General features: G+C 46.4%; 1 protein-coding gene across 3 annotated transcripts; it reads left to right on the top strand.

Moving 5' to 3' along the window:
* Window positions 1-35,356: 35,356 nt before the first annotated feature.
* Window positions 35,357-134,875, top strand: LOC146801329 (immunoglobulin superfamily member 3-like). Of its 3 annotated transcripts, none has more exons than XM_085620981.1 (10): window positions 35,357-35,553; window positions 42,569-42,946; window positions 48,608-49,015; window positions 70,537-70,926; window positions 77,566-77,958; window positions 81,197-81,589; window positions 88,264-88,674; window positions 94,531-94,923; window positions 106,920-107,336; window positions 133,676-134,875. In XM_085620981.1, exons 1-10 carry the CDS (start codon window positions 35,511-35,513, stop codon window positions 133,954-133,956), a joined length of 3,507 nt encoding a protein of 1,168 aa, XP_085477107.1. In that variant the 5' UTR covers window positions 35,357-35,510; the 3' UTR covers window positions 133,957-134,875. The 3 variants fall into 3 exon arrangements, with proteins under 3 accessions (XP_085477107.1, XP_085477108.1, XP_085477109.1); XM_085620982.1 differs by lacking the exon at window positions 35,357-35,553 and adding an exon at window positions 39,734-39,793; XM_085620983.1 differs by lacking the exons at window positions 35,357-35,553; window positions 42,569-42,946 and adding an exon at window positions 44,864-45,359.
* The last annotated feature ends 9,304 nt before the right edge of the window (window positions 134,876-144,179 follow it).

Below are 144,179 nucleotides of genomic sequence, written 5' to 3'. Positions count from 1 at the left end.
TAAAAGTCTGTGCAGCCTCGGTGATCTGTGTTGGTGATGATGTGCGTAATGCTGGTTTAAGCTTAGTTCAAGTTAATTTATATATATATATATATATATATATATATATATATATATATATATATATGCACAAACAGAAGTCTTTCACCATAGAACCGCCAGGCAGGCAGCAACGAGGAAAAACCACGCAAGTCCCAGTCTTCTTTCGGCAAGTTTATTAAAAAGGCAAGTTCACCAAATCTGACGCGTTTCGGGCGTCCGCCCTTGGTCACAGATCGTCAGGCAAATGAAAGAGCATCCCTTTTAAAGGGTACATTGCACGAATTTAATTGGTGATTTTTTTCTTTTTGCAGCACCATGTGATTAGAAACTAAAGACTGAGGACACACTACATATAGCTAACATAGATAGTCTGTTTTCTAAATCACAATTTGATATATATAAATCGAATAACGGGAGGTATAATTACAGTATTTACATTTTGTTGCCCAAATTTGTGTTAACATTCCATTGTGAGTTGCCATGCTATATATTTTGTTAATTTTATATCAAACAATTATTGTCAGTGTGCATTGAAAATGGCACATGATATCCGCATAAATGCGCTTATATAGTAGATTGCAAAGAAAAACACAGTATTACTGGTGGTCATTTGTCATGAAAAAGTGCAATGTGCGTAGATAAAGTGCAGATGCAATTGTGCAAATAATGCAAAATATTCTGTGCAAGCATAGCATATAAATAAATATAAATATTTATAAATAATTTCATTTTAAAATCATCTAAGCTTCTCAATTCATGAAACCTGATGCTAGGCATATGACCATATAAAAATATCATCTACGTTTTATTCTTTTGCAATCTCTCAATTAACTGCATGAATGCAATAGACATGTAACAACAATATGGATCGTAATGATGTACACACAATTTCTTTGTATATATTCAAATGAAGCAGCAAATATCGACCACCTCCCAAAAAAGATTTTACTCTATACGTGATTCCAAAGGAGGAAACAAACTAGAAAATCTATCTTGATGTCTGTGTCCCAAAAACTTAAATGGGAAAAGTAATGTAAATCCATTGAACCAGTGAAAAAAATCAAATGTGCATGTGATAATAAAAAAAGGAATGATATACAGTGTGTGTAATAAAATTCATAATGAAATTAATAGGGTAAAGGCAGAAAAGGCAGAGAAAGCAAATAATGGCCCAAAACAAATCATTAAACAAGGATTGGTTATAAAAAAACATGTAAGTCTTCTGTTGTGTTCAATCCATTGGGGAATCTGCTGTCTAACTCAATAATGAATTGTGACTCAAGTCTTCTGAGCATTTTTTCCCTATCGCCACCACGTCTAGATTTAGGGACTGAGGCAATGACATAATATTCCAAGCATTGTAGGTTGTTATTGTGTCTTGCCTTGAAATGTCTGGCAACAGGATAGGTGCCATCGTTATTAACGATGGCACGTAAATGCTGGAGTATTCTGGCATGCACCTGTAGCTTAGTGCTGCCCACATATCTGAGGCCACAGGTGCATGTCGAATGTAGACAGCAAAATCAGTTTTGCAATTGAATGTGCCCTTGATGTTTTTGGCAATAGGACTGAACGGTGTCAAATATTGGGAAGTATTTCTTCCAAATTTACAAGCTCTGCAAGTTGAGCAACGCTTGAAACCCGGCCGGGACTTTAACCAAACCTCTTGTTTTGCTAGCTCAGGGAATTCGTGACTGATCTGGGTTTTAAAGGAGGGTCCCCTCCGATAAGTAACCACAGGATTGTCTGGAAGCCTGGGGGCCAGAACCAAATCTGTTTTTAAAACAGGCCAGCGCTGTTTTATGATGGATTTAATTTGTCTGGCCTGTTTGCTGTACCCGGTTATAAGTCTGGGAGTTTGTTCCTCCCTTGAATCAGTTGATGCAATTGATTCACTGTTGGTAAACAGAGACTCACGGGTTCTAGCATTGGTTTTCTGGATGGCAGTTTTTAAGACTGATTCTTTATATCCCCTACATCTGAATCTGTCTAGGGCTTCATTTGTGCAGGCCTGTAAATCTAGATCAGTGCTGCAAATTCGTTTCAACCTGAGCAACTCCCCAAATGGAATGCTGTCAATCGTGTGTCGAGGATGTGAACTACTGGCATGCAAGATGTTATTGCCAGCAGTTTTCTTTCTATGTAGTTTAGTGACAAGACGGCCATCTTTAACATATAATTTGACATCCAAGAATTCAGCTTCATTTGCGCTTACGTTAGAAGTGAATCTTAAATTTTCTTGGTTGTTATTGATACAAGCCAGGAAATTATTGACACTTTCCAAATTGCCTCTCCACAGAATAAAAACATCGTCTATAAAGCGTATCCACTGTATGACATGTTCTCTGTACATTACACCATGGGTGTGCATGAGGACCTGTTCCTCCCACCAGCCTATGTGCAAGCATGCATAGCTGGGGGAAAAACAGGCCCCCATATATATATATATTACCTACTGGCGGTCGCCAGTAGGTAGTTATAGTTAGGACCGTGTTTCCATAGGAAATCTCAAAATATATATATATGTTCAACAAAGTCTCGCTCCTTCAGAACTCCGGTGAACCCATGAAGAGTGGCGTACACTCCGGCGAAGCAGTCCGGAAACTGTATCAAATGGATTCAAAAACGTATCAAGTACGCTCTCGGCAAACAGGACTCGGTCTCAATCACTATTCACAAAGGTTTATTCACAACGCGTTTCGCTTCCGCAAAAGCTTGATCACGTGAATGTTCCAACAAATGAGGGCAGTGAAATAGGCAGCGTTACATAAAAATAGAAACAGGACTGGTGCAAGTAAATGTAATGTACATAATCACACTGTTAGCAAATCAGTATATGGGTTCAAAACAAGCTGTATGTGCCAAAAATGGGTTAACAACGAATCGTAATAGTGAAATAAACATAAAATACACAGGGCATAAACGCCGAGTGGCGTGGACCAAAAGATCGTAATTGGCACGTATTGACGTAGCAGTGTTCGTCAGTAAAAATGAGAAGTCAAATCAGCCCAGCAGCTATCGTTAAATGTGCAGAGTTCACATGAAGCATACATAATACTAGCACCACTGTAAAGATATTGTCAGCGCACCCTTCAATAAAGTTATGGAGGTGAATGGTCGTCATGGTAACTAGAATGGACTCTACCACGCAACTAGAGCGCGTCGTGTTGCTGAGGAGCCAACCAATCAGAGGATCTCATGTGCTCGCCTGTTAGTGAAAACAACAGTGTGTCAGACGATGAAGTGGCAAAGAATTAGCCAACAGGGCACTACAGCACGAAAAAAATGTACAGAAATAGTTTCTAGGACAACTGTCCGCTGTGAACATTCGTACACTGTCGCCACAAATTACAGCGTAAACTGCCAAACCATCGTAAGGTATTGGACTGTCCAAATAACCATGTAATGGTCAACACCATGGTGCATAATATTGTGTCAACGAGAGACCCATAGTAACACAAGGCACAAACAAAACAAAATAGCGGTCATAGTGACCGTACAAATACCAATGTAATGCTGTCCAGTTGATCACAAGAAACATCTGTCCAATCGAAATTCAGAGGGCTGCCACTCATTGCCCACGTGCAGAAATGTGAGAAAGAAAGAAAAAAGGGTAGGTGGCCCGTGCTGGTGAATAACGGTGAGTGGGCCCCTTCCTTTCTTCCTGTGAAAAATAAGAAAAAGCACATTAAAATGTTGTCTGAAACTTCAGACACTCATGTTAACTAAGCGCAACTGAAACAGTCGCAGCAATAGTAAAAAAGGAGAAACTACGTAGGGCAAAGGAATGGGTTGCAAGAAAATGCACAAAACTTAATCAAAAGGCAGTAAATTCACATATAACCATCTCCTGACAAGTTATGCATCACATGTGTGAACACTGTCAATAAGTCTCAATGTAAACAACTCCTATTGATAGTGAAAACAGAGAGAGAAATCAGAAGGTGTAAAAGACCTTTCTGAATGCTATTATTTAAGGTGTACAGACAATTCTTCCTCTTGGTTAAGACCACCTGGGGATTTGGTCTGGAAATCAATGATGTATCTTGATTCCTTCTGACGCAAGAAGAGAGCTCTGTTCCCACCCCTCGGATGTCTATCAATGTGTTCAAAAATGAAAAAGCTCATCTCTCTGGCATTAGAGAAGTGTTTATCCCTAAAATGCCTAGCCACGGGATACTTGGGATCAAAATTAGTAATGGCTCTGCCATGTTCTAAAATCCTTTTCTTGGCCATGCAAGTGGTGCTACCAATGTACCACAGCTTGCATGGGCATTCAATGGCATATATGACATAGGCATGTCATAAATTGCTTAAGATCTCTTTTGACACCATTGTAGGCAACTTGTTTGCGGGAAATACTGTTGTTACAAGCTTTGCAATGTCCGCAAGGGTAAAAACCCTTGAGGCCATGTTGATGTGTATACATTGCAATATCTCTCCGGACTAGCATGTCCCTGATATTACCACACCTTCTATAAGTAATACTGGGTCGATCAGAGATGGTGTTACCTATAGTGTTATCGCTCTTGAGGATGTCCCAATTTTTGGCAAAGATTTTCTTAATTTTGTTGGCATCAGAGCTAAAAGTCACACTCAGGTTTATCAGAGATGGTACTGGCCCTGTCAACCAAATTTACTCTGTCTTTGGCAGCCTTCAGTACCCATTGAGGATAGCCTCGCTCAATGAATCGCTGGGTGATGGTAATGCTTTCAGAGGTGAATGCTGCCTCAGTGTTGCAGTTCCTCTTGACCCTCAACAGTTCCCCGTAGGGAATGCTCCACTTTAAAATATCCGGGCGACTGCCGAGGGCATGAAGGGTGCTGTTGCCAGCAGTGGATTTTCTGAAAAGAGAGGTGCAGGTGGTATTGTTGGTAATCACAATCTTGACATCGAGATATTCTGCTTCAGTGTCGCTGATGTTACCACTGAGTCTGATGTTGAAATTGTTACCATTCAGTTTACGAATGAAATTGCGTGCTTCGATTTCGGACCGCTTCCAAATAATGAACAAGTCGTCAATGTAACGAAGCCATAACTGTACTTGTGTGAAAAATGATGAAAAGTCGGCCCGGGATCTAGTGTCCTCCTCCCAGCAACCCATAAAAAGATTGGCGAAGCTGGGAGCAAAACACGATCCCATGGCCGTACCGGTCACCTGTCTGAACAACTTGCCATTGAACATGAAGATATTGATAGTCAGACAGTATCTTAGCATTTCGAGTAACATGTTGGAGTGTTCACGAAATCTGATAGATCTAGTGCCAAGATAATGTCCGATGGCTTCAAGCCCTTGCTGGTGGTCAATGATGGTATAATGGCTCTGAACATCCAGGGTAATGAGTAATAACCTGTTTTCCCATACGAACTCATTGATTTTTTTGAGGAAATCCTTGGTATCCCTGATGTAGCTCGGGAGTGTAACAACGAAGTCCCTCACAAAATGATCAATGTATTTGGAGATACACTCCGAGGCACTGCCTCTGGATGACACTATGGGCCGTCCTGGTGGTTTCATGGGATCCTTACGTACTTTAGGAAGTAAATAAAGTACCGGAAGAATGGGATAATCTTGTTTGAGATAGCAAAATTCTTCCCACGAGATAATGCCCTTATCTCTCCAGGAGACCAGGAGGTCCCAGTTGGTAGTGATACTGCTGTTATATTCATCTGTCGTGACAGGTTCGTAGAAAGTATCATCGTTAAGCTGTCTCATGGCTTCCTCAATGTACAGGTCTCGATCTAGTATGACAACATTGCCACCTTTGTCCGCTGGACGAATGACAATGTTCTCGTCTTCCATAAGGGACTTGAGAGCTTTCCTCTGAGTTACTGTTAAGTTAGTGTTGTTGTGAGTATGGTGTTTATTGTTGCTATGTCTCAGATCGTTTAAAGCTTTACTGACGCAGTCATGAAAAGTGTCAATGCTGTCATGTGGTAAGGTCGGAATGAAGCTAGACTTGGGTTTGAAATTGGTGAGAGATAATGTGTTATATCCTGGCTTTGTTGTTATGCATGCAATCTCTTGCTCTGCCAGTGGAATGTTCATCCAATGATGTATTACAGAATGTTGGGAGCCAGAGAGTCAGTTGAGAAGGGCTGAGCACCATACTGGCTGCTCCTGGTGGGTTCTATGATTGGTCTATGATTGGTCTTGTACTCTCTTGTATTGGATTGAATTGGATGACTTGTAACCAACTACAAATAAACATCTAAAGATCCTCTACATGTCTGGACTAAGTCACTACAATTTTTGGCAACGATCTTCTAAAGAACCTACAGCTTCCACCTCTTCAATCAACTACCACTACAGACTTAACAGTATCTAAAGCTGCTTCTACCCTCAACTGGCACCCTTGACCTCACCAGTGACCTCCCACTGGTCGCCCTCAACGCAAAGTGACAGTTCCACTCTAAATATCAGAGTCTGTTCATCTTCTAAAGGCTGTCCACTCTCCTGAGTGCATCTCTAAGTTTCAGACAAAGCCTACTTCTAGTGGTGCTGAGCCTTCTGTAAGGGTAAGACTACGTCTACACACTGTCTGGTGAAGAAGTGTGTGTGCTCAGGTAAGTACCATTTCCTACTGCTTCTGCCGTGAGAGTGGAGAAGAAGTGTACCATTGTACCTGTGCACCAGCCATTGATCCTAATGACTGTTTCACTGCACCCTCATTTTGATGCCTGCGCACCGTCCTGTGTTTCTGTTATATTACACCTAGAGAGGTCCACCACTTAAAATTCTGCCAAAGATTTTGCTTGCCAAAGACTTTACTTGCTTCCTGCCTTTTGTCTTGATTTGCCTGCCCGCTGTCAAGTACCCAGTGTCTGTGTCTCCAGCGTGATTTGTTATTTACTGGGAGCCCATCTTGAGGGAGAATACCTTTTTCGTTACCTGCCCCCCACAGACTTTCTTGCTGCCAATATCTGGCCCCGCTATCTTCTCCTGCCAAGTCAAGATCGTTCCTGCTAATTGCTGTGCACTGCATGGTCCAAGGGAGACTAATTACCTTGAGTGTGTGTTTTTTTTTAGTGGAGTGACTATTTACCTTCATGGTTTAGTTTTGGCGTTTTCAATGCGCCACATTTCGGAGCATTTCAAACCGCTCCTAACAGTTTGGAAATCCGGCGCGTGTCTCCTCAGTGCTCGGGCATACCTTGTTTCTGCTTCTTTCCGCGACCTCCATGGATCTCCATGACGCACCGACCCTTCGTCATTCAATGCTGCGCCTGGATACCCGACTAGACAGACGTGCCGTGAGCCACCCGCCCAGACGTCTTAAAACGTGCCGCCATCTTGCGATTGGCACGTTTGTTCCCTTTTGCAACACAATCTCTGCCAACCACGTCTTCTTTGCTGGATTATACTTGGTTGCGCATTTGAAGTTCCAGTTCTTCGGTCTTCACGTCATGTTTCTATGGATAGTCTTTATGGACTGTACTTCCATGCGGGGAACTTGATAAGAGTAGCAGAAAATTATGGTGAGACCCTTCTATTTCTCATCTCCTCACTTCAAATGAGATCACTACTCCCTTGGTGAGACCCTGGTGCAATGCTGTTTACAGTGTCCTAAAGAGACGAGGGTTCCGTTTTTCCTGGTTTGTGGCTCACATGTTCCTGATTTCAGCTGTTTACTGTCAACGGTGACTACCTTCTTTATTTTAATTTATTGTTTTTGGGACATTTTCACAGTAGTTCTTGTTTAAACATATTGCTATTCTCTACTTAGTTTATAATATTACATAACATTTGATAATACACATTTTTGCCTCTAGGCGAGGTGTGTCATGGGTTATCCCCATTCTCTACGGTGCACAACTATAGATTTAGTGGTTTTGTACTATTTGTTACAGTGCACATTTTACCCTACATAGGGTGTCTAAGGTTTTTATTTCTCAGTGCACGGGGGTTTTAGTCCCGTCATTACAGTGCACAAGGGTTTTAGTGCGGTCATTTCAGTGCACATTGTTGTTACCTCCACACGGGGTGTCACACAAGGGTTCTGAGTCCCGCCATTACTGTGCATATTTTCCTTACTTTCACACGTGGTGTTACGTAAGGGTTCTCGCCCTTCTACTGGTGCACAACTATGACCTCTACAGGAGGTGTCTCATATGGGTTACATTCCCATTTTTACGGTGCACATCATGTTTGCCTCTTCATGAGGTGTCTCATATGGGTCACATTCCCATCTGCTCAGTGCACAAGAATTTACCTCCAGGGTATTTCTTTCTTTTCAGTGCACACTGTCACAGGTTCCTACCCAAGTACTCGGGTTCTTACCTGATAAGCTAACTTTTATGTTGCTTTAGTACACAGTGTGGAAGCACCACACTAGTTGTCCATACACGGACACCTCTCGTCTCATTTGGTTACACTACACAAGTTGTATTTGACATTTTAATGAGATTTTAATGTAATGGGAATTTTGTGTGATTTATCTTAAATTGTCTCATCATTTCCCTTTGCAGCTCAGTTTTCCTTTTGTTATCTTCTATTGATTTCATCTGTGAATACTGGATTCTATTTTTCTTTGTTTTTCTCAGTTTTTCTCTCACTGTGGCGTTCTTTTGTTCTTTGGAGGTTTTCTTCTCCGTTTCACTTTACTGTCTGCTTTTGGTTTGTTGGTCATTGTGTTGTGCTTTGACTTGTCTCTTTTTATGCATGCCTGGCCAGCAAGTATTTCTCGAGGTAGTCGTTGGTGTTTTCTCTTTTCGTTTTTATTGTTGTGGTAGAAGGGAGGATGGCATTCTCCCCTTTTGTCTTTCTTCTCTGTTTTTCTCATTTGTATTTTTGCATCTTCTTGTTGCTCTTTTCTCTCATGGTTTGCGATGTTTCTGATTTACTTTTTGTCCTTCCTCTATCTTGGTTTTCAGTCTCTTCTCTTTCTTTATTGTTTTTATATGGAAGGAAAGGGGATATGTTATATCCTGGCTTTGTTGTTATGCATGCAATCTCTTGCTCTGCCAGTGGAATGTTCATCCAATGATGTATTACAGAATGTTGGGAGCCAGAGAGTCAGTTGAGAAGGGCTGAGCACCATACTGGCTGCTCCTGGTGGGGTCTATGATTGATCTATGATTGGTCTTATACTCTCTTGTATTGGATTGAATTGGATGACTTGTAACCAACTACAAATAAACATCTAAAGATCCTCTACACGTCTGGACTAAGTCACTACAATATGTGTGTGTATGTGTGGTAATCATGTCTGGTGATTGTGTAGTGTGATTGAGTAGTACTTGTGTGTCTGGTGATTGTGCAGTGTTTCCCGTGGTGTGCCGTCTGGGATGGTGCCGGGCTGTATAGTGCTGCACAGTTCTGAGTGCGGGTGTTTTGTGTAGCACCGATATGCAAGGTGTGTGGGCTGCGTGGTGCCAGCTGTGTGGGAGGGATGCCAGAGATATGAATGTGTATTATTTGTAAATGTTATGGTGCTAAATTCCTATAGTGTTATTCAGCATTGCCTCACACCAGAAAAGCACCAACACCTCAGCCTCTCAATCCAGCCCTCAGTTTACCGCCACCCCCCCCCCCAATATTGATCTAAGGACAGAGGGAGGGAGACGCAGCAGAGCCCAGGCAGATGGGAGGGAGGACTGGGGCTGCTTGGGTGGCCTTGTCTCTCCCTCCAGTTGCTTATCAGATGCTTGTGGGGAGGCAGAGCCCTATTCCATCCCAAACCTCCCACCCACCCAGCCGGCCCCCTCCCTCCCTTCTTTTCAAGATCTGCTTGGAGGCAGCTTCTCACCAAATGTTGGTGGGACTGCCTGTGAAGAGGAGCTCCGAGACCTCCAGAGCTGCACTTTTTCTCTCCACTCTTGATTTTCGATGTCTGGCCGTGCTTTGGTTTTTATATTTTTGTTGCAGCTGATCCCTCTTTGGAGTGTGTGCAGTTTTTGAATTTTTATTTTTTTATTTTCTACTACTCTCTACTATACTCTACTCTCTACTCTCTGTGACTCACTCTCCACTACTCACTCTCTACTACTCTCTCTACTACTCACTCTACTACTCACTTTCTACTACTCACTTTCTACTACTCACTCTCTACTACTTACTCTCTACTACTCTCTACTCTCTACCACTCACTCTCTACTACTCACTCTCTACTACTCACTCTCTACTACTCTCAACTACTCTCTGCTCACTCTCTACTACTCACTCTCCACTACTCTCTACTCTCTACTACTCACTCTCTACTACTCTCTCTCTACTAACTCTCTACTACTCACTCCCTACTACTCTCTATTATTCTCTACTACTCACTCTCTACTACTCTCTACTACTCACTCTCTACTACTTTCTAATATTCTCTACTACTTACTCTCTGCTACTCACTCTCTACTACTCTCTACTCTCTACTACTCACTCTCTACTCACTCTCTACTACTCTCTCTCTACTACTCTCTCTACTACTCTCTCTACTACTCACTCACTACTTCTCACTCTCTACTACTCTATTACTCACTCTCTACAACTCACTCTACTACTCACTCTATTGCTCACTTATTACTACTCACTCTCTACTACTCTCTACTCTCTACTCTCTACTACTCACTCTCTACTACTCTACTACTCTCTACTACTCACTCTCTACTACTCTCTACTACTCGCTATCTACTACTCACTCTCTACTACTCTCTACTACTTTCTACTACTCACTCTCTACTACACTCTACTACTCACGCTCTACTACTCACTCTACTACTCACTCTACTACTCACTCTCTACTACTCTCTACTACTGTCTACTCTCTACTCCCTACTACTCACTCTCTACTACTCTCTACTCTCTACTACTCACTCTCTACTACTCTACTACTCTCTCTCTACTACTCTCTACTACTCTCTACTCTCTACTACTCACTCTCTACTCTCTACTACTCTCTCTCTACTCTCTACTACTCTCTCTACTACTCTCTCTACTACTCTCTCTCTACTACTCTCTCTACTACTCTCTCTCTACAAATCACTCTCTACTACTCACTCTCTACTACTCTCTACTACTCACTCACTAATTCTCACTCTTTACTACTCTCTACTACTCACTCTCTACTACTCTCCACTACTTTCTACTACTCACTCTCTACTACACTCTACTACTCACGCTACTACTCACTCTCTACTACTCTCTACTACTGTCTACTCTCTACTCCCTACTACTCACTCTCTACTACTCTCTTCTCTCTACTACTCACTCTCTACTACTCTACTACTCTCTCTCTACTACTCTCTACTACTCTCTACTACTCACTCTCTACTACTCACTCTCTACTACTCTCTACTCTCTACTACTCACTTTCTACTCTCTCTCTCTACTACTCTCTCTACTCTCTCTCTACTACTCACTCTCTACTACTCTTTACTACTCACTACTTCTCACTCTCTACTACTCTCTACTACTCACTCTCTACAACTCACTCTACTACTCACTCTATTACTCACTTATTACTACTCACTCTCTACGACTATCTACTCTCTACTCACTCTCTACTACTCTCTACTACTCTCAACTACTCTCTACTACTCTCAACTACTCTCTACTACTCACTCTCTACTACTTACTCTCTACTACTCTACTAATGTCTACTACTCACTCTCTACTACTTTCTACTACTCACTCTCTACTACACTCTACTACTCACCCTCTACTACTCACTCTACTACTCACTCTACTACTCACTCTCTACTACTCTCTACTACTGTCTACTCTCTACTCCCTACTACTCACTCTACTACTCTCTACTACTCACTCTCTACTACTCTACTACTCTCTCTCTGCTACTCTCTACTACTCACTCTCTACTACTCACTCTCTACTGCTCTCTACTCTCTACTACTATCTACTACTCACTCTCTACTACTCTCTACTCTGCTCTCTACTACTCTCTCTCTACTACTCTCGACTACTCACTCTCTACTTCTCTCTACTACTCACTCTACTACTCTCTACTCTGCTCTCTACTACTCTCTCGCTACTACTCTCTACTACTCACTCTCTACCACTCACTCTCTACTACTCACTTTCTACTACTCTCTACTCTCTACTCTACTCTCTACTACTCTCTACAACTCACTCTCTACTACTCTCCACTACTACTCTACTACACTCTCTACTACTCTCTACTACTCACTCTCTACTACTCACTCTCTACTACTCACTCTCTACTACCCTCTCTCTACTACTATCTACTACTCACTCTTTAGTACTCTACTCTCTTCTTTCTACTACTCACTCTCTACTACTCTCTCTCTACTACTCACTCTCTACTACTCTCTACTACTCACTCACTACTACTCACTCTCTACTACTCACTCTCTACTACTCTCTACTACTCTCTACTACTCTTGACTACTCACTCTACTACTCTCACTACTCACTCTCTACTACTCACTCTCTACTACTCTACTACTCACTCTCTACTACTCACTCTCTACTCTCTACTACTCAATCTCTACTACTCACTCTCTACCTCTCTCTACCTCTCTCTCTCTCTACTACTCTCTACCTCTCTACCTCTACCTCTCTACCTCTACCTCTCTCTACCTCTACCTCTCTCTACCTCTCTACGCGCACACATATGCACATATATGTATATAGATATAAATATGTATATATATGCATATTCACTGAAAAAACCATAGGTTTCAGGGGCGTTATAGTTAGTTGGACATTTCACTCATACAAAACCATAGAAATTCCCCTGTTATAGTTAGTTCAGCTAACTATAACTCGCACGCCCGCAATGCACTGCTGATGATGTCACATATTACATCACTCATGACATTGTCAGTGACATCACTCATGACATCATTCATGACATTTCACTTTCAACAATACAACAGCTGGAAATGCACTTTTCGGTAAAAAAACACATTCCTTCCTCCTAAATAATCAAATAAACGTCTCACTGAAGAACAGGGGCCAGCTTTGAACAGCCGTTACAATGACTTTTTTACTTCACGATACCATTACAACGCATGCATTACCACGGATGTGTTGTACATCGCGAAGTCATTACTATAAATTTTTTTAGAACGCATGGTCATTTACCACGCATGCTTTTACAACAAATCTCGTTGTAAAGGTATGTATGGTAAATGACCATGCGTTCTAAAAAACATGTAGACGATCCACGTTGTTGTAAGGAAACAGAGGCTGTTCCGTTTCCTCACAACGACGTGCACCACCCCTCAGAGACGACGTGAAGCAGGAACCATGAGGAGAGAGGAACCACGAGGAGTGAAAGGTAAGGGGGATTGGGCATGGGGTGTTTTTTTTTTTTCTAGGGTTTAGGGTAGTGCAGTGGTGTTTGGGTAGTGTAGGGGGTCGTGCAGGGGGTAGTGTTTTAGGGTTTAGGGTAGTGCAGTGGTGTTTGGGTAGTGTAGGGGGTCATGCTGGGGTAGTGTTTTAGGGTTTAGGGTAGTGCAGTAGTGTAGGGGGTCGTGCTGGGGTAGTGTTTTAGGGTTTAGGGTGGTGCAGTGGTGTATGGGTAGTGTAGGGGATCATGCTGGGGTAGTGTTTTAGGGTTTAGGGTAGTGCAGTGGTGTTTGAGTAGTGTACAGGTCATGCTGGTGGTAGTGTTTTAGGGTTTAGGGTAGTGCAGTGGTGTTTGTGTAGTGTAGGGGGTCGTGCTGGGGGTAGTGCTTTATGGTTTAGGGTAGTGCAGTTGTGTTTGGGTAGTGTAGGGGGTCGTGCTGGGGGTAGTGTTTATGGTTTAGGGTAGTGCAGTTGTGTTTGGGTAGTGTAGGGAGTCGTGCTGGGGGTAGTGTTTAGGGTAGTACAGTGGTGTTTGTGTAGTGTAGGGGGTTTTGCTGGGGGTAGTGTTTTAGGGTTTAGGGTAGTGCAGTGGTGTTTGTGTAGTGTATGGGGTAGTGCTGGGGTAGTGTTTTAGGGTTTAGGGTAGTGCAGTGGTGTGTGTGTAGTGTAGGGGGTAGTGTTTTAGGGTTTAGGGTAGTGCAGTGGTGTTTGTGTACTGTAGGGGCTCGTGCTGGGTTTTAGTGTTTTAGGGTAGTGCAGTGGTGTTTGTGTAGTGTAGGGGGTCGTGTTTTAGGGTTTAGGGTCGTGCAGTGGTGTTTGGGTAGTGAAGGCGGTCATGCTGGGGGTAGTGTTTTAGGGTTTAGGGTAGTGCAGTTGTGTTTAGGTAGTGAAGGGGGTCGTGCTGGGGGTAGTGTTTTAGGGTTTAGGATAGTGCAGTGGTGTTTGTGTAGTGTAGGGGGTCATGCGGGGGTAGATTTAGTGTTTAGGGTAGTGCAGTGGTGTTTGTGTAGTGTAGGGGGTCGTGCTGTGGTAGTGTTTTAGGGTTTAAGGCAGTGCAGTGGTGTTTGTGTAGTGAAGGGGGTTGTGCTGGGGTAGTGTTTTAGGTTTTAGGGTAGTGCAGTGGTGTTTGTGTAGTGTAGGGGGTTGTGCTGGGGGTAGATTTAGGGTTTAGGGTAGTGCAGTGGTGTTTGGGTAGTGTAGGGAGTCATGCTGGTGGTAGTGTTTTAGGGTTTAGGGTAGTGCAGTTATGTTTGGGTAGTGTAGGGTATCGTGCTGAGGGTAGTGTTTTAGGGTTTAGGGTAGTGCAGTGGTGTTTGGGTAGTGGAGGGGGTAGTGTTTTAGGGTTTAGGGTAGTGCACCCAACCAGCCACAATATCCACGGACAAAGGGGATCCTGACTCTTTTGAACGCTCTGCCAATTGAATAATTTGGGTCAAGGGCCCTACCATGTCCAAGAGCTATCAATTCCTTTCTTGAGATCCCTCATATACTTGGTGAAAAAAGTACATAGTTTCTCATCAATTTCAGACGTGTATGCCACCTTCCCCTTCAGTGAGGGCCTGGGGCATTCTCCCTTCATCCTATTCCTGACCTCCCTTTCAAGGGGTTGATGGATTTTCCCCACCACATACTCTGCCACTTTGGTGTCAGGGGTCCTCTCCGCCGACCTAGGATGGTAAATTTGGGTAAGCTCGAACATGTCCGAGTGGACCCCGTCCCCAACCCACTGCTGGAGGGAGAAGTTGGGGGGACCATTCCTCCTCCTCTTCCTGGTAGGAGGAGTAAAAATGTTCTTCTGGAGAAGACATGATAGCAGAGGGTGTGAGCACAGAACAAATGCCCGTAAAAATCCTTAAGGCAGCCTCCTCGCCAGGATAAACAGCGTTTACTTAGCATGCGTTACTTCGCATGCCATTACTACGCAGACGTTAGTACGCACGCGTTTTTAGTTCGCATACCTTTCCTAAGCAAGTCGGAACAGCGACTTGCGTTAGGGGGCGGAAGGTGTTGGATTTAAAATCCAACACCTTCCCTAGTGTCCGCATAGACTGGAGTTGGAATAGTAAATTATACTATTCCAACATCCAGCACCCCCTACTGCAATTCGTTGTTCCGAATTGCATAGGAAAGGTATGCGAACTAAAAACGCGATCATACTAACGACCGCTTAGTAATGGCATGCGTACTAAACGCATGCGAAGTAACGTCATATATTCCCTCGCCAGTGCTCCAACAGCTGGGCTTTCCCCGAAGCTGTTATAAGAATAGACTGTGGCGCAATACCAATTACCACCACCAGGTGGCTAACGTGGCCGTGTGGGGAAATCACCGCGTAGCTCTGTCAAAATTAGGCGAGGGTTGGTCGGGAAGCAAGCGGACACTAAAGGAGTGACAGGATTCCCAAATGTGCGAAAAGACCAGCGGGAGCTCTCGACGGAGCTGCTTCGCTCGGAACAGATGCGCCTGACAGGATCTCACCGCGCGCAGAGCGCACAGTGCACAGCGGGAGAAATTGCGAGGGGGAGAACGCTGTCAGGCAAGAGCCTGCTGCGCAGGGAATATGAAACAATACCAAGGCAATAATGCTAATAACGTGCACAAGAAACCGTTATACAAACAGCAACAACGTCAGATTAAGCCAAGAATGTAAGGAATGCACTTAACTGAAGAGCAATGAAGAAAGAGGAAGCGGAAGGTACGTCACAATATTATATACGATGGACTGTGATATGATTGGACTATAGTTGCCTTGGAGACTACCCCCCTAATGGTTCATGGGTTGTGTAGTCTTTTGTTTAATGATTGTTGTGTTATGTTTTCTTTGAACTGCTATGCAAATAAAGTCAATCAATCAACCAATCAGGGGTTAGTGAAGCGCGCTACTCACCCGGGTAGGTCTAGCAGCTCCGATCAGTTGAAAATCTAGGTCTTGAGTGCCCGTCTGAAGGTGAATAGGGTAGTCGAGCGTCTTATTTCAACTGGGAGAGTGTTCCATGCTGTGGCGGCAGTGTAGGAGAAGGCTCTCTCTCCGGCTCTGCTTCGGTGGATGCGGGGGACCTCTGCCAGGGCGAGGTCAGAAGAGCGAAGGTTCCTCTTGGGTTTGTGGAAACTCATTCGGTCGTTGAGGTATTTGGGTCCGATGTTGTTCAGGGATTTGTAAGCTTGCGTGAGTAGTTTGTTGGTGACCCTCTTCTCAATGGGGAGCCAGTGGAGCTCTCGTAGGTGCGGTGTCATGTGTTCCTGGCGTGGTAGTCCTAGGACGAGCCAGGCGGCGGCGTTTTGGATGGTTTGAAGTTTGCGAAGTAGTGATTTGTTGATTCCGGCTTAGAGGGAGTTGCCGTAGTCGAGCCTGCTGGTGATGAGTGCGTATGACGGTCTTTCGGCAGTCTGAGGGGATCCATTTGAAAATTTTTCATAGGTTCGGAGGCAGTTGAAACTGGCGGAGGCAATAGCGTTGATTTGGCGGTTCATGCAGAGTGAGGAGTCAAGGATTATGCCGAGGCTCCGAGCGTGGTCTGTTGGGTCAGACGGGGGCCAAGGGCGGGAGGCCACCAGGAGTCGTCCCAGGCTGAGGGGCTGGGTCCGAAGATGAGAACCTCCGTCTTTTTGGAGTTGAGTTTGAGGCAACTGTCCTTCATCCAGGTGGCTACTCCACTCATTCCCTCCTGGAAGCTCATTCTGGTGTCTTCGGGGTTGCTGGTGAGGGAGAGGATGAGCTGGATGTAGTCGGCGTAGGATATGATGCTGAGTCCGTGCTGTCTGACGATGGCGGCCAAGGGGGCCATGTAGATGTTGAAGAGGGTTGGGCTCAGAAAGGATCCCTGGGGGACCCGGCAGATGATGTCGGTGAGTTTGGAGAGGAAAGGGGGGAGCATGACCCTCTGTGTTCTGCTGGAGAGGAAGGATCGGTTTCAGTTGAGGGCGTCTCCACGAATTCCCGTGTTGTGGAGTCTGGTGGTCAGTGTGCAATGTGAGACGGTGTCGAAGGCTGCAGAGAGGTCGAGGAGGATGAGGGCTGCGGTGTGTCCCTGATCGAGCAGCATGCGGAAGTCATCGGTGGCCACGATTAGGGCTGTCTCGGTGCTGTGGTTGCTGCGGAAACCAGATTGGGAGGGGCCAGTATGTTGTTTTCTTTGATGAAGGTTGTCAGCTGGGTGTTTACGATTCATTCATAGACTTTGGCCACGAAAGGAAGGAGGGAGATGGGTCTGTAGTTCCTGAGGTCGGTTGGGTCCGCCAATGGTTTTTTGAGGAGGGGGCCTCACTTCGGCACGCTTCCAGTCCATGGGGCAGGTGCCCGAGGCCAGGGAGGAGTTGATGGTGCGGGTTAGCTCGGGAGCAATGACCGTGATGGCTCTGTGGAAGATGTGCGGGGGGCAGGGGTCCGTCGGGGCACCAGAGTGGGTCGTCTTCATGGTGGTGGTGATTAGTTCGACTGAAGCGGAGCTCCATGTGGAGATTGTAGGGTTGGCGCTGGTCGTGATTGTAGTGGCGAAGGCCGTAGTTGGTTCGTTGAAATTGTCGTAAAGGGTCATAATCTTCTGGTGAAAGAAGGTGCTGAGCTTGTTGCAGAGATCTTGGGTGGGTGTGATGTCAGTGGCTTCGCATGAAGGTTTGGTGAGATGTTTGATGACGTTGAAAAGTTCACTAGAGTTCGCTGCGTTGGCGTTGATTTTTTCCCTGAGGAAGGTTCTTTTGGTGTCCCTTAATAGTTGGTGGTAGTTCTTCATGGCGGTCTTGTGGTTGAAGTGAGGAAAGATATGCATAATCCTCGCCTCCGTCCTGCCATAGAATTCATTAAACTTTATTCGATCTGATTTAGAAACATAGATCATAAAAGTGTACATAAAAACAGTAAATCCTCTTTCCTAATACAATACAGTGAGAATTAATTAAAACCAGTAGGTAAAAACTGGTGTTAAAAAGCCCGGTTCAGAGCAACTTCAGGTTAACAGAATCGTAAAGTTCAATATTTCGCAAGATCAATCTCATGTACTTCGTGCAAAATACGCAATAAGGGGTCCAAGTAAGATGTAACGCTCCAATACCTGACCAGTCTGCACTATTTAAAACTGCAGAAAAACAAAAAATAAAAAGTGTTTTGCACACTTCTGTCATTGGGCTATACGTGGGCTACATCTGGGTGCTATTTGTGCTACATTTGGGCTCTTTTTTTCTCTGGTGGCCATCTTGGGAGACTTATTTGTTATGAAGTTTCCTAATTTTCTCATTTACTGCAGTTTGCTCAGTAGGAAATGCTTTCAGTTTTTTACTTTGATTCCATCAAGAAGACATTCAGATGTGTCACACATTTGCCATACATTCAGAATGTTAGCACTCTAGTTGTTCATTAGATCACTGTAGTAAAGCTACTGCTCACCAGGGAGTTAACTGGAAGTCTACTGCTGGTATTGAGAGTGATTGTTTCAGTCTGCATGTCACAATTTTCTAATGAAATAGAAGAGTATTTGAGATCTCACTTAAAACATGCCCTAAATTGTAGCACTAACCATAATTTCTATGGCAAAATGAACCCCCTCATTTTGTTCCTTTTTAAATTACATGATTTAAGTGCAACCAGTCTATTCCAATCAAGATGGCTTCAGGTGTGCCATAATTTTGTCACAAGAAAGACTGTTAGCTCTCTAGTTGTTCTTTAGAACACTTTGGGAAGCTGCAGTAGAAAACAAAGGCATCAACTGACAGGCTTCTCCTGTTGAAATATAACAAGAAGATATTTGAGATCTCACTTAAAACATGTCCTAATTTTTCTTTCTACAGCACTAACCATAATTTCTATGGCAAAATGAAGCCCCTCATTTTGTTCCTTTTTAAATTAAATGTTTTAAGTGTTGCCAGTTTATTCCAATCAAGATGGCTTCAGGTGTGCCATAATTTTGTCATTAGTAAGACTGTTAGCGCTCTAGTTGCTCTTTAGAACACTCTGGGAAGCTGCAGTAGAGCACAAAGGCATCAACTGACAGGCTGCTCCTGTTGAAATATAACAGGAAGATATTTGAGACCACATTTGAAAAATGTCCTAATTTTTCTTTCTACAGCACTAACCATAATTCCTATGACAAAATGAACCCCCTCATTTTGCTCCTTTTTAAATTAAATGTTTTAAGAGTTACCAGTTTATTCCAATCAAGATGGCTTCAGGTGTGCCATAATTTTGTCATTAGTAAGACTGTTAGCGCTCTAGTTGTTCTTTAGAACACTCTGGGAAGCTGCAGTAGAAAACAAAGGCATCAACTGACACGCTTCTCCTGTTGAAATATAACAAGAAGATATTTGTGATCTCACTTAAAACATGTCCTAATTTTTCTTTCTACAGCACTAACCATAATTTCTATGGCAAAATGAAGCCCTTCATTTTGTTCCTTTTTAAATTAAATGTTTTAAGTGTTACCAGTTTATTCCAATCAAGATAGCTTCAGGTGTGCCATAATTTTGTCATAAGTAAGACTGTTAGCGCTCTAGTTGCTCTTTAGTGGTACAAAAGGGGGTGGTGATGGACGGAGCATCAGAACCAATCAAACACTCACACCCAGTAAACAGATCTGGGTTTGATCCATCACCGTTCTTTAGCCCACTCTGCCACCCCAGTTCAGACATGGCCATATGCAAATCAGTCTGAACCTGTGCCTCATGGGAACAGTCCAGCCCGAACTGCCAAGACATGCCTTTCCTGGACCGGAAACAAGCTTCCTAGGACCGGTTTCTGGCATTTCAGCCATCTTCAGCCAGGCTTGCTTGAATCCAGTAGCAAAGTGAGCAAGGGACTCACGTCTGAGCATACCCTGCCAACTTATGGCGAACAAAGCGGTACAAAAGGGGGTCGTCATGGACGGAGCATTAGAACCAATCAAACACTCACACCCAGTCAACAGATCTGGGTTTGATCCATCACCGTTCTTTAGCCCACTCTGCCACCCCAGTTCAGACATGGCCATATGCAAATCAGTCTGACCCTGTGCCTCATGGGAACAGTCCAGCCCGAACTGCCAAGCCATGCCTTCCCTGGACCGGAAACAAGCTTCCTAGGACCGGTTTCTGGCATTTCAGCCGTCTTCAGCCAGGCTTGCTTGAATCCAGTGGCAAAGTGAGCAAGGGACTCACGTCTGAGCATACCCTGCCAACTTATGGCGAACAAAGCGGTACAAAAGGGGGTGGTGATGGACGGAGCATCAGAACCAATCAAACACTCACACCCAGTCAACAGATCTGGGTTTGATCCATCACCGTTCTTTAGCCCACTCTGCCACCCCAGTTCAGACATGGCCATATGCAAATCAGTCTGACCCTGTGCCTCATGGGAACAGTCCAGCCCGAACTGCCAAGCCATGCCTTCCCTGGACAGGAAACAAGCTTCCTAGGACCGGTTTCTGGCATTTCAGCCGTCTTCAGCCAGGCTTGCTTGAATCCATAATTTCTATGGCAAAATGAACCCCTTCATTTTGTTCCTTTTTAAATTACATGTTTTAAGTGCAACCAGTCTATTCCAATCAAGATGGCTTCAGGTGTGCCATAATTTTGTCATAAGAAAGACTGTTAGCTCTCTAGTTGTTTTTTAGAACACTTTGGGAAGCTGCAGTAGAAAACAAAGGCATCAACTGACAGGCTTCTCCTGTTGAAATATAACAAGAAGATATTTGAGATCTCACTTAAAACATGTCCTAATTTTTCTTTCTACAGCACTAACCATAATTTCTATGGCAAAATGAAGCCCCTCATTTTGTTCCTTTTTAAATTAAATGTTTTAAGTGTTGCCAGTTTATTCCAATCAAGATGGCTTCAGGTGTGCCATAATTTTGTCAAAAGTAAGACTGTTAGCGCTCTAGTTGCTCTTTAGAACACTCTGGGAAGCTGCAGTAGAGCACAAAGGCATCAACTGACAGGCTGCGCCTGTTGAAATATAACAGGAAGATATTTGAGACCACACTTGAAACATGTCCTAATTTTTCTTTCTACAGCACTAACCATAATTCCTATGACAAAATGAACCCCCTCATTTTGTTCCTTTTTAAATTAAATGTTTTAAGAGTTACCAGTTTATTCCAATCAAGATGGCTTCAGGTGTGCCATAAGTTTGTCATAAGTAAGGCTGTTAGCGCTCTAGTTGTTCTTTAGAACACTCTGGGAAGCTGCAGTAGAACACAAAGGAATCAACTGACAGGCTGCTCCTGTTGAAATATAACAGGAAGATATTTGAGATCTCACTTAAAACATGTCCTAATTTTTCTTTTTACAGCACTAGCCATAATTTCTATGATAAAATGAACCCCCTTATTTTGTTCCTTTTTAAATTAAATTTTTATGAGTTACCAGTTTATTCCAATCAAGATGGCTTCAGGTGTGCCATATTTTTGTCATAAGTAAGACTGTTAGCGCTCTAGTTGGTCTTTAGAACACTCTGGGAAGCTGCAGTAGAACACAAAGGCATCAACTGACAGGCTACTCCCGTTGAAATATGACAGGAAGATATGTGAGATCACACTTGAAACATGTCCTAATATTTCTTTCTACAGCACTAACCATAATTCATATGACAAAATGAACCCCATCATTTTGTTCCTTTTTACATTAAATGTTTTAAGTGTTACCAGTTTATTCCAATCAAGATGGCTTCAGGTGTGCCATGCTTTTGTCATAAGTAAGGCTGTTAGCGCTCTAGGTGTTCTTTAGAACACTCTGGGAAGCTGCAGTAGAACGCAAAGGAATCAACTGGCAGTCTCTGCCCTTGTTGGATGTACATGATTTGCTGAGAATGACAGACTTCATTCTCACATGACTGAGAAAGATAATGTGAATTTACAGAAAATATGCTCTCCTTTTAGCTTCAGTTTTCTCTCAAACATGATTCATGATATCCCAGCAGAAAGTTTTTCACAGGGTAAAATCACCTTAGAACACACCACAATTCCTGAAATTAGTATGGTACCATCAACAAATGAATTCTAATGTAACTAACGTCTGTTATCACCCTTTATAGTTCTCCTTTTGGTAACCCTAAAAATCTTCGATTCACTACAATGCCTTTCAATGGGGTACTATCATGTATATTGGCCCCAAGATGGCTGCCAGCAATTCCAGGATGAAGTGCTGACAGCCAATGAGATCTCACAATGAGATGTGTCGTTAGGCTCTGCCTCCCCCAGCTGCACATAGCCAATCCTGGTCCACACGTGGTGCACCCTGCAGGCAGCTCCAGCGAGGCCCTCAGATACCTCTGCTCAGGGAGTCTTCTGCCCCCCGGGGGCCTCCTCTTGCCTCAACCTGCTCCCAGGGCTGACGCTTGTGCCCTGCCACGCTCCGCCTGTTCATGCAGAGACCTGGCCACCTGCTCCTTCAGTACGCACTCCCTGCTCTTGCTTCACTGCCCATGCCCCAGACGGTTGTTCTTGGCTGCCCGCGCTGGCATATACTCGCAGTCACCAGCCACACGACAGACGCTCTGCCACATCCTGCCTTCGGTGGTGCCTACAGCCTCCTGCACCGGCTAGGCTTGCACTCTTTTCCCTGTCACCTCTACCATCTCTCTGGCCGGCATGACGTCCATCCCGCCTTTGGAGCACTTTACGGTCACCTGGCCACCACACTCCCAAGCTGCGCGGTGGAAAGCGTGGGTGGAGCATTTAGAGACATTCTTCGACGCCGCTGACATCCCTGCCCCATGGCGGAGACCCATGCTCCTCCACCTTGGTGGCACGGAAATCCACAAAATAGCGAAGACTGTCCGCGAAGTCAGGCCCACGAGGAACTATGCCTCGCTGCGTGATGCCATCACAGCCCATTTTGAGCCCTATGCCAACCCGGACTACGAGCGCTTCCTCCTCCGCCAAGCAAAATAGCTCCCAGACAAGTCCGTTGATGTATTCTACACCCGCCTAAAAGAGCTAGCTAGCATGTGCACCCTTCCTGATGAGGATGATGAGATCCGGGCGCAATTCATTCAAGGCTGCGCCTCCTCTAAGCTACGCAAGCGCGTCCTACAGGAACACAACATGTCGATGAGGGATATCCTGACCCTAGGATGCTCCAAGGAACTATCCAAGTCCAGGGCAGCCCACATGGAGCTCAAAGCTACAGCGGCCGTCAAAGAAGAACCAGTCTGCGCCGTCCGCCCTGAAACCCGTGAACCCCGACAAAGACCCCGGAAGTCCTCAACCCAAAGCTCCAGACATAACCCAAAGACTTGCCTCTGTGGATGGTGTGGCGGCCTACTCCCACAAGACGGCGCCTGCCCAGCCCAAGGAAAGCCCTGCAGTGCGTGAGAAAGCTCAACCATTTTTCCAAAGTCTGCCGCTCGAAGCCACAGCGGCAGACTCAAGGCCCACCTCGCCAGGTGCGTGCACTCGAACTTCTCCCAGATGACTCATCAAGCAGCGACATGGACGAAGACGAGGCCGCCACTGTGTATGTGGTACACATGCTACACGCCCTCTCTGCCTCCCCGCAGGCAGCACCCATGTGCACTATCAATGTGCAAGACCACCCAGTAGCAGCACTCATCGACACAGGTGCAACCATCAACCTCATGGCTGCCAGCGTCTACAGGCTTTTGCCCAATCTGCCGGCCCTCTGCAACACCAACGTCCAAGTTTATGCATTCGGTACCCATACCCCACTCAGAATATGCGGCGTCTTCCAAGCCGACCTATCTCACGACCAAATTCACCAACGGTCCAAAATCCACGTCTCCCAAGAAGGGTCTGGATTCTTACTCAGCTGCTGTACCGCACAGGACCTTCGTCTCATCCATTTTGCCTTTACCGTGCTGGCTCACGACCTGGAACGCCTGCTGACCGACTTCACACCCCTCTTTGAAGGGATTGGATGCCTCAAAGGCCCGGCTGTCCAGCTGCACATAGACAAGTCCGTAGCCCTGATTGTCCTCAGGCACAGGAGGATTGCATTCCATCTCTGCCCAAAGGTCGAGGCAGAACTCCGTCTGTGGGAAGTGGCTGGAATCATTGAGCGAGTGCGCGGCCCCACCCCGTGGGTGTCCCCCATCGTGGTGGCGAAAAAGCCGAAGCAGCCTGATGCGGTCCGCATCTGTGTGGACATGCGGATCCCGAACCTCACCATCGAACGGGAGCGCCACCTGACACCCACGGTAGACGACATCATTGGCGAACTCACGGGGTCCAAGTGGTTCTCAAAAATGGACCTCCGCTCATGGTACCATCAGATCCCTCTGCACCCGAACTCACCCAATCACTACCTTCTCCACCCACGCCGGTCTCTGGCGCTACACACGCCTCAACTTCAGAATCTCAAGCGCGGCCGAAGTGTTCCAAAACATAATCACATAATCAAGACCTTCCTGCAAGGGCTGGAGGGGGTGCTCAACGTGAGCGATGATAACTTAGTGCATGCTCCCTCCCTAGAAGAACGTATCCTACGCCTGAACGCGGTGTTCACTCGCCTTCGAGACTGTGGGTTGAACCTGCACAGAGAGAAATGCGAATTCCTGCTGTGAGACATCAGTTTTTTTGGATATCGATTCTCGGACAAAGGCATCGGGCCGGACCCAGACAAAGTGAAGGATGTCCAAGAGGCGTCAGCCCCCACATCGGTGTCAGGAGTCCGCAGCTTCTTGGGTATGGTCGCGTAATGTGGACACTTCATCAGAAACCTCTGAGATATGACTGGCCCTCTGCGAGATCTCACCAGAACCACCACCCACTGGACATGGGGTCCGGAGCAAGAGAAGGCATTCCAGCAAACGAAGGCAGCACTGTCCGCAAACACCACGCTCATCTACTTTGATTCGCGACATGACTCCCAGCTTGTAGTCGACGCCAGCCCCACAGGCCTAGGTGCTGTCCTAGCGCAACGACAAGACTGGGGTGAATGAGCACCTGTCACCTACGCAAGCTGGACCCTTACACCTACCGAGCAGAGGTATTCTCAAATCGAGAAAGAAGCCATCGCGATCCTATGGGGGTGCCGCCACTTTCACATATATTTGTACAGCCATCCGTTCACAGTCATCACGGATCACAAACCGTTGATCCCGCTGTTCCAAGGCTCCTCGTCTCGTCCTCCTCCGCGAATAGAGAAATGGATCCTGCAGCTGCAAGAGTTCCAGCTCACCGTAGAATATAGACCTGGCGCCCGGAATCCAGCTGACTTTCTGTCGCGGCACGCCTGGCCAGCCACCCCTCCAGAAGCGGCTGAAGCAGCAGCCACAGAAGACTACGTGAGGATGGTGGTGGAAAGGTCCCGGCCCCTCCCTATGTCCCTGCAAGATGTCATATCAGCCACCCTGGATGATGACTGCCTCCAAATCGCCATCCAGGCGGTTTCCTCAGGTGACTGGAGACTCCTACAGAAACCTTCATCTCTATGGACCATTGCAGCCCAGGCAACCTTGAAGTCCCTGCACCAGGTCCATCATGAATTATCGGTATCAGCCGACGGCTGTCTACTTCGAGTCCCGCGCCTTGTCCTGCCGGATAGCCTCACCAGACAGGCAGCCCTCCTGGCCCATTGTGCCCACCAGGGAATTGTCAAATCGAAGAACAGACTTCGCAGCAAGGTCTGGTTCCCCGGCCTGGACCAACAGATAGAGTCAGTGGTGCAGCACTGCCCAGTGTGCCTTGCAACGAGTCTACCAAGCAAACCGGCGCCCGTGATCACTGAAGCAGCTCCGAGCGCCCCATGGGAGAGAGTGAGTGCTGACTTTGGCAGTCTTCAAGGAGGAAAGTACATGCTGGTGGTAGTAGACGACTTCTCAAGGTATCCAGAAGTCGAGTTCATTACATCTACTTCTGCAGTGGAGGTAATCCCCAAGCTAGAAAAGATTGCAACCCACGGGCTCTTCGGCGAACTCCGCACAGACAATGGACCACCCTTCACCAGCTAGGAAGTGGCCGAATACTTTGCCTCCCACAAAATAAAGCACCGCAAAATCACACCGAGATGGACCCAAGCCAATGAGGAAATCGAGCGTCTAATGAGGACATTGAGCAAAACGATTCAAATCGCCTTAGCTGATGGGCTAACCTTGAATGGGCAGTGTACCTGAACGCTGGCAAAACAGAGGTGTTGCTTCTGGGTAAAAATCCTGACTATTGGACTGATCACTGGTGGCCGTCCGCACTGGGCCCTATCCCCCCCCCCCCCAAAACCGTGGTAAAAAGCCTTGGTGTCTGGGTGGACGCATCTCTTAATTTCCAGACCCACACCAAGAAACTGGCTGCCACCTGTGTGGGCCTGTTGAGGAGCCTTCATCCGATCCTTGGCTTTTTTGACCACCATACGCGCCAAATGATAGTCCAATCTACCATCCTGGCTCGACTGGACTACGCCAATATCCTTTTTCTTGGCCTTAATAAAGCTGAGATGGCGCGGCTACAACGTATACAAAACTCTGCTGCCAGGGCAGTTGTAGGCCTCCCTCGCAGGTGCTCTGCAAGAAACACCATCCAGAAACTACACTGGCTGCGCATGGAAGCCCGAGTTCAGTTTAAAGCCCTCACTACTGTTTTTAAAATTCTCAAGACTGACTGTCCTGGCCTCCTGCGTCCACTCCTAGAGCCCTATACCCCTCAGCGGGCCCTACGCTCCTCGGGTCAAAACTTGGTGGTTACCCCACGTATAAGGCTAAGCAGAATGGGCGGTCGCTCTTTCAGAGTCTTGGGGGCAAGACTCTGGAACTCCCTGCCACCTCACATTTGCTCCATGACTAACCTGCTGGCCTTCCGCAAAGCGATCAAAACATTTCTATTCTCCCCATCTTAATCTCTTACTGCCCGTCCTTTCCTTCTCCCCCCTCAGGTTATCGTTATAGTTCAGCGCCGGGACGCCTCGTTGCTGGGGCAGCTGTTCGCGCTAAATAAAACGTTATAACATAACATAACATACCAATTCATCAGGGAGTACCAGCTTACCCCACACTGCACTACTGGCATATCCCCCAGTCGACTGTGTTTCGGCCGGACTGTAACAGACACCATTCCACACCATCCGATATGGGCCAAGACACCCGACCCCCCAAACCAGTCAGACTACCGGCGAGAAAAGAGCAACAAAGCCTCGTCCTGAAAGAGACATGCCAGAGAAAGCCCCATTGCTGTGGGTGACCAGTTGCTTGTGCAAGATTGCCAACCCGGAGGAAAGTTCCGTCTGCCTTTCGAGCTTCAACCTTGGACTGTCACGGCAGTAAAAGGCACCATGGTGACTGCCCAAAGAGGGTCCGAGAAGGTAACTCGAAATGTGTCCTTCTTCAAAAGAGTCCCATCTGAAAAAGAGAACAACTTCCCAGTGTCCGACGGATGCAGCGAAGCCTCCGGCGAGGAATTCTCGAGTCCTGACAGCGAATCATCTGAACCTGATCAACCTGCTGCCGTGGATCCATCTTCCAGTCCTGTGGCCACACCGACCCAAGACCGAGGTCTTGAATGTGATCGGAACCCAGCCCCCTGCAACAGCCCGGTGGAACAGTCACCTGCATCGCAGCCGAAGAGCGGCCAGAACAGGTATCACCTCCGGCCCTGTCTGAAGCCATCCCAGAAGTACAAAGACTATGTACCCAGTGGCTAGTCGGCGATCGTGGGGCGGGTCGTAGCCTGAGTGAACTGCTGAGAAAGACAACCAAGTAAGACTGTTCCGTTTGTATCTGATCCTAGAAGTAGTGTGTATTGGATTGCACATTCCATTTTGTTATGTTTTGCATTTCTGCTTAGTGCTTAAGTTCTGTTAACATGTCCCTCCTGGTAAAGGAGGAATGTAATGTTGTGGAGACTGTGGAACATTCCACGTCTTCTACTGTGCTGGGGGGTGGCCCCCTTAAGCCACCGCCCCTATGAGCGTGCCCGAATGGTTTGGCCTGGCGCACGCTGGGACAACGTGGTAGGTGTCAATAAATAGCCCAGGGCTCTGGGCGTGGCTCAGTTCGGAGCTGGCTACTAATGTTAACTGGCCTCCGTGTGTCATCATTGCCAGCTGACCTGGGCCTAGGCCACGATGCGACACCGCCCAGATATTGAAACTTTTTCTTTTTCAAATTTCTCATGAACTACTGAACAGATTTCCACCATTTAACAACAAGCATTTGTAATGCAATAGGTCTCGCATTTGCGAGAGTTGGAGCTATTGGCATTGTATATGACAATGCCTTTTATTAATTTGTTTTGAAAACCTGCAAGCGGTGCATAGACACGCACTTTATATGTATAGTCCTTGCTTACGGGAAGCAAGGCTGGCAGTAAAAGAGACTGCCAGCCTTTCTTCTCATAAGCAAGGGCTATAACTAAAAAAGTGCTTGTTTACGCACAGCTTGCAGGATATGAAAAACGCATAAATAAAAGGCATTTACATTTACAATGCCAAAAGCTCAAACTCTCACAAATGAGAGACCTATTGCATTGCAAATGCTTGTTGTCCTGAGGCTTTCGGACTCCTTTGCTCTTCAGGCATCAGCTGCTGAACATTGTTAAACCAGGAGCATGCGCAGACCTCGGGAGTAGAAAGATCCTCCAGAGGCAACCTTTGTCTTTTGTTGTTACTATCCTGGGTGGTGGTGTTCAGCATGAGGAACGAGGGGGGGTTCTGTTAGTGTAGTTGTGAAGCACTGTGCATGCATCAATCTCTTGTGATCCAAAGGTTATCCACAATATGTCGATGAGACCACCGTGAGGGACCGAAAGCGAGGCAGTGAACTTAAGTCTGAGACTTTATAACAACCGGTGAGGCTGTGGCTCAACGTGTGAGACTCACTCTCAATGAGTGAGATCATAGTTCAAGTTGTGGTAACCTTATCAAATAACTGACAAAGCTCCAAGAGGTTAGACTGAAACCCATGGAGCTCTGTTTCAATGCGTGAGACTTACACTGCGTGAGACTATACTCCAGGATATGAGATTCTTACTCAATAAGTGACATTGGTCTCCATGTTGTGAAAGCAATCCCCACTGAGTGTGGCTGTGCTACAACACTCACTCCCAGTGAGTGACTCGCCAATGTGTGAGACTATCTGAAAACATGAGACCCACACTCTGATCCTGAAACTTTGGGTTACACGGACTCAGGGCCGGCTTTAGCGCTGGTGACGCCCGGTGCGACAACCATTTTTGGTGCCCCAACATCCCATGACCGCCTCCTCGGATTCTCTCCCTACCACCTGCAAAAGTGCCCCTCATCTCTCCTATCATACGATATTGCTAAACACAGCGCCCCCCTGAGGTCACAGCGCCTCCTCCACAGGTCAGCGCCCAGTGCGGCCACACCAGTCACACTGCCTTAAAGCCGGCCCTGCCAGGGCTGTTCAAGGTCTTTTTCATTGTGTATATATATATATATATATATATATATATATTACCTACTGGCGGTCGCCAGTAGGTAGTTATAGTTAGGACCACGTTTCCATAGGAAAACCTCAACATTCTATTTTGAATAACTTTGGCGCCGGTCGACGAATCCTCGCGAATTTCTCAAAATAGGTGGGGCGCTACGCTCCGCTCCTACCCTGAAAGTCTCGGGGGGATTCGTCAAGCGGGGGCTGAGATAAAAGGGGGGTCCCAAAACGCGTTTTTCCCATGCATTTTTCCATAGGACCTTTAGAACGAGCTACAGCCCGAACGGCTGAACAGAATTACTAGAAATTTGGCAGAGAGGTAGTCCCTAGGTCAAGGAAGTGCCTTTTGTAGGTTTGGTGTAAATCTGTTCAATAGATTCTGAGAAAATAGCCTTTAAATCAATATATATATCTGAGCCCGCTTACGGTACGCTTACCGTACGCTTACCGTAAGCGTACGGTGGCGTGCGCGAGCGCGATTCTGATTGGCTCTTAGATCTTAGTAAACATTCGAATCGGCCGAAACCAGGAAGCGGCGTCCGCCATTTTGTCTCTCGCACTGAATGTTGTTTATCAAACCTGATGGCCAAAAACATGTTACGGGGCTGTTTTGACAACTCCCTCCCACATAGTCATGTTGAGGGAGCCCCCAAACATCCCCCAAGAGCAAAAAAGGTTTTATTTTTTTTTCGGCAATTTCGCCGATTACGCTTACCGTACGCTTACCGTAAGCGTACGGTCAAAAATTAAAAAAAACAAAAAAATCCACACTTTCTCCACCCCGTGTGCAAATGGTGGCCGCAGGCCACCATTTGTGCATGGCTTATTAGAGCACAGAAATTCCCCAAAAAAATTCAACAGATTACCGATCACAAGGAAGCGCATAATATGTCCTCCATGTGCGCACGGTGCGCGAAGCGCATCGTGCGTACATGGCCCATCTAGCGTAACGTGGGCACGGCACTAACTGCGTAAAGTGGGTGCGCGGTGCGCGAAGCGCACCGCGTGCTCACTGTGCGCGCACGGTGCGCGAAGCGCACCGTGCGCGCACGGAACGAACTGCGTTAAGTGGGCGCGCACGCCACGAATGGCATAAAGTAACTTAGCATTTAAAAAACCGTACAAATTCACTGAAAAAACCATAGGTTTCACACACGTTATAGTTAGGAATTAGCATTTAAAAAACCTTGCAAATTCACTGAAAAAACCATAGGTTTCACACATGTTATAGTTAGCGGAAATTTTACTGATAAAAAACCAATGAAATTGCCCCGTTATAGTTAGTGCTGGCAACTATAACTCACGCGACCGCAATCTTCTGCTGATGACATATGTGTCTTTATGAAAAAAAAATATTTGTAATATATGTATAGCTAAAAATGTATGGAAGAAGACATGGGCAAATAAGTGTCTAAATACAGTATTAGCATCAGCAGAGGATTGCGGTCGCGTGAGTTATAGTTGCCAGCACTAACTATAACGGGGCAATTTCATTGGTTTTTTATCAGTAAAATTTCCGCTAACTATAACATGTGTGAAACCTATGGTTTTTTCAGTGAATATATATATATATATATATATATATATATATATATATATATATGCACACATTTCTCATTTTGGTTGCTGGTGCTCTCCATATACCTAACAAAACATGCACTTGTAAGCCAATGTGCCATGCTAACTGGGGCATTCGCAAAAGCTGCAAACTGCTGTATAATGTTTGCATTATTTCGCACATTAAAGCCAGACCAGCTGTCTCTGCCAGTGCTTGTTTCCTCTCTGATTTTATGGCGAGTTCCAGCCGCCTGGCAGGCGCACATGGACATGACTGTGCGAGTGTTTGCATGTGCGTGTTTTTTCTCTGCCTCCCTTCCCCCTTGCACTTCCCTATTTTCCACGCTTCCTTTGTTCGCCTGCACACTCGAGGGAGCTCTGACCTCATCAACAAATAGATAAAGTAACAAAGTTACCCCGCTTCCCACTAACCCCAGGGAGCAGGGCATCAGAGCGGGACCTCTGCACCTCCTACCCCCTCTCAGACACCCACCCTCACGCGCCCCCCTCACCCCTGCACACTCGTGTCCTTCCGCTGTCTGGGTCTCATCTGACCCCGCCACCGAACGGAGAAGATATCTTGGGGTGAGGGGTGCAAAGCAAAAGGGACGTATCCGGGTACCCTCAGCCGCCTGCGGCTCGCGCTGCCCTGCACGGTGCCGGTGCAGTGCTGCATCTGCGTGTGATTGCTATTCCAGGCACACTCACACACAGACACAGCACACTCGGGAGATCACATGGGTGAGCCTAGCCCCCCTCCCCGCTTCAGTCTAATAAAACCTGCCCTCCAGGGAGCCCTCCCACCCCCTCCGAAGAGACTTCATTCCACACAGCCCCCTCGGGCCGCTCTGCATCCCTGCGCAGCCTGGTGTGTTTGTGTGCATAGCGTGGACACCCACTTCTCCCCTACCCTCATCATCACCTTCCTCCACGCCCATTTCACTCCTCGCTCATCCCCCCACCTCTCCACCACCGCCTCCTGCCTCTCCTCTCCTGCTGCCTGCCATGGGGAGCCCGCAGTCAGACCCCCCTCCACCACCTCTCCCACCACCCCACCCCCAGGATGGATGCTACGGGCCCACTTCTAATTACCTGCTATGCACGCTTGTCATACTCATAATAGGCACAGCATGGGCATCAGCTCTGAAATCCACTCTTGCGCTGGACATGAATATCGCTGGTGGCAGTTGAGCAGTCACTCTAGCACTACAGGCACAGCACACGAACCAGCAGTGGAAACATGACTAACAAAACAAGCACAGCCTTAGCGGTTGTGGCGCACTAAACAAGAAACCCACGAGCAACAGCTGCACAAGAATCCCACACTTAGCTGGTGCAGCACTGGAAGCAAGCAGCAGCGCGAGCCCTTTTCACGAAGCAATAAAAGCAGGGACAACAGAAAGGCAAGCCTTCCTTACAACAAGCGCTCGGGCAGCCTATGACGTTTACTTTTGGCTTTTTCTGCCGACCCACTTGGACGGCCTTGCCTGCTTCCCTTCAGAAGTAAAAGGTTTGTTCTCTTTATGGGGCCGTGTGTTTGGCCCCATAAAGATAAGAAACCTTTTATGACACAAGGAAGGCAGACGAGCCCATCCAAATGGGACGGCTCAAAAAGCCGAACGAAAACATCACTGCCAACTCTTTTACAATGGCTGGCCACTGATTAGCATAAACGGTGACGCCAGCCAATGGAAAAGAGGGGCGGGGCTTAATGCCCTTTACACAAAATACCCCAAATCATTAAATTTCGCCAGCTAGACTGCGTATGTGCGCAGCCTACACCAGGCGAGACCTAAATAGGGATCTTTCTGAACCAAGGGCTACCTTTTCGCCAAATTTGGTGTAATTCCGTTCAGCAGTTCGGGCTGTAGCCGTGTCTAAAGTTTCCTAAGAAAGTTAACATGAAGAAAACACGTTTTGGGACCCTCCTTTTTTCTCGGCCCCCGCTTGCCAAATCACCCCGAAACTTTTAAGGTAGGAGCTGACCGGAGCGCCCCACGAGTTTTGAAAATTTCACGAAGATTCGTCAACAGGCGCCAAAGTTATTGGGAAAAGAATGTTACGATTTTCCTATGGATAATAGGTCCTAACTATAACTACCTACTGGCGACCGCCAGTAGGTAATATATGCATATGCATTTATATATATGTATTTGTATATATATATACATACATATATATATAAACATATATATATACATCTGCATATCTATTTAAATACAAATATAAATGCATGCATACATATACATATACATATATGCATACATATGCATGTTATGTACATGAAAGTTTGAAAAACACTAATAAAAGCAAAGCTAAAAAGCCACCTAATTACAAACAGAATTGCTTTAACTTAAACGAGGGCGAGACCTATTGCATTTTCAATGCTTGTTCAGTTTAGCAGTGTTCATGAAAATACAGTTGGTGTTTTCATGAACGTGCCTTCCTCTTCTCCAGGCTCTCTACAACAGGAGGGGTGGGGGAGGCATGATGCAGCTACAGAGGGTTCTTTCAAAATAAGACACTGTCGCTGGATGTTTGGATTGCACATGTGAGGGGCGTAGTTCAACACCCATACACCCATCCCGTCAAAGGGGCACGATCCATTTTGTTGAGCAGACATACTGCCCATGCCTCAGGCAGCACAGTATATCTGATAAAATGTGGCATTTAGGTCACTCATCAGTGCATCAATAGCCACACAGCCACACAGAGCAGCGGGTGCAGGAGCCCCAGCACTACCCCAGCTTCTGATAGGGCTGAGCTTCCGGTCCTATCAAGAAGCTGGGAGAGGGATTAGGGTGAGTCTTTTTTCCAATCCTTCCCAGCTCCTATCAAGAAGCTAGAAGAGGGATTGAGGTGAGTCTTTTTTTCAATCCTGCCAAGCTCCTATCAAGAAGCTGGGAGAGGGATTGAGGTGTGTCTTTTTTTCAATCCTGCCCAGCTCCTATCAAGAAGCTGGGAGAGGGATTGAGGTGAGTCTTTTTTTCAATCCTGCCCAGCTCCTATCAAGAAGCTGGGAGAGAGATTGAGGTGAGTCTTTTTTTTCAATCCTGCCCAGCTCCTGGTTGGGAATCATGGCCGGTTGCAATGCCCAGCATCAATTCCTGCTCTGCTGCTGCCATGCAGCCGCTGGGGTGCCAGCAGAGGAAATAGGTAAATAAAAAGAAGGTTATTTCTCTAGGCATGTGTTTGTGAGTGATTGAGAGTGAATGGGGTTGAGTGAAAGTATGTGTATGTTTGAGTGTCAATGAGAGTGAAAGTGTGTGAGAATCTGAATTTGAGAGTATGTATGAATAGGCAAAAGTGAGTATGAGGGAGTGAGTGATGGAGTATGAGTGTGTTAAAACAAGTGATTGTAAGAGGGAGTGGAAATGAGTCAGTGGTGTAGCTAACAGTGGTGCAGCAGGAGCAGTTGCATCACTGCCTACAGACAATGAGTGTGTATACGTGAGAATGAGAACCAGTGAGGATGAGTACATTTGCGTGTGAGTAACACTGAGTGAGTATGAGTGAGAATGAGCAAGTGAGAGAATGTGAGTTAGGGTGAATGAGGGGATCTTGAGTAAATATGAGAGAGAGTGAGTATGAGTGAGGCATTTTTTTTTTTAATCGAATGCACTCCTGGCCGCTATTACGGGCCAACACCTTCAAAGATCACCAGCCGCCACTGTCTGCACCTACAAAAGGCTACTGAGCCTATGTCTTAACACTATACACTGTGCTGACGGTGTTAGTGTCAATTTTATTACATACTTGCTTTATGTAAAACATTCTAAAATAAATTTAATATAATGTGAAAAGATTTTCTATGGCTCTCCTACAGTTCTAGAGGGCCTGTATGTGCATTGTATAATCTCAGAGAAGTCACAAATTGCTTGAAAGTGGTACATACAAGTTCTAGCTGCTAGGTGTCACTACAGTGACAGTCAAGATCTGATCACTAGAGAGCCCCCGTCCCACCAGCCCCCAAATCCTACGCTAAAAACTCTATACTGGGCTGCCTCCTGACAACGAAAACCAGTGCGGCTAGCCCTCAACCCAGCAACCACTTACTTCTGTTGGCACACTTGTTAAAACTGCAGCTCTCAGGACTTGTGACTTGTGATTTTTTTCAGTCTGACATCACTTCCTGTGCAGAATTGGTTTCAGCATCCGACAAGCTGTTTTCTTTTTCATTTCCATAACATGTGTCTCAATGATCAAACAGGAACCACAGAGAAGACCACATTGAGACACCAGTGTGTGCAGGAGATCGTCTCTGCCTGGCAGTCGCGGTGAAGCGCAGCTGTGAGCCACTTGCCTGCGCCTGGTGAAGGACCAGCGGATCCTGTCTCTTTTCCATGGCCTCCGTCTTGCACATCGCCGTCTCGCTGATGGCACTTGGTGAGTTTTGCTTCTCATAGGATCCAGTTGGCCACATTACACTTTACCAGGAACCGTCTAGCTTCAAAGGTCTGCACCATGCCCTATGGAACCAGCGCACCATTGGAAGATGAACCAACGTTAGCTGGACCAATAGAACTAACAACACCCATACGTTCAGAGCAAGGGAGTGTGGACCAACATGCTAAGCCATGAGATATGACTCATGATTGCGAACACAGAAGGCGAACACTGGAGAATAAGAAACATGTGGCTGGGATTGAGTAGTTGCACCAACCTAACAATAGAAAATGGACTGAGTGTGGTAGGTAATGTGACATAGGAGAACCGGGTGAGTAAAACTTTGGTGATCGCCCTCCTTAACTTTGGAGTATTGACACGAACTCCATAGTATAAGGTTGTGTAAAAATGGAAGACTGCACTAGGTTAGAAGGACTGGGAGCAAAGACCCATAAAAACCTGGCTGTAATTAAAACAGTGATTTTGAAGTTTAAAGTGGACTATAAGCCAGAGATGATGTGTAACTGGAGAGATTGACTTAATTTTGAATAGACTTTGTTGTTATAAGATCTCCAGTAAATAATGTTGCATAATGACTACACTTATGTGTAAGTTCATGATACCAGTTAGGTTCTTCTGTGCACTCAATTTTAATCTGTTTATCCAATGTTATTCATGCAAGTTCATGTTGTGCTACTCCATTCTAGCACTGTGTCTGGCAGTGCTCATATGTGATTCAAACTACGTGGGTCAGACGAATCTGTTCCTTAGGATGTGGGCACTTTTACATAAAACAAAATCGTTTCTTCACTGTGTTATACTCAATTCATTAGAAATTTTCAAAAAGACTCCTTTGTTGGTTATTCCATGAATTTTATTCATCCATATGCTTCATATATCAATTCAAAATCATTGAATCATGAAGTTCATAAATGGCAGTTTGATCCAAAAACAATTTGTAGCGTGCCCAATGCATTTCAGGTCATTCTACGACCCTTCATCAGGGGTCTAAAGGAATAAATACAGAAAAACCTAGTGAGCAAGTCTTACTCTTAACATAAAGATTAAATACTAATGCATATAAACATATTAAACGCAACCCATAGACATACGACAGATTACAAGTTAGAAGAGGTTTACACATGGGCAGAGGTATACAATCAAAGAAAATGGCAACAACCAAAAGCTAACAATAGCTCATCACAGGAAAGTGTTGTTTCAGATTCTGAAGTCACACAGAATAGAATACCTTTGGCAAGCACCTCGAAAGTGAAACCTACAGAAAAAACAAAAAACGCATCTTTTTTATCTACAAGCCCAGCAGCCAACAATGCTCCTCAAATAGAAAAACCAGGAGGGGAAAAAGAAACAGACAAAGAAAGAGCCACACGCATTACTAGGAGCAAGACGAAGACAACCTTGTGATCAACATCTCAAGTCTTCAATCAACAAAAGCACAAGTAACTTTATTAAATAAAGGCAATTCATTCATACCAGTTTATAAATCAAATCTTCAAGAAACAGAAATAGCCATTTTCAAATTTTTACGGACTCTGCATCTTAAACATTTCTTCAACAGTATTCAACCAAACATGCAACTGAAACAAGTCAAGCCACCAAAGAGTTCAGGGTTAAAAATACTTTCTGTAACCCCGAAATCACATAAAACAATAGATGTCTTTGAAAGAGCTATAGTCTCTGAAATCAAGACAATCAACTTTAAAAGTGGTACACATAGCAACTTTTCCAAGAACGAATGGAGTACTCTAAAAAGCTTGATAGACAATCCGAATCTCACTTTCCAAAAGGCTGACAAGGGTGGAGCCTTGGTAGTTATGAATACTGAGTTCTATGAAAAGAGTGTTTTGAGCCACTTACAAGATGAAGATACTTACAGGAAATTGGAACAAATTCCCACTAATGTATTTCAAATGACGCTTAAGACAATTCTGGATCATGCCCTGCAAATGAAACGGATCACTGAGAAAACTTACACATTTTTAGACATGAAGTATCCACGTAGACCACAATTTTATATGCGCCCAAAGATGCATAAAAATGCACTTACACCTCCATTCAGACCAATGGTGTCAGCTTGTGGGTCTATATCTGAACCTTTAGGGCAATATCTTGATTGGTTTTTACAACCTCTAGTGCAAAAATAGGAAACCTACATAAAAGATACCACCGCGTTCCTGAACATGCTAAAAATTCTGAATGTGGTCAGAAGTGAAGAAATATGGTTATGCTCAGTTGACGTCACTGCGCTGTATACTTCGATTCCACACAATGAAGGGCTGGAAGCCATGGAATGGTGCCTCCTCAGGAATGATGTGGAAGATACCAACAAAGTCTTTTTGTTAGAATTTTTACATTTCGCACTATATCATAGTTATTTTCAATGGAAAGATGTGTATTTTGAACAATGCAACGGTACATCAGTGGGATTTGCGGGGGCGCCGTCCTACCCAAATATTTTCATGGCAAAATTTGAATCAGATCACATCCTACAAAATCCTAATTGGCAACAAGGATTGATTCTTTTTAAGCGTTAGATTGACGATATATTTATATTATGGAGAGGTGAAAAAAAAGTTTTACTAGATAACATAGCACAGCTGAACTTGTGTCATGAACGCATTAAATTCACTCATCAAATTGACAAACGCCAGTGTGCATTTCTGGATGTTCTTATCACTATGGAGGATAATGTCATTGAAACCAATGTCTACATTAAAAGCACAGACCGGAACAGCTGTTTACATTTTAACAGTTTCCACCAAGCCTCCCTTAAGAGACATCTTCCCTTGTCACAATTTATCCGGTTAAAACGCATCACCTCAGACCCAGAAGAAGTACCTACGACAAACGATAGACAGATCTTGAAATACCGGAAAAGAGGCTACCCGATGAACATCTTAGAGAAATCGAGAATGAAAGTTGTCAATTTAAGCAGAGAATCTCTACTTGAAAGCAAAATCAAAACTGAAAAGAATGCTACAGTGAGTGTATTGAAATATTCCACACAAGCTTCCAAAATCACTAAAATTATGAAAAAACATTGGTCACTGGTTTCACAAGAGACAGATTTAAAATCGTTGATTTCTGAGAAAATCACTTTTGCCTTCACAAAGATCTAAAAATCTCAAAGAACTTTTATCGAGTCAATGTAAAAAAAGTACTCATCAGGTGTACAGAAGGATGCAAAGATGTGAGAACTGTACACACTGCAATAATGTCATCATAGGCAACGTATTTACACACCCCACGATGGGTACAAAAATATCTTTATTACATTTGAGCACATGCGACACCAAGAACGTTATATATGCGATTAAATGTCCGTGCGGAAAGATGTATGTTGGTCAAACGGAGATAAAGGTGAAGGTGAGATTAACAGAACACAAAAGTAATATACACTTAAAGAATCACAAATCTACATGGCCACACACTGACAAGAAGCAGGACACACCATAGCTCAAGTCAGATTTACAATCCTGGAAGCCATTGAATCATGTTGCGATATGGATCCACACAAGCAACACCTGACAACTGAATATTTTTGTATAAAAAAATTGGATTCCATACATCCGCATGGGTTGAATGACAGGATTGAATTAACTTGCTTTCTTTGAAAACAGACATTTGCAATTGTGAATCGATATTCATATTAATGCTTTATTGTTCCTCTGCAACTGGTTACATTTAGAAGTTTCATTGGAACATTGTTTTACCCTTTTGATGATCATTCATGTGTAAGGGAGAGACATAGCAGTTGAGCGCCATTTTGTTCGATATATGTGACTCGCTATAATCGTCTTAATGTCTTTATAGTTGCGAGAGTGTTCACGACTTTACCAATATGGCCACTACCATAACCAAGAGGTTTGACAGCCTTCACCACTTTACTAACATGGCCGCCATCATTATATCACGTGGTTCAGGTATTGGTCACAATTCACCTCCGGAATGTCTACACTAATATACTTTACAACATATACCCTTGATTATGATGTAGGTGCATGATGACATAACTTTTGAAAACATTGGTTTTGAAACGAAGGTATGTGTGCTCTCACGGATCACATGACGAGGTATGAATAGGGGATAGGTTAGTTTGCACAATGGGTTGCGTTTAAGTATTGCCCTCATAGGGTAGATGTTGTCACGTGATTCCGAAGCAGGAAGTTGGTTCACTTGGAATTCTAATCTACGCGTCTACATAATCAGATGTTTGGAAGTAAGTTATTCGAATGCGGGACAATATTTCTTTTGTAATACGCTTATTTAACGCAGCTTGATCTGGTGGCCTGCGGTTTGTTACAAGTCGTACCGCAATTGCGCTAAGACACTAATATTCATGCCCGTAATACACGCGGCTTAATCCGGTTGTACTTAAGAGTCGTGATGGCAAGAGATGCTAATACACTAGATACTGTATGTAAGACAGGTCACTCCATGCAATTTGAACACCACGGTAGATAGCCGACTTGATGATCAATATTGTAATCTTTGATGCAATTATGTATTACTGAATATGTTTATATGAACTAGTATTTAATCTTTATATTAAGACTTGCTCACTAGGTTTTTCTGTATTTTTTCCTTTAGACCCCTGATGAAGGGTCGTAGAATGACCCGAAATGCATTGGGCACGCTACAAATTGTTTTTGGATCAAACTGCCATTTATGAACTTCATGATTCAATGATTTTGAATTGATATATGAAGCATATGGATGAATAAAATTCATGGAATAACCAACAAAGGAGTCTTTTGAAAATCTCTAATGAATTGAGTATAACACAGTGAAGAAACGATTTTGTTTTATGTAAAAGTGCACACATCCTAAGGAACAGATTTGTCTGACCCACGTAGTTTGAAGTTCATGATACAACATCTGTATTCGTGAAAAAAAAAATCTCATGTTTCAATTTGTATAGATCACACCTCAAGACTTGATATATAAAACTATTAAACGTATATATCATTAACTCACAATTGATATGTTTGTCAAGTTTTTTCATGGGTAAGTATTATAGACCGTGTCAGTTCTAAAGGTTTGTCAGAAGTATGAACACATAAAGCATGCTGACAGTTTTCTAACAGTAGTGACATTGAAGTAAGTATGTAGTCGGACATATGAGAAAGGAAACACCCAGGTTCCCTCATCAGCCACTGCTGTAATTGGGGTGCGGTTACACCGTACCCGGTGTTACCCATACCACAGATGTTGGGAATTCTGGAATGCATTACTACCCTGTAATTCCATTAAACTGTGGAACTAGGTGTTGCATCCTCACGTTCCACATGATAAGCCTTACATTCTGGACCTTTTGTGGGGACAAATTCTACCAAGTTTGACCTGGTGCATTTGCCCCTTGACTCATTTGTAGTAATGCCGCATGTAGTTTTACGTCCCGGCTGGGTGAGTCAGCGTCTGACCCGGTGTTCGGTGAAGTAAGTCCTCTCCCTCCTTCAAGCAACAATCCCTTCTTCTATTTTATTGTATTGCATCCTTTCCAATCCCTATTGTCTATACGTAGGGCAGATGTCCTAGATTTCTCTGTAAATTGACATCATGTCTCCTTGTTGCCTGACTTCCACCCCTTGTTAGAGAGCTCCTGGGAAGAAGAAGCAGGTGTAACATTTGGGTTCCAAGAGCGGGAGCAGGTAGAAGTTGATCTCCAGTCCTCAAAAGCCCTCCCGGAGCTGATGGAGCATCTTTCCAGCCACAATGAATCATTTAGTTTATATAAGGGAATTCTTAAATAATTAATACGTAGACACTTGCAATTGTATTAACTCTAAATAAACCATGCGTAAATCCCTCTCTAATAGGGCACCCTTTGAAAGTGAGTGGTCGCAGCTACTTATCTATTAGAAATCTAATCACTTCCTATATATCCTCAGATCTTTCCTGAAGGCTAAATTACTATTCCCAAGTTTATCTTGGAGATTTGTAAACTCCCCGTACACTCCTTATGATAAGTCACCGACTCCTAAATTCCCGACACGTGGTGCATAAATCGTCCTTGCTGTTTCAGGAAAGATGAGCATCATCTTCTGTGTGTCTCTTGGTCGTTTAATGATTCTTGCTTTACCTTTCCATGAATTACAACAACTTCTCTTCTGTCTGCTCTCTGGCAGACTGAATAACTTCTCCTAAATCTCATTGTGAGATTGGATGAATCCTTCCAGTTATCTCTTAGAGATTCATAGACTTGCTTCATTTTCTCTTGAATGCAGAAATGATCCTTCCTAAAGATTTTGTTAGAAATATTTATTTAAAAGTTTTGCGTAGCGATACTGTGTCATCTTCCTACCACTTCAAAGTGCTCCATGTCAAACACACTAATGGCCTGTGAGAGGTCAAAACAGAAATAGATTTATTCAGAGGATTGGGGAGATGTAGGGTCCTTTCTGACTATGACGTTGGTCTCCCTTTATTTTTAGTCTCTGCAGGTTGAGGCGCGCCCCTGTTCACGGGTTGCGGACTGCAGGGTAAAGTTTCGTTTATCCGCTTTTCATCGCTCCGTAGTGACCTCTCATGACAGATCTGCCTTGAAATTAACTCAGGCCACGTGGGAAATGTTTCCTGGTCCTCCTAAATATCACTGGGAGATTACATGCTTCCTGCTAAGTGAGTGAATGATTGTTCCTAGATAGTTTACAAAGATGGACTGACTCCTCTTAGATTTATTTTTGGTACGATTTGACACATTCCAGATACCTTTTTGAGACTAAGGGCCTCAGTTATATCTTGGCGGACGGGTTACAACGGTGACAGCTATCCCGTCCGCCGAAATATAAATCCCATTATATCCTACGGGATTCATAGTTCCAGATGCCGGCTATCCGTCATTGTTGTGATGGAGTAACCCATCTGCCGAGATCTAACTCAGGCCCTAGCTCCCCTTCAATTTCTGTGTAAAATATAATTGTTCAGATACACAAAATCTTTTCGGATTCCTAGTGTGCGCTGACTCTTCCTGTTCTGTCACCTTTGTCCACAGGGCTCTCGGCTGCGCAGAGGAGCGTCATGGTTCCAAACGGTCCTCTGATTAGGGCAAAGGGCTACAACATCACCATCTGGTGCAGAGTAAGTGGCTACCAGGGGCCTTCAGAGCAGACCTTCCACTGGTCCGTCTACTTTCCCTCTGCTCCTGAGCAAGAGATCCAGATAGTCAGCACACAAGGTACGGGTTTTGCCTACAACATATATGCGGAACGCGTCAAGAGTCAAGGCATCTTTGTGGAGCGGATCACAGGAGACCACGTGCTGCTGCACATCACTGACCTGCAGGCCAACGATGTTGGCGAGTACGAGTGCCACACGCCCAACACTGATCCGAGCTACTTTGGAAACTACAGCGCTAAGACTAACTTACTGGGTAAGAACTGCTTTGTTTTAAGAGATAGGATGCAAAGGTGTGCTGCGAGTATGTAGGAAGATTACAATGTCAAAGTGACCGGATGAGATTGACCGTGTAGTTTCAGACAAGGGAGGAGATGGCTCAGAAAAACATCTCTGAAAGTTACGTGTACCTTGTGGTAGAACATTGAGGGCAGCATCTCTGGAAAGTAGAGTGCCGTTGTTACATTACTAGGGAGGATTTACTTTCTCATGGGGAGGGTGGAACCCCAGACAGCACCTCTGTAAATTACATCAAAATACTACTTAAAGGTTAGTGTGTGTTATGCAGTAGTCTCGAGACAATGGAGATTACTAAAGCCAACAACGGGACCTGCAAGAGAGGGACAAAGCCTTTATCATCACTCACATAGTTGTCACCAGAGGGTGCTCATTCGGAGGGCACGATTCGCAGAATTAACTTAAGACAAAATCCTAAACTTACTACTTTTGGTATTCACAGAATGCACTTACTACTTTTGGTATTCACAGAATGGATTTACGACTACTAACTTTACGTCCGCACTCGGGCCGGAGATTCTGGCCCGGAGGCGGAGATTCCGGCCCAGAGGTGGGGATTCCGGCACGGAGGTGGGGATTCCGGCCCGGAGGTGGGGATTCCGGCCCAGAGGTGGGGATTCCGGCCCGGAGGTGGGGATTCCGGCTGGTGGCAGAGATTTAGCCATGGCCGAAATTTCCACCTCCGGGTTTAGGATTTTGTCTTAAGTTAGTTCTGTGAATCAGGCCCAATGTTTCCACCCTCTCCCTGTGTATCAAGAGCAGGTCTCGATGTACGAGAACCATTACCATATAGTCATTTTTTGCGAATTGTTATTTGGTAATCACTATCACTAAAGTACGAAGGGGTTAATTAGCCATGAATATTAATGAGGTAGGTCGCAATCTTAAAACAATATTTTTCAACCATTCTCAAGGGACCCTCTCCTATTTGCGAATGGGTTAGCACCAACTTTGAGTTGGCAGTAAAGTGCGAATGCTTTGCGACAGCATTTCGGTCGCAAAACACTCATACATATCAATGTGAATCAGTATTTGGAAGGGACGCCCTCAACACGCCCCTTTGAAACACCGGCTTGCAAACCCAAATCGTGAATCAGTAATAGGTTACCGAATCACAACTAGGGTTTTGTACATTTGAAAATGCCTTTTTGAGTTCGATAATCCGGCAGTTTGCAACCCAAAAAAAGGTTCAGTACATCTAGCCCTTAGTAATCTTGCGGGTTTGTTAGTTTGTACAACCTGAATAAGTTTGAGAATAGATTTTAAATATAAATTCTGCCTTTATTTTCACTTCCATGCACTCCATTTGTCTCTTGCTTCCAACAGTTGTATATGTTCCTCAATGCATTTAGAGTAATTTTGTGATTTAAGCGCTACATCCAGAGGGGAGTTCGCTCCTCTGCCATAGAGACAGTATTAATACCGTAATGCTAATATTGGGAGCTTTAGACACCGGGTGGTAGTGATGCTGGTGCACCTAGGGGGGTGTATCTGCGGGTAAGTTCAATGCCTCTATGATTCTGAAGTTTCGGATCTCTGAACCTTGATTACATCAGCGTCACGAGCGAGGGGGAGGGTGGCGGGGACACAGGAAGTGTTTGCAAGATCTGCGGTGAGCCTGCAGACACCCTGCACCGAGGCGCTGTGCAGGTCGGCGCTGTAGGGGGAGGGGTGATGGGAAGGAAGACAAGAAGGTGGTGAGACAGAGAGTGCTTTACTGAACAGAGAGGGTGGGCACCTCGGGGGGCACGTGCCATGCCCGATTTCCACCCCTAGGAGCAGACTCCTCACAGTGCTGACCTGGCCCCCTCACCAGCCTGAGGGTTGGAGCCTTGAAACCTTAACCCATAACTCTCTCACCACCCTGAGGGGTGAAGCCTTGAACCCTTAACCCATGACCGTCTCGCCACCCTGAGGGGTGGAGCATTGAACCCTGAACCCGTGACCCTCTCACCACCCTGAGGGGTGGAGCCTTGAACCCTGAACCCGTGACCCTTTCGCCACACTGAAGGGTGGAGCCTTGAACCCTTAACCCGTGACCCTCTCACCACCCTGAAGGGTGGAGTCTTGAACCCTTAACCCATGTGTGCTCCCGCCATGGGACGCAGCAGGGTGAACAGAACCATTTGTGACTTTACTCCTGAGGTTGGATTCAACCCTGGGGCCCTGGAGAGGATTTTAATAACATTACACTCTGCCGTAATTAGGCGCATAACCTTGAAAGATGGCATTTTAATTTCACGTTTTCCTGATAAATGCTTGTTAAGTGACTGCCACAGCCCTATGAGGGAACCTGAACTCCAGCAGCCTCGCGCTGCTTCATTGAGAGTTGAGAAGACGCGAAGGGCTCGAGGCACACACTGCATTTTGAGGTACATAAAGCAGAGCTCTAGCGTCAGGGGCAGTGATAGAACAATGGGGAATAATTACTTCAAAAACAGGTGCATTAAGGGAAAATTGAGGAGGGGGTTAGGGAGGGATATGCTAATAATAAAAAAAACACACCCACAACGTAGTAAGACCATTGGAATTCCTAAATCAACTTCTACATTTACTGCAGCCCCATCCAGCCCAGCCTTGGAGTAAGTGAAACACCTGCAGCAAAAAATACACACACAGACATACACACACACACACACGCACATGCACACACACACTCACACTCACACTCTCTCTCTCCCTCTCTCTCTCTCCCTCTCTCTCTCTCTCTCTCTCTCTCTCTCTCTCTTTCATATCTCCCTTGTAGCTGACACTAAGAGACTCTCAATGCTGGAGGGACAAAGGTAGACCTCCCATTGCATCCTTGGATCGCGGTCATTTGGTAGCTCCTATGAAGGAAGGACGCTTGTGCTCCTTCCCTCCCGTACTGCAATAGGGCACGGAACGGCTGTTAAGTGGAATCGAGTCCGGTTCCCCGTTGGAGCCAAGCCCTTTGAAAACCTTGAAACTGGGAATGGAGGCTATTGCTCCACCTTTGACCTCCATCCTTAATGCTGTTATTACATCGGGCCAGTATCCCATCGCATGGAAAACTGTGGTGGTTTTAAACCTCTTTTAAAGAAGCCCTCTTTGGATCCAGCGGAGCTAAAGAACTACCGGCCCATTTCCCTGTTGCCTGTCCCAGAAAAATTTCTGGAGAAACATTTGAACTTCCATCTCAGCTCCTATTTGGAGGATCACCAGCTGCTCGATGGCTTGCAGCACGGGTTCAGAAGTGAGCACAGTACCAAGACGGCGTTAACCGTTGTACTCAACAACATCCAAAGTCAGGTTGACGCCGGTTATTCTTCCTTACTGATCCTTCTGGACCTCACGGCGGCCTTCGATACTATCTCTCCTTCAAGATTGTCTGGGAGACTCGGAAATAGGGATCGAGGGCTCCACCCTTAATTTGCTTTCCTCGTTCCTCATGGATCGGTCGCAAAGAGTCAAGATGGGCCAATTCTTCTCATGGGTTGTTCTGCGGAGTCCCTCAGGGATCCTCATTGAGTCCGACCCTTTTTAATATTTATGCAGCCCCGCTTGCCAGGGTTGTCAGATCTTTTGGGCTAGAAGTGCTATCCTACGGCGATGGCACTCAAATCATGGTCACTATCACTGAGAGTGTCGAAGCCTCAGCGGCACATATTAAAAGCTGTATGCAGGCAGTGGCTTCCTGGATGGTAGAGAACTATCTAAGACTCAATGGGGATAAATCAGAGGTTTTAATTTTTGGAAACAATCAGGAGATTTGGTCAAAGGCCTGGTGGCCCGATACGCTTGGATCTTGCCCCCGCCCTGGCTCTAGCGCCAAAAATCTAGGCATCATAGTTGACACCTCACTTTCTTTGGGCCCACAAATAAATAGAACAGTTTCCACCTGTTTTGGGATGATAAGGACCCTTAAAAAGATCTCTCAATTTCTCTCCTTTTCCTCGCGGAAACAGGCAGCTGTGGCCCTTGTGTTGTCTATATTAGATTACTGTAATGCCCTTTATGTTGGGATAAATAAGGGGCTCGTGCATCGACTTCAACTAGTGCAGAACGCTGCTGCCAGGCTGGTGATGGCCCTTCCCAAATATCACTCTGTCACGGCAACCATCAGCAATCTGCACTGGCTTCCGCTTGGTCGAAAAATTGTATTCAAAGCCCTGTGCCTGGTACACAGGACCTTCTACAATTTGGGGTGAGAAGGCATTAAAAAACGATTTCAGAGATATGTTCCCGTGAAGCAGCTAAGATCTGCCAGCAAGAACCTGGTGATAGTTCCCAGGTTTAGGAAAGCCAGATGGGGGGGGTAGGGACTTCTCGCTGGCTGCAGCTAAACTTTGGAATTCTCTTCCTTTTTCAATCACGGCTCTGGAAACCCATTTTCTGTTTTGTAAGGCCTTGAAGACCTGACTCTTCACCATCTCAAATCTGTAAGCCTTTTACCCATGGGCATCTCTGTATCTTGATCCCTTTCTGCAGCTTCTTGACGTCCCTGGGCTAAGTTCGTGCTTTACAAAGCTTTTATTCATTCATTCATTCACACCGCTGCACTCCAAATCGAAGGGGGGTATTGGCAGTTGTAGGAGTCAGCCCACTCCTATTAGCTATCATTAAATTCTTCTGACAACTAACAGAAAGGGTGCCGACACCAGAGGCTGTGTGAAAATGCTTCTTTATTTACAAAAATCTGCTGTGACTTGTTTCGGCTGCGTCCGCAGCCTGGATGACAGGCTCTCTAAATTGCACTAGCTTTACAGTTGCCCAGTAATTCCCAATGCAGCCAGTGCACATATTAAGGTTATTTCACAATACAGTCTACCTGTGAGGTGTCTTGGTTCCCTACTAAAGTAATCACCTCATTTGCTGGATAGGTGTGAATCGCCCGTTCACTAATCCCTCTGAGGTATCCGCTGCGGCCCTGACTGTCTTCTGCTGCTTTCCACTTAATGCAATAGATCTCTCATTCACTGACAACCACTATAGCCTTACAGCCCGCTGCTGAGGGCTAAACCGGTTGTTAAAGACCCTGAACCCGAATTATAGGCCCGAGCCTCAGACGAGGGCCTATAATGAGAGAGAGGGCCTTTAACAACCGGTATAGCCCGAGGCAGAAGGGCCGTAACGATATTGGAATATTCCACCCACTAAGGACAGAATGTTCTAAATGAAAAAGGGAAGAACATGAAGACAATCATTGGAATGTTGGTGCTCCGGGCTTTTCACAGCCATTATAAGCCGGGAGCTACTCCATTGTCTTCAACGGAGCTCTCAGCATTCCAGTGTTCTAATATAGCTTTAGAGCCTGACGTTGAGGTTTCTACCTGCCATTAAAGGCCAGCTCCAGCATTAACAAACCTTTACCAAGGGAGTGGGCCTTTAAATGCCTTAGAGGGCAGAATGTTCTAATTTGTAAAACAGAGGCCTCATGGAGCCCAAGGGGTTGAAAGCCCCTTCGGGCTCCATGACGCATGTGTTTACAGCTGATGCTGTGAACAAACACTTAAATGTTGATAGTCTGGGCTTCTACCAACCATTAGAAGCCCAGAGCACTCCATTGCCTTCAATGAAGCACTCAACATTCCAATGTACTAATTGCCCATAGTGCTGTCTGCTAGCTGCATTAACTACTACTGTTGTTTTCTGATTTTAGTGATACCAGACACACTAAATGTCACCATGACGCCTCAAATTCTGAAGAAAGTAGAGGGGGACCGGCTAGAGTTAATCTGCACAGTGTCTAAAGCCACATCCCAGCACACCCACCTTTCGGTCGCCTGGCACCTGAGCTCAGGTGGTGACAACAAAGAGATCCTATCCCTGTCGAGGGATTTTGTCTTATCGTCTGAGCCTTCATACCGGCAGAGGTTCACATCAGGAGATCTTCGAATGGATAAGACGGGTAGCACCATCTACCAGATGACCATCACCAAACTGCAGCCCTCAGACCAGGGGGAGATTTACTGCGAGGCCATTGAATGGATCCAAGATCCAGATGGGAGCTGGAAGGATATCACAAAGAAGAAATCGAAGACTACGCTCGTAACTGTCGAAAGATTGGGTAAGTTGTGTGATCTTCGCATGATTTAGAGATACTCAAGCTTCACGAACATCCCACTAAAGCAGATAATCAATTTGTGCCATTAACCTGACTGGGCTTGTCCACTGTTGACTTCCTGTTCTTACAAACTCAACACTCTTAGTGCATAGTAGCCTCTGACAATACAGAATAGACAATCCCATCTCTGGTTGTGTAACATTTCCTACTTAAAGCTTCCATCTTGACACTCCCTAAAATGCAAAAGTAATAATCACAACAAGGTGAACTACAGTCAGCAACATCACTGACATTCCCAAAACTGCTAGTCGTAGTTTATCACCAGCACTAACCCTCTCCCTGTATACGAACAGGTCAAGAGTTTTAGCATCTGAAAGCCAATCACTGAATCAAACAGTGCTGGTTTCCAACAGTACCAAAAGAATGCTCCCGCCAATGCCTACTGGGTGCGCCCAGTCCTATCAAACACACCTGAGGAGCACTGCCACTAGTGCTCCTAACACATCGCTTAACAATCTCAACACTCTTGGCCACAGCTGCAAGCATTGGTAACCATTCACTGCTAGTAGAAAGTACAGCAAAGCAGACAATGTTTCCAGTACTCGCAGGTGATTGTGTGAACCCAGACTCTTAATCTATCTCCCAAAGGAACATGACAAACCCATAAATTACCAAACTTGAAGGTTAATACATCCAGTGCATCTCCTCCATGATTTAAGACTAAACCCACAGTAACCTCTGCCAGTTGTGTTAATCCAACACTACAGTTCCACAAAACCACAGTTCCAGGTTATCACCACCACAAATTCACACCTAAGAGTCAAGTGCCAATATTCATGCCAACTCAATACTGGAAAAGTGACGCTGTCAACTCACTGTTCACAATCTAACACTAACAGTGGGTGGAACACTTGGGCATTTGTTGAATTGGTTTACATTGACCTGGCTGCTGTGGTGCATGATGGATGGATTCCTGCAACATCGGTGGTTGACTGTTGGGTAGACACTTCAGCCCTGTTTACTTGGCTCTTTTGAGGTTGTACCGGATCACTGAATCAGCCACAAGACGAGTGGCTTGTAGTGATAGATTAGGAGCAGGGACGGTAAAATATGTTTGTGATCAGCTTTTGCTTCATATCTTCAGGCTGCTCTGCAGAATGGTTGCCCTAATGTGCACAAACCTCTCATTTCTAAGAAGGTTTTATTGACAAAACTCTGCTCTGGAAAAATAGAAGCAGTGGAAGTTATGATTTGACTTTAGTGGTAGGAGTAGAAGCATATGGAAGAGCTGAGTTTACTCTTCCAGCAGTAGTGCCTCACAAGCATTCAAATCCTCATCTTTTCAGATAGGTAGTTAGGCAGGGCCACTGAATTACGTGGCAGCGGAGAACCAAATTATGTGGCAGAGTTGAATAAAGTCTGTGGCAAGAAAAGGCAAATTATGTAGCTTAATGTGGCACATTTCGTGATAGTATTACTTGACTATTTTGTCATTTTGACCCATGATAACACCGTCTCGGCCAAGATGTCACCTTATTAGTACCAGTTTAACATCCTAGTACAGAAATAAGAAGCTTAAAGATGACCAGTCAACCTTTCACTGCATGGCAACACGATATCGCCACATTTTTAGTAACTTGTTTCCCCTTTGTCACAGAAACTACATTTTTGTGTTCAAATCTGCAGATTATGCAGCAAGTTATGCATTGTGTGGCAAATGAGGCAAACACTAACATAGCTGGTCCTGTTTTTGAGGGCGGCGGGAGACTTGTCTGTCAACTACCACCTTCCCCCCAGCCCTGAGAACAAGTTGTCCATTGGGCGCCCCTGGAGCAAGTTGCACGTCGGCTGCCCCCTCCCTTTTACCTCCACCTGAGCGGCAAACTTAGGGGCCGCCCTGGGTGGCAGTACGTCTAGCAGCAAGTCCACAACTATGCAGAAAACGCCAAGGCCGCAGAATCTCATAATATCTGTGGCTCCAGTAGCATAGGATCGGAAGTGTCAGAAGCTTTGTGCTGGTTGTTTTGGTTAGAGTGGATTCTTTGGACATGTTAAGTTGCATGCTTTGGTACTGCAGATAAAAACACTGAAAGTGTTGAGTTGGCTATCTTGGTAGAATGGAGAATGGGAAGTGTTGGGTTGGCTGTTTTGGTAGCGTGAAGAATGGGAAGTGTTGAGTTGACTTTTGTAGTGTGAAGGATGGGAAGTGTTGGGTTGGCTGTTTTGGTAGTGTGAAGAATGGGAAGAGTTGAGTTGGCTGTTTTGGTAGCGTGAAGAATGGGAAGAGTTGAGTTGGCTATCTTGGTAGCATGGAGAATGGGAAGTGTTGAGTTGGCTATCTTGGTAGCATGGAGAATGGGAAGTGTTGGGTTGGCTATTTTGTAGTGTGAAGAATGGGAAGAGTTGAGTTGGCTGTTTTGGTAGCGTGAAGAATGGGAAGTGTTGAGTTGGTTGTTTTGGTAGCGTGAAGAATGGGAGAGTTGAGTTGGCTGTTTTGGTAGTGTGAAGAATGGGAAGAGTTGAGTTGGCTATCTTGGTATCATGGAGAATGGGAAGAGTTGAGTTGGCTATCTTGGTAGCATGGAGAATGGGAAGTGTTGAGTTGGCTATCTTGGTAGCATGGAGAATGGGAAGTGTTGGGTTGGCTATTTTGTAGTGTGAAGAATGGGAAGAGTTGAGTTGGCTGTTTTGGTAGCGTGAAGAATGGGAAGTGTTGAGTTGGTTGTTTTGGTAGCGTGAAGAATGGGAGAGTTGAGTTGGCTGTTTTGGTAGTGTGAAGAATGGGAAGAGTTGAGTTGGCTATCTTGGTATCATGGAGAATGGGAAGAGTTGAGTTGGCTATCTTGGTAGCATGGAGAATGGGAAGTGTTGAGTTGGCTATCTTGGTAGCATGGAGAATGGGAAGTGTTGGGTTGGCTATCTTGGTAGCATGGAGAATGGGAAGAGTTGAGTTGGCTGTTTTGGTAGCGTGAAGAATGGGAAGAGTTGAGTTGGCTATCTTGGTATCATGGAGAATGGGAAGAGTTGAGTTGGCTATCTTGGTAGCATGGAGAATGGGAAGTGTTGAGTTGGCTATCTTGGTAGCATGGAGAATGGGAAGTGTTGGGTTGGCTATTTTGTAGTGTGAAGAATGGGAAGAGTTGAGTTGGCTGTTTTGGTAGCGTGAAGAATGGGAAGAGTTGAGTTGGCTGTTTTGGTAGCGTGAAGAATGGGAAGTGTTGAGTTGGCTGTTTTGGTAGTGTGAAGAATGGGAAGAGTTGAGTTGGCTATCTTGGTAGCATGGAGAATGGGAAGTGTTGAGTTGGCTATCTTGGTAGCATGGAGAATGGGAAGTGTTGGGTTGGCTGTTTTGTAGTGTGAAAAATGGGAAGAGTTGAGTTGGCTGTTTTGGTAGCGTGAAGAATGGGAAGTGTTGTGTTGGTTGTTTTGGTAGCGTGAAGAATGGGAAGAGTTGAGTTGGCTATCTTGGTAGCATGGAGAATGGGAAGAGTTGAGTTGGCTATCTTGGTAGCATGGAGAATGGGAAGTGTTGAGTTGACTGTTTTGTAGTGTGAAGGATGGGAAGTGTTGGGTTGGCTGTTTTGGTAGTGTGAAGAATGGGAAGTGTTGAGTTGACTCTTTTGTAGTGTGAAGGATGGGAAGTGTTGGGTTGGCTGTTTTGGTAGTGTGAAGAATGGGAAGAGTTGAGTTGGCTGTTTTGGTAGCGTGAAGAATGGGAAGTGTTGAGTTGGTTGTTTTGGTAGCGTGAAGAATGGGAAGAGTTGAGTTGGCTGTTTTGGTAGCGTGAAGAATGGGAAGAGTTGAGTTGGTTGTTTTGGTAGCGTGAAGAATGGGAAGTGTTGAGTTGGCTGTTTTATAGGATGAAGAATGGGAAGTGTTGAGTTGATTGTTTTGGTAGCGTCAAGAATGGGAAGTATTGAGTTGGCTGTATTATAGGATGAACAATGGGAAGTGTTGGTTTGGCTGTTTTGGTAGTGTGAAGGATAAGAAGTGGTGAGTTGGCTGTTTAATAGGATGAAGAATGGGAAGTGTTGAGTTGGATGTTTTGTAGTGTGAAGGATGGGAAGTGTTGGTTTGGCTGTTTTGTAGTGTGAAGGATGGGAAGTGTTGAGTTGATTGTTTTGGTAGCGTCAAGAATGGGAAGTGTTGAGTTGACTGTTTTATAGGATGAAGAATGGGAAGTATTGAGTTGGCTGTATTATAGAAGGAACAATGGGAAGTGTTAGTTTGGCTGTTTTGTAGTGTGAAGGAAGGGAAGTGTTGAGTTGGCTGTTTTGGTAGTGTGAAGAATAAGAAGTGGTGAGTTGGCTGTTTTATAGGATGAAGAATGGGAAGTGTTGAGTTGGCTGTTTTATAGGATGAAGATTGGGAAGTGTTGGGTTGGCTGTATTATAGAAGGAACAATGGGAAGTGTTGGTTTGGCTGTTTTGTAGTGTGAAGAAAGGGAAGTGTTGAGTTGGCTGTTTTGGTAGTGCGAAGAATAAGAAGTGGTGAGTTGGCTGTTTTATAGGATGATGTATGGGAAGTGTTTAGTTGGCTTTTTTGGTAGCGTGAAGAATGGGAAGTGTTGAGTTGGCTATTTTGGTAGTGTGAAGAATAAGAAGTGTTGAGTTGGCTATTTTATAGGATGAAGAATGGGAAGTGTTGAGTTGGTTGTTTTGGTAGTATGAAGAATGGGAAGTATTGAGTTGGATGTTCTGGTAGCGTGAAGAATGGGAAGTGTTGATTTGCTTTTGTAGTTGTGAATCTGAAGTTCAGAAGTATTATTGAGTGTTATTGATTGCTGCAGTAGTAGATAGAAAGTATGGGAACCATTTAGTTCACTGTTTTTGTACTATCAGATTGGAGTATGCGTAATGTTAAGTTGGCTGCTTTGATAGTAGCGTGTCAGAAGCCTGCGACTGTTGGGTTGGCCGCGCTGGTAGAACAAGGATTGGAAGCATGGGAGGTGATGGGTTGGCTGGATCAATTGGGGTCTTAAGAAACGTTGGATTGACTGTCTTGGTTGCAGAGGATTGGATGGTTGGGATGCGTTCTGTTTTGTGGCACCATATTGGGTGCATTGGAAGTGTTCAGTTACCTGCACTGATTGGCTACTTCATGTACAGTGTAATCCAACCACGGCAGTGATAGTGAATTTGGAGCATGGGAATTGTTGAGTTGGCTGCATCAGTGGATCACACTCACGGAAAATGGCAATGCACCTGCTTTGTTAGATTTGAACGGGATGCTGGGGAGTGTTGGGTTTGCTACATGGGTAACAGTGGGTCAGAAGGATAGGACGGGTTGCATTCACTGTTTCAGCAAAGCTAGAAAGGTGATACAGGGAGAGACACGCTTGACTCGTCTCATTCCTTTCAGTGGTCGCGGAGGGATTGCGAGAACATGCCAGCGCTCACTTAGAAGAAAGATAAGGTGAACCCTCTTTCACTCCTTGTGGTTGTACAGTTTTCACATTCCAATAACTTTACAAAAAACATCACACAAGCAGATGCACTGACTTTAACAGGCAGTGCACACCTGCAGCCACTCAGACCGCAGCTCTTGCATTTGGGCTTAGGCGGCACCAAGGCTCTTGGGGCGGGGCTTGAAGCCAGAGTGCGGGCTGGATTGCTGAATTTGACACAAGAGTTTCAGTTGGCACCAATGTCAAAGAGGAATCCATGTCTTATTGACATGATCTGTTGGAGCACAAACCCTGACATTTGAGCCCTTATATTTCTGTGCTGTTTGTTTGACACTCACCTCTAAGGAAACACTATTTCACACTCTTTTTTTACCCATTCGTTTGTCTTTTCTCCTTCACATTTTGTAACAATACATGAAAATACATTTTATTTTGCATTAATGACATATTTTCTTCCCCTGCTCTGACTATGTAATTTGCTAGATCTTAATTGAAATATTGAACATTTAATTTAGATTGTGCATTTTATTTGAAAGGTCCAGTACCATATGCGCAAAAGCTTCAGAGTCATATGACCAGGTTCATCAAAAACATACATCTGCAACTGTAGTTTTGCACCTATTTCAGGGAGTAGATGTATCAGTTTTTATTTTTTCTCAGTAAACTCCAGGAGTACTCCTGAAAAGCTGAAACTGGTTTCAAATTCATGATCCGTGAAACATGCATAATTTGAAAATGGGAAAGACCCTGGCCAGTTGCTTTGACCAATTATGAGGTTGCTCCATTTTCCCCCATCAACAGATTTGTTCCGGCCCATGACAGAAGTAAGTGTGAGAAACTGGGTTGTTGTTTGAGAGGGGTGTGAGCCCTTCTCGAGCAAAAGCCACAATCCTTGTAGGCTGAACCACAAAAGCCACTAAATTAATTTGCGCTTAACCCACTGGTAGCGTGGTACATAAGCACTCAAACCTAACTTAGAGGCAATATGTAAAGTATTTATGCAGCACGCAAACAATAATCAAGTGAAAACACAAGGAAAATTCCCCACCAATTTAGAATAATAGAGTAAAATATAATAAATAAAATGAGACGACCAAAACAACAAAAATCCAAATCAGTAGAAATGGAGGTATGCACTGTTAAAGATTGAGATTGAAGTATGCTGGTACAGCACCTGTAACCCCACCTCAAAGGGTCCAGGACTGGAGGGCTCCACTTGGAAGGTCAGGATTCAGTCAGGCCGTGTTCAGGTCCAGGTTCAAGATAGTTGGAGTCTTTTCTGTCCCCGAGGCTCTGATTAGGAGGCCAGCCAACTAGCCCTTGGAGTCACTCTGGTAGTATGGGTTTCAAGTAGAAGAGCAGGTCTCAACTCAAGCAGCAAGGCAGTGCTCCGAGGCACAAGGCAGCCTTCAGGCACCAGGTTAGTCCTCTTGGTGCAACATGGCAGTCCTCTGAAGTATACAGCAGTACACAGACAGCAGGATAGTCCCCTTGGAGTCCCTCCACAGGTCCAGAGGTGAACTGAAGAGTAAGTCTGAGGGTCCTATTTTTATACATGTGCCCCCCTTTAAAGTGAGAGAAGCTCTGGAGTTTTCATCCCACAGACTTACCTGGAATTTCCTGCCCTGCTCCCAAGTTGTCTGGGGCACATGGACTTAGTGTGAAGCCCTTTGTGGGTGTGCTGATGCAACCCCTTTGAAGTATATGTCTCCAAAACGCAGTTTCTCTATTGTGTGGCTGTCTGCGAGAAATACACAGAGGCCAACTGCCACTCACACTTCGTCATGTGACATCAGAGCAGACTGTAGGCACCAAATGATTAGGACGTAAAAATGTAAACTTTCTAAAAGTGTCATTTTCAGCATTGTGACTTGAAATCTAACTTTACCATTAAAGAGGGGTTTAAATCACAGCTCTTTAGAGACCAAACTTGACATTCCTACCTGGTCCCAATCAAACGTTATCCCTTATTAAATGTAAAAAAGTAACCCAATGTTATCCTGTGGGAGGGGTATGTCTTGCAATGGTGAAAAAACTTTTAAGAATGTTTCACTACCAGGGCATGTAAAACCTAAAGGTACATGCTCAATGTTTTAAAGAAACTGCACCCTGTCCAATAGGCTGTTTAGAGCCTACCCTACGGGTGACTTATATACATTAAAAAGTAAGGTTTAGGCCTGACAAAAGTCACTGGACTTGGGAACCCACTCCTCACTTGTGGACCCCATCTGTGAAGCACCTAACCTTAATTTGCTATCAGGTGCCTCCCAGTAGACAGACAGTACCGCCATGGCCAACAAGGTGATGTGGCCCATTCCGCCCTTTGGTTCAGACATCTGTCCAGAACCCGAGGAAAACTCTGGCCATAAGGACAGCAACCAACAGAGGCCACTGACAGCTGTCATGAGCCAGGCCCCGGGCCATCCAGGGTTCTCTGACATCTGAGGTTTCTCAGAGTGGAGGGAGCAACAACCCTGGGTGTTAGGCACCCTTCTTTCACTCTCTCTCTCACCAGTCCAGGGGGTTATCCTGAGACTGGTTCACCAGCCCAGGTTCAGTACCCTGAGGTTGAACAGGAGTCCTCCTCTTACCCCTCCATCTGGGTCTCTGTACCCTCTGTTTGGGTGTGGTGCTCCCTGAACCCTGAACTTTCTGGGTGCCGTGGGTGGCTGCCACCCCCAGCTCACCTGACATCGGGGGCAACTCATTTCAGAGAATGCAGTCATGGGGCATCTGGGGACTAACTATGGTCCCCCTCTGGGTCACCTCCAGACCCCATTCCATGGATACCAGAGCAATGGGGGAGAACAAGTACTACCCCTGGGCCTAAATCACCCTAGACACCTGTCCGGTGTACTGCTCTTGGGAAATCAGCCTTTCTACTACCTTTGTTATACCAAGGGTCCTGATTTTGCCGGGGCCCTTTTGAGTTCCTTTGCTGAGTCTTCTACTGTACTGTGCCGTGCAATCATGGTCCACGCCTCTGACCTTTCTTCTTTGCTGTACTTCAGGCTCTCCTAAGGGTAGCAGGATTACCGTGTGTGTGTGTCTCTGACCGGGCACTGTCTGCAGAGCTGGGTTCCCTGCAAGCCGGGTTCGAGTCCAGGTAATGTTGCACAATCCCCTCTCCTCTAGACTTCTCTCCCTGTTGTGACACTCACACAGACAGGCTGCGGTTTCAAGGGATTTCTCTGTTAGTGACTCATTCTTGGGTTTTGTTTCTACATTTCATCGTTCGCTTTGACTTCTGCTTTTATAAGGCTCCAGCTGACAGCAAATACATTATTACTTAGAAGGTGTTTGATCGCTGTGGTCGTAGCGCATTAACAAGAGTATGGGAACTGTGATGACGCGCGGCGTGGGGGCGTGGTCAAGGGCGAGGCTAAAAATAAAAATATTCTGTCACTTTTTTCTGTCTTTCACCTCCAGGTAACTGCATATAAAATAACGAGCAGTTTAAATAAAAATTAAATACAAGTTAATCATTCGGAAATGCACTAGTGTACATTATGAAACCTCTATTAGTTAATGCACCGCACCACAGAGCCAGGACATTGAATCCTGCTGGGTGCAGTGGAGAATAGTGACTTGTGTATGTTAGTGCCAAGAGGTCCCAGTCTGTGACAGAAAGCACTGTGAATATGTAAGTCATTATTTTAAACTTTCATTACACACAGTATATGATAGGCTGCTACAAAATGTGCTTAAAGGTTTAAGATAAAAAAGTGCTTCCAAAATATAGATTTTAGTAATGCCTACACTGCACCTAGTGCATTTTTTAAAAATAACTGTCTTTTAAAAGCACACACTTTACTGCTTAGCTGGTAGCTCCCTTGCAATACCTCCCAAAAAGAATAAACATGTGTCATCAGGAAGCTGCTTCAAGGGACTCCAGCGATGAAAGCCAATACCTCCTTCCAGGCACCTTTTACATTTTCATAGTGACCAGATGCAGACATTTACGTTTCAGGCAATTAACAATGCCGTGATGGTTATATTTTCACAAAAAGTAGGGAAACTGTGTTCCCCAAATCAAAAAAAGGTATGGGCACGTCGTGCCTCTCAGATCCCACCCAGTTCGACTGCTGCTTGAGAGAGCACAGGTGAGGGGTGTGTGTGTGCCTGCGTGCGTGCGTGTGTATGTGTGTGTGTGTGTGTGTATATATATATATATATAAGGTAAGCTGTACTACCAGTGCTGGCAAGGGGGCACCCACATGGGCATCTGTCTCAGTCTCTCACCCACACCCTGCTGCTTCCTGTACTTGTGGAAAAGGGGTGCTAGCTACCTGGGGGTCTCTGAGTGACAGGTGTACTCATTACCTGTCAGGGCATATATTTTGAGTGAAGGAGCGTGTGCTGACTTTCAGTGCCGGGCCCTCACCTCTGCACGAGACCCAACAGCTTGGGCGCCATGCAGCTGTTACCAGGAAGTAAGTCATGTGGCATGGTATACCGAGCCCTGATAGGAATGGAGTCCCCCCCCCCCCCCCCCCCAGGGTCTGGGGAGTAGAGCAGTCATAGGCGCATGTCTTTCTCCCTGAGATTCTGGGCGGGACGAATGGGGAGTTTGAGATTTTCCAGCAATCGATGCACCGCACCCAACTAAAAAAGATGGTGCAATGGCAGGGGGGGGGGTGGCTGACCAGGAGAGGTTGTGGAGGAAGTGGTGCCACTGGGAAGTGAGACAATAATCTGAAAGTAAAAAAATACACAACATTTTGGAAGCTCTTCAAACCTAAGAATTGAGGTTTGTGCCAGTGGCAGCTCCTCCACTAAGGCGGAGGGGCGTCTCCCCACTGCTATTTCAGCAGTACAAAAATTACAAATACAATGATAATAACAGGACTTTGTAATCATTTTATTTTTCTATGCAGGACTCGGGGCCAGGGCGGGGCTTGGCTCTATGACGCCAGAGCAGAGTGAGTAGTGGTTTGCACTTCACTAAGTGCACATGGCGTTTTGGCTGGCCCCCTTGGGCCGGCCAAACCGTCATGCGCACTTGGCATGCTCTCCACGGGGCCTGTCGCTTTCAAAGTCAGGATGCCATCATTGCACGGGGGCACTACTGCCCCTCCCGTGGTGCCTTACAATGGAAGCACTGTGAGAGCTGGTCCGGCCACACCTATCTACAGATCACTTCATTGGAAAGTGATCTGGCCTGGCTACTCCACTGTACATCTTGAGGCATTATGAATGCATGAATACATTTATTTGTGTCAATTAATTAAAAGTGATACAATTAGTCGCAATAAATCACTAAAAAATGAATATAAATTCAGTTAAGATCATATGAACACCAGTCAGAAAACAGAAGAAGACTATTAAATACAACTCCATTGCAAAAATAAATAAATATGATTTTAAAATACTGATTCTGCGACTGTGTCAGAAACCAAAGCATTCAAGTACAGTGTTTTATTGGAAGGGGCGCTGTGAGAACGCCCGGCTGTGGTGCTTCGCATACCGGGGCATTATGAAGTCAGTCCTGTCCGTGGTGCTTCCAACACTTGGGCAATGTGGCTGCTATCATGGCTACTGTGCTTTGCATGCGTGGCCAGTGTGCCTTCTGGCTTGGCAATGATATTTCTGAAAACTGTCAACATCATGGTATGTGTGACCTAATGCGAAATTCTTCTATTTCTCCCTGAATCTGTGAGATGAGTAAGGGGTGACCAGAACCACCTGAGCGGCAGCGCCGGCTCTGCACAGGGCTTGGCACGGGGATGTGCCCCGTAACACAATGAGCAGCGTTGGCCATTACTGTTCACCCCTGGCAGGCTGGCACAGTGTCCATACTGCCCCAGTACCAGCATACGTAAAGCAGCAAAGTCAGACTGGTTGCACATGGCCACAATATTCACAGCACAAATTGACCAAAAGGTGTGATCCAGAGCAAACCACTGCCTCCCCCAGTGCATTACCACCATCATCGACCACTGCTGCTAAGATTGGGAGCCCTTCGATGCAGTGTTATAGGCAACTATTTCGCAACTGCACAAGACGCGTTCATTATAATGGTCCCATGTATCTTCGGTTACATACAAGATTACCCTCTAAAAGTGTGTGCAGGGTTTCTGTTTTTGGTGAAGCAAACCCCCAGTGTGAGTTTCACATGCTTCAATAGGTACGAAAGGAGTGTTTAAAAGGTCTGTCCCATCAGGATGGTTAATGAGCAAAGCATTCACGTCTACCAAAACCATAATTTCAAAGCTCCGCTCGTACTTCACACATGCAGCATGTCTTGTCGGCACCGACGTTTCTCTCCAGTGCCGAGAAGCGTTTGCTCTCGCATGAGCACAGGGTGCATAGTCCAGTCAGGGCTGGCACTGGTTCTAGGAGGCAGAGGTAGAGGCAGGTTTGGGCTGACTGAAGATCTGTCTTGTTTAGTGGAAACATTAAGTAGTGGTGGGGTGAGTTTGAGGAGATGCAGTAATCCTTACTCTGGTCGTGCTGCTATAGCGGAGCAGGAAGGCCTGCGGTGAATGCATGTTGTTCTCCAGCACATCAACCTGAAGCACACTGAATACCTGGAACTCAACCAACTACTGGACGCCTTACAATCAGGTATCCGTGCCAACCACAGCACCGAGACCACGCTGATCGCTGCCAGAGACAACATCAGAATACCTTGACCGTGGAGAAACTGTGGCCTTGATCCTCCTCGACCTCTCCACTGTGGTTGACACCATCTCCCACCACACCCTCATCAACAGAATCCACACCGCCGGCATACAGAAAAACAAGAGGATCATCTCTTTCCTCTCAGGACACACAAATAGCATTCGATTGCCTCCCTTCTCCTCCGCACCCAAGGACATCACCTGCGGCGTACCCCAAGGATCTGCCCTCAGCCCCACCCTATTCAAAATTTACATAACCCCCTCGCAGACGTCGTCAGATCCCACGGACTCAACATAATCTCCTATGCCGGCGACACTCGACTCATCTTCTTACTCACTGAGGACCGACCAATGCCAAAACCAACTTCCACAACACATGACAGACGTAACAGACTGGATGAGAGACAGCTGCCTCAAGCTCAACTCCGACAAAACAGAAGTACTGATCTTTGGGAAAAACACCTCCGTATGGGACCACAGCTGGTGGCCAGAAAAACTCAGGCCAACACCCCACACCGACAGACCATGCGTGCTATCTTGGCATAATCCTCGGCAACCAACGGACAATGAAACGACAAGTTAACGCAGTCGCTTCCTCCTGCCTCTACACCCTCCGCGTGCTCCGTAGAATCTTCAGATGGATCCCCATCAACACCAGAAAGACCATCATGCAGGCCCTCGTCACCAACTGTGTAGACTACGGCAACGCTCTGTATGCTGGAAACACCACCCAACTCCTCAAAAGACTCCACACCATACACAACACTGCAGCCAGACTCTTCCCGGACCTCCCCAAACAGACCCACATCACCCCCACCTCAGAGACCGCCACAGGCTCCCCATCCAGATGAGATGTCAGTTCAAGATTCTCACGCCCGCCTACAAAGCACTACACAACTAAGAACCATACTACATCAACCATCGACTGAACTTCCACCTGCACGGAAGACACCTGCACTTCGTCTCACTCAACCTCACACACCCCCGCATACATCACAACCAGTGTGGGGGCCGATTCTTCTCCTACTTCACCACCAAGACCTGGAACACCCTACCCTTCCATCTCTGAACAGCTCTCTCCCTGGCAGAGTTTAAAAAAAAAGTAGCACAAAACCTGTCTTTTCGATGGAGACATGGCAACTCAGTGCCCAGATGCCCTCAGGAGCGACAGCGTGTGCTCTACAAATACTGATTGATTGATTGACATAAGGGCAATTCTGAGGCCATGAATCGGGGGCGCAATGCCCATTGGGCTGAAAGAGCTTCAGCCTTTCCGTTGCCCGTAGCCCAGGCTGAGGATGTGTTAGTGTCTCTCGCAGGGAAACCCTGGGCAAAGTGCGGCTGTAGAACAGTGCGTCAGAATAAACATTTTCTTTTTTCCAACAGACAGATTATCTTGCTGCTTGCAGTGTCCTCAAAGGAGGGGATGGGGGGGTCACAGGTGATTCGCAACATCTAGGACATAAGAACACACAGTGGGGGTTCTAATTGTGCAAGGCACTGTTCTTTACTGATCACCCCTTGTTTTAAAGCGATACAGTGCTGGCCGATTAACACTGGTATGTGAGAACGCATCTGCACTTTGAAGGCAATCTCTGCCATCGTCCTGTGCTTCCAAGCAAACAAGGTGGAAATCTCAAATTGTCTTGATTTGTAATTGCATTTATATAGTGCTTACTACTCCTGTGAGGGGTGATATGCGCTAAACAGTGCTTAATTTGGGCTGGTGCTTTCCGGTGCTTAGCACTGTCACTTATTTCTCAGGGCCCGGGTCAGTTGACATACCTGCCAACTGTGGCAATGTGTGTCACGCAATATCGGCTCCCTATGTTCACATGGTCTCCCGGGTGAAGAGCTGATATCGCGTGGTAAATTCATGCGTGCCTCCGTTCAGTGTTGCCAGATTGGGCGATTTCCTCTACAAATTGCAAACGATTTCCGATTGGTGCGGGCAAAAGCACCACTGCTGGGTCACTGATTGGGCTGGATTTGGTCCTGTGTGCATAAAATGTGTAAAATCGGATGCCGCTGCTGCCCTCATCATGATGCACACACCGCCAGAAACGGCCTGGATCCCTGCCTCAGCATTACAGGTCCATCAATCATAGTAGTGCTAGTTCGCTACCAATGACCGCTTGCAAAATAGTTTACTAGCCCGTCCCTCCTTGGCGTTGAATTGTCAAGTGTGTCCCAAGTCGGACCAATGTAGACCAGTGTCCCCTCTTTTCGCCCACCCCAGTATACTGCGCAGCTGCAGCGCTAGTTAGTCAACGGAAGAAGCGTGCAGCGTGTTGTGCTGCAGCAGGCCTCAGAGTGATTAAAACTAAAAGGCAGTAAGTAATGATTTCTTAACATGCAAGAAGTGTGAAGTAATGGAACGTCACATGCACTCTAGATCGCCATTAATATTTTTTGTGAGATACGTACCCTCTTATGATTCCTTACATGTCCCACAATCCCCACCCAGCCTTTGCTTGCCAACATTCATTTGTGCTAATTTTAATGCTTAATATAGTCTCAAGCGAAGGAGACCAGAAGAGTAGATAATCAATCAATCAGCATTTGTAGAACGCAGCACTGTCACCCCCGGCAGTATTTGGGTGCGGGGGTGCAAAGTCTCAGATGAAAAGGTAGGTCGTATGGAAACTGCGGGAAGAAACTGGCAGAAAAAGGCAGAACAGAGGGCAGAAAGAAGAGCGAGCAGAAAAGGCAAAACAGAGGGCAGAGAAACGAGCAGAAAAGCCAAACAGAGGGGAGAAAATGAGCAGAAAAGGCAAAACAGAGGGCAGAGAAACGAGCAGAAAAAGCCAAAACAGAACAGAAGGGGGCAAAACAGAGGGCAGAAAAACAAGCAGAAAAGCCAAACAGAGGGGAGAAAATGAGCAGAAAAGGCAAAACACAGGGCAGAAAACGAGCAGAAACGAGCAGAAAAGGCAAAACAGAGCAGAAGAGGGCAAATCAGAGGGCAGAAAAACAAGCAGAGATGGCAAACAAAGGGCAGAAAAAGGAGCAGAAAAGACAAAACAGAGGGCAGAAAAACAAGCAGAAAAAGGCAAATCAAAGCAAGAAATGAGCAGAGGGGACACAACAGAGGGCAGCAGGTAGACAGGCAGCAGAGGGTAGTGTACTGCGGGCAAGCTGGACAGGAGAACTGTCGCAGGGTAGCTGGCCCTAGGATGATAACACTTCTTTTCCTTAAGGTCTTGTGGAAGGTGGAAGATGGGGACACGTATGAGCCGGGCTCCTTTATAGTTCACCATCTTAGCATGACGGCATGTGCGAGATGACAGCGGGTGGTGGTATTCCCGTACAGCTAGCAGGATGGTTCACAAGCCAGAGACTCAAACATGATTTGTAATGTGCAGGTCAGTCGAGAGTTCGGACATACACTTAATTATGATGAGCCTCTGTTAATTTTAATCTCAGACAGGCCAGCCATAAAAAATGCCCGCAAAGCTGACATCATGGGTGCAGCAGCATTATGCTGCAAGACGGCAACGGAGTGTTCAGTCTCTCTTTTTCGTGAAGAGCTCGTATGCCCGTCAAAAAGAACATTAATTCTGCTCGTCTTTCAGGACAAGACGTTACCCTTTGATGTCAGAAAAACATACCCAGTTGGTGGCTGAATTGCAGTGAAAATCAAAAACCTGGGATCACCGCCGCCTTCCCTGCTTAGCCAATTTGTGTGATCCTAGGCTGATATTTTCTTTCATTGACTCTCCCTTTTATTCATTGGTGTAAACATGAAGAGAGCTAAAGCTGAGACTCAGATGTGCGTCCCATTCATGCGTCTTCACACCTCTGCCAGCCAAAGCTGAAGGTGCAACAGAAACTTAATGTTGCTCAGCTGCAACAAGTCCACCTAGAGCAGCAGATTACCGCTTATGCTTTTCTTTCTTCTGCTCTATTTTAATAGTTCACAAAAACATATGTTTATTTTTTGCCTTCCTTAGATAGAGAAAAGCACTTTCGATTTCATTTTTTTCAAAATTTTCACAAGGGCTGGGGGAACCTCCTATCATAGAATTACTTGAGGCAGGCTCCCTTGCTAAGTTTCAGATCGGGCATCACATCTGGCTGTCAGCAGTGCTGGTTGAGTATGTGGGTGGAGCCAAAAGAGTAAGTGGGTAGAGCCAGTGAAGGAAGTGGGTGGAGCCTGGGGAGGTGGGTGTGGCCTGGGGAAGTGGGTGTAGCCCCCTACAAAAATTTGAGCACCTGGACTTAATATTTTACAAATTAAGCACTGGCGTTAAATAAATGCTAAAATGTTAAGAAAGAGTTTTTTTGTTTTTTTTTCAAACGTATTGACCATCCAGCAGTCAAGACTTTTCTGTTAATAACAAGGGGGATGGGTGAATTTGTGGTTTTGGCTCTAAAAGTACTGACTGAAACATAGGAACATGTAAAATTATGTTGGCAAAATGGGGGTGGGATGGATAGCAAAGAGGGCCTGTGGGTAGCAGCCCCAATCCTCTGGATAAAATCTACTTGGCTACCTGTCGTTTTTTATTTGTGCAGTTTTATATAGAGCAACCTGGACCAAAGGCATCAGCGTGCTTTGCATAAGCACCAGAATACATTACACAAAATCAGATTTTGTTTTTAGGCACCTGACTCGGGACAAGAGTTCACATTTTATGTTTTTTCTTTAACTTTGCTTTTCTGCTCAGGCCCTCTCTTTCCGTCCCATGTGCTAGAGTGCAGTTTAACTTCTATTGCATTGCCCATGGGTAGTCGCCTGGACCTCAGCACTGTTCATCCTGCACTATGTTCCTCCTGGTCCTCTCTCCACTTGTCACTGCTTTCTCTCCTGTTCCCTGTCATCCTCCCCTTTCATTTTTCTCAACCTGCCCCTTCCTATCACCCCAGACATTTCACCTTTGTCTCGTTTCATAATTAACATTGTCTCTTTGTCTCAGCCTGATCTTCCCTGTTCTTTCTAAATTTCCTCAGTATAAATGTAGATCAAAAGGACATATCAAACGACTTAAAAGCAATGAACATCAAGAAGATGTTCACAACCAATCACACTCCGGCACAGAAGAGGGTTTGCTATTGAGAGGGGATAAGAAGACAGGGTGAATAGACATCCTCAGCATGTGTCCAAACTCTGGGAGCGCAAAGTCAATTTAAAAAATCACCATTCAAAACGGTGACGTCTGCTCCGTATCAAGAAGCTCATTTCGGTGCCAATTTTATTAAGGAGAGGACGTTGGTTCTTCTTTTGGAGATCAGCTGAACACTTAGAAGACATACATTCCACAGAGAAAAGTAGGTTCTTGACATACAGAGAGACTGGAGCTCTGCTTCAAATGTACCTTACCGTCTTGAACTCCCTCCTCTGCAGATAGAGCTGAGCTCCAGCACAGATGCATCCAAGTCCCTGCATACGTAGTCCTGAACCCATGCACAGACAGAGCAGAGACCGTGCACCCATAGGTAATTTCTTTCATGAGCTGGAGCTGAGTTCATGTATACATAGCACTGTGATCCTGGGCAGACAGAGTTGAGCTCTTCCAAGAATGCAGCTGAGGTCGATTGCAGGCAGCGGTAAGCCCTTCCGCAGACACAGATCGAGGTGAGACGGTTCACAGCCAGAGTTGAGCTCTTTCAGCATTCATTCCTATAATGTAAACCCCGAGGTTCTGTATCTCACTGAGATACCAGGACCAGCTGATATTCTGTGGATGTATCATACGTCTCTCGCCCAGGTTAATCTTCTTGATAGGGAGTGAGGAGGAGAAGGTGGGAGGGTGGATGGCAGAAAGAGAGAAGGGATTGAGAGAAGCGATTGAAGAGAGAAAGAAAGACAAGGGGGAGATAGTAGTGAAAGAGAATTAAGCATTTGTGTGAATATGGATAAAAAGGTGAGAAAGAAATGAGGAGAGTGTGACTCGGGATGGAGAAGAACAGAGACGGAGTGTGAAACAGGAGATACCAGAGTAAGAGATGTATGAACAACACCACGACAATAACGCTAAGGAAAACTTTATGTTATGTTAAGGGTATTTTCAAACTGCGCTGCTCTCACTGGAGAGTATCCTGGTGTTGAGAAAGCAGGGGTTATGTCCGCTGTGACTGGGACTTGTCCAGGTGAAGAGCCATGTTTTCAGTTTCTTGCGGAGCTCAAGGACTGAGGTGGAAGCTCAAATGTGTGGGGGTAGGTCGTTCCAAGCTTTGGGCACGAGGTAGGGGAAAGCACGACAGCTGACTCTGGTTCTTTGTATGTGGGGGATGTGTGTGAGCAGGATTCTGGCTGAGCAGAAGTGTCTGGTGGGTGTGCTGTGTGTGGGTTAGTGAAGGGGAGTCAGCTGAGGTCTCTGTCGGGCGGCGCGATGTGAACACGGGGGAAAGCCTTAGTGTGAGTCTGGTCGCTGGGTTTTTTATGGTCCGAAGTCTTTCTAGCAGATAGATGGCGATTCCGGCAGCGTGCATTGCCGCAGTGCAGCGTGCTGGCGATGAGGGCTGGGTGACCATTCTGCATGTGCTGACTGGGAGCCATTTCAAGATTACATGGGGCATTTTGAGGGTGTGGAAGCAGGAGGCAGTGATTACATTGACTATAGCAGACTTTACAGCATATTTCACCCATGTTATATAATTGTAAAAGGTGGTCCAGTCAATTTTTAAATTGTGTTTCATGTGAAACATCAAAGGTAAACCCTTCACTTGCTGAAGGAGTTTGGCGTTTCATATATTCACTTCCCTGGCTTGGGTGAAGCAGGCAAATCCCAAAGTGAGTGGATGGAGGGTAAAGCATAAGGATTGTGAGGACAGGTCAGCTTCAATGGTGCAATAAGAGGGATTCCTACAGTATCCGCTGTTAGTGCATGTGCGCTAATCGTTAATGTATGGCTTGGTGGCACCACAAAACAAAGGGAGGACTCCAGTCATGCCCTCAAACATGTTTCCCTCAGTGGACAAAAGCTCCTCGTATTCCCCTATGCTGCTAGCTGTACCTTCCATTTTCCTGCGAGAGAGCAACACGCATCTGTTAAGGTGCAGGAGTTGTGCACTGGCTGGAGCTACAGGAGCCTTTTGAGTGCAGTGCAGCGGGGTATGGGCATGCACAAACATTCTCACACACACATGGGTCTACTCACAGGCCTCCTTCCGGCTATATCAAAGTAATCCTGCAGAAGTGTCTTGTGCTGTCGATGCTCACCAGCACATGGCTTCAACTCCTTCACTAATATGGCTGCCAACACTACTTCCCATGATGAATTTCTGTTGCATCTTTGTCTAACCTTCTTTCATTTGGAGAGAAAGAAACAGTGACTAGGTGCAAGTTTGGCTCAGGTGTAAGTGTGTATTTTATTAAATTAATCTAGAGCTAACAAATTGGACCTGGCTGGATAGTTGTAATTTGCAATGTAGCCTAATTTCTGTCACAGCAGTTTAGCCAATCGAAAGAAGCATTGCAGGCCGAAAACTGAAAAGAGATTTATCAACCGTTTGAACACTGCCTTAGATGACAGAAAATACCACTTAAAAAATATACTCAACCCCAAAACGATCTCTAACAAATAAATAATAAATCATTCCTATTTGTAAAGTGCGAACATATCACCCCCTAAGGTTTCAAGGAGCTGGGGGCCGTCGAGATTAAGTGAGCTATTGCGCAGAATCACATTAGGCTGAACCGAGCTGCAGCCGGCTCCAGGGATCGACCCGTGAGCCCCTTGCTCCTGAGTCAGCCGCTCTGACCGCTGTGCCACACCTCACCTCTCTGCTCCACACTGATGTGTGCAATAGAGATTATTGAGAAGTCATTACATCTTCGGGTAAAAATGCATGTATTATATGTTTTGGTGCCTCTATTGGACAAAAAACGGTTTAAGGAACCGTAAAATATGGAAACTATAGTACAGTTAAACGTGAGATACAGATTTGTCGCCACTGTGCAAAGCTTTTACATTGTCCAGGCTATTAGGGTTATGCAGCTTGTACGACCAAAGGTATCGAAATGATGCGACAGAAAATGCAAATTATGTGACACTTTGTCTGGTGGTATTATTTTCATCCGTTTGAGCTGGACATAACAGTTTTGGTGAAACTGCATATTTCGGAAATTATGTGGCAAATTCCAGAAATCCATAATTATGCTGTAAACTCTGCAGTCACAGAGTGACATAAATTCACTGATCTCCCATTGTCTATTGCTTTATAAAGAATGTATTTATGACAGGTAAACAAAACCTCAACATTTTAATTCCAGTCAGTGCGCATTGTTAGCTGTGCTATGAATAAAACAGCTTGTAACATAAAAAATACACAATGGGCGCCTTGGTATTGCCATCTGAGACGTCTGTTGACATATACAAACTACAAGGCCAAAGATATCACCAGAACCCCTCAATGGTAATATTGGACCAGATTACACAGTTACCCGTTATGCATCTCTATAGGTACTTAAATGTAAACTATTGTCTATTTGCAAATAGATAACCCTCAACCTTAAACAAGAGAAAATCATTTTGGTGCTACCCATGTATCAAACATAAATACCAAAATAATTTCCATTCGGTCCACTCACTATATAGCATGAGGAATGCTGCTGAATGGCTCTGCCAAAACATCAACAGAACATGAGAGCTCACATTGAGCAGCGGAATTGAATGTTTGGATGTTGGAAAGCATTGTTGGACTGATGTTGGACTTTATGTCCATCACGTTCCCCACTGTTGCACACACCGGAGTTGGAATAGTGAATTATACCATTCAAAATCCAGAAATGTCCCCGAGGGAACAACGTGCGTGGTTACGGAACGCAATGTAAAGATGCATTCGGGGTTCAGACCGCATTGTTAAGGCAGGCGAGGTACATGCCTGCGTGGTTCCGACATGCAGCCAAGTCACATTCCTGCTGTTGTAACATCTGGAAGATAAGTTGCTGCACACAGAGCGGTGTTGTGTAGGTCTGGCCTGACTGGGTTGTTGAATCCATGTCCTGATGGAGCACGGAGAGGAGTATGCTGGTGGGACAGCACGCGGCACAGATGGTTCTGACATGGTGCGAATTCGCAATTTGAGGCACAGATGAATCGTGAGACATGCCTTGGCTCATGCCTTGGCTCATGCCTTGGCTCATGCCTTGGCTCATGCAAGGGCTCATGCAAGGGCTCGGTCATGTGCTGAATGACCGTTCGAACGCAGATTGCACGATTCAGCAACTTGCTGTGAGACTACGTTTCCTCCAAGCTAATGAGAAAACATCTGTGTCTGGGCACCAAAGTAGGGAAAGTTTTCCAAAAATTAGAATCATTTTTAATAAATGTTCAAAAGAGTATATCTATTGTCTATGGTTCTTGGGGGTATGCTGTAAGGGAGGTGGGACAGTTCAGAAAGCCTTTTGATAGAGATTTCTGGAAGTAGGTCCTTAACTTCTGGAGACGCCAACAGCATCATATAGATCGATCCCACACTATTACTAATCATTTAGGATGTTTCTCAAAAATTCATAATGTTTCTGCTAATTAGTGCTTTTTTTCCAGGTCGAAATTTCACAACAAGCATCAAAACCAACAAAAATCCCCTGGTGACGGGAGACTCGCTCGATGTCAGCTGCTCTATACAAGCCCAAAACCTTGCTGGCCGGTTCTTTCACGTGTCTTGGCTCCTCGAAGGCGCGGAGGTCGTGGCCATGGATCCTCATGGTGTCACCACCCTCCTGAAGGAGTACAGCGCTAGAGCAAGCCTGGGGCACCTGCTGGTGGTCAGGAGAAGCTTGGAGGAGTACAACATGTCGCTGTTCCACGTGACACCAGTCGATGGAGGCATCTACAGCTGTGAGGTCTCCGAGGTGGACAGAGGCTCTTCTGGACCCCCGGTGGTCACTCAGAGCAAGAGGTCTGCAGATGTCTCTGTTCATGTGGCACCAGCAGGTGAGTGTGTCTGAGACATCTCTAAAAGTCTCCCAGGAAGTTGTACACCATTATCCCAGCTCACTAAACTCTGCAGATGTCTCTGTTCATGTAGCACCAGCAGGTGAGTGTGTCTGAGGCATCTCTGAAAGTCTACCAGGAAGTTGTACACCATTATCCCAGCTCGCTAAACTCTGCAGATGTCTCTGTTCATGTAGCACCAGCAGGTGAGTGTCTGAGACATCTCTAAAAGTCTCCCAGGAAGTTGTACACCATTATCCCAGCTCGCTAAACTCTGCAGATGTTTCTGTTCATGTGGCACCAGCAGGTGAGTGTGTCTGAGACATCTCTGAAAGTCTCCCAGGAAGCTGTACACCATTATCCCAGCTCGCTAAACTCTGCAGATGTCTCTGTTCATGTGGCACCAGCAGGTGAGTGTCTGAGACATCTCTGAAAGTCTCCCAGGAAGTTGTACACCATTATCCCAGCTCACTAAACTCTGCAGATGTCTCTGTTCATGTAGCACCAGCAGGTGAGTGTCTGAGACATCTCTAAAAGTCTCCCAGGAAGTTGTACACCATTATCCCAGCTCGCTAAACTCTGCAGATGTTTCTGTTCATGTGGCACCAGCAGGTGAGTGTGTCTGAGACATCTCTGAAAGTCTCCCAGGAAGCTGTACACCATTATCCCAGCTCGCTAAACTCTGCAGATGTCTCTGTTCATGTGGCACCAGCAGGTGAGTGTGTCTGAGACATCTCTAAAAGTCTCCCAGGAAGTTGTACACCATTATCCCAGCTCGCTAAACTCTGCGGATGTCTCTGTTCATGTGGCACCAGTAGGTGAGTGTGTCTGAGACATCTCTGAAAGTCTCCCAGGAAGTTGTACACCATTATCCCAGCTCACTAAACTCTGCAGATGTCTCTGTTCATGTGGCACCAGCAGGTGAGTGTGTCTGAGACATCTCTAAAAGTCTCCCAGGAAGTTGTACACCATTATCCCAGCTCACTAAACTCTGCAGATGTCTCTGTTCATGTGGCACCAGCAGGTGAGTGTGTCTGAGACATCTCTGAAAGTCTCCCAGGAAGTTGTACACCATTATCTCAGCTCACTACACTCTGCAGATGTCTCTGTTCATGTGACACCAGCAGGTGAGTGTGTCTGAGACATCTCTAAAAGTCTCCCAGGAAGTTGTACGCCACTATCCCAGCTCACTAAACTTTCTAGCCCATCAAAGGGACAGAAGTTCAATTTTGGCTTGTAATTCTCAAATAATAGATCACAAAATCAGGATTTACGATCATAAATTTCACTTATAAAGGCAGATAGTTCACCAGGTGGTCGATTTTCCATTGTTGTAACTTTAGAAAAGGATTGGACAAAGGGTTTTTTCTGGAAGTCTACAGGATGGCCACCTGGAACAGTGTTACAATTGTGGGTGTTCAGAAACATTTAAAGTGCCTTTATTCTACTCCAATGAGAAGTAAATTGATTTCCAAACACATGTTGCTTCACTGTACAATTAGCATAGAAAGTAGAATTTATGTGGGGTGCAGGTGACGGGATTTTTCCACATGGAAAAACATTCTCAAGTGGATAGTAAAGTGGTGAAAAATATATGGGATATTGCACATGTCCCCTGATCGTAACCCTGGGGTTCTCAGAGAAAAGAGCATTGAGCCTTGGGTTAGCGCAAACAGTAGTATGGGTAGAAATGTATGACCGACGTAGACTTCTGCATGTTCGCCTTAGGGTTTCAGTAATCACCCAAAAAATAAAATAATAATTGATTGACTATTATCATAGGTAGGTTCCAAAGAGTGATAGATTTACAGTTTTATGTTATCAATTGCACCTTACATCGTGATGGTTGAATGATGTAGAACTGAGCAGTTAGTTCAGTTTCGGCACTCAGTCTCACATAGTGCGGAAGACTGGAATATTGACAAGTGCTAAAACAAATCACTCACCTTCCCTCAGTCCCCCCTCACTTATCGCAGATGCTTCTACCCAAACCCCTATAGCTAAGGTTTAAGACCCTCTACGCTAATACGGGTACCACTGACCCAAAGACAACTGCCACCTCCGCAGTGTACCCAACAACCAATTGGCTCGCGCCTTCAGATGGGACTATGATAGTTTACAATGTGTCATGGTCTGTATCCCAAACTTTGATTGGCAGTCGATGAGTGGCGAGATTTCGAGGAACATGGTGGTGCGAAGGCATTTCCTTGCCCTGCTATCCCTGTATCCAAGCACTAGTTATGAAGAGGTCACAATCGATGATTAACGGAAGGTCGCAATATTAACTGCTTGCATCTTAGTCTAGATAACAATGATATATTCCTTTGAAATTCAAGAGTAGCGTCTCTATTGTGTCCTTGTGTGTATGTAGTCCAGACATATTTATGTATTTATTTGGCATGGGATAGGCTTATCCACTAGAACTTATGCACAGCAACAGGGCCACGTTGGGAAGGTCATATATAGTTCTGGTGGCAACCAGTGTCATCTTAAGGATTGTGGGCGCTTCGGGCAATACATACTTTGAAAATACGTAATATTTCTTTTTTCTGTGAATTAATGTCATGATTCCAAGCAATATTGGCTAATCTGTTAGAGGCACAGATAGAGAAGAAGACAGGTGAAATAGACCAAAAAGACAAAAAAAACACCCTTTGCCAGGGGGTCCTTGGAATGAGGAGGCCCTGGACCCACTGGCCCATGCCTTAAAACTCCTCTGGTGGCAGGGGATGCATTATTTTTCTTAGATGATGCATGATGGGTATTGATTGAGGGACAAAATACACACAGTCCAAAAAATTAAATAAAGCACTTTATGTAACTTGGTACATGTACATATGTATGCAATTACGGTAGGGGGTAAAGAGAGGACCTGTTAGTGTACAAGTTAGTAAGTATTAGGTGTGGACAGTTTCCATCATACGTTTTGAAGCTGGAAGAGAAGGGGGAGGGGGGTAGCTCTGCTTTCCTGGCTTGTAAGTAAACTGCAGATATCTGTTATGTATTCATGCATTCATGCTCTGAAATGACCAATGTCCAGGCGTTGGGACTGTGATATGAACTGGGACTGACTCGGATGTCCTAATATTTAGCATGTGAATTCTGCCACTGTACGCTGTAGTGTCGATTTAATATCACTGTAGGCAGCACTCCAGTGTCAGAGGTCATGAATCTGCACTGGTGCAGGGCAGCTCTGCAGTAGGAATAATAAGAAATACATTTATTGCTCAGGTAATGAAAAACGTTGCATTGAAAGTAAGATCACATTACAATATGGTCATAATCAAATTGCAGAACAATAAAACAGCGCAAAAGAGTCCCTCCTGAGCACCATCTTAGAAGATGCACACACTCAGACTACATTATGAGAGCTGCACCCTAGTAGTGCTTCAAGTTGGCCAGTCAGTATTTCATATTAGTTCAAAAAATAGTATAAATTAATTAAACATGTAATTTAAAAAAAAAGGTTACTGCATAATAAATAAAAAAAGAACATGTTATTGAGGTGGGAATTTGTAAAATTATTGTTTGAACATTATTATTTCTAAATGAAATTAATATATAATTATATATAAATGAATATATGTAAATTAGTTATGTAATGTACATTTAATTTGATGTTATCATGCTGTCACATTTTATTTTGTTAGCTCTAGATTAAATGTCAATATTATAAAATTGATTTACATTTATAATTTATATTAAAATATGTTTAATATATTTTTTAAAGTAAACTAAACTTTAATAATTCTCCCTATACTTTCCTATAGTGGGATTTCCACCTGCATGTGCAAAGTTACTAGCAGTAACCTAACACTCGTAAGTTCTGTTGTTGGAGGCTCCACTCCCTTGATTTGAGGGGTGGAGATCTGGAAGTACACCTGTGTGTAAGTGAACACTGAAATAGCAATAAAGTGTAGTGTTACACTTGGAAGTAGTGAATTACAATAAAGCGTAGAGTTACACTGGGAAGTAGTGAATAGCAATAAAGTGCAGAGTTACACTCATAAGCAGTGAATAGCAATAAAGTGTAGAGTTACCCTCATAAGCAGTGAATAGCAATAAAGTGTAGAGTTACACTCATAACCAGTGAATAGCAATATAGTGTAGTGTTACACTTGGAAGTAGTGGATAGCAATAAAGTGCAGAGTTACACTCATAAGCAGTGAATAGCAATAAAGTGTAGAGTTACACTTATAAGCAGTGAATAGCAATAAAGTGTAGAGTTACACTCATAACCAGTGAATAGCAATAAAGTGTAGAGTTACACTCGGAAGTAGTGAATAGCAATAAAGTTAACATTACACTTGCAACTAGTGAATAGCAATAAAAAGGCAGAGTTACACTCGGAAGTAGGGAATAGAAATAAAGTGTAGAGTTACACTCGGAAGTAGTGAATAGCAATAAAGCGTAGAGTTACACTAGGAAGTAGTGAATAGTCATAAAGCATAGAGTTACACTCAGAAGTAGCGAATGACAATAAAGTGTACAGTTGGACTTGGAATTAGTGAATAGCAATAAAGTGTAGAGTTACACTTGGAAGCAGTGAATAGCAATAAAGTGTACAGTTACACTCAGAAGTAGTGAATAGCAATAATTTGTAGAGTTACACTCTGAAGTAGTGAATGGCAATAAAGTGCAGAGTTACACTCAGAAGGAGTGAATAGCAATAAAGTGTACAGCTATACTCAGACCTAGTGAATAGCAATAAAGTTAACTTTACATTCGGAAGTAGTGAATAGCAATAAAAAGGCAGAGTTAAACTCGGAAGTAGTGAATAGAAATAAAGTGTAGAGTTACACTCGGAAGTAGTGAATAGCAATAAAGCGTAGAGTTACACTCGGAAGTAGTGAATAGCAATATAGTGTAGCGTTACACTCAGGCGTAGTGAATAGCAATATAGTGTAGCGTTACACTCAAAGATAGAGAATAGCAATATAGTGTAGTGTTACTCTCGGAATTATTGAATACCAATAACCTGTCGAGTAACTCCTAGGCCTAATAGTAAATATACACGTCCATATTCACATTCGTGAATAAGCACCCTTTACTCCAAGTGAGGTGCAGGAAACCTACACACTAGATGGTGAGCATCTACTCTACTCTTCCCACATCGTCCGTAACAATAAATTATAAAGTCTGAGCTCGACTTTGTCATACAATACATGTTATTGGTAACATATAAAAGTCTTACTTGTGAGAATTATCACCATCTAAAGATCAGCCATATGTGGTGCAACTACTGCTGGGTAAATGTGGAGTGAAAGGGTCGGTGACATATATGCCCATTGCCTTGCCACAGTAACAGATGAATATTGTTTATAGGTTCTCAAATTCAGGTTCCCATTTAATCCATACATACTTTATATCTGAAGATTAACTCAAGGACATTTTCAAGGCTTACCCAATGCACTGGTGCAAAAGTGACATTTTGTGCATTGACAGTGCATTTGCATTAGCTGCGTGATGAAAAATGACAATTTGCACCATTATGTCCTTGCAAACAGCAGGTGAAGTCTGCAATATCGGACTTCATCAAGTTTTGTTTCTTAACTTCACCAAAAATCATGAAAAAGGATAAGCTTTCAGGGAGAATAAAAATGCAAAGCCTGCTTCTTGTAGGACAATTCTTGTACAATAACTGCAAACAAAATCTTCTCCTAAACCTTTTCCTGGCAGGAAATTACATTTACCCCAGCAAAATTGTGCTGGTGTAAATATATAGTTTTACACACCCTTAGTAAACATATTGTGAAAAGTTGCCAGTCCTACATTTTTAATATTTATTATGCAGCATTTTCAGATTTTGTTTCACAGGGAAATCTATCGGACTTCAAATAGATTTCTCTGTTCCATGACACTCAACAATAACAGAAAAGTCAATAAAATATTGGAAAGCTGGAACTACTAACAGTGTCCTAGGGAGGGGGAGCAGGGACTGTGATGTGAGAATTAAAAAGCTGTGTCATATACATCTCATTGTCTGAATGCAAGGATATCTTTTGGGCTGTACATGGTATGACAAAGAGGGTAACTCACAGCACTCCCCCCTCATGCTGTTCCTCACAAACGCCGTCAAGAAGCGTCTAGGTACATTTGCGAATGAGAAATGGTTATCACCAAGGAGCAGAGAGAATACATTTTGCTTGGTGGCTTGAAAGAGTAAACCTGAGCTGCCGATAATGATTCATTTTGAGTGCTTGATTCACAAAGATTAACTTATACTTTTGTGTAAATTTACGATGTTTTGCAATTCACAAAGAAATGTTATGAGTAGTATATTTATGACTGCCGTCTCCACACTCCTAGCGGAGACTTCACACATAAAAGTTAGGCTGTCCAAAAGATACTACTCATAAAATTGCTTTGTTAAATGCAAAACTTTGTAAACTTACGCAAAAGTGTAAAATGTTTTTTTGATAATCAATTTTATTGTTTTGAAAAAATTGCAAAAAAGAAGATCAACAAAAGTGTACATTTACCTTTGTGAACCAGACCTTACATTGTAAGACTCTATTGCCCACAGGGATATGATTTTTCCGGGTATCAGCCACCTATTTGGAAAACTCTTTACTTAAAGAGGTTTCTCCTAATACCATGAATGTTGTCAATAAACTTTCCATTTTACTTTTGGTACAGAGAACAACTTGGAAGTGTCTATCAGAAGCAACAAGTCGCTTGTAATGGAAGGACAATCCGTTGTGTTTCACTGCACCGCAAGTGGAACCACCAACCCTCTGTCTGTAACTTGGTATCACCTCCAAGAACGGGAACACATAAAGCAGATAGCACGACTGGAGCGGGATGGCTCGCTGAGGGTGGGGCCCTCCTACCAGGGGCGTTGGACCCATGGGACCCTCAGGCTGGAGAAAACAGGGCCCACCTCGTTCGAGCTGGAACTGGACCATGCACTGATGAATGATAGCGGACTCTACGGGTGCCAAGTGAAGGAGTGGTCACAAGCAGCCGATGGCAGGTGGGGTGCACTAGACGACAAGCACCAGGAAACATCTCTCAATGTCACATCGCTAGGTATGTGAGAATGGTCTTCAACATGGCACCATTTTGTGTCTATAAAGCCAGCTCGGTTGCAATGTTGTCCGATTCTGAGGAACTGAGAAAGACAGGTCTTTCTGGATGGAGGCACTAATGCGGGAAGAGGAGGGGGTTCCTCTGAGGGTCACAGGTGACATCTTCAGTGGTCAGCCTTGCCTTTTGCCTCTGCGTCTAGTAGTCCTGGCGGTGGGAGTGGCACAGCTGCAGGTCAGCTTGTACACATTCTCTGGTTATTGGTTGAGTGTGTAAATGATGGTGTCTAGTTATAGAGTGTGGATGGAAGTGCAAAATTGATGATAATGATCAGTTTACAAACAGAGGAAGTGAAGATTAATGGGTCAAGGAAGAGGAAAGATGGGACACAAGGGAAATACAGATAGGAGAAGGAAAAGAGGTCGCAAATTCCGACTAGTGACCTGGGGAGAAGAAATGGCAGAAAGAGTAGGAATGAGCAGGAGAAGTGCTCCTCTGGGTGCGTCTAAAGACCGCTCTGTGCATGTTTAAAGAACTGCACAGACAGCTGCCCTCTCAGCTGGATCTGAAAACAGAAGATGAGCCCTCAGTACCTTTGGTCTAGTTCACTTCTTGGAGAATCATGTGCCAAATACGGCGTAATAAAACGTGTTATCAATAATCCTATGGAAATAATGTAATGGCATCCCTAAAGCCTGACCAAAGGCCAGACTGTGTGCTCTTAATTCTGCAGGGGTGGGCACCTTATATGTAGGTATGTGATGAGCACACGGCAGCAGGCGTGATTGGGGTCAACAATAGTTTCAACAAAATAGTGCTGGCACAGTGTAGCAATGAACTTTCTTATTACTCTGGACTAGGTAGGAGGAAGTGTACGTTATCACAGACCTCCAGTGCTCGTCTACCAAATCTGAAGACAACCCATCCAGAATGCTACAAACTTAACCATTAAAATAGAAAGAAAAGTGAGAAAAAGAGAATGTGTAGTCAGTCCACAAACAGATACACTCTACAGAAACCCTCAATTGGTGACGAGGTGAGAAAATATGTAGAGAGAGAGAGAGAGTACCTCACGTGCGCACCACCAGAGGAGCTACTGGTTGGTTCTCACCAGCTTGCCCACGTTTATTTCATCATCGGTCACTCTCTCTCGAGAAAAAGGTGTGCAGTGTCCAATGGAAAACACAAAACACAAGACATTGGGGTCAAGCCAGCAGATGGATCAGGCCTCTGACTGTCTCCTGCTGGAGGTCTCTTGTTAGAAGTTCAAGATCCTCTCCAGCAGTTTATTCCAGAGTCTAGCATAGAGCAGGGGTTCCCAGCCTGGGGTGCCCGCACCCCCAGTGGGTACGAGATAGCATTTCAGGGGGTGCGACAAAGAGGGAAAGTATGTACTGTGCGCATAATAGGAATCTAGCGAGACTTTTGTAGGGGGTGTGAACATTAATCAAACATTTCCTAGGGTTGCGGGGCATAGGAAAGGTTGGGAACCCCTGGCATAGAGCCTTGTTAATAGTTGTGAGAACATAGAAATAGGTCACTATGGATTGTTTTTATTTTACCCCTTTCTCTTCTTCAAGTGAGAAGCAGATAGACGTGTGAACACACTCAGGAGTTCGCTTCGTTAATCGTGAGGGACGCCTTTACTTCAGTGCTGCTCTCCTGAGCTGGTTCACCTGGTGTAGTTTTGTGAGAAGTGTAAGGCTTGGCACAACATGCAGTGAGGTGGCCTGAGCGTTGGCCATCCACCTTTGTGAAGGCGGGATCTGAATGCTCTGCTTTGCTTCCCTGCTGCCTGGTGACGTGGCTGGGGATGTGTTTTGACACCATGGAGAACAGCAGATGTGATGGAGAACCCCTTGTCCCATGCTTCTAAGCAAGACCAGTGCAGAGAGGACCACCCTTACCAGGGAGGCCTCCATTGGCTTTGAATGATGCGAAATGGGGTTCAGGTCACTTTATAACTTCCCCTAAGCTCTGTCAAAGACCTTCGCTGAGTCCAAGGCCGTGCAGCCCTACAACTCCAGCGAACCTGAGAGTCCGCACCATCACATGACCCTCTAATGTTAGCCAAGAGTTTGCCCCTCAAGTATCTGTTATGAACAATGCTAATAGCATGTAAAGTCACCTGTGGAGCGAACTGTAAAGGATGAAGCTTGACACACACTGTGCAATAGTGATGACTTGGGGGCCTAGAATGCTTAGTGAACCATTCCTGCCAGAACAAGAAAGCTAAACCTACTAGTATCAAGAATTACAGCTTAAAATAGCCCATCTGTGTCAAGGATGTCTGAGTGCATTGAAGGTCAGAGGGTAAGCTATCCTCAGAGGCTGGAAGGAGGCAGTTGCTGCCCCTGCTTCAGCCTTTGGTACCCCAGGCAAGGCCATTGCTATCTCTGGTTCCAGGGACCACAGAGGCAGAAAGACCAACGAAAAAGTCCAGAGGGCTCTTAAAACCAGTTTTACTATCTGCACTTTTCACTTACTGCCTTACCTTAACCTCTGTGCTGAAATAGGAGGCTATTGAGGAACTGAGTGGGACAAGTGGTCTCCCCAGTGATGTCATCGGTGGTCAAAGGGAGTATGATGTCACTTCCGTGTAATGAATGGTTATCCATGCTCTGAGTGTCTCCCCAGTGATGTCATCATTGGTCAAAGGGAGTATGATGTCACTTCCGTGTAATGAATGGACATCCATGCTCTGGGTGCCTCCCCAGTAGTGTCATCGGTGGTCAAAGGGAGCATGATGTCACTTCCGTGTAATGAATGGACATCCATGCTCTGAGTGTCTCCCTTTGTCGTTTACGAGTGCAGTGTGACCTCAGGACCCACCTCCTCACCAAGGGTGAATTCGCCCCTTGTGGGTAGAGGGAGTATCTCCTAGAATCATTCATCTATGAACTGTGCTCTATTTTGCCATTAATTAATTAAAAACAAGGTATATATGAAATTAAAGCGAGGCAGCTTGGATGGTGCCAGAGTTGACAGCAGAGTGGGAAGGATCCAAGTGTTCCTTTAAGTGGTCATGGTGGAGGCGCGAGGTTCCATAGCGCGGGAGGGTTATGGGGCTGCATGAGTTCTTGTCATTGCTTTAGGGGGGTGGATTAGTATCGCCCCTGTTTCCTTCTCTGTGGTTTAGGTTGCTGTGTACATGCGTTGCATATTTTTGCAGTCAATGTGATAGATATTCCTTGCTGACCTCATTGTTCGCAGTGTGTAAGTATGTTTTCTATTTCTACAGGTACTGGTCTGGTGGTGACCTTACAAAGCCGCACACCAACTGTCCAGCTTGGAGGCACCATTGTCCTCATGTGTATGATCACTGCGCCTGTAGAGTCCCCCGTGTCCATCACCTGGCAGGTGCTGCCCCCTGGCGCCACGGATGATTCGTTCCGCCCCCTGGTTCGGGTCCTACACGGCGGTGGTGTTGAGTGGTTGAGTCAGTACTTCCAGGACAAGGGTGTGGTCACCGGGACAGCCACATCTTCTAGGCTGACTCTACGGAGGGCGAGCTGGAAGGATGCCACAAGCTACAGATGCAAGGTGGAAGCGCTGAGGAGGAGTCCAGAGAATACATGGGTCGCTGCAGCGATGACCAGATCCAACCGCCTAACCATAGAAGTGACCCTAAAGAGTAAGGAACCAGAGCGAAGGGTTTCGGTTATATATACGGGACTGGGAGCTGGTGGCACCGAGATGGGGGGAATTTGTCTTTCATAGAGAACTTGTGGGCATCTCTCACTCAGACCAGGGTCACATAATGTCTGGTCTACAGGGGAATAGTGGGCATCTCTCACTCAGATCAGGGTGCACATTAATGTCTGGTCCACAGGGGAATAGTGGGCATCTCTCACTCAGATCAGGGTGCACATTAATGTCTGGTTTACAAGGAGTGGTGGGCATCTCTCACTCAGGTCAAGGTCACACTAATGTCTGGTAAACAGGGGACTAGTGGCATCTCTCACTCAGATCAGGGTGCACAAGAATGTCCGGTTTACAACAAATGGTGGGCAGCTCTCACTCACATCAGGGTGCACAATAATGTCCGGTTTACAACGGATGGTATGCGTCTCTCACTCAGATCAGGGCGCCTAGTAATGTCTGGTTTACAGGGAACTAGTGGGCATCTCCCACTCAGATCAGGGTGCACAATAATGTCTGGTTTACAAGGGACGGTGGGAATCCTTCACTCTGATCAGGGTGCATATTAATGTCTGGTTTACAGTTGTCTGCTCGGCATCTATCACTGAGTTCAGAATCACAATAATGTCTGGTTCACAGGGAACCAGTGGGAATCTCCCACTCAGATCAGGATCACAGTAATGTCTGGTTTACAGAGGTCTGGTGGGCATCTCTCACTCAGTTGGGGGCACACAATATGTCTGGTTCACAGGAGACTGGTGGGCATCTCTCACTCAGATCAGGGTGCACATTAATGTCTGGTTGACAGGGGACTGGCGGGTATCTCTCACTCAGATCAGGGTCACATTAGTGTCTGGTTTACAGGGGACTGGTGGTGCATCTCTCACTCCGATCAGGGTGCACATTAGTGTCTGGTTGACAGGGGACTGGTGGGCATCTCTCACTCAGATCAGGGTGCACATTAATGTCTGCTTTACAAGGAACGATGAGCATCTCTCACTCAGAATGGCACGCACATTAATGTCTGGTTCACAGGGGACTGTTGGGTGTCTCTCACTCAGATCAGAGTGCCTAGTAATGTCTGGTTAACAGGGTGTGTATTAATGTCTGCTTTACAAGGGATGGTGGGCATCTCTCACTAAGATCAGGGTGCATATTAATGACTGGTTTACAGGGGACTGGTGGACATCTGTCGCTCAGATCAGGGTGCATGTTAATGTCTGGTATACAGGGTTCTGGTGGGCATCTCTCACTAAGATGTTGTTATGGTATGATATTGAAAATCTGTAGAGCGGACGTTCATCAAACAGGTCTCTTGGCACTGGGTTATTCTTTGGAGTCATCGATTCAGAAAAGTCCATGTCTAGCTGTAGGCTTGGGTGAAAAGCAAAGTCGTCAGCGTTTTCCAAAAGCACATATAGTCTGTTCCAAGTCTCAATGATGAGGGCAGAGAGTTCCAGAATTGGGGTTCCTGTGTTGAGAACCGCGACCCTCCTGTCTGTTTGCGCCTGAATCTGCGAACCACCAATAGATTCATGTGCATAGACCTTAGAGTGCGGTGTGGAGAGTATCTATGAATTCTTGAAGATATATACTTAGGACCAGTACCACGTATAGCTTTAAACAGTATACATTCTGTTTTGAACATGCAACGCTGCTCCACTGGAAGCCAGTGCAGCTCCTTCAGCAGTCGCTTGACATGGCATCGTCTGCTTGTTGATAGATAATTCTGGCCGCTGGATTTTGTATCAGCTGCCGACGGTGTTTCTGGTTACACGGGAGGCCAAGATAAATTGCATTTACATAATCAATTCTTGATAAGATCAGGGCAATAATGATTTGAATGCTGGCCTCTCTGCTGAAAAACCTTCTGATTTTCTACAGTTTGCGAAGTTGGAAACAACAGGGAGAGATGACCGAGCCAAAATGCCAGTTCATGGAGAGGTCCGAGTTGATTTGAATGCCTAGGCTGTTCCTCGAGTTCTTAGGAGTCGATGCAGGGCCTAGCTCCGAGGGCCAGTAGGCAGGGGTCCAGTACGATAATTTGTTGTTAGGGGTGACTATTTCAGTTTTTTCGGAGTTTAAGTTAAATTGATTTTTGTTCATCCAATTGCTGTTGAACAACATGGTGGTCCTGAGAAACTCCTTGGAGATCGTGGAATCATCGATGGGGATGATCAACTGCATATCGTCAGCATAGTTGTATATCTTCACCCCCATCTGACGAAGCGAGAATATGAGGGGGTGAATATATACATTGAAGAGGTGCGGAGATAAGAAGGAGCCCTGCGGTACTCCGCAATTCATGTTGACGATGTCGGATTTGTAGGGCGAAAGCCACAGTGATTGCTTCCGGTCCTCCAAAAAGATCAGTGTACTTGCACTGGTTTGAAGGGGACTGCTGGGCATCTCTCACTCAGTTCAGGGTGCATATTAATGTCTGGTTTACAGAGGACTGGTGGGCATCTCTCACCAAGATCAGGGTGCATATTAATGTCTGGTTTACAGAGGACTGGTGGGCATCTCTCACTCAGATCAGGGTGCACAGTAATGTCTGCTTTACAGGGGACTGATGGGCGTCTCTCACTCAGGTCAGGGTGCATATTAATGTCTGGTTTACAGGGGACTGGTGGGCATCTCTCACCAAGATCAGGGTGCACATTATTGTCTGGTTAATAGGGGACTGATGGGTGTCTCTCACTCAGATCAGGGTGCACATTCATGTCTGGTTAGCAGGGGACTGGTGGGCATCTCTCACTCAGATCAGGGTGCACATTAATGTATGGTTTGCAGGAGACTGGTGGGCATCTCTTACTCAGAAAGGGACGCACATTATTGTCTGGTTTACAGGGGACTGGTGGGCATCTCTTACTCCGATCAGGGTTCACATTAATGTTTGGTTTAAAGGGGACTAGTGGGCATCTCTCAGATCAGGGTGCACATTAATGTCTGGTTTACAGGAGACTGGTAGGCATCTCTCACTCAGCTCCCGGTAGCGTATGAGTGTCTTGTTTACTGGGGACTGGTAAGCATCTCTCACTCAAACCAGGCTGCACATTAATGTCTGCTTTACAAGGAACGATGGGCATCTCTCACTCAGAACGGGACACTGAATGTCTGGTTTACAGGGGACTGGTGGGCATCTCTCACTCAGATCAGGGTCACATTAATGTCTGGTTTACAGGGGACTGGTGGGCATCTCCCACTCAGGTCAGGGTGCATATTAATGTCTGGTTTACAGGGGACTGGTGGGCATCTCTCACTCAGATCAGTGTCACATTAATGTCTGGTTTACAGGGGACTGGTGGGCATCTCTCACCAAGATCAGGGTGCATTTTAATGTCTGGTTTACAGAGGACTGGTGGGCATCTCTCACCCAGATCAGGGTGCACAGTAATGTCTGGTTTACAGGGGACTGATGGGTGTCTCTCACTCAGATCAGGGTGCACATTCATGTCTGGTTAGCAGGGGACTGGTGGGCATCTCTCGCGCAGATCAGGGTGCACATTAATGCGTGGTTTGCAGGGGACTAGTGGACATCTCTCACTCAGAAAGGGATGCACATAAATGTCTGGTTTACAGGGGACTGGTGGGCATCTCTCACTCCAATCAGGGTGCACATCAATGTCTGGTTTACATTGGACTAGTGGGCATCTCACCAACTGATGCATGGCGGAGTTTTTTCTCACACGCAGCTCAAAAATGGTAAGTTGGAAAGTGCAATGAGATTTGGTGCCCCCTAGCGTGATTTTTTGGTCACCAGGAGGGCACCCGGAGAGATATCTCCAACGCGGATGGGCGCGTCCGTTCGTGGTCAGATAGCTGCTGCTCGAGTGGAAAATGTATACGAGCGGCAGGGAAATCAACTCAGGAAGCTCTGCCCTCTGGCACACCGCGTGGTGCAGTGTGCGCAGATTTTTCAGTGTGGAACAAGCTCCCGGTGCTAAATCACAGCGCGAACAGTGCGGCGTGCCTATTTCTGCCCGTTTTCGGAATTCTGTGGAAACTTTAAAAAAAGCGGGATTCGCGGAGTGAAACTCTCCAGGTTCCGCCCTTGGCCAAGTTGTGTTATGAGTGCAGCTTTATAGGGACAGACGAGGAGGCGGGGAGAAAAGAGAGCAGAGTTTCACCTCACATCAAGAGCAAAGGGTGAAAGCACAGAGGCTGCAGCTCCCCTGACTAGCTTGGGTGCTCTGACCTTTATCTCCAGTAATGTGTACGGAGGCTGAGATGGTCATTCGAGCTGTGCGAGGACAGCAAGGGCACAGCATTTCTCCAGCTCTGACTCTCCTAGGGGCTGTGTGAGGACAGCTAGGGCACAGCATTTCTCTGGCACGGACCTGCATAGGGGCTGTGTGAGGACAGCTAGGGCACAGCATTTCTCTGGCACGGACCTGCATAGGGGCTGTGTGAGGACAGCTAGGGCACAGCTTTTCTCTATCACTGACTGTCATAGTGGCTCTTGGAGGGGAGTTTAGGGCTCCAATGGTATATGTGTGTGAGGAGCACTGGTCTTCAACAGCACTGATGAAAAGGCTGTGTGAGGGCAGCACAGGCTTTCAGTCATATTGACAAACACAAGAGCTGTATGGGGGAGCACAGGCCTTCAATAGTACTGACAAACACAGGGGTTGTGTGAGGAGACAACATGACTTTAGTAGAACTCACAGAGATAGACACTGTGAGAGAGGAGCACAGGCCTGCAGTGGCACTGCCACAGGGACTGTGAGAGAGGAGCACAGGCCTGCAGTGGCACAGACTCTAGCCCTGTGTGAGAGGAGCACAGGCCTGCAGTGGCACTGACACAGGGCCTGTGTGAGGGAAGCACAGGCCTGCAGTGGCACTGACTCTAGGCCTGTGTGAGAGGAGCACAGGCCTGCAGTGGCACTGACACAGGGACTGATTAAGGAGAGAACAGGCTTCAGTAGCACTAACAGGGACTGTGTGAGGAGGGAACAGGGATAGAGTGGCACTGACAGGGACTGTGTGAGAGGAGCACAGGCCTGCAGTGGCACTGACACAGGGACTGTATGAGAGGAGCACATGCCTGCAGTGACACTGACACAGGGACAGTGTGGGAGAAACACAGGCCTGCAGGAGCACTGACTCAGGGACTGTGTGAGGAGGGAACAGGGATAGAGTGGCACTGCCAGGGACTGTGTGAGAGAAGCAGAGGCCTGCAGTGCCACTGACTCTGGGCCTATGTGAGTGAACCGCAGACCAACAGTGGCACTGACTCTGGGACTGTGTGAGAGAAGCACAGGCTTACAGGAGTAGTGACACAGGGCTTGTGTGCGAGGAGCACAGGCCTGCAGTGGCACTGACACAGGGACGACTGTGTGAGAGAAGGAAGGGCCTGCAGTGGCACTGACTCTAGGCCTGTGTGAGAGTAGCACAGGCCTGCAGTGACACTGACACAGGGACAACTGTGTGAGAGAAGCAAGGGCCTGCAGTGGCACTGACTCTAGGCCTGTGTGAGAGTAGCACAGGCCTGCAGTGGCACTGACGCAGATACTGTGTAAGTGGAGCCCAGGCCTGCAGTGGCACTGGGAGGTATAGAGAGTGTTTCAACCATTATCAACGCCAGTAACCGGAAGTGAGGCTGGGCGGGCGGGGCCAAGATGTCACCTCCACTGACAGCCCTGTTGACATGAAGGGCAGGAGGGCGGTACATACTTTTCATCCAATGACCGTCTTCATATTGGGCCAACTGTAAGGCTTGGACCAAAGCTTCTTCACCACTCGCAATACCTCTGGGTTATATTCCATTCCATCGTTTTAATCATCTTTGCCATTGCAGAATGTTGCTAACTGTATATAAATAAGTCTTGACCCCAAACAAGTGGAGCAGTGCATCGTGGGATGCTACGCACGTACGTTGGGGCGAGGCCATGACTGATTTGCATAAGTGGGTCAGGTTCTGTTATAGTAAGATAGAGGTGAACAAAAATGCCATGGAATGCAGCACAGAGGAATAGCTATTGTGTAAGAAGCTGTAACTCAATCAGTTCTACACATATTTTATTTGTAATCTCAGTAAAGCTCTGTTTGCAAGAGGAGTGTATGACCAGAGTTGGACCAAAGCTCACTGGACCTGTGGGTTTAATCTGCACCTCACACATGAGGCCCATTTACGTAGCAAATCTATGGAGTTGGTTGTTTTCCCAATAGGGGGGCATGCTGGACAGTCCAGTCTGGATCCCCTCTTTCGAGAAAGACCAGGGATAACTTGTATATCAGTAACGTGTATATATAATGGCACAAATAAGGTAAAATGATGGAATGCAATGTTACCCAGAGGCATTCCCAGTAGCTCATGAATGTTGGCTCAGACACACCCTTCAGTTTCATTCTGCTTGCTGTAATGTTGTTATTCTCTGGGTTCGCAAAATGGCGCATTTGCAAACGTGCACATTTAGGGGCCGATTTACAAGCCCCCTGCGCCACTTTTGCGTCACTTTTAACATGGGAAAAGTGACGCAAAAGTGGCGCAAGTGGCTTGTAAATCTGCCCCTAAATTTCGAAAACAAATTCTACCAAAGCCCAGAGTTATTTTAGTGCATCTCATGGCCACTGTAGGAACCAGTCGTTACTGGAGCTCATATAACATGGAATATGTAACCTCTAGCCTAAAGTAACTGAATTTCTCTATTTCTCTACCACCAGAAAGCGCGTTGATGCTCGACACCACCAACAGGCACATCGAAATAGGTCCCACCACAGACACATTTGAGGTTGACTGTCGGCTCACTCAAGAACAGGATGGCTCTCGATACAATGTGACGTGGTACCTACTCCCAGCGTCGGACAATGGGCAGCCCAGCAGACTCATTGGAACTGACTTGGACGGGGTGGTGCAATACAGCCCGGAGCTCGAGTCACTGGGCGTGAAGACGAAATATCACACCGAGCGAGTCTCCAAGACCATGTACAAGCTGCATGTCCTGAGGGCGGACCACAGTGACCAGGGGGCATACTACTGTGCCGTGGAGGAATTGGCATGGCCTGCCGATGATGGCTGGATCGTCTTAGGAAGGCGTGAATCCGGGAAAACCACCGTGGAGTTTCAACGCTCAGGTAGAGTCACTGAAATGAGATGGGGTCTCTCCCAGCTCTGAAACTTATCAAGCAAAGATGCTCCCCACATACACAGCAATCTGAAGGGTTAATATTCAGCTGTTGGAACATTCTGGGGGCTAATAGGCACCCTGACCTCTACTAACGTCATCTGCGTGGTTATCAAGCATTCATAAAATATAACAACAATCTGAGGAGATATCTGGGACCTTTACTATCCTAATCTGACGTCGTTGCATCTCTCCAACCTCTTATTGCAGTAATACAAGGGGTTAATAGGCAAACTCCAGTCTGAGGGGTGAATGGGAATCCATGGCCCTTTTTGAAACATACTTTGAGGATTTAATAGGAATCTATCTATTTTAGCTAACTAATCTGAGGGGTAATAATAAATTACCACACTAATCTGAGGAGGCATTAATAAATATACATCCTATTACGACATTAATATGTGGGGGTAATACTACGAATCCATCCATATTATCACACTAATCTGAGCGGGTAATAATAAAAATCCATCCCTTTTACCACACTCATCTGAGAGGTAATAATAAAAATCCATCCTTCTTACCGCACTCATCTGAGCGGGTAATAATAAAAACCCATCCCTCTTACCACACTCATCTGAGCGGGTAATAATAAAAATCCATCCCTCTTACCACGCTCATCTGAGAGGTAATATTAAAAATCCATCCCTCTTACCACACTATTCTGAGAGGTAATAATAAAAATCCATCCCTCTTACCACACTATTCTGAGAGGTAATACTAAATGGACATCCCTCTTACCACACTAATCTAGAGGTAATACTAAATGGACATCCCTTTTACCACACTAATCTAGAGGTAATACTAAATGGACATCCCTCTTACCACACTAAAGTAGAGGTGATACTAAATGGACATCCCTCTTACCACACTAATCTATAGGTAATACTAAATGGAGATCCCTCTTACCACACTAATGTAGAGGTGATACTAAATGGACATCCCTTTTATCACACTAATCGAGAGGTAATACTAAATGGACATCCCTCTTACCACACTAATCTAGAGGTAATACTAAATGGACATCCCTCTTACCACACAAATCTAGAGGTAATACTAAATGGACATCCCTCTTATCACACTAATCTAAAGGTAATACTAAATGGACATCCCTCTTACCACACACATCTAGAGGTAATACTAAATGGACATCCCTCTTATCACACTAATCTAGAGGTAATACTAAATAGACATCCCTCTTATCACACTAATCTAGAGGTAATACTAAATGGACACCCCTCTTACCACACTAATGTAGAGGTAATACTAAATGGACATCCCTCTTATCACACTAATCTAGAGGTAATACTAAATGGACATCCCTCTTATCACACTAATCTAGAGGTAATACTAAATGGACATCCCTCTTATCACACTAATCTGAGAAGTAATAGTAATTATACATCTCTCATACCACACTAATCTGAGAGGTAATTATAAATATACATCCCTCTTACCACACTAATCTGAGGAGGTAATAATAAATACTGATATACCTAAGGCCTGTGAAAGAGGAGGTAAATCCTATCTCAAGTATAGAGGCTGGAGAGGATCTTCCACTATATGCAAGGTGTGCTGGAGGGATTCGTCCTCTCTATTCAGTACTCATAAACCAAAAGTATCCCACCCTGTATACATATGATACGCAGGGCACTAGTCTCCTCAGGTGGTACACCGTCTGTTTAAAGGCGGGAAAGGAATGAATTCCTTTTTTTCATATTACCCTCACACACTCTAGTAGTTTCATGCTTCATCATAGGGTTCACCCTGACTCCTAGCGGTCAGGGTGGGCTCGACCATATTTCAGGAAGTACTTAAAAGAAGTAGACCAGGGGGCTTAAAGATTTAAAATCCTCCAATTACTCCTAGGTATTCCTTTATACACGAAGTGGTTGGGGATCTTAAATGGAGAATATGTCAGTTATTGAGGATATCATGGTCCTATGACCTTAAAACCAACATGTTTCAGCCCTATACTGTGGCCCTCCGGGGTCCCGATCAGCCTCTCCACCCTGGTGTGTTAAATTCAAGAAGCTTCCCAAAATGTATATAAAGTGATGTGCAGGTGTCTGCCGGCACCGACGTGGACAAGCGTATACTTGCCCTTTATTCTGTTGTTTTTTCTTAGGTCCAACCTGAAAATAAAAGCAGACTGTAATGGCGCCTGTTACCGCGTGCGCCAGTATCATACTTTGTGACTGGTCAATGCGTCATGTGGAATCCCAGTATGAGAAGCTGTGTGACCAATTGCGCATCACCAATTGCATGCTCATTCCATAGTGACTTGGGAATATTTGTTCCCCATTCAGCCCAAAAATGTTGTTGTGAATGCTCCAAATCACGCTTCTATCGTGGGGATTTTCTGTGTATATATAATTATATATCACCATGCATCATTAAAAGTCTGCTTAGTTTTTTCAAAAACCATACTTGTACAACCACATAAACTGTTAAGCACCGATACAAATATACATCCATTGTTAGTGCATAGAAATTTACCAAATGGTCATGTCATAATTATATTGCCATCCATTCGTAATCAATTTATGAAATCTCTCACCCATTAGTTATGGACCTCTCTCTCCACGAGTGTTCGCGGGGGTCACCGTGTAGTCACACTCTTATGTTGGTTAAAAAAGGTTGTAGGGGGAAAGAGTCATATTGCACTTGTTAAAGATGGCCGGGTTGTATTATTGCCCCTCCTGAGTGTCAGCGCTCAAACAGCCACTCATTCGTTTGTTACTTACTGCATCCTGGGCCCTACCCCTCCCGTGCACCTAATTGTCTCGCTACTCTCGGCTCTATCAGTTTTAGGAGCCGTAGAGCGCATATATTTATGTTCATCCTTGCTCACATGTGTGGCCTGTTTGTGAGGTAGGCCCCGCCCGTGTCGCCTTGTGGGACGTCATTTTAGCGTCAAAATGGTGTGTCCTGAAAGTTTGGTCTACTTCTTTTAATTGCTCCCTGAAATATGGTCGAGCCCACCCTGACCTTTAGGAGTCAGGGTGAACCCAATGATGAAGCATGACACTACTAGAGGGTGTGAGGGTTATATAAAGAAAAGGAATTCATTCCTTTCTCGCCTTTAAACAGACGGTGTACCAACTGAGGATACTAGTGCCCTGCGTATCGTATGTATACAGGGTGGGATACTTTTAATAAATATACATCCCTATCACGACACCAATCTGAGAGGCAAGTACTAAGAATCTGTCCCTCTTATCTCACTAATCTGATGGAGTAATAATAATAAACCAAACCTTGGATTACAGTAATTTAAGGGGGTAATAATAGGAATCTATCCCTCTAATCGCACTAATATGATGGAGTGATAATAATAGCCCATTCATTGTATTACACTATTCTAAAGGGGCAATAATAAGAACCCATCCCTTTAATCACACTCAACTGATGGGTAATAATAAGAATATGTCCCTCTTATCAAACTAATATGATGGTGTGATAATAATAATCCATCTCTTGCATTACACTAATGTCGATGGGTAATAATAAAAATCCATCCCTCTTATCGCACTAAAACGATGGGTCATAATAATAATCTATCCCTTGGATTATACTAATCTAAGGGGTAATAATAAGAATGTATCCCTCTTATCACACTAGTTTTATGGGTCATATTAATAATCCATCCCTTGGATTACACTAATCTAAGGGGGTAATGATAAAAATCCATCCCTCTAATCACACTAATCTGATGGTTAATAATAAGAATATGTCTCTCTTATCAAACTAATATGATGGGGTGATAATAATAATCCATCCCTTGCATTACACTAATGCCGATGGGTAATTATAAGAATCCATCCCTCTTATCGCACTAATACGATGGGTCATAATAATAATCTATCCCTTGGATTACACTAATCTAAGGGGGTAATAATAAGAATTTATCCCTCTTATCACACTAGTTTTATGGGTCATAATAATAATCCATCCCTTGGATTAGACTAATCTAAGGGGGTAATGATAAAAATCCATCCCTCTTATCACACTAGTCTTATGGGTCATAATAATAATCCCTCCCTTGGATTACACTAATCTAAGGGGGTAATGATAAAAATCCATCCCTCTGATCACACTAATCTAATGGTTAATAATAAGAATATGTCCCTCTCTTATCAAACTAATATGATGGGGTGATAATAATAATCCATCCCTTGCATTACACTAATGCCGATGGGTAATAATAAGAATCCATCCCTCTTAGCGCACTAATACGATGGGTCATAATAATAATCTATCCCTTGGATTTCACTAATTTTGATGGGTAAGAATAAGAATTCATCGCTCTTATCACACTAATCTCAGGGGTTAGTACTAAGAATCCATCCCTCTTATGACACTAATCTGATGGGTCATAATAATAATCCACCCCTTGTATTAGACTAATCTAAGGGGGTAATAGTAAGAATCCATCCCTCTTATCACACTAATCCGATGGGTAACAAAAGTAGACACCCACCTCTCACTAAATTTAGGGGCTATAATACGCACCCACCCCTTGTATTACACTTATATAATGTGGACATAATAAGCTTCAGTCCCTCTGAGGGGTTACCAGTTAACATCCATCCCTTCTATTACTCTCATCCAAGTAGTTAATAGGCACCCACTGCCCCTACTGCTGTGATTTTAGAAAGTAAAATTAAACACCCGTCCCTCTTATTACACTTCTCTGAGAAGGTAGTAATAAGCATCCATTAGTTTTATTACACTTACCAGAGACAGTAATATAAATCGCCAACCTCTCTTATTGTACTCATCTGAAGGAGGGATAGTACGCATCCATTACTCAGATCGCAGGGAAAACTCCTAAACACTATCTACATGGTGCAAACAAGATCACAGCCACTGAGCTGGCGGTGGTGTTTTACAGGCGGTGGTGTCTTACAGGGGGTGGTGACACACCTAATGTAGCACACTGAAGGCAGGCACACATTTACAAAAAACATTAGAACACAACATCAGACTCAAACAGAATAAAGTATGATGCAACATAAAATACAACAGAAAATACAACAGCACATGAATTACAACACAAGACAAAACACAACCAAACATAAAAGATCTCACTTTCAGATAAAATACTGCACAGAGTAAAACAACACAACATAGAACCTTAACTCCACAATACATCTTAAAACACAACAGAATTTGTGTAAGCGCTCCGTCCATCATTTTGTTGTGTTTGCTTTGTTTGCCCTAAGTGGGGAAGGGTATGCCAGACGTGGGCCCCTTGCTCACTTTGCCACTGGATTCAAGCTAGCCTGGCTGATGAAGGGTGTTACCCCGAAAACGGTCCCAGGATGCTTGTTTCCGGTCCAGGGAGGACCTGGCTTGGCATTTCGGGCTGGACTGTTCCCATAAGGCACAGGGTCATGACTGATTTACATATTGCTGGCTCCAAACTGGGGTGGCATGGTGAGCAAAAAAATGATGGATTTAGGCCCAGATCTCTGTACTGGAGGTGAGTAGTTGAAAAGTTTCAGCACTCGGTCCATCATCTTGTTGTGTTTGCAACAATCTAGACAACCACACATTTATGTAAAAACAAAATCAGAATTCTTGTCAAAGGGAAGACCTGATGGGACATACTTAGAATGTATTTTTGTTATGCATTTTAATGTTATCAATCCCAGTTCTGCCCCTTATAGAGAGGTCTGCACGAGATATACATTTTTTAATAATGTTGTTTTCGAAATTATGGAAGATTTACTATGAACACAGTGAAAAGAGATGTGAATTTGTCACCCAATGTTATTTTTGCCTTCCTTCACCTTCTAAACAGATAATAACCTGCAGCTCGTGAAAGCCAACCGCACTATCATGGCGACTGAAAGCGAGGAGGTGACTATGAACTGTGGCTTGGAGAGTTCCGCAAGGCCCGACTCACTCTTCTCCGTCACCTGGTTCTACAAGCGAGACCCCGGCCGATCAAGGACCCTGCTTAAAATGGGCCACCATATACTGGTGGAATATACGGACAAGGAGAAGGGGCAGAGGATACGGTTCGACACTCCCTCCCGGGGGAACTACAGCCTGACTCTGCAGGCACTGGAGGAGAAAGATGGCGGCCTGTACTACTGCCAGGTGGAGGAGTGGCTACTGGACCCCACAGGCTCATGGGTAAAGGAAGGCGCAGATCTTTCTGGTTTCACACACCTCACCGTGCATCGACCAGGTAATGCTGCAGGCCAGCCTCTTGTGTGCACCTTCTGTGCTTAGAGATCTCACACCTAGGACTATGTCAGGTGGTACAGTCCACTACCCTGTAAGTAATGCTCACTGCCATTCTCCTAGCCAATCAGATGCAAGTAGGATGGGCCCAGATGACTACCCTGTGATGTCATCGATGGTCAAAAGGGGCATGATGCCACTCCTTCTACCCCTGGCCGTTTGATGACTCGATATTCACATGAAACCCCACGCGCAGACTGCTCCGAAGTGCATGGCAGAGAGACATAAAAGATGCAAAGTGTTGGTTAAAGTGTCCATATTTTGTGGAAGGCTTTTACAAAGCATTCTCTTACACTGGAAGGGGGTCTCATGGTTCTATAGAGGTGACATCATTTATTTGACCTGTCACCTGTACCTCATTCATGAAAGAGTGAGGACCTGTACCTCATTCATGAAAGAGTGAGGACCTGTACCTCATTCATGAATGAGTGAGGACCTGTACCTCATTCATGAAAGAGTGAGGACCTGTACCTCATTCATCAAAGAGTGAGGACCTGTACCTCATTCATGAAAGAGTGAGGACCTGTACCTCATTCATCAAAGAGTGAGGACCTGTACCTCATTCGTCAAAGAGTGAGGACCTGTACCTCATTCGTCAAAGAGTGAGGACCTGTACCTCATTCATCAAAGAGTGAGGACCTGTACCTCATTCGTCAAAGAGTGAGGACCTGTACCTCATTCGTCAAAGAGTGAGGACCTGTACCTCATTCATCAAAGAGTGAGGACCTGTACCTCATTTGTCAAAGAGCGAGGACCTGTACCTCATTCATGAAAGAGTGAGGACTTTCGACGGTAGCATAACCATCAGCTTATAAGGGGGGGGGGGGTGATAGTGATAGAGTTGCATAGTAAGGTACCCTGAGTCACAAACATGGCTCCCTCTAACGGTCACACCTGACTGGTACTAATATAATACATCACAAAGTAATTGAAGTAAATGCATGCAATTGTTTTCTTGAAAGCACAAGATTTATCACAATAACTAACATTTAACCACTGGATTGACCACTACCTTGGGTTCCGGAGTAGTGTGCTACTTACCATAAAGTCCTTCAATGCATCGCCAAGGGTTGTAATCACTATATAAATTCAATTAGAATTCCAATTATAAAGCTACTCGCGACAGAGCGTGGGAACCGTCACCTGCCTGAGGCCTCTGCCCGAGCACGCCACGAGGGGTGTATCTAATGAGCTTCCATCGGATAAAGACAGACTCCGCATTAGGAAGGCTCTATAAACTACGAAATGAGCCTCACAGCAAATGTCATTTTGACACTATCACCGGGACATCCTGATGCAATCGCTGGAGGACTCTGAGCTGGAGTGAATCAGATCTTACCTGGTTTGCACCATACAGGTGGTGGCTAGTCCTCCGTTTTCACCTAAGCCATCGGGGATCACCTGTGAGGAACCCCAAGGTTCCTCTCTTTCACCCATCTCTTCAGTGTCTTCATCCACCCTCTGTTACACTTGGCCACGCCAGCAACTTTGCGTCTATTCAAGCCGTCGAAAGGACACCCAGGCCATCCCTAAACTACAGATCCGTATGTTGGCTTGAAAGTCGTCAATAGACGCGTTGACACTGGCTAAAAATTAAAGCTGCAGAAAACAGATATGTTTGTGCTTTGATGTGATAGACATCTTAGGTCTTCTGCAATGTTGTCAGAGAGGATGTGGGATTTGCCCTCCTAAGGTCATTTGGTCCACAACTTTAGTTTCTCTTTTGACTCAACTCTTCCTCTTCTGCCTGAAGCAGATGCTGTTGAATACTCTTGCTTTGGTCACCTCTGGGTGTCACGTAATCTTCTTTCAGCGTTGGCCCGGGAGGGTTGCGCTAACGGTGGTTTCTGCCTTCTTTGGCAGACTATAAGGTCTAATATGTGTTTAATGAAAAATAGCCACTTTGCAAGCAAAATACTGCACGACAGTTGTCGTTTCAATGGGCCAGACCGTCTGCACTAACTCAGCGGGGCCATATAATGCTGAAACCCATACATTCCTCGATCAGTTTCCAACTGTTTCATCTCAATGCAAGTGAATGGAAGTGCGAACACGTGATCGAGACTGCAACTAGTCGACACTAACTAATGAGCGGGGGCCAGGACCTCCTCACCGTGAAGACCTCGAAGAGCTGATGCTGAAGGCACAGATGGGAGCGAACTCTAAAGATTTCTAAAATTCTCACTTAAGAACACGGCTACGCTGGCCACACAGTGCAGAAAATGTGCAATTGTTCACCACAAATACAATGACTAAGGTGCAGCTGGGTGTAACTTACCTGGTGTAATAGGATTTTAGTGGTCTGTAGGCTGGTATAAAAATGACATAGCAATGCAGTAATAAACGTAACGGAATATGTTGCGGCACACTTGAGCGTTAGCAAGTTTGTATCCACGGAATAGTATGAAGGCAGAGATACAGGTCCATCTCCTTTCTTACTTTGGATGGTGTGTAGAGTGTTGCCTCGAAGATTCCTCGGGAGCGGTTCGATGCCAAAAGGGGTCCCTCTCTCGACAGCCCCAACCCTGATTGCTGTTAAAGCACAGGAGAGCGGGATGGTCAAGCGGGGGAAGGAAAGGATGGGAACAGCTGGGAGGGAGATCTGAAAAGGAAAAGACACTACAACATTAGCCTCCTGGCCCTTAATGGAGGTAACTTCAGCCTGTGAGGGTATTGTATCTAACACACCTGTAAATCAAATAAACTCGTGTTCTCCAGGTGTAATCATCCTGGACTTCACACAATCAATAATAGGTTCTGTATGTCACTATGGTTTCTATGGAGAAAAGGAAACCTGGTAAGTACATGCACCCTTCACAACTCCACCATGCACCAACTCCCAGCCGCGCCCGGAACTCATACACACCAGAGTCAATGCCTTGCTTCTCGTCACAGGGGAAGAGCAGACTGCCGCCTCTTAAACCCCCTGTTAAAGCATACAAGGAAAGGTGAGTTAAAATACGTCTTTCAACTCCATAAGTATCGCTGGTCACAGGTTAATGCCTCAATAGGGGTACTGGTTTCCTAATCACCTAACCCCCTCAAGACTTGCTGTGGCATGACAATGTTACCGGTGCTCAGCTCACCAGAATACAAACAACGCCTGTAGCGTATGACTTTGCGAAGAGCAACGCGTTCTCCGCGTTAATGTCACGAGAGCCGGTCGGCTCACAAGGTTCACGGTGGTGCAGGTGCACCCTTACCCTACACGGGTGGTTCTGTAGATCGGGTAATCGAACTACTGCTTAGAAGTCCTCGGCTGCATCCAGGAATAACCAGCAGCGAAGGAAACGCCAAGCGGCGTTTTAAACAGGAGCCGCTTCCGGGTTACGCCCACGTGAGCGGCGTCAGTAACGGCGAGCTGGGACACCTGGGAACTGTAGTCCCGCTGCCTGGCGTATGGTCTGTCCGTCTCTGTTATAGTTTTCGAGTTGCCCCCACCACTCGGTCAGCCATCCCCAAAGGGCCTTTGCTTTGATTTCTTGCCGTATGCCCCCGCCACCTCTCCGCGAGGTCGGAGGTGTACATGGTACGCACGATGTTCGGGGGGGGAGGAGCATAACAGCACATCCTTCTTTCGGGGCCCCTTTCCGAGGACCAGGTTTATTTGGATGGTTTCTGTGGAAAAGAGCGACTAGGCGAGGAGCGTGTATATTCGCCGCTGGCTCCCATGAATTTTCTTCGGGTCCGTAGTTTTTCCATGCCAAAAGGTACCACAGGGTCTTGCGTCTCCATTTGGAATCAAGGATTTTTTTCACCTCGTACTCGGGTTCCCCGTCTACTAATACCGGGTTCTGTGGTGGTTGTTGTGGTCTGGTTGAAGGTTTCAGAAGGGAAACATGAAAAACCGGATGGATTTTCATGTGTGAGGGCAAGGCAAGTTTGAACGCCACCGGGTTGACTCTTTTCAGTATGCGGTATGGCCCAATGTACCGCGGATTAAATATACTGTATTTGCGAAATCGTTAATTTCTTGTAGAAAGCCACACGAAATCGCCTTTCTTATAGTCTGGGCCCGCCCTACGATGTTTATCAGCCTGTGCTTTGTATAGGTCCTTAGATTTTTGTAAGTTCTTCCTAGCGTTCTTCAAGTTCTCTTGTATGAGTGTAATTCGTTCGTGTACCTTAGGTATCCTTTCATTGCCGTGAGGTTTTGCCATGGGGAGGAAGCAGGGATGAAATCCATAAGTACAGTAGAATGGTGAGAGATTACTAGAACTGTGCCGGGCATCGTTATAAGCAACCTCGGCCAACCATAATAGATCCACCCATTCCTCTGTTGATTGGTCGACATAGCATCGTAAGTATTGTTTTAACGTTTGATTAAGACGCTCTGTCTGTCCGTCTGTTTGGGGGTGGAACGCCGTGGATGTATTGTTTGAAATGTGCAGGGTTGCGCACCAGGTTTTCCAAAACCTGCTGGTGAATTGAGGGCCCCTATCTGTGATGATAACTTTGGGTAGGCCGTGAAAACGAACGATGTTTGTAAGCAATATCGTTGCCAACTGAGATGACGAAGGGAGGCCTGTACATGCAATAAAGTGACCCAACTTTGTAAGGCTATCCACTACCACCAGGATGACTGTGTAACCTTGGTCCATAGGTAATCCTACAATGAAATCCATAGATACACTTTCCCAAGGTTTTTCAGGAGTGGGTAACGGTTGCAGCAATCCTGAGGGTTTCCTGTGGTCTGCCTTGGCCTGGCTGCACACTGTGCATTGTTGGATTCTTTCAGTAATGTCTTGTCTGAGTTTGGGCCACCAAAAGTTTAGTGATATTTTCTCCATGGTTTTCTCAATCCCTGCGTGTCCTGCACATGGATTCTCATGACACCAATTGAAGACAGTTTTCCTTAAAATAGCGGTTGGGATTAACAACTGATTTTTCCTCATAGGAAGGCCATCTTTTACTTGCCATTCGGTATTTTTTTCCATCCATTTCTTCCATGTTACCTTTTTCATGGCTTGTTTCAGTTGGTCCAGGAATTTATCTGTTTGGATTACACCGATAACCTTATCGGAGGAAATGATGGCGTGTAGTTCAGGTTGTTCTACAGCAAGGGAATTGTCACGACGAGATAGGGCATCTGCCTTCCGGTTCTCAGCCCCTGGTCTATACGTCACTATGAAGTCGAACTCAGCGAAGAACAACATCCATCGTAGTTGACGCGGTGTAAGCAAGCGGGCTGACTTCATAAATTGCAGGTTTCTATGGTCCGTATAAACCGTGACCGTATGTTTGGCTCCCATTAGATGATGCCTCCACTCCAGAAAGGCGTCTTTGATGGCTAGGAGTTCTTTCTCCGCTATCGTGTAGTGGGTTTCTGCCGTGTTCAACTTACGGGACATATAAGCCACCGGATGTAGTTGCCCGTTATCCTTATTTCTTTGGGATAAAATGGCCCCTACCGCCACGTCCGATGCATCTGCCTCTACTATATAGGGCACTTCAGTGTCAGGGTGAGCCAAAACAGGGGCGGTGGTGAAGGCGGTTTTCAACCTGTCAAAAGCCTTCTGGGTGTCTTCAGTCCATGTATAGGCAACGTTTTTCTTCAGCAGTCCTGTTAAGGGGGCTGATACCTGTGAGAACTGCTGAATAAAACGCCTATAAAAGTTAGCGAATCCCAGAAAACGTTGTAGCTCTTTCACATTCTTGGGAGGTGACCAATCTAGGACGGCTTGTATCTTCCGGACCGCCATCTCTTGTCCCTCAGCTGATAGAATTATTCCCAGGAATTCTACCTTTCTCACCTGAAACTCGCATTTGCTTATCTTGCAATATAGGCGATGTTTTCTAAGAGTAAGCAACACTGCCCGAACATCTTCTATGTGGTCTTCTTCTCTTTCTGAATATACCAAAATATCATCGATGTATACGATGACCGTGATATCAAGGAATTCCCGAAGTACATCTGTCAAAAAGTATTGAAATGCGGCTGGGGCATTACATAGTCCATAGGGCATAACGCAGTACTCAAATAACCCATATCTGGTACGAAAGGCAGTTTTCCATTCATCGCCTTTGCGCATCCGTACCAAGTGGTATGCGCCTTTTAGGTCCAAGCGGGTATATATTACCGCTTGACGCACTTGATCTAATAGCACGGGAATAAGCGGCAAGGGATACCGGTTCTTTATAGTAATGCTATTCAGCGCCCTGAAGTCCACACAGGCTCTAAGTTCTTTGTTTGCCTTTGGTATAAAAAAGAGTGGTGAAGCTGCGGGTGATTGGGATGGTCTTATGAATCCGTTGTGCAAGTAGGTGTCCAGATACTGGCGCAGATGCTTATTTTCCGGCTCGGTGAGGGCGTACACTCTTCCACATGGCACCACTGCCCCTGGTATCAAATCTATTTGGCAGTCGTAGCTGCGATGCGGTGGCAATACATTGGCTTGGTCCTCGTCGAATACGTCCTTAAGATCCTGATAGTGGGATGGTAAAAGGACTTCCTTTTCTTCAGCTGTGGCTATCACATGTGTTGTGAAAGGTTCTTTCCCTGGTTTGTGGCTATGGAAGCAATGTTCCTTACAATAGGGTGATGTGAAGTCAATTACTTCTTTCTCCCAATCAATGGTTGGATTGTGCTTTCTGAGCCATGGAAGGCCTAAGATAACCCCATACTGGGGTGCATGTATGACGTTGAAACTGAGTGTTTCCCAGTGATGGTCTTCCCAGGAAATTACCAGATCTTTGGTACAATGCCGAATGGGGCCAGAAAGCAGTTGCCGCCCATCCACGGTCATCACTATTTCCGGTTCGGATTTGGGTATCAATGGTATCTGCAATAAGGTAGCTAGTTCTTTATCCATGAATAGGCCTGTGGCTCCTGAATCCACCATGGCTGTAAAAGAACACTCCCGTTCCTCCAGGTGCACTTGTAGCCGCACATGGAAGTGGGATGTCGGTCCTTCAACGGTGTTTTGAACCGAAGGGATTGTTTTCATGCCCAAGGACCTCCCTTCTTGATTTCTTGAGCCCTAGGGTTTTCCGCCTTCGTGCCTTCGCCTCCCATACGAGGTAACAGCTCTCTGTCCCTCCCTTTAGGTTTTGCTACACAATCCTTCACGTAATGGCCTTTCTTACCGCAGTATAAACACAATCCATTCCTGCGTCTTTGCTCTTTTTCCTCTGTGGTGAGGGGGGCCCGTACCGAACCTATTTCCATGGGTTCTGGTGCTGTAGTATAACTTCCTGGAACTGTTCTAGCTCTGTCATACCTGAGTGTGGGTTTATCTCCTCGTCTTCTATTTTCACGGCGGTCTACTAAGCGATGATCTAACCTCTGGGTTAAACTTATAAGAGCTTGACAGGAGGTGGGTTGAGGGTCGATCGTCGCTAGGGCGTCCTTGAGTTCATCTTTGAGGCCCTGATAAAACAGTGCGCTTTGTTTACTATCTGGCCACTCTGTTTCCGCAACCAACCGTTGGAAGGCGTTTACGTAGGCTACAAGGTCCCTGTTCCCTTGTCGTAATTCTAATAACTCACGGTCAGCTGTAAAGGTGGCTGCCCTGCGATCAAACACACGTTCAAATTCCTCACGGAACGCGTCCCAGTCGTACAACAGGGGATCATCTCGCCTTACTAAGGGAACGGCCCACTGAGCAGCATCGCCGTTTAAGTAAGAAATAGTAAAGGCCACCCGAGACTGGTTAGAAGGGAATGCCTTCGGCTTACAAGAAAAGTGCAGGAGAATTTGTGTAATGAACACCTGGACCTTATGGGCTTCTCCTGAGAACCGTTCTGGTGCAGCAAGCTGAATAGGCGTTGGGAATTCTACGCTAAATGGGGTGGCTGAAGCTGAAAAGCTCCCTGAGGGAAACCTTCCTGTACCTGCATCGAAGGGATTTCGTTGCATCCCTTCGAATCTTTGTTTTAAGGCCGCTGTCTCTGCCCGAGAGGCGGCTAGCTCTTGCTGCACTAATGACAGGGCACCCAATACCTCTTCTAGTGTTGTCATGTTTGCATTGACCCGCCCAGGAGGAATTCAATTCGTGGGCTGGTTATTCTGTTGCCTCGAAGATTCCTCGGGAGCGGTTCGATGCCAAAAGGGGTCCCTCTCTCGACAGCCCCAACCCTGATTGCTGTTAAAGCACAGGAGAGCGGGATGGTCAAGCGGGGGAAGGAAAGGATGGGAACAGCTGGGAGGGAGATCTGAAAAGGAAAAGACACTACAACATTAGCCTCCTGGCCCTTAATGGAGGTAACTTCAGCCTGTGAGGGTATTGTATCTAACACACCTGTAAATCAAATAAACTCGTGTTCTCCAGGTGTAATCATCCTGGACTTCACACAATCAATAATAGGTTCTGTATGTCACTATGGTTTCTATGGAGAAAAGGAAACCTGGTAAGTACATGCACCCTTCACAACTCCACCATGCACCAACTCCCAGCCGCGCCCGGAACTCATACACACCAGAGTCAATGCCTTGCTTCTCGTCACAGGGGAAGAGCAGACTGCCGCCTCTTAAACCCCCTGTTAAAGCATACAAGGAAAGGTGAGTTAAAATACGTCTTTCAACTCCATAAGTATCGCTGGTCACAGGTTAATGCCTCAATAGGGGTACTGGTTTCCTAATCACCTAACCCCCTCAAGACTTGCTGTGGCATGACAATGTTACCGGTGCTCAGCTCACCAGAATACAAACAACGCCTGTAGCGTATGACTTTGCGAAGAGCAACGCGTTCTCCGCGTTAATGTCACGAGAGCCGGTCGGCTCACAAGGTTCACGGTGGTGCAGGTGCACCCTTACCCTACACGGGTGGTTCTGTAGATCGGGTAATCGAACTACTGCTTAGAAGTCCTCGGCTGCATCCAGGAATAACCAGCAGCGAAGGAAACGCCAAGCGGCGTTTTAAACAGGAGCCGCTTCCGGGTTACGCCCACGTGAGCGGCGTCAGTAACGGCGAGCTGGGACACCTGGGAACTGTAGTCCCGCTGCCTGGCGTATGGTCTGTCCGTCTCTGTTATAGTTTTCGAGTTGCCCCCACCACTCGGTCAGCCATCCCCAAAGGGCCTTTGCTTTGATTTCTTGCCGTATGCCCCCGCCACCTCTCCGCGAGGTCGGAGGTGTACATGGTACGCACGATGTTCGGGGGGGGAGGAGCATAACATAGAGTGCGCTCACGCTTTGTATCTGGGTGCTCACAAATAAAGTCATCAATAACCTCCATTTCACCAAGAAAGCTGCTTCTAGAACCATCCTGAACATTGAGGCATATAACTATCTCGATCTGCATCTCTCAAGTCTTCACCGGCTCTCTGTTCATCAACGTATCATGTGTAGAGCTCTGTGCATTATCGGTCATGACATCACCAATATTTAATCAAAATGAGCTTGAGTGACACTCCCTAGTGCCCTCTTTGCATTCTTCAAATGTTTCACAGCGGAGTTTCCTGTTTGGGCATGTCAGAAACATGGCCTATCTCATGGCCTGATGCCTGTGACATGCCATGGCCTATCTCAAAGCCTGACGCCTGTGACATGCCTTGGCATGGCCTATCTCATGGCCTGACACCTGTGACATGCCTTGGCATGGCCTATCTCATGACCTGATGCCTGTGACATGCCTTGGCATGACGTATCTCATGGCCTGACGCCTGTGACATGCCTTGGCATGGCCTATCTCATGGTCTGACGCCTGTGACATGCCTTGGCATGGGCTATCTCATGGTCTGACGCCTGTGACATGCCTTGGCATGGCCTATCTCATGGCCTGACGCCTGTGACATGCCTTGGCAGGGCCTATCTCATGGCCTGACGCCTGTGACATGCCTTGGCCTGGCCTATCTCATGGCATGACGCCTGTGACATGCCTTGGCATGGCCTTTCTCATGGCCTGACGCCTGTGACATGCCTTGGCATGGCCTATCTCATGGCCTGACGCCAGTGACATGCCTTGGCATGGGCTATCTCATGGCCTGATGCCTGTGACATGCCTTGGCATGGCCTATCTCATGGCCTGACACCTGTGACATGCCTTGGCATGGGCTATCTCATGGCCTGACGCCTGTGACATGCCTTGGCATGGCCTATCTCATGGCCTGACGCCTGTGACATGCCTTGGCCTGGCCTATCTCATGGCCTGACGCCTGTGACATGCCTTGGCATGGCCTATCTCATGGCCTGACGCCTGTGACATGCCTTGGCATGGGCTATCTCATGGCCTGACGCCTGTGACATGCCTTGGCATGGCCTATCTCATGGCCTGACGCCTGTGACATGCCTTGGCATGGCCTATCTCATGGCCTGACGCCTGTGACATGCCTTGGCCTGGCATATCTCATGGCATGACGCCTGTGACATGCCTTGGCATGGCCTATCTCATGGCCTGACGCCTGTGACATGCCTTGGCATGGGCTATCTCATGGCCTGACGCCTGTGACATGCCTTGGCATGGGCTATCTCATGGCCTGACGCCTGTGACATGCCTTGGCCTGGCCTATCTCATGGCATGACGCCTGTGACATGCCTTGGCATGGCCTATCTCATGGCCTGACGCCTGTGACATGCCTTGGTATGGCCTATCTCATGGCCTGACGCCTGTGACATGCCTTGGCATGGGCTATCTCATGGCCTGACGCCTGTGACATGCCTTGGTATGGCCTATCTCATGGCCTGACGCCTGTGACATGCCTTGGCATGGGCTATCTCATGACCCGACGCCTGTGACATGCCTTGGTTGTCCTCGTGCTCTCTGCATGGATCGCTTTTGCCACCAATGTAGAAAGGAACTGAAAACTCCTCCTTCCCTTTCATGTTTATCTATATTTAGCATAACCATCCAGTGTCATCAAAGCATAGGGTGCTTATACTTATGTGCAGTGCAACAATAATACAATGATGATTGAGTGGTTCCAAACACAAAAACAACACACACACACCCCCCCTAAAATGACTGGAACAAATGTCTGTCCCTCTTACACATGTTATGTCTGACCCCTTCAGCTAGGGCATTTTGAAGAAAGTTAGGGTCTCCTTGCTAAGCTGAGGCAAGTGGCTACCCCAAGAAAAATCCAGACTCTAATTCCCTATGTGGAGAACGTGACACAGCACCAGGGAAGTGTTTGAGAAGAAGAGAAAGAAGTAGCAGGAGTTGTCTGTTTGGCTTGCCTCCTCCTTAAAGGATGTGTGGCATGACAGACTCCCCATCTGCATTCAGCCGGGTCACGGTTAAAACTGCAAGCCAGGCTCTGAGCCAAGGGTAACAGTGTTATTTGGTGGCAACCCCCAATATTTGAAGAAAAATGACATAGCAATTTAATGGAACTTGCAATATAGTGTCTTGTGGTGTCTGCATAGCCTCAACAACACTCTCCCTCCAGCGCAGGCAGGGCTCTTGAGTGATTGGTGGTCCCCATACAGCAACATTACCCTTGCATTACTATTCAATACACCCTGCGCCTCAAACCTGCATAGGTCTGTCATGGAACTGGGTGGTCACCAGCATCAGTGAAGCTGAGTGCACTCCATCCTCACTGATGTGCAGTGAAACTGGTTGTTTCCACCTAGCAATAGGCATGCGTTCCCTACTAGGACAATGAAATGACCCTGGCATCAGTGGGGTCCAGTTTGCTTGTGGGCATTCTCACAGGATAGGTGTCACTCTGGATTTCTGGGAGCAATTTATTTTCAATCAACTCAAAACACTGCAGAGGAGTTTGATTGCAATGCTTGTTTAATCACGGAGGCCCTTGTTGATCACCTGTCTGGTGGCATTCAGCCACCACTGTTGCATTGCATTTTCTCTCTCACACATGTTTTCTTCCCATCACGGTTACTTAATTGTAAGATACAAGATTATAACCCCTTCAGTGCATCCATGTAGAGTTTTCATTCACCTTAATGTGGTTCTTTCATGGATAACTGAGCGAGTTGTTACTGTAAAACTTTGGTTTATAAGATAAACTTGTGACAGGTTTTCTCTTTCTGTGTAGCCGATAACCTGCGGATAAACACCACTGAGCTAGCGCTCATCCTGCCTGAAGAAGACCACAGCAGCCTCATCTTACCATGTGAGATCACCTCAAGGTCCAGCCCCTCTTCTGCCTTTTCCGTGGCCTGGTGGAAAATCTCTGACAAAGGGGAGGAGCTGGTCTTCAGAGTTGGGCAGGATTTGGTCTTCCAGTTCGGCCGCACCAGTAACCATGGCAGTGACAAGAGAAGGGATGGCATGCTGAGGTTTGAGAGGCCATCTGAGATGTTGTACCAGCTCACTGTGATGAGGCCGGAGGCGTCCGACAGTGGCGTATACTTCTGTCAGGTGGAGGAGTGGATGAGGAGCCCTGCAGAGAGTCTGTACAGGATCAGCAAAAAGAGGTCTGGGAACTTCAACGTGACTCTTCAACCTGCAGGTAAATATAATGACATTGGGTCAATGCTGGTCATGGTTAGGCATCTTGGTGGAAGAGATCCAGTGTTCGGTGTGAGCATCAGGTACTAGCGGTCTCTATTTGAGGATCTGTTGCTGAATCTACCATGTGTGGAGATGCTTGGATAGTAAAAGTGTGAAAGGGACATACACTATTCTCTGTTTTAGAAGGAGGCCTTCATAGCTCTGGTGCCAGGTGTCCATTTTCATGTCCCTGATGGAGGGAGACTCTGCTTACTGTAGCTGGGAATCACAAGATGTCCCGTTTTACTGTCCCTATAGATCTGTAGGGTGAGGTTCTAGCAGGTATTGTACAGAATGCACCTGGATGCAGCTCTTAACAGACTACCTCTCTGAACATACACCAACTCAGATGAATATTCTCTCCCTCAAGCATGTTACAGGCTCTTCATCCCTGATTTACAAGTACAAAACCATTCCTAAGGAGCATGATGTGTCCTTGTTTGTCTTTTAAGGTAAACACCGCTCTGGGCCTCTATTAAACTGTTTTGGCCTATGGTCACCCATAGGTGCATTCACGCTTAGTTCCTTTAAGAAACTAGACATGTGTTTGGGGTAGAGAAGCTCTCTCCATTGTGATAATCCAGTGCCTTGCTAGGTAAATTTGTTTATAGAGAGACAATCCGAGTTTACCGCTGAAAGCTGTGAAGCATTAAGCTTTTCCTCGGAAAAATCAGCATAAAGATACAATTAGTACCAACCAAACAGTGAAGTTCCCATCCCACTTAGTAAACAGACAAAACATACATTGATTAAAACAAAACCAAGAGCTTGATTAACATCTTGCGGATGGGTTACTCCGTCACAACGGTGACAGATATCCCATCTGCCGAAATATAAATCCTATAGGGTATAATGGGATTTACATTTCAGCAGACGGGATATCCATCACCATTGAGACTGAGTAACCCGCCCACCAAGATCTAAGTCAGGCCCTAAAACAGTACAAATTATGCCAGATAATGAGGATATGTAGAATGTTGACCAAAATGGCACAAAACGCACTTAAGCGCAAGTTTGATGTAAAATCAATGGGATTCTCTGTGCGGTACTCGAAAGCCACAACCTGCACAGAGGCTGGGCAATCCCAGCTGTGTCAGGCTCCATGGTCTTGCCCCCAACAATGTATCAGATCTCCCCAGAGTGATCATGAAGGGACTCAGGTTACCGGCTGCATGAGAAGGCAGGCTCGTCTGCCCATCGACTCCCTGGTCATGACCAATAATTGTCCCTCTTTCAAGATTTTGGTTGGATAATATCATTACTCTTCAAGTTCCAAGAGCATGGTGTGGGATCTCCAGCCTCAGCTTCTAGAGAGAAAACCTCTCTCTGTCTCTCTCCTTCACTTACGGCAACCAGCCACGACTCCAGTTCTACTGAATTTAAGGGTTGGTCACAAAGGCTCTACTCTTCCTTCGGATCACAACCATACAGTCCCCGTTTTGTTCTCTATGTCTTATGGACTCTTTGAAACTCCAGAGTCGGCGTGCCTTTGTTTAGCCCCAAGTGACTATAGAATCTCCTTCTCTACTAGTTTGTTTCAAGGTTTTTTTGACAACCTCCAGTCTTGTGCTGATTTCCAGATAGCAACGCACCTAGATATTGTGGCACCTAACTAGAAAGAAATATCACTTTATACAGAACCGGAGTCTCTTGTAAAATTACAAACCTCAACAGGTAATTTCTAGCAGTGGCATATTATCTCCACTGATGTACTAGTAGCTGGTAGCTTCATCATCGGGTCTTTCCTCCACCAGAAGGGACAGTCTCTGGATGTGGAGACATGGCGGGATCTGTGAAGAGTGCAGTGAAAATAAAATTATCTCATATCCCAGAGGAGTGTTATTTATTAAAACTAGGATGTGGTAAGGTTAAAAAACACAGTGTGATGTGATAGGGACGAGTTACATATGCTTCACACCAATATGGTCAACATGTTTCAGCCTACTTGCACCTGATTAGGTCATCGGCTTTCTTCAGGGCCTCAATATGCCAGATTCCAATACTCCCAGGTGGGACAGTACCCACTGGAACCTTAATTCTAAGTGCATTGACTTACTCAATCTGGGAAGTTGTTTGTTATTCCCTTAAGAGGAGAATATCTATGCCCCATAGGACATGGGGAGGAGGTGCGTCATTATCCAGCACTGCTTGTGAGGCTTCTCATCTGTACTTTGCTCTCAGTTTCCTCCCCACCTGGATAACCTAACTAGAAGAGCCAAGTGGGACTCCATAGCCTATAAATTCCCTTTACTTGCCACCTGGCCATAAACATACCTGAGAGACAGCAAACTCATGAAGTCTCTAAAAAGTCATGCACCCTTGAATCCTCCCTGGAGCATCGACACACATCAGAGGAGACTGCCAGCTTAGTCTATCTGTGAGGGCAGAGGCTTTCTGGTATCACTGTTCTCCCTAGCGCTCTCCTGTCATACATAAGTCTCATCAAGCCCAGAGCTTTAGGTTCAGATAATGGATTCATTTCATTCCAGCAATCAGGCATCACCACTGCTTAAACTTATACAAACCTTATACAAACCTCTTTTGAATTCTGTTTATACATATTTCTTTCCATCATGGTAGTGTAAATCAACCCTTCTACTCACAGTGGACATCCAACCTACATGACATTCATAATTAACAATTGTGACCATGTTTAAGGGCAGAGCACATGCGGAGGGAATTGGTTTTAGGTCTCTAGTGCCAAGAGTCAAATTCAGTCAAAGAAGTATAGGGGAACCACTCCAAGAGGTGCACTTTCCTGAACGGCCAAACTGTGGACTGCTGGAATATGAAACCCTTATGCAGCATAAGTCCTAGAGCAGGAACTTTTTTTTCTCCAGTTTTCTATAGCTCAAACTCAACCTGGAGGTATTGGAGCATTTCACATGAGCACCAGTTACATTACATAAGGATACATTCATTTGTTAGGTACTGGCACATTAAGTGATTTGCCCAGCATCACAGGATCTTGAGCCCACGCAGAGACTCAAACCTGGTTTCCCCACTCCAAAGTCGGCAGCTCTGGCCATGACTCCACCTCCCAATCCCCTCAAGCAGGAGAAGCCTCATGAAGCAGGAGTTCTCAAGCCGAAGAAGCCCTCGTGCAGAAGAAGCCCTCGTGCAGCAGTAGACCTCATGCAGCAAAGGAGCTGTCAATCGCAGAGGAAGACACAAAAGTAAATCTTGAGGTCTTTCCTTACGTAGACTAATCGAGAAGGAAATCCCTCAGTTTCATTCACCATGTGAGGGACGAAGACACACATGGACAGCTTGTGACACTGACATACTGACACTAACCACATGAAAGAGCTCCATCAATGAAACCACCACATAAACGACAGACACCTAAGTAACACGTGGATTGTTCCCAGCATAGAGCACGTGGAAAGAAGTCCATTGGGGACACCCTTACGTGAGAGACAAAGAAACACCAAGAAAGCTTGAGGTACTTCCTGGCGTAGGGTATGTGATAAGAGATCCATTGGTGAGACCACTATGTGAGAGACACAGAAACAGAAGCAAAGCTTCAGGTCCATAATGGTATGGGGCACATGAAAAGAGATATATGTACTCAACAGGAGAGAGAGGGAGAAGTATAAGGAGTCAATCTTAATCCCCCTACGCGTAATATTAAATAAAAAACAAAAGAGTGCGGCCAAAGGAAAAGGAGAAAAGCGGCAAAAGGAGTCACTCTTGTTAGTTAAAAGAACTCTCACTCACCAACCTAGTTGGTGACATGCTTCATCATTGGGTTCCCACCAGAGAGGCTGATACAAGTGTGAATAAGTGCAAAGTGATTTAAAAAGTACTCAGTTCAACCTTAAACAAACTTTATTCGTGATGAACCAAACACTACTTAAAAGCAGTGTTATGGATGTTACAAAAACTGGCTAAATTGACATGATACATCCATAGTATAAACGAGAAAACGGTGTGGTCAACATGTTTCCGCCTCCATTCGCTGTTTGCTAGGCTTTCGTCAGGACCAAAAGCACCATGGCGGTATGCGCACGCTAAGGCGCTCCCTAACCTGTGGTGTAGAAGAAACAAGTGTAACTTACTTTTTTTAGTAGTGCCTACAGCATTAGTGAAAGCTACAAGTAGCTGTAATGAAAAGAAAACATACAGAGACAGTACAAGTCACACAACCATACATATATTGGGTTAAGCGTACTTGGATAGTCCCACGAGTGACCATGCTCATGCTGTTTGAAAGGTGCTGTTTACAATACCACTATTGGCAATACCATGGTGTATTGGAGTGCCTAGCGATGTTCATAATAAATAAACATCCATGTATTTGAGGCTTAAGTACGTAGTGATGGAGGAGGAGCCTAGCGCGCAACCAAGATGGCCGCGTAGGTGCGAGGCTCCCGAGGACCACCACGACCTCCTGAATTAATCCTGCCTAGATCCTGTCCTCGTTGAGGGGACTGCATCGGTGAACCCGAGCTGAGGCGCCATCCGTTTTTCGTTTTCGAATCGGACGCCGGACACCGGTGGGAGCACCGATTGAAGGTTGCGGCCTTCTCCACGCTGGCCCCCCGGATTGGAGTAGTGGGGCGATCCGGGGACAAAGCGAACAACAGCGGCGGGCAGGGCTGGGCGACTCGCGTACCCCGTGCTTTCACTTTCGCTTTTGCGCTCTCCTTGCCCTCAAGCGAGGTAGGGTTGCGGAGCGGGGTGCGGTGGTGTGGCCTTGTCCAGGTGCCCGGCTGACCCGCCGGCCGTGAGTCGTCCTGCGGCCCAGTGGTCGCCCTCCCCCCCCCGGAACCCGTGAACTGGTTTATCGGCCCTTTCGAGGAGATCGGCACGACGGTGGGAGAGCAGGCATGTCCACCAAACAAGATGGCGACCGGGCGAAGGTGAAGACGACCCGCCGCGGCCCGGCGCCTCAATCCAACAGTATGGACCGCTACACCCTCCAGAAGGGATCTCCGGAGACATCGCGCACATCCCCGGCGGGCCCGACGGAGGCATCTGCTCAACCGGTGGATCTGACCCTCCGGGACGTCATGGGCGCCATCGCAGAGATGAAGGCCTCGGTGGACCAGCGTTTCGACACCCTAGCGCAAAAGATAGACTCGGTCCTGGTGGATGTTAGCCTTGTGAGGGCTGACTTGTCCAAAACCAACGACCGGGTCGATTCCCTGGCCCACACCACAACGAGCCTCACGACGGACGTGGTGGCCCTCCAAAAGGAGGTGCGCCGGCTTGGCCAGGCGAGCGCCCTGATGGACCGGCGACTGGAGGATTCCGAGGGTCGGGCCCGGAGGAATAACGTTCGCATTGTGGGGGTGCCGGAGGGACGAGAGGCGGAGGCGGCAGATCTTTTTGTGGAAGAATTGATCCTTGCCCATCTCCAGCCCCGGGGGCTGAGTAGGCTTTTTGCGGTGGGGCGTGCTCGCCGGGTCCCTGGGGGCGGACCTGGGGCCGGTGCCCCGCCGCGGCCTCTCATTGCCCGGATTTTTGGTTTTCGGGACGGAGACGCTGTCCTGCGGGCCTCCGGGCGGCAGGGACCGGTCAGGCTTGGTGACATGGGTGTGCATTTCTGCCCAGACTTTGCTCCGGCGGTCCAAGAGCAGAGATTGAGTTTTCTCGGAGTTGGACGTCGCCTACGGGACCTGAACCTTGGGTGCTCAGTGCTTTTTCCAGCTGGGCTGGGGGTGGGGGTGGATGGGCGCACGCACTTTTTTGACCGGCCCGGGGCGGCTGGGGACTGGTTGGACGCTCTGCCTGGAGGTCGGGGCCGAGGGGGTGGGGGGGGTGCGGTTGGCGGGGAGGGCCCGCCGGATCAGAACTGAGGGGTTACGAATAGGCCGGGCTCTGGACAACATTCCTTTAACATTTACGGATCGTTTATGTTCCCCTCCTATGGAGGTCGTGTGGGGTCTGTTGGGGGCTTCCCTCCTCCTCTGGGGGACTAGTTAGTTTTTCATCTATGGGGCGACAGGCACACTGCACTTTGGGGGGGCTGTCTGGGCTCATGCAGGGGTGCAGGGAGGGGGGAGTTCTGTTGGGATGGGGGGGTGGGGGGGATGTGTTGTTTGTTTGCACCGCAAGGCAAGCCCTTTACTGTATTGTTGCTCTCGAGATGCTCTGTGGGGGACGACTGATTGCTTCTACGTATGATGGGGGGTAGGGATTTGACTGTGTTGTCATGGAATGTTAACGGCCTGGGGGACAGGATTAAGCGTGGTGTGGTCCTGCAGTACCTGAAACGTATCTCACCAGATGTTATCTTCCTGCAGGAGACACACCTTATAGGTAACTCCTTTCATGCCATGAATCGGCGAGGCTATCGATTGGTGGCCCACTCGGGCTTCACCTCGGGCTCGCGGGGGGTGGGTATCATGATTAAGAACTCGCTCCCGTTGGAGATTGATGAGGTGCGCCATGATGAGAGGGGACGCTACACTGTTCTGGTGGGTAGAATGGAGGGTAGAGTGTTTGTTTTTATATCAGTGTACGTCCCGCCTGGGTTACAATCTACTACATTTGCGGACTTGGGGCGCCTCCTCCTGGACCTCCCGGGTGGCCTGCTGGTGGTTGGGGGGGACTTTAATGCGGTAGTTTCTGGGTCTATGGATCGCCATCCCCCTAGGGACCTCCCCCGGGCACAGGCTTGGCTGTCCGGCCTTTTAGATACACTGGGCCTGGTGGATTGCTGGCGACTAAAGCATCCCGCACAGCGGCAATACACCTTCCACTCGGGTGCCCATGGTAGCCTCTCGCGGCTTGATTACATCCTTGTCCCGGCGGCCTATGCTGGGAGGGTGGGAGAGGTGTGCCATCTGGCGCGGGGCATTTCAGATCACTCCCCATTGCTGTTCCATTTCGATGTCTTCCCTAGGGGGGAGGGCAGGGTGGCTCCAATCAATGCTTGGTACTTGCGTGACCCCACTATTCGTGCCGACTTGATCAAATCCTTACAGCAATACTTTGATGAGAATGTGGGGTCTGTCCCTTCGGCCATCTCCCTGTGGGAGGCTTTTAAGGTAGTTCTCAGAGGGGAGGCCCTCTCCTTTATCTCCCATGCCCGGAGGCGCGAGCGGGAGGAGGTAACCCGGGTGGAGGCCGAAATTGTGGAACTAGAGGGGGACCTGGGGAGCGGGGTCACAGACGCCAAGTTGCATGTTCTGCACCTCAAGCAGGCGGCCTATGGGGCCCTCGTCACGGAGGCGGCCAGGGGCCTCAGTAGAGAGCAACAGGGGCGACTGTATGATGTGGGTGATAAGGCTGGTAAATTGATTGCGTGGTTGGACAAGAGGGAGAGAGCGAGTCGTGTGGTTCCCTTGATTGAGGGGATGGATGGTGTGCCTGTCACCGAGCCGGAAGCCATTGTCTCCTGCTTCGCGGATTACTTCCGCGAGGTGTACTCCCCGGTCTCTCCCTGCTCGGAGGAAGATTCCCATGCCCTGCTTCGGGATATCGCGCTGCCCTCCCTTACGGTGGAGGACAGGGATTTGCTGGACGCTCCTCCCACCTCGGACGAAATTGCCCTGGCTATTCGCTCGGTCGCATCCGGCAAGGCCATGGGCCCCAATGGTATCCCCATCGAGCTTTACAAGCTGCGACCGGATGTACTGGCGCCCCACCTGCGCGCGATGTTCCTGGCGGCCCACTCGCAGGGTTCCCTCCCGCCGGACCAGCGTCTGGCCACAATCGTGGTGATCCACAAGGAGGGGAGACCCCGTGAGCGGGTTACATCCTATAGGCCTATCTCGCTCTTGAACGCGGAGCCCAAAATCCTCGCCAAGGTACTGGCCAACCGGCTGGTTGGCGTGGTGGGCGATTTGGTCCACCAAGACCAATCTGGCTTTATACCCCATCGTAACACGGCTCTTAATCTGCGACGCTTGCACGGGGTGCTCGCGCGTGTCCCGTTTGTGCGGGAGCCGGCCATCTTGGCGTCCTTAGACGCCACTATGGCGTTTGACACGCTTGAATGGCCATACATCTGGGCGATGCTGGCGAAATTTGGATTTGGACCAGGATTCATTAGCTGGGTCAAATTGTTGTATTCGGGCCCATTGGCGCAGGTGGTGGTGAATGGGCGAGTCTCGGCCCCCTTCGCGCTGGGGCGGGGCACGCGTCAGGGTTGCCCCTTGTCACCGCTCTTGTTTGCATTGGCCTTGGAGCCCTTGGCGGAGTGGCTGCGGTGGCACCCCTCTATCCGTGGTCTCCGCTGGACCCCCGAGCATGAGGACCGCGTGTCCCTCTACGCCGATGATATCCTTTTGTATCTCGCCTCCCCGCGTAACTCGCTGATTGTCCTGGTTGATGTTCTGCGCTCCTTCGGTCGTAACTCAGGCCTTGTCATCAACTGGGCGAAATCCTGCGTGTATGTGCTTTCCGGGGAGGCTCCGGCCCTACCACGGGACTGCCCGATCCAGATTGCCTCCCAGGGGTTCCGGTACCTGGGTATATATATTACTCTCGACCCGGAGGCCCGCTACGAGCGGAACTTGCTACCCCCCCTCCAGCGTTTGCGGGAGGACGTTGCGCGTTGGTGGCGTCTTCCGCTTTCGCCGCTTGGCCGAGCGGCCTTGTTTAAGATGATGTCCTTGCCGCGCTTTCTGTATGCGCTTCAGAACACTATGGACTTGGTTCCGGCGCGCTACTTCCGTGAGGTGGAGAGCCTGCAGCGGCGCCTGTTCTGGGACGGGAGGCCGCGTATTGCTCTGGCTAAATTGACGCTCCCGTGGTACGATGGGGGAGTTGCCCTCCCGGACATTAAACGGTATTACTGGGCCTCCCAGCTAGCTGCGATTAATCATGGCCTTTACGGGCCCGCCCTGAACCCGGCATTTGAAATGGACAAGATGCTCCTGCCCGGTGGCGACTACAATCGAGCGCTCTACTCTGGCGCGCCCGACTCCCGTCTGACGGGACCGACGCGTGTCATGGTGCGTGTCTGGCACGCGGCTAATGCAGCTATGGGGTGGAAGGACCGTTTGACCCGGGCGACACCGCTATATGCGTCTGAGAGGTTGGGCTCCCTGTGGACATCGAAGGGCTTCGAGAAGTGGGACACGATCGGAATCAGCACAGTGGGAGACCTCTGGACGAGGGGTGGATTCAAAACTTTTGAGACGCTGCAGACGGAATTTCAGCTGCAAGGCAGTGAGTACTTTCGGTACTTACAAGTCCGCCACGCGCTGGGCTCCGTCTTCCCTGATGTCGCGTCCATTCCGGAGTCTTCCCCCCTGGAGGACAGAGTGCTGGATGGCCATGTCCCAGACAGCACGATCTCCCTTATATATAAAAAACTGATCAACGACAGATCGTGCCTGCTGACTAGTCTCCGCGAGGCCTGGGTTGCCGACGGGCTGGAACTGGACGACGAGGACTGGATTTCCGCGGTGGCCTCTCCGAAGGAGGTGGCCATCCCGGCTCGCCTTCGCTTCGTCCAGCTTAAGATCCTCCACCGGGTTTACGTGACGGGGCCAAGGCTTCTACGTATGGGCTTTGTTGGTGACGGATTGTGTAAGCGTGGCTGTGGTGCCTTGGCAACTTTCATGCATATTCTGTGGGAATGCCCACAGGTGGAGCGATTCTGGCGTGGTGTGCATGAGGTCCTGCGTGTGGTGACGCGTGTTGCGCTGTTGCCTGAAGCGAGGAGATGCTTGCTGAATGTGTGGGAACCAAATGACTATTCGGTCCCGCAGACGCGGTGGGTGACTCTGGGATATATGATAGCTAAGCGTGACATTGCTCAATTGTGGGGATCCCAGAGGCCCCCAGCGGTGTTGGCCTGGAAAGAACATATGGATTGGTGTATGTTTCGTGAAAAGGTAGTGTATGTGGCGAGGGGTAAGCCTGGGGCGTGGGTGAAAATCTGGGGCCCCTGGAACGCCTATCGCGGGGGTATTTGTGAGCCGCCACTGCTGCCGGCCGCCTCACCAGCTCCGTCCCCCTAGCCGACCCCCTCCCTCAGCCACGGGCATGTGGTTCCCCAGTCCCTGATCTATTCCCATTCCCCTCTTCAGAGTTTGGCTGCTGGTTGGGATCCCCCACTTAAGGAGCACGTGCCGTCACTTTGGATGGCGGGTTGCCTTGCGGGTGTGGTTTTTTTTTTTTTTTGTGTGTTGTCTTGTTTTGAAAAAAGGAAACCGTATTGTGGGCTTGGAGTTATGTGGCCTGCGCTATTGATATCTCCTGATTTACCGATCTGCACCGCCAAGAGACTCTTACTGTATGTATGTCATATGCTTCTGCCACTCTAGCGGCCGGCCGGATGGTTGTAGGCCCATACGTGTAACCTTTTTAAAATGTAATAAACGGTTTCAAAAAAAAAAAAAAAAAAGTACGTAGTGATATTTAGGTGCCATTTTAGAGTGTCATATTACATAGTTTTTATATGCAAAGATAGGCGTGTATTAGTCTACTGCGCCGACACGGACAATGCCGATTGTTGAAAGAAATAACATGAAATGAAGGACATGACTGAACTCCAAAGTGCATACGAACATACAGTTCGTTTTTGTCAAAAGTTAGGCAGAGTAACATAGTGGAAAAGAACCGGGCTTACTTAAAATATCCGTTAATTTTACCCCATGGGTCCTGGTGGGGGGCGCAAACTTGTAGTCACACTCTGTACAGGTTAAATCAAATAACAGAAGTTTATATAAACCATTACATGTTACGTTCAATGACCTGACGCGTGTGGAGAAGTGATACTCATTACGCTAAAGTTCAGTCCACCATATATGGATTGAAGTAACACAAGGAAGGCATGGGGTCCTTCGTGGCATAAGGCACATAAAAAGAGATCCATTAGTGCCACCACAACATGAGAGACAAAGGCATCGAAGTAAAGCTCGGGTCTTACCAGGCGTAGAGCACATCGAAAGAGATCCATTAGTGACACCACAGCATGAGAGACAAAGACATCGAAGTAACGCTCGGGTCTTACTCTTACCAGGCGTAGAGCACATCAAAAGAGATCCAATAACGACACCACAACATGAGAGACAAAGACATCGAAGTAACGCTCGGGTCTTACCAAGCGTAGAGCACATCAAAAGAGATCCATTAGTGACACCACAACATGAGAGACAAAGACATCGTAGTTACGCTCGGGTCTTACCAGGCGTAGAGCACGTCAAAAGAGATCCATTAGTGACACCACAACATGAGAGACAAAGACATCGAAGTAACGCTCGGGTCTTACCAGGTGTAGAGCACGTCAAAAGAGATCCATTAGTGACACCACAACATGAGAGCTGAAAACACACAAGTAACAACTGGGTGTTTCCTGGCATTGGGTACCTCAAAAGTGATCCGTTAGTGACACCACCCTGTGAGTGACAAAGATACACAAGTAACTATTGAGGTCTTTCCTGACAGAGAGTACATCAAAAGAGATCTGTTAGTGACACCACCACTTGAGATACGAAGAAACACAAGGAAAGGTTGAAGCCTTTCCTGCCATAGGGCCATCAAAAGAGGGACAGCGGCTAAATGCCACATTGTCAGACAGGAGAGTTTTTTAAATAGAAGATCCACAATGATATGATGTAGCTCGGTGCTGGAAAAGGTGGAAATCCCTTCTGATGCCTCAAGTCCCTCTCGTTTAGCCCTCTGTGGTAGGGCCACGTACTGCTGTCAATGAGCTCATGGCTGAACAGCGCATGTGCAGGTCCCACTGTGCCCCGCTGGGCTTCACCTGACACTTACTACATTGTGCGGGTGACAATGCTCCAGCCACGCCACATTCTCTGTTATTTCTCTGCAGGTCCAATCATTGCACGAGTAGTTGATGTGTTCTGTGGTGGTAGCAAGTCAGCTGCATGGGGAACAACCTTTACAACGCAACTTTTACAACGCACTACACTTACAACCTTTACAACGCATGCCATTACATCGCAGGACACTACAACGCATTTTTAAAAACTACCTTTACAACGCATTCCATTACATCGCATACTACCTTTACAACGCATACCATTACAACGCATAATATTATATTAAAACCCCTACACTATCCAACACTTACCCTACTGTTGCACCCCCTGGAGTTAGAATAGTAATTTTTACCCCTATACTATCCAACACTTACCCTACTGTTGCACCCCCTGGAGTTAGAATAGTAATTTTTACCCCTATTCTATCCAACACTTACCCTACTGTTGCACCCCCTGGAGTTAGAATAGTAATTTTTAACCCTATACTATCCAACACTTACCCTAATGTTGCACCCCCTGGAGTTAGAATAGTAATTTTTACCCCTATACTATCCAACACTTGCCCTACTGTTGCACCCCCTGGAGTTAGAATAGTAATTTTTACCCCTATACTATCCAACACTTACCCTACTGTTGCACCCCCTGAAGTAAGAATAGTAATTTTTACCCCTATACTATCCAACACTTACCCTACTGTTGCACCCCCTGGAGTTAGAATAGTAATTTTTACCCCTATACTATCCAACACTTGCCCTACTGTTGCACCCCCTGGAGTTAGAATAGTAATTTTTACCCCTATACTATCCAACACTTACCCTACTGTTGCACCCCCTGGAGTAAGAATAGTAATTTTTACCCCTATACTATCCAACACTTACCCTACTGTTGCACCCCCTGGAGTAAGAATAGTAATTTCTACCCCTATACTATCCAACACTTACCCTACTGTTGCACCCCCTGGAGTAAGAATAGTAATTTTTACCCCTATACTATCCAACACTTACCCTACTGTTGCACCCCCTGGAGTTAGAATAGTAATTTTTAACCCTATACTATCCAACACTTACCCTACTGTTGCACCCCCTGGAGTAAGAATAGTAATTTTTACCCCTATACTATCCAACAATTACCCTACTGTTGCACCCCCTGGAGTAAGATTAGTAATTGTTACCCCTATACTATCCAATACTTACCTTAAATGCAATGTAATATTATGCGTTGTAATGGTATGCGTTGTAAAGGTAGTATGCGATGTAATGGAATGCGTTGTAAAGGTAGTTTTTAAAAATGCGTTGTAGTGTCCTGCGATGTAATGGCATGCGTTGTAGTGGATGTTGCGTTGTAAAAAATGCGTTGTAAGTGCATGCGTTGTAAAAGTGTGCGTTGTAACGACGTACATCCCAGCTGCATATCACTAATGTAGCTTCCGGAAGCTCTCTATGCTCTCCTAAGCTGCTGAATTCTCTCACTTATGTGGACCTCCTAAACCTCTTCACCGCTCTCCTAGCAGTACTGTGAAGGGATGGGGACCTCTTAAAGCTCCCCACCACTCTCCTAGCATTAAAGTGAGCAGATTGGGACCTCTTAAAGCTCCCCACCACTCTCCTAGAAGCACTGTGAACAGATAGGACCCCCTAAACCCACCACGCTCCTAGCAGTACAGTGAGCAGATGTGGACCTTTTTGAGCTCCCCACTAGTCTCCTAGCAGTACTGTGAAGAGATGGGGACCTCTTAGAACTCCCTACTACTCTTCTAGTATTAAAGTGAGCAGATGGGGATCTCTTAGAGCTCTCCACCACTCTCCCACCTGCACTTCGAAGAGACAGGACCCTCCTAAACTTCTCCACCACTCTCTTAGCAGCATTGTGAACAGATGGGGACCTCTTAAGGCTCCCCATCACTCTCTTAGCAACATTGTGAACAGATGGGGACTTCTTAAGGCTCCCCATCACTCTCCTAGCAGTAATGTGAAGAGATAGAGACCTCCTAAACCTTTTCTCCACTCTTCTAGCAGTAGTGTAAAGAGATGGGGACCTCTTAAAGCTCTCCACCACTCTCCTAGCACTAAAGTGAGCAGATGGGGACCCCCTAGCAAGACTCTGAAGAGATGGGGACCTCTTAGAGCTCACCACCACTCTCCTAGCAGTACTGTGAAGAGATGGGGACCTCTTAAAGCTCCCAGCCACTCTCCTAGCAGTAAAGTGAGCACATGGGGACCACTTAGAGCACCCCAACACTCTCCTAGCACGACTGTGAAGACATGGGGACATCTTAAACTTCCCCCACCACTCTCCTAGCAGCACTGTGAACAGATAGGAGTCTCTCAAAGCTCTCCATCACTCCCTTTGCCACTGAATAGACCGATATGAGTGTAGGAGAGTAGGATCTGCACTTATGCTGCCCCCACTTTTTTTCTGATGTTAACACTGGTTTCTGGCTATAGTCTGGCTGGGTACCTGCTAATCAGGGCCCCAGTCTCTCTGTTCTCTCTAAACAACTTGGAGTGCATACTAGATGCACTAGTGATTGGATACTGTGGTGTCTTATGAGCCCCTAGTATGTGGTACCCTAGGTACCAAGGGCATAGGTACTTAACAGGCCTACCAGGGGCTGAGGCATGTATTATGCCACCCCTGGGAAGCAGATTAAATCTGACACCACAGGCCTGCTACTGCAGCCTGGGTGAGGTAGTGTTAGCACTACTCACTGAGGTATAGGTTCCCTATATCTCACTATACACACACATATAAACCTATCAGTCACCCCTATGGCAGGCCCTATCAATCCTGAGGGCAGGGTGCTTGGTTTACAATGTGAGGGGATGCCTCTGCATGAGCAGGACCCCTCTGCAGCTGGTCTATTCTCTGTGGCTGTTTGTGAATGCGGTTAAACCATATACTCTTAAGTGCAATATAACCTCCTGGTAAATGCTAACTTTGGAATGACTGCATCAAAACATGTTGTGTTTGGTGTCCAACAACTTGGAATCATACCCCCACACCAGTAACTGGTGTGGGAGTATGATCCCACCCTTCTAGAGGGGACGACATGTACCTACTGTGGTAACACGGTAGAAATCTGAAAGAGCCTTGGCATCACAAAATGGATGCCACCAGCACAGACACTGGACTGCCCTCCTGCTGCTGACCGAAACTCGCAGTGGAGGAAGCCCAACAATAGGTATCCTGTCACAGGGAGGTGTGACCACCTCCCAGACAGGGTTTAGTGTATTGGGGCTGGGTGGGTGCACTTCTAGAGTGCTTTGAAGTCCGGCACTGGGGGAGCAGTAGGCTCCTCTGTGCATATGCCAGCTCAAACCGGTTCAGGGGCTACCTGTCCCTGCTCTGGCGTGAAACTGGACAAAGGGAAGTGGGTGTAACCACCCCCTACCCTGACCCTCCCAGAGGAGTGGTCATAGAGCTAGTCCCTCCCCTACCTTTAGTATAAGATAGGGAATCCTTGCCATTGCAAATCAGATAACCCTGGACGACGCTCTACAAGAAGAATCCTGGCCCTTCGACGTTCCACTACCTTTGGAAGACAGAAGAATCTCCCTTGGAGTCAAGGAGTGACTCCCCTGCTTGGCAGGCACCAAAAACCTTAATCAACGGTCGCAAACTTTCCTGCTCCCGCTGGAGTCCGAAGTCCCTGCAGCCCCGGAAGTGGATTTCCTGACTTCTCAACTGCCATTGTGAGTCCCCAACAAAGCTGTGGCAAGTGGACCCCACCGTACCGTGCACTATTGTCGAGTGCAACCCCTTCACAATGTTCTACGAACTTGTGCATTGGACCATTTGTGGCCCAAACATCCAGCAGATTTTGCAGTGAAAATCAGAGGCCCACCCCGTCCCGAGTGACCGCGGGCTCCTGTAAAGCATTTCCTCACGAGGCGTCTTCGCGAACCCTTGCCCGTTGGTTTGTGGGTCCCCTGAAAACTTTCTTATCAAACCAAAGGGCTCCTATGGTTCCTCCAGGCCTGCCCTCACTCACCCCTGCTGGGTGAGTCCCTCAGACCTTGCTGGTCTGCACCGCTGACTTTATTCACTTTCCATGAGACTTGCTGTTGCCAAGGCTTGTTGGCTCCAATCCGGTTGCCGACACCTCAGTAAACTGCAGACGATGTGGGACACTCCGAATCCAGCTGCTGGTCATCGTCGATCCCTCCTGGACCTCGTGAGCGAAGAGTCACAACACCCTTGATCACCTGAAATCACCCGACTTCCGTGGGCATCCATCTTCCTGGCCCCGGGTCACTGGCAAGTGACTGTGAACACTGTCCCTTCTGCTTTCAGGTCATCTTCGTCTTGAATCCAGCCTTGGATTCCACCGGACACTTCTTCAGTCTTCGCAAGCAGCAAATCTTCTTTGGCTTCCATAGAAAACAGCAACGCGACCCGACACCAAAAGACACCTATGCACCCGGCTTCCCTGGGTGAGGTAACTCGTGCACTCCGGTGCCCTAGTGTGTGTTGGCCCTCGAATTACTTACCTTGTAAGTGGCTTGCTTGTAGACTTCCTCGAAGTACCCTAAAACTTTAAAAATCCAACCGCGACTTGCTCCATTGAAATCAATAGGAAACCCGCGACTGTGTTCTCACACTGCACGCGTCTCCCGTGGGTCTTTTACTTACCTGCTTCTGCTGCATTAGTGAAGCCCCAGCGATTCTACAGGCCCTAGGCCTTGTCCCCTTGCAAGTCGACTTTCCTAAACCTCTTTTTTGGTATATGGTCTTGTACGCTCCTAGGGCCCCAGCCATATTTGTGCTTAACTTATTGTGAAACGTTGATATTTGTGAATGTCCTTGACTTCTAATCTCATAAAGAGATTAGTAGAGTATGTCTAGAAATAAATACATATATATTTGATATATATACCTGTGTGGTGTCCTTTAATTTGGTAATTCAAGAGATTATAAGGTAAAACAAGCTCCTTTACATTCCTCTGAGACTTAGCCTAAAGGCTGCTCTCCACAGCTACCACTAGGATAGCTTTCTTTAAAAGGTTGTCTTAAACCTATCTACCATAAGAGTCGAATTGGACTGGTGCAAGGTGGCCACTATTAATAGTGACCAGCATATGCCAGGCCAACTTCTCACATTGGTGGGCAGCGTGTGGGATTCCAGTTTGCCATTGTTTTACCAGAAAATCTCTATTTGAATTACTAACTGAAAACCACTAAAGGTACTCAAGGTACATGTAAAAGTCAAGCTTAGTATCAATAAGTTCTACTGAACCTAGAGCTGTTTGTGAAGGGATAGCACACCCTTGCTACAGCTCAAGCTAGGATCAGTAGGCCACAAACTAGTGTAGGTAGTACAACAGTACTCAACACTAGAATGTCCTCAAAGGGTGGAGCCAGTGGGTCCACTCAGCCTCTGTACAAGGACATGACCTTCTTTGACTTGAAGGCCATGTGTGTTGCAAGACACCTGAAGCTAGGACAGAGTCCCTCCACACTAGGCCTGATAGATCTGCTAACAACAGATGATCTGAGGTTGGCTCTAGGAGCTAACGGATCTGAATCTGGGAGTGGGCCAATTACAGTATTTGGGTCAGATGATGAAAATCATGATGACCAGGACTCTGTGATTGAAGGGCCAGATCCAGAAGGATCTGAACAGGACAGAGGAATTCTCCCTAAGAGAACTGACAGAGTAGAAGAGAGGGTTAGGTCCCCTTCAAGGGAATTTGACCACTCATATCACTCTGGAAGAGAATCTGTTCATCAGAGGAGCTCATACTTTAATAGAAGAGAGACCTCCACTGAAAGAATGCACAAACTGCTACAGTATGATGAAGCAAGATTTGCCCTTAAGGCCAAGCAGTTGGCATTAGATAAAGAAGCCTTTGAGCTCCAGAGAGCTTCTAGAAAAGAGGGGTTAGAACCCCCTGGTGGCAGCAACAGTATCCCTAGAGTCAGAGATTATATCCCAGACCATAGGAACCTGTCCAAGGTTGTTCCTCCCTACCAGAATGGGGATGATATCCACAAATGGATAACTGCTATGGAGAGGGCCTGTAAAGTACAACAGGTCCCCCAGAAACAGTGGGCAGCAATCTCGTGGCTCTCCTTTTTAGATAAAGGTAGAGATAAGCTCCTCACTGTTAGAGAAGAGGATGCTGATGACTATGAAGTCCTGAAGAGTGCATTAATAGATGGGTTTTGCTTAACCACTGAGGAGTACAGGTTGAAGTTCAGAGACACCCAGAAATCACAGACTCAGGACTGGACTGACTTTGTTGATTGTGCAACTAAGGCTCTGGAGGGTTGGCTGGTAGGTAGTAGAGTTACTGATTTTAAGGGATTGTATAATCTTATAATGAGAGAATAGATCCTTAATAATTGCCAAAACCAGTTGTTGCATCAGTACCTGGTGGACCCTGATCTGACCTCTCCCCAAGAATTGGGAAAGAAGGCAGACAAATGGGTCAGAACCAGGGCGAAGCAGAGAATCCAGAACCAAGGGGGTGACACTAAGAAGCAGGATCCTAAAGGCTCTGAGAAAGGTGGGGATAAGGCAAAAGACGAGAAGTCTTCACAAGGGCCCCAAAAATATGCACATGGTGGGGATTCACAGTCTGCAAAGGGAAAAGGCCAAAAGAAGGCCTGGTGCAAATTCTGTAAACAGAAAGGGCACTGGACTTCTGATTGTACCAAGTCCAAATACCAAACCACCACCACTCAGGCCCCTAAGCCCACTGTTCCCCCTAGTACAGCTACTGGTGGAGGTGGTAATCAGAATAAGGGTGTAGTAGGGTTGACCCTGGGTTCTGATGTGGACTCTGGCCTAGTCAGAGTACCCACACAGGCACTGCTGGTTTGTGAGGGAGACCTTGATATGTCCTTCCTAGCGAGCCCCAGTAATCTGGGCAAATACAAACAGCAGCCTGTAATTAATGGCAAACAGACTTTGGCATTCAGGGACACAGGTGCTAGTGTCACCATGGTGGCAGAGGATCTGGTGGACCCTGCACAGATCATCCTGGGTGAAATGTACCAGGTTACCAATGCAAGCAATGTCAGGACCAACCATAATCTGGCAGTTGTGAATTTCTCCTGGGGAGGGGTAACTGGCCTCAAGAAGGTAGTAGTCAGTGCAGACCACCCTGTTGAATGTCTATTGGGCAATGATCTAGAGACTTCCGCCTGGTCTGAAGTGGAGTTATGGACTCATGCTGAGATGTTGGGCATACCTGCAGAGGTATTTTCTGTGACCAGGTCACAGTCCAACATGCATAAAGCTGAACCAGCTCTGGATCCTGAAACTATGGACCAGATGCTACTCAAGAGGAGGAGCAGTAGGGTTAAGGCTGGGCCTTCCCCTCTGTCTCAGATCTCAGATTCCCCTCCTGCAGGCTGCTGCTGAGGCTGCTGGGAGTGCTAGTGGGTCCCATAAAGTTTATTGGGATGAGGGACTCTTATATTCTGAGGCTAGAGATCCTACCCCTGGAGCCACCAGGAGGTTGGTAATACCTTAGAAGTTTAGGGAGTTCCTCTTGACCCTAGCACATGACATCCCATTGGCAGGACACTTGGGCCAAAACAAGACCTGGGACAGGCTTGTTCCCCATTTTCATTGGCCACACATGTCAGAGGACACCAAGGAGTTTTGTCGCTCCTGTGTCACTTGCCAAGCCAGTGGCAAGTTAGGTGGCACAACAAAGGCCCCCCTGATACCACTACCTGTGGTGGGGGTTCCCTTTGAAAGGGTAGGGATTGACATTGTTGGTCCCTTTGACCCTCCAACAGCATCTGGGCACAGGTTTATCCTGGTGGTAGTGGATCATGCCACCAGGTACCCAGAAGCAATTCCCCTCAGGACCACCACAGCCCCTGTGGTGGCAAGAGCCCTCATTGGAGTCTTCTCCAGAGTGGGTTTCCCTAAGGAGGTTATATCTGACAGAGATGCCAACTTCATGTCAGGGTATCTAAAAGCAATGTGGAAGGAGTGTGGTGTAAACTACAAGTTCACTACTTCCTATCACCCACAATGCAATGGGTTAGTTGAAAGGTTCAACAAAACCCTAAAGGGAATGATTAAAGGCCTCCCAGAAAGGCTTAGGCGAAAATGGGACCTTTTACTTCCCTGCCTTCTGTTTGCAAACAGGGAGGTCCCACAGAAGGGGGTTGGCTGCAGCCCTTTTGAACTTCTGTTTGGGCACCCTGTCAGAGGTCTATTATGTTTGGTGAAGGAGGGCTGGGAGTTACCTCTCAAACCTCTCAAACAGGATGTGATGGACTATGTACTTGGTCTCCGCTCCCGGATGGCAGAGTACATGAAGAAGACAACAAAAAACCTGGAGGCAAGCCAAGAACTACAAAAAGCTTGGCATGACCAAAAGGCTGTACTGACTGTTTATCAGCCAGGACAGAAAGTGTGGGTGTTGGAGCCTGTGGCCCCATCAGCTCTCCCAGACAAATGGAGTGGCCCCCATACAATTGTTGAGAAAAAGGGAGAAGTCACCTACTTAGTGGATCTTGGAATTCCCAGGAGCCCCCTTAGGGTGCTCCATGTCAACAGATTAAAGCCATATGTTGACAGGGCTGACATGGGCTTGCTCATGGCAACTGATGAGGAACAGGAGGAGGAGAGTGACCCTCTCCCTGACCTGCTGTCACAGAACCCTGATGATGGGTCAGTAGAAGGTGTTACTTTGGCAAGCAGCCTCACTGACCATCAGCAAACTGAATGCAGACAAGTTCTGCAACAGTTCAGACATATGTTTAGCCTGACCCCTAGTCAGACTTCCTGGTGCACCCATGAGGTGGACACTGGAGACAGTCTGCCTGTCAAGAGTAAAATCTACAGGACACCTGACCATGTCAGGGACTGTATCAGGACTGAAGTCCAGAAAATGTTGGAACTAGGTGTGATTGAGCCTTCAGATAACCCTTGGGCTAGTCCTGTAGCCCTTGTGCCCAAACCTCATACCCAGGGTGGCAAGAAAGAAATGAGGTTTTGTGTTGACTGCAAAGGCCTCAATGCAGTCACCAGGACTGATGCCTATTCAATTCCCAGGGCAGGTGAGCTCATTGATACTTTGGCCTCAGCCAAATATCTGAGTACATTTGACCTAACAGCTGGCTATTGGCAAATCAAGTTAGCTGATGATACCAAGGCCAAAACAGCATTTTCAACCCCTGGTGGGCACTATCACTTTGTGGTAATGCCATTTGGTTTGAAAAATGCACCTGCCACTTTTCAGAGGTTGGTGAATAAAGTTCTGACTGGTATGGAAACTTATTGCTCAGCTTATCTAGATGATATTGCTGTCTTTAGTTCCACCTGGCAGGATCACCTGGTCCACCTCAGAAATGTTTTGGAGACCCTGCAAAAAGAAGGCCTCACTATCAAGGCCACTAAGTGCCAGATAGGGCAGAGTCAGGTTGTGTACCTCGGCCACCTTGTAGGTGGAGGCCAGGTTCAACCATTGCAGAGCAAAATCCAGACCATAATCGAATGGACTGCTCCAACAACACAGACACAGGTTAGAGCCTTTTTAGGCCTGACTGGGTACTATAGGAGGTTTGTTAAGGGATATGGATCTATAGTGACCCCCTTAAATGATCTGACCTCCAAGAAAATGCCAAAAAAGGTTCAGTGGACAGCTAGCTGTCAAAAGGCATTTGATGACCTAAAGCAGGCCATGTGCACTGCCCCCATCTTACAGAGTCCAGGCTACAAAAAGAAGTTCATTGTCCGAACAGATGCTCCAGAGCTGGGTGTGGGAGTTGTACTGTCTCAACTGAATAATGAAGGTCAAGACCAGCCAGTAGCTTTTATAAGCAGAAGGCTGACCCCTAGAGAGAAACGTTGGTCAGCTATAGAGAGGGAGGCCTTTGCTGTGGTGTGGGCCCTGAAGAAGCTGAGGCCATACTTGTTTGGCACTCACTTCATAGTTCAGACTGACCATAAGCCCCTCCTATGGCTCAAATAGATGAAAGGTGAAAATCGTAAATTGCTCAGGTGGTCCATTTCCCTACAGGGGATGGACTATACAGTGGAACATAGACCTGGGACCCAACATGCCAATGCAGATGGACTCTCAAGGTATTTCCACTTAGAACACGAAGACTCAACTGGTCAAGGTTAGTTTAGTGTCCCTGCGTTTGGGGGGAATTGTGTAGGAGAGTAGGATCTGCACTTATGTTGCCCCCACTTTTTTTCTGATGTTAACACTGGTTTCTGGCTATAGTCTGGCTGGGTCCCTGCTTACCAGGGCCCCATTCTCTCTGTTCTCTCTAAACAACTTGGAGTGCATACTAGATGCACTAGTGATTGGATAATGTGGTGCCTTATGAGCCCCTAGTATATGGTACCCTATGTACCAAGGGCATAGGTACTTAACAGGCCTACCAGGGGCTGAAGCATGTATTATGCCACCCCTGGGAAGAAGACTAAATCTGCCACCACAGGCCTGCTACTGCAGCCTGGGTGAGGTAGTGTTAGCACTCCTCACTGAGGTATAGGTTCCCTATATCTCACTATACACACACATATAAACCTATCAGTCACCCCTATGGCAGGCCCTATCAATCCTGAGGGCAGGGTGCTTAGTTTACAATGTGAGGCGGTGCCTCTGCATGAGCAGGACACCTCTGCAGCTGGCAGAGTCTATTCTCTGTGGCTGTTTGTGAATGCGGTTAAACCATATACTCTTAAGTGCATTATAACCTCCTGGTAAATGCTAACTTTGGAATGACTGCATCAAAACATGTTGCGTTTGGTGTCAAACAACTTGGAATCATACCCCCACACCAGTAACTGGTGTGGGAGTATGATCCCACCCTTCTAGAGGGGACGACATGTACCTACTGTGGTAACACGGTCGAAATCTGAAAGAGCCCTGGCATCACAAAATGGATGCCACCAGCACAGACACTGGGCTGCCCTCCTGCTGCTGACCGAAACTTGCAGTGGAGGAAGCCCAACAATAGGCATCCCGTCACAGGGAGGTGTCACTACCTTCCAGACAGGATTTAGTGTATTGGGTTGGGTGGGTGCACTTCTAGAGTGCTTTGAAGTCCTGCACTGGGGGAGCAGTAGGCTCCTCTGTGCATATGCCAGCTCAAACCGGTTCAAGGGCTACCTGTCCCTGCTCTGGCACGAAACTGGACAAAGGGAAGTGGGTGTAACCACCCCCTACCCTTACCCTCCCAGAGGAGTGGTCATAGAGCTAGTCCCTCCCCTACCTTTAGTATAAGATAGGGAAACCTTTCCATTGCAAGTTAGATATCCCTGGGCAACGCTTTACAAGAAGAATCCTGGCCCTTCGACGTTCCACTACCTTTGGAAGACTGAAGAATCTCCCTTGGAGTCAAGGAGTGACTCCCCTGCTTGGCAGGCACCAAAAACCTTAATCAACGGTCGCAAAATTTCCTGCTCCCGCTGGAGTCCGAAGTCCCTGCAGCCCCGGAAGTGAATTTCCTGACTTCTCAACAGCCATTGTGAGTCCCCAACAAAGCTGTGGCGAGTGGACCCCACCGTACCGTGCACTATTGTCGAGTGCAACCCCTTCACAATGTTCTACGAACTTGTGCATTGGACCATTTGTGGCACAAGTGTCCAGCAGATTTTGCAGTGAAAATCAGAGGCCTACCCCATCCCGAGTGACCGTGGGCTCCTGTAAAGCATTTCCTCACGAGGCGTCTTCGCGAACCCTTGCCCGTTGGTTTGTGGGTCCCCTGAAGACTTTCTTATCAAACCAAAGGGCTCCTATGGTTCCTCCAGGCCTGCCCTCACTCACCCTTGCTGGGTGAGTCCCTCAGACCTGGCTGGTCTGCATCGCTGACTTTATTCACCTTCCACAAGACTTGCTGTTGCCAAGGCTTGTTGGATCCAATCCAGTTGCCGACACCTCCGCAAGCTGCAGACGTTTTGGGACACTCCGAATCCAGCTGCTGGTCATCGTCGATCCCTCCTGGACCTCGTGAGCGAAGAGTCACAACACCCTTGATCACCTGAAATCAACCGACTTCCGTGGGCATCCATCTTCCTGGCCCCGGGTCACTGGCAAGTGACTGTGAACACTGTCCCTTCTGCTTTCAGGTCATCTTCGTCTTGAATCCAGCCTTGGATTCCACCGGACACTTCTTCAGTCTTCGCAAGCAGCAAATCTTCTTTGGCTTCCATAGAAAACAGCAACGCGACCCGACACCAAAAAACACCTATGCACCCGGCTTCCCTGGGTGAGGTAACTCGTGCACTCCGGTGCCCTAGTGTGTGTTGGCCCTCGAATTACTTACCTTGTAAGTGGCTTGCTTGTAGACTTCCTCGAAGTACCCTAAAACTTAAAAAATCCAGCCGCAACTTGCTCCATTGAAATCAATAGGGAACCCGCGGCTGTGTTCTCACGCTGCACGCGTCTCCCGTGGGTCTTTTACTTACCTGCTTCTGCTGCATTAGTGAAGCCCCAGCGATTCTACAGGCCCTAGGCCTTGTCCCCTTGCAAGTCGACTTTCCTAAACCTCTTTTTTAGTATATGGTCTGGTACGCCTCTAGGGCCCCAGCCATATTTGTGCTTAACTTATTGTGAAACGTTGATATTTGTGAATGTCCTTGACTTCTAATCTCATAAAGAGATTAGTAGAATGTGTCTAGAAATAAATTCATATATATTTGATATATATACCTGTGTGGTGTTTTTTCATTTGTTAATTTAAGAGATTATAAGGTAAAACAAGCTGCTTTACATTCCTCTGAGACTTAGCCTGAAGTCTGCTCTCCACAGCTACCACTATGAAAGCTTTCTTTAAAAGGTTGTCTTAAACCTATCTACCACAAGAGTCGAATTGGACTGGTGCAAGGTGGCCACTATAACTAGTGACCAGCATATGCCAGGCTAACTTCTCACAATGAGCCACCTACATTTCTCCTCTTCTCTCCCGGTCCTCAAGTGAAGAGATCTGGACCTCTTGAAGATATCCACCTTTCGCCCAGCAGCTTTCTAAACACATGTTCTCTACTACTCCCCTGAGCAGGTCTGCAGCCCAGATGTGAACGTTTTACAGCTCTCCACTGGTCCCCTAGCCATGGTAGGGTAGGGTGTAAATCCATATTTCAAAAGTCAAATTCTGCTTATGTATTTAGCATCACTTCATGTGGGCTGTTTCTTTTTAATCCTTGCCCTCATTCTTGTCTTGGGAGTTAGTTCCAGTACTTGTGAGTGGTCATCGGTTGAGCTGAACTTACTCCAGGTCTGAGCTGGAGTACTTTTATTATTGTTTTGGGACCTTTTTGTCGGTAGTAGTTTCAGAAGTGCAGTTTGTGAATAGAAATGTCTCACCCTTTATTGGGAGGGTGCATTTCCCTCCCTCAACCCCTCTGTAGCCCTCCCTAAATCCCCCCTAATTACCCACTGACGCCCTCCTGTTAGGTCACAAGTGTTCCCCATTATCTCTCCCCTGCCCTGGTTCTGCCTACATGTACTACAGGAATGTATAGGTACATGTGTAGACATCTCCACGGTCGGGGAGGAGGTCTCTGCACATTAAAGGCAGGAGAGGCCGAGACCTCCACATGTAGGTTTGTGAATAGCATTTTTTAGTATCTGAGTAGGACTATTTTAGTTCTACTAAACACACTACTGAATGCAGCTTGTGAAGAGCTCCTTTAGATTTGTGAATAGAATTGTGTAGTATTTAAGTAGAATTACTCTAGTATTACTTTACGTACTACGAAATGCATTTTGTGAATCAGTCCCTAGATGTTACCACCTGCACTGAGGGAGTGGAGGCATGCAAGTCTACACTTAGGGACTGATGTGGATCTAGGCGGATGGGTTACTCTGTCACAACGGTGACGGATTACCTGCCTGACGAAATATAAATCCCATCATATCCTATTATATTTATATGTCGGCTAACGGGATATTCATCAGCGTTGTGATGGAGTAACCCGTCCGCCAAGATCTAAATCGGGCCCTGAGTGTAAATCTATGCTTGGAAATGGTGAATAGCTCAAAGGTCTAGATTTACACCGAGGTGCAAGAGCAGATTTACACAACTAAATTTACATGAGCCAATTTACACATGTAAAGTTACCTGTTTGAATAGGCCCATTATGTTGAACTGCAGCTGGCACCCTTCTATTGACGCCATAAATGTTTAATGCAGTAATATAATATGCCCATTCCCTGGCGCCTTTCCTTATTCCCACTTCATTTTGACTCCTGTAGACCCGCAGTGCCCATCCTGTAGGTCGCGGCTCCCTCACATATAATGTTGACAGCATTTTACATCCCCACCAGCTTTAAGACTTTGGGTCGGATTTAGATCTTGCGGACGGGGTCCGTCATCACAGCGGTGACATATATCCTGTCGGCGAATATAAATCCCATAGGATATAATGGGATTTATATTTCAGCGGACAGGATATCAATCCCCATTGTGACAGAGTAACCTATCCTCAAGACCCACATCAGGCCCTCTGTCCAGATGCCGACTCCAGCAGCAACGGCGCTATAAGGCTAATTCACAAACCGCATGGTCAGTGTGATTGATTGTAGGAGTTATCAGTTGAGTAATTGTCAGATTGTTTTTACAATGTATAGATTTGACAGTGGATCAGTCTGCATTAAATTCAATTTCCGTTTTGTTCCTACAGAGAAAAGCGCCTCCTCCTCGGTCTGTTCCTCAACCTCTTTCGCCACCTACATCCTGGTTGTTGCCATCATCTTAGTGGTCATTCTGGTCATCGTCATCATAGTCCTGTCGATAAAATTAAGGCGCTCTGAACATCAACGTTTTCATCAGAAAAAGGGAAAGGATCTCTGGGTAGCTTCGGGTGGGCCAGTGCGGTCCATCAGTGTCCGGTCGAAGCGAGATGATGAAGATGATGAAGATGATGATGAAGGAGGCGAAGCAGAAGAAAAAAGTGCCCTCTGAGGAAGCTCATGTGTTGGCATCTTGTCTGGAAACCTTTATGATTGGACAAGCCAGCGGACTCAGCTGCAGAGCGTGGCCAGGACCAAAGCAAGCCCCAAACCAGGCACGGCTTCACAGTCCACCCCGGCTACAGATGCATTTTCAAAATACTCATAGCACAGAGTCTGGTGGTAAATGAAGGATGCACTCAATTGTGTTCATTTGTATTAAGTTAGAAAATGATGTTTCCTACCTCCCTCAAGTTTTATGGCTGTTATAATGACAAATCCTTCTGGACTCTGGCTCTTTTCCACCAAAACCCCTGGTCTACACGTCTATGCACTCCGAGAAAAGCTTAATTCAAGAAGGTGGAAGGGAGAACATGAGGCGGGAAGGCGCCCAGGTACAGGTATCGATATAAGGGCCCAGGTCACCTGTACTCTATGGCATATATTGGCCATGTTCGTGCACAAGACTTGAGTCCACAGTGGTGCATAGTCGCTCACCTGTGTGTGCAGGGGTACCATGCACTTTATTCACATAAAATGGCTGCACCAGTTTCATTTTTGAATGCATCTGGTTACCCAATGACTGTATAACCTTTTCAACAGTGAATGTCAATGTCCCCAGTGCAGGCACATAAGGGTGCTGTGTCTGCCTGTGCAGGGGAGCCACTGCGCCTGCTTTCAGTACCAGGCTTCCAAACCTTAAGGTGTTGCTAGAGAGCCCTGTAGTGTGCCTACTGCAATCACCTAAGTGCCCATAAAATACCAATCTGTGCCCCTCAGAGGGGACACAGTCTTAGTAATGTGCCCAAGAAGTGTACCTGTTGCATTGGGTGTACGGCGCATTGCCAAATAGTGGGCTAAGTGTCCGACCGAAGCCAAACACAAGTCAAATTACGAAAAAAACATTCATAAAGTAATAAAATTCATCCTTAGAATTTGTTGTGCCCACAGTTCTTGTATTCCTCATATATTTGTTCACCATAAATTGCATCCTTAAGCAAGAAAATTAATTAAGCAACAAAACAGAAATATGACATTTTCAGGACTGAATAGTTTAAATTCATTAATTTGCACCATGTTTACTCTCAAATAAACATTTTGGCGAGCATTAGTTTTAGGTTTTACACTTTGAGGAGGTAAATATGTAGGTGACTGAAGTCCGATATATGAATTTTGCAAAACCCAAGGCTGAGTACCTTCACCAATGCATCCAGCTCTAGAGTCTGCAGACTTACAAACCTGCCCCTACTATATCTGGCCCCTACTCACTCACAGCACCGGCGCCCCTTGTCGTGTGTGACTCCTTCAGACAGTCCTAGCTTTTTAGTTCACAGCAGTCTGTATTCTGGGATCGGTAATGTCCTTTTTCCAGTTTATTAAGAATATTGCTAAATGTTCAACAAACGAAGGCCAGTTTTGCATGTGGTTCCCCTATGGAACAGTGTTTTAAATGACCTCGGATTTCTCAGGAGTTTGTGTCTGTAAATGTTCCTGTAGGATTTAGTTCCCTGCTAATGGATTCCAGGTCCTCGCGTAGACATTTCCTGTGGCTTAACTGGGGAAATCCTGTATTGGTCCCCCTGCAAGAAACTCCGGTAGTTGGCTAGCCTAGGATGTGCACCGGAATCAGTAGGAAACAAAAAAGAGTTCTGATCACAGTCCCCGGAAGTAATTAGTAGGGATATCTTCCGTTGTAGGTATTGTCCCAAAATCCCATTACACCTTTTTGTCACAATGGGAGGTAAACTAACTGTGACAGGAAACAGGTGAGAATTATGTAAATGAATACTGAAGGGTCAGCGGTATTAAGGGGCGCCATTTGTTAATAAATAAAATCTTACCTTTCAGATAAATTCACTTTGTCAAATTGACTCTCTTTCAATTCTATATTTGAATTTCATTTTACCTTTAAGTTCTTCTCTTTTAAAGTGTGGGCAATAAAAAATATTTTTTTGTCAGCCTCCCAGATGTTTCAGATCTTACTCGTGCGCCTTTAAATTGTGTATTTCATGTTATAGCTTTATTTGAGGCGGGTGCTAAAAGGTCTCATCTCTCCACTGGCTTCTCTTAAATACTCAAGTTCAGTTTTTGTTTTCCTCTCTCCAGCCCTAAGTAGGACAGATTGGAGCTCAGAGACTCTGTACTGCAGCAGCGGCGGCCCTTCCACTCAGGCGGAGGATCATTGCCCCACTGCTCCTTGAGCAGTTCAAAATGGAAAAATAAAATGGTGATAACGCAACGTTATCATTTTATTTTGCCGTACTGGCTCAGTTGGTTCAGGGTCGGGCAGGGCTGGGCTGTTCAGAGCTGAGGCAGGAGTGGTAAGTACTTTCTAAGTGCGCATGACATGTTGGCCGGCCGTTATGGGCCAGGCAAACAGTCATGCGCACTTAGCATGTTCCCCACCAGGCTGTATTGCACAGCCTGCGTGGAGAACATGCACAGGCTCCCAGCCCCTGCCTGAGCGCCGAACCATGGCACTCTGACCAATCACATCACTACTGTCATGCAGCATCATGACTGGCTAGGGAATTCTGGGAGCCTGTGTGCTTCCTGCTGCCGGAGAAGAGAAGAGGACGGAGGAGAGGCAGCGGCCGGCTCGTTGTTACCAGGTAAGTGATTTTATATTTTTATATTCCCTGCTCTGCCCTCCCCACCCCATCACCCCTGTTTGGTAGCAGCCGCTACAGGACTGCAGGTAGCACTAGGACAATGCGGGCTAGCCCCAGACCCTCTTCTAAGACTCCTGCTGGGTATTGTCCCAAACAGATCCTGGTTCAAGGGACGCTCTTCCTTGTTCTATTGGTAGTCCCTCTGATCTCTTGTCATTTCATAAAATGCTAAAATCTCACTGTGTCAAACCCAGCGAGAGGAGAGCTTGGGCGGCTTCGTTCAGCTGCTGTGAAAATAGACATAACAAACAAGCATTGTCGCATTTTTAAGGAGCATCCTTCCCTTCTCCACAGGGTCAGATGAATTAAGTTTAAGAGGAGAATAAAGGGGTACATTCCTCGCATTGAAATTTGTAAGCCTGGAACATGCGGCCGACGCGTATTCGCCGTGTGAAGCTGCAGCTGGGAAATAAACATGGTAAGTTGGGTAACAGGCTAACAAATGCACCATAATCCCCTCCTTGCAAACCTTCCTACAGTGAGTTCTGATTTATAAAAGAAATTAATTTTTCCATTTTGAGGCAACAGCCTGGAGCCGTTGTTACATTAAACCGCCTGGTGCAGGCAGCGGACAAAGGGAGTTTGCAGTTGTATTTATATAGCGCCTACTACCCCTGACGAGGTGCTGAAGGGCTTTTTTGCCGAGTAGCGCGCTACTCCGGAACTGATAGTGGATTAGTGGTCGGTTAGTATAGGAAATTAAAAGCTGTAAATTGGAGTGCGGGTGGACATGTGAGTCTGTTAGGCTAGTATAAAGGAGGGATAAAGGAGGGAAGAGTCTAGAGGGTTTTATTTGGGAGATCATAGTAGTAGAATGAGGTACGTGATGCGTCAGAGAGTGGAGGTAGAGGATATATTGAAGGAGGTAAAGAGTGAGACAGAGTTGTGTGTTTGAGAGAGTTGAAGGTTTTTTTTTCTACAGAGTAAAGTGAAAGATATGTAGAGACACAACTACATAAAAAGGTATACATGCATATGGAAAACAATAAAGATATATTAAGTTGTTTTATATAAAGTCATATATGTACATGTATGGTTAAATATTTAGAAACTCAGACTTTGAAGCGTTGCTGTACATAAAGCTAATTTATTTATTTTTATTATTTTTTATTTTTATTTATTTGTGGTAATTTTTTTAAAATTAAAAAAACAAGGAAGTATATAATTACACCAACTACTCAATGCAGCACATAAATATTGTTAGGTGGCACAGGGTCGGCTCTACTAATGTGATTCTACGTGTCAGGCAATGCTAAATCACTGAGCAGGGAGAAGTGGACCGCTGTTGGCTTACAATGTGAGGAACCAACAGCTTCCTGTTTCTAAGACCACTAGGTTACTCTTCAGGATAATATCTGCAGTTTCACTCAGGCTCGACGGATGGCGATCGGGCCCACCGTTTTACTTGGTATGTTGCAGTGGAACCCTGATGACTGGATCTGCTTTTCAGTTTGTGTCTGGCCCCGCCTTCCTCCAGGCACAAGCGGTTGTTTCAGAAAGGCAGCGGTCCGGCAGAGTGGGCGTCGCCATTTATGACGCTGTTCAGACCCAAAGCAAAACACCCAGGACCAAACCAAGCGTCACAACCCAGCGACGGATCCTGAGGGACATTTAGAGGGGTTCAAATGGGGGGGAAAGTTGATCCCTCTGGCGCATGTTCCAGGATCTTTGGCTCACGTTGAGGGGGGTCAAAGATTACAAGGTACACAGAGCAGTGTCAGCATAGTCTGGTTGCAGCTACATCTGCAGATGTTAGTTTGTTTTGTCCGTTTGTGCCACACAATTTGTGACCACAGTTCACTTCTGCCCGTGGGATGTTGCCACATTTGTTCACAGTGTAGCACACCTTTATCAGGGATACAAGGAGACTCATTTCGATCAAGCTAGGATTGGCTCCTGCAGGGTGACTCCTTATGGCCCTGCTGACCGAATGCTTAATTTGAGACGGTGGTTAGCGGTGCTGGGAACCGGCACTTAATTGTCTACACCTGCACTTATGACAACTGCCACGGCTTCCATCCTAGCCGACCCCACTGACCCGGGTCTGAACAGCTCCAACATGTCTTTTCATTAAAGTTCGATTTTTCTTCGCAATATGAGCCTCATCATTGTGCGGCCCCAAATCTCACCATCTTTCGCTCTCATAACCTAATTTAGCTGTGAGCGATCGCATACCCTGGCTGGAACATCGAGCCCATACAGAAACATATTTGGATACTTAATAGTATCAAAAACTTCTGTCTTACCCCTTTCCAAGATGGCGGCTCCACTTGCACACCGGCACTGGAACTTGCCCTTTTCTATTTTTAACCTCGTGACACGCCCGCAAGCACATAAAAACAATGCGGATACGAGGACACGCCAGAATGCGGTCCGAGAGGTTTGGCTTTCAGTAGGTGTCAGAAGCATGTGGGGTTCAACGTACAAGTAAGTGCTGCCATTCTCACCTCCTGAATGAAGCATGGAAACCCTTCTCTTTCTCCCCCACACCACGCTGGGCGATCCGTCATTACGGAACACGCCGTTTCTTTCTAACGATCTCGATTCCCTTCGTCCATTAGATGTACGAGATCTCCGCATCCCCTCCAGTGACCATGAGGCACAGTGTTGCTTTTTCTTAAGTAGGTTACATGTTTTATGTTGTATGTTATTGTGTGTGTTTAGTCAGACCTAATTATTTATTTAATTCCAGCACAACTTTTCCATCACCACGCCGGCATGGAGTGAATAATTGCATCTCTTCCTTTTTTCACTTAGCGGTACGCCAGTCATGGAAGTGTGCATCCACCTGTGTGTAGTGTGTTCACATCTTTAGCTACTACTACGTATTACACTATGCGCATATATATGTATATATTTTTCCTCGCCATTAACTGTGATTTTGTAATTTACAGATCAGTGTACCAACGTACATAACGTATGTATATATTTTAAAACGCATGCCTTACTATTGTGGCATCACACTTATTTCACCCTATTAAAGTTGACTAGGAGTGGCAAGTTTCTCGACACTGGGCTGGTCCCAGTGTAGTCCTGACGAAGAGCTGGGGAGCTCGAAACTAGTTGACTTCATAATATGCTAGGCACACCTTTCCATCATAGTTAGGGTCCCTTGGCATATTACCCCGTTTTTAATCTTTTCAGCTTAGAGCACCAATAAAGTTTATTTTGTAGCCCACTAGCTGATTATTTTAATTTTCCCACTCCACCACTTCACTTACACCACACATAGTTTACCAAATTCTCAGTGCTCCTACGTAACACCACAAGTCGCAGCACGCCTCAGTCCGTAGAGGACTGGGAGGACCCCTATGATGAAGCATGTCACCGTGGGGAAACCCTGGTGAGTGAGGGGACTATAGAAAGAGATAATACTTCTCTTTCGGATAACGGTGTCTTCAAGGATCAAATCGTTTCCTACACCTTCTGCTTTTTCCCAGTTAGGTTCCTGTCTATCTGACTTGTTCAGATAGTCCTTTTTAACTGCCACACAATGGCACTGTTTGTGTAATTTAGAGATGAGCAGAACAGCATTTGTTTATTAATTCAATGTACATTAAAAACACTAATACCTGCTGCCCAAGCCATTCTTATAGCTTTGTGGACCGTGAATAGTCTGAATTGTCACACTTGTAGGAGTATGATTTTAATAGTTGTGTATGTACTGACATTGGCAGCCATGGAAGTGGGAATAGGTGGTTCACGCTGCAGGGGTCTTCTGACGAGGACCCTGACACTTATGTTTTTACAAATGAAGCACTCTGATTGCTCCGAGGCCAGGGAAGAGGAAGAAAAACTTCTGAAGTGCCGAATGAGGGTAGCCACAGACGCTGACCGTAGCAGCTTGGAGCTACCACAGTTGCAGGCACAGTGTCTGCTATATTGTTGGTCCGAGTTGACATCTCATCAGTGGGCCAAGTCCACTGTTCTGGGCATCTCCTCCGGAAGGTAGCTGGGCTTCTTCATGTCGACATACTCCAACTGCAGGGTTAATTCCAGTAGGCCTCTCTCAGAGCCAGGCAGGCTCCATACCAGACTAGACCCACTGGTGCTTCCATTAATTAGCTGGAGATTTTTTCAGGTAATGTCCCCTCACCTCTAGGTAGCAAGCTGTTAAAGACGCCAGTCATGTATCTCACAAGTTTCCCCAACATCCTTCGAGGAGTCACCCACACCGGTCATTGAAAAGTCCTGAAGCACTGACTGACATCTTCAGTTCTATTTGTTGGCTTTTACTGAGGATTTGGACCTGTACCGGCCACCAAACTATGGATACTTGATGTAATAGATTGTAGTAATGGAAGAGATGATTATGCCCTGACTCTCCCAAATCGGTCATGCCGAAAGATATATCAGGACCCTTCAGTCATCACATATCCTTAGAAGGGGAAAACAACCAAGACCACTTAGATTAGGCCTGAACGAACGCTAATTATTAAGGGGCCTATTCCAATCTCGGTCTCGGTCAGAGGCTTTACGATCAAGATCGTCAGTTTCAATACCGACGCTTGATTACAATACAGCCAGTCAGAAATGAAACCGGCCGGTCATTCTGGCTGGCTTCTTATGGGCTCAAGGAGCTAGTCGTCCAGTAGGAGACCGGCCCGTAATCCCATAGGAAGGCCTTCCGCCTTCGGGATTAAAATGCTGGGTTTCCAACAGGCTTTCCATATCGGGTTTTCCGACATGGAAAGCCGGTCGGAAAGCGAGTTTGGGTGCTCCTGGCAGGTGCTCCTTTTCCTTGCGGCCTCTGGTTGTGGGCCCAGGGGGAACCTATGATGCCCCCTGTTAATCCCTGCACCTTGTGGCAGGCACCTTGAGGTGCCTGCCATGGGGCGCAGGGATTAACACAACCTCCCATTTCCCTATGGGAGCTTGTGCTACGGCTGGTTTATGGCAGTAACACATGCTCCCATAGAGAAATGTGGGAATGGTGCGGTCGCATCGTAATTAGGCGCTCGGGACCGCCGGCCGGAGGTCAGTTGGTCCGATTTCTGCCATGATGTCGGTCGGAGGAAACTCCGACCGACATTGTAATAAGCCCTAATAGTCTTTGGTTTAGACCCAGTACAACCCCACGATGTCCCATACACTTAAAGTGGAAAAGTGATATAAACTGGCAACTCTGCAATTTGTTCACAGAAGTCAACCAAAGGATAGTAATTGATGCATCTAGGTGAATGTAGTAAACAAGAGTGAATTTTTATTACTAGTAGTGTGAACTTTGTGATACAGCAAAGCACTATTGTACAGTAGGATTGCTGGTCTACAGAAAATTATGCTCACTGTATACGTACGTGTACAGCTATGGTCGAACTATACTAATGTTTTTTATATTGAAAACCTTAAAGGAAAAAGTTTGGAATGCTTTTTACAATAAGACAAGTCGTGACATTGTTCCTATCCCCATTTACACCATTGTGGGGTAAGGCAAACTCCTTCTCAGGCCTGGAGAGGTAGGCATGTGCTTGTTGGAGAGAGGGGTAAACCAGACCCTGTGGCCCATGTTCATTAAAGGGGATGTGAAATCCTTCCATCTGATAGAGACTTCTAGCCGCAGATTCCCCGCCTCAGAGCAATCCCCAGGCGTCAGACTGGAAACGGAAATTCCTGTGAGCAGCATCTCCGTGTGCCAGAAGTGCCGTGGGCGGGGTCTAAACAGGCACCACCCCAGAGCGCTAACATGAAGTCTCTTCTTTCCGGGTCAGTCAACCCAGATACGAGGAAGAGCGACCCTCAGACTCTTTTGACTGACCTTTTTTTAATTTTTTGTCAAGATTTTTTTTAGACTTTGTCTCCTGGTGCATCAGGATGTCGGCTAGGAAAGCTTGTTTCAGTTGAAAATCCCATATTGTCTGCAAACTACCTACCTGCCCTGGCTGGGGAAGGAGAGAGATTGGGGAAACAATAGAACCTCTATCAAGACCTATATTACTTTTGAACAGACACATTAAATACAAAATAATTTTTAGACTCATTTTATTTTTTCATTTTTTTAAGAACATATTTTTGAATGTATCTCCAATAGTAATGTCTAATACTTTATATACAATAGACATATATTACATATAATCCACAATAACAAATATTATATTCATAAGTATAAACAACCCCACAACTCTTAACACAAATGTAATCTCATCATACTCACTTCTCCATACATACATCAATCATCCTCATACTCTAAAAATAACATAAGATTCAAATACTGTGCAGGGACCAACAAAATTGAGTGGAGAGACAACAAACACAATTATGATTGTTTCTGATGGCACTGTCTCTCCTGGGACCTCTCCTCTATGATGATAGTAGTTTTAAGGTCTTGGCCTACGCGCGTTTCGGTGGAGAACCACCTTCCTCAGGACCAAACATAGAGGGATTTGAAACCCTTAAAATGACGGGGGTTGTCTGAGATTAGACCAACAGGTTATCTCGAATGTGTATTCTAGTCGTCTTCGTATTGATAGTGTCAAGAACACTCGTATCTATCACAGTTCCCGATTTTGCCAGTCAGTCTCCTATTTATATGGGTTGTAGTTATAATTCCAAGTAAACAAATGTCAAAATTGGCAGCTAATATCAATTTCCAATTGAGTACCCTGATAGACTGTTTGTAGATTGATTCATTCGCATTGGCAACTGCGTGCAGCAGTATGTCGGCAAAGTCTACACATCGCAGTCGAGAAACCTCAGCAAGAGTAATCAAGGAGAGAGATTGGTACAGAGTGTACAATAAGAGATCATAGTTTTATCAAGTGAAAGCCCTGCGTACAAGCGAACAGCATTCCAAATTTCGGTGGTTTCATGTGGAACTCAGTCCCACAGGCATTTATTGGGTGATACTTTGCGAGATTAAAATGTGCAGAGACTATTTTTAAAAATTCGTAACTTTCTGACAGCCTGGCAGGGCTATCATGGTAATAACTAGCCTTTTGCAACAAGAAGAGGACTAGGTGCAGAACTACGATTCCTTTCTACAAGTTAAACAAGATAAACACAAAATATGGCTTCTATTATGTTATTGAATTTAATTCCTTCAGGAAGAAAAGATGAAGAGTCTGTAGAGTGCTTAGATTTTAAGATATATACAACGCTGGTGATTTAAAGTACGCAACCTCACCTTGGGGTCTCTCTCTCTCCGTCTTTCTTTCTCTCCCCCCTCTCTCCCTCTCCTCTCTCTCTCTCACTCTCTCTCTTCTTATCTCTCTTGTTCTCTCTCTCTCTCTCCCCCTCTCTCTCTTTCTCTCCCCCTCTCTCCCTCTCCTCTCACTCTTTCTCTCTCTCTTTCTCTCTCCCTCTCGCTCGTTCTCTTTCCCCCTTCTCTCTCTCTCCCCTCTCTCTCTCTCTCTCCCTTCCTTCCTCTCTCTCTCTTTCTCTCTCTCTTTCTCTTTCTCTCTTAAAGCTGCGAAAGAAGAATAGTAAATCCCTGATATGGAAAATATGTAGAATCAAGTGCGTCACTCACCGGCTCTCAAGTCACCCATCATGGCGCCCCCTGCACATTTGCCTGGCCCCTGACTGCTCTCCTTGCCCACTACCTGTAGAATTCGGAGTTTCTCACAAT

The sequence above is a fragment of the Triturus cristatus genome, chromosome 8 (genome assembly GCF_964204655.1).
Source record: "Triturus cristatus chromosome 8, aTriCri1.1, whole genome shotgun sequence".
NCBI lineage: Eukaryota > Metazoa > Chordata > Amphibia > Caudata > Salamandridae > Triturus > Triturus cristatus.
This window is presented reverse-complemented; position numbering and strand designations above follow the sequence as displayed.

Excerpts from the sequence above, each read along its gene's own strand:
- LOC146801329 (XM_085620981.1), top strand. The coding sequence starts at position 35,511 with ATGGCCTCCGTCTTGCACATCGCCGTCTCGCTGATGGCACTTG. Across the intron at positions 77,959-81,196 it reads TCTCAATGTCACATCGCTAG|GTACTGGTCTGGTGGTGACC; the intron begins GTATGTGAGAAT and ends CTATTTCTACAG. Across the intron at positions 81,590-88,263 it reads CATAGAAGTGACCCTAAAGA|AAAGCGCGTTGATGCTCGAC; the intron begins GTAAGGAACCAG and ends CTCTACCACCAG.